The sequence below is a fragment of the Mesoplodon mirus genome (assembly GCF_964341445.2).
Source record: "Mesoplodon mirus genome assembly, chromosome: 4".
NCBI lineage: Eukaryota > Metazoa > Chordata > Mammalia > Artiodactyla > Ziphiidae > Mesoplodon > Mesoplodon mirus.
Genome location: NC_138979.1, coordinates 7,306,575 through 7,414,394, shown reverse-complemented (window position 1 = coordinate 7,414,394; position 107,820 = coordinate 7,306,575). Strand labels below are relative to the sequence as shown.

Genomic DNA, 107,820 nt, shown 5'->3' with positions numbered 1-107,820 from the left:
TTTTTGCTTAAAAGAAAAAACTAAACTCATAAACTCAGTAATTGTTTATAAATATGCATGTGACATATGTAGAGAAAAGTATAGAAGACTAAAACACCAGACTTTTAACAGTGGCTTCTTTTGTGGAGGGAAATAGGGGAGAGGCACTTTTTCTTTTTATAATTATGTTAAGTTTGATTTTTCCCTCTAACAGATATGTTTCTCCTTTGAAATTGAAAGATTTTTTTTTTTATTTTGAAGAGAGGGCTAGCCATATTCTGTTCACCAGAAAACGTTGACTAGTGTATTGAGAATACTCAGTGGGTTACTAAGGAAAAAGATTATTCTCTTAGTAAAACAAGACAAGTAATCTGCCTGTATTGAGGGGAGAGCTTGAAGGTGAGCCGTGCACATCAGACTCTAGATTTTATTACCAAGAGAGGATTTCCATTCATTTCTCTCCTTGGTTCCCAGCAGACTGAGAAGAAATATCTTTACTCAGTAAAATTTTAAAACTGTGCTATTTTCCACCTGTTCAGGCTTTGGGATGTGCTTTATTATTATAGCTGCTTTTTATGGAGTTAGATGGCAGTAATCTTCTATTTCTAAAGATGCAGAAACCAAATAAATTTTTTATTATTATTCTGCATCAAATTATTGACAGAAACACAAGGAAAATTCAGGTATGAGTCTAAGTCCACAAAGAGGCAGCCTCAAAGGTATATCCTTTTTTTTTTTTTTTTTTTTTTTTTTTTGCGGTATGCGGGCCTCTCACTGTTGTGGCCTCTCCCGTTGCGGAGCACAGGCTCCGGATGCGCAGGCCCAGCGGCCATGGCTCACGGGCCCAGCCGCTCCGCGGCATATGGGATCCTCCCAGACCGGGGCACGAACCCGTATCCCCTGCATCGGCAGGCGGACTCTCAACCACTGCGCCACCAGGGAGGCCCGGTATATCCTTTTGACTAAGGCTGAGTACTTAGTTATCTTTTATGATCTTTTCCCAAGTTACAAAAACTTTGAAATAAAATAATTATATATAAGCCATTAAGTATTTTCAGAAAATAGGAAGATACCAGCTGAACTAGTTGAACTGCTACATCTAAATGCTTTCAGTTATGCTTTGGAAAAGTGCTGTAGGATTTTATTTTGTAGTTATTATTAGCTCTTTAGACCAGGGGTTGGCAAACTATTGGCAATGTGCCTGTCCTAGCCCACGCCTATCTTTGTAAATAAAATTTTACCAGAACATAGCCACACTCAAACGTGTATGTGTTGTTTGTGATTGTTTGCCACTCTAATGGCAATGTTGAATGGTTGCAACAGACTGTGTGACCCACAGAGCTTTAAATATTTACCATCTGGCCCTTTACAGAAAAAGTTTGTCAACCCCTGAAATAGATTATCGAAACTTATAGAATAAAATATCATAAGGATTTATTCAAGATTTTTCTTTCCTTACATATCCATGTAATAATTTACTTATTTGACTGCTTATTTACTTATTTCTCCACTGGATTATTAAGCATTGTGAAAGCAAGAGACTCTTAAGTTTTAGGCACCATCATGTCCTAGCCCTAGAATAATCCCTGAACGTCGGTGTTCAGTAAATGTCTGTTGAATAAGTGAATTACATGGAAGAAAAAATAACAATGTCATCTTTGTATCCTACAGGACAATGGCCAGTAAATACAACTTTTGCATATTTTATGGTTTGTTTAGAAATACAGTAGAAAAAGAAAGGAATACCACTGCGTCTTTATTGGTCTTCTTTGCACCATTTTTTCCCCCCAAACATACCAGATTTGAAATTGTCATCAACAGTGTTCTGTTGCTCAGTGAAATATAAAGTTGATCCTTGAACAACTTGGGGGTTGGGGTGCCGACCCTCCACGCAGTTGAAAGTCCACACATAGCTTTACAGTCAGCCCTGCATATCTGTGGTTCCACGTCCATAGGTTTAACCAACCGCAGAGCTCTCGTGGTACCTATTTATTTAAAAAAATCCGCCCGTTAGTGGACCTGCACAGTTCTAACCTGTGTTGCTCAAGAGTCAACTGTACTCCCAAATGTTCTTGTATCCACAAATAACAAGTTTTCTTTTTTTTCTTCTAAATTTATGGAAGATTGGCCAATTAAATTTTCTAGTGTTTTTTTTTAAGGTGAGAATACCTTTAACATTTTTCTGATTATACATGTTCATTATAAAATTAAAATTTAAAAAGAAGATAATATAAAACATCCTATATTCTACCACCCAGAGTAACAACTGTTAAGATATTTTTGGTGAACATCTTGACAATCTTTTCAATCACTTTCTAATTATCTTTGCAGTATCTCATATATGTTTAAAAGCCTGAGTGCTTTTACCAGCAGAATGTTATGTCAAATTATAATTTTGCTATTTACATATCTGTCATTGTCTAAAGGACGGAGCCAAATATAAATATAGGAAGAAATGCCTGTATACAATATGATATATAATAATACATAATATATTCACAGTATATGTTATGCTATGAAAGTTTTGGGAAGCCACAAAATATTTCATCGCAAAGAGCTTTTAAAGATTGAGGGGCTTCCCTGGTGGCGCAGTGGTTAAGAATCCGCCTGCCAATGCAGGGGACACGGGTTTGAGCCCTGGTCCAGGAAGATCCCACATGCCGCGGAGCAACTAAGCCTGTGTACCACAACTACTGAGGCTGCGCTCTAGAGCCCATGAGCCACAACTACTGAGCCCACATGCCACAACTACTGAAGCCCGTGCGCCTAGAGCCCCTGCTCACTGCAACTAGAGAAAGCCCGCGTGCAGCAGCGAAGACCCAATGCAGCCCCCAAAATTAATTAACTAATTAATTAATTTTTTTTAATTAAAAAAAGAAAGATTGAAAACAAAGTATCAGAGGGCTTCCCTGGTGGCGCAGTGGTTGAGAGTCCGCCTGCCGATGCAGGGGACACGGGTTCGTGCCCCGGTCTGGGAAGATCCCACACGCCGCGGAGCGGCTGGGCCCGTGAGCCATGGCCGCTGAGCCTGTGCGTCCGGAGCCTGTGCTCCGCAACGGGAGAGGCCACAACAGCGAGAGGCCCGCGTACCACACACAAAAAAAAGTATCAGAGCACAAAAACAAGTCCTATGGGAAAATGCCAGGATTTCTAAAATAACTGCGAGTGACCATGTAACATTTATAATAATACTGCTGTTAATTTGCTTTAATTCATTTTTCCTTTTTAAATTGTGGTTTTACCACGAGTAGTTGCAATAGAGAGAGTAATGTGGCATGTATGATTTCTGTGTTCTACTTTTTTTGTTTGTTTGTTTTTGGCTGCACTGCATGGCTTGCAGGATCTTAGTTCCTTAGTGAAAGCCCAGAGTGCTAACCACTGGACTGCCCGGGAGTTCCCTATTTCTGTGTTCTAGATATGGAAATAGATTCAGAGAAGTTAAATAACTTCCCAAGGTCTCACAGCAAATAAATGGTGGATTTTGAAGTAATATTCAGGTGCGTTTTTGGTAAACTTAACTTTTTCTGATTGCTTACTATCCTAAGCACATTATGTGCCCTTTTTTTTAAAATTTAAATTCACATTTTCTGGTGTCCATTCTACTATTCTTCTCTGCCTCTAGAAGAAGAAACTCTATTTAAATGGAAAAGGAGACATTCCATAGCCCTCCAGAAATATATTTTCAGTGGTCTTTATGGAAAAAAAACTGGGATATGGAGGCATAATCCTGTATTTTTATTTTTTTCTTGAGGACACTGGTGTATGTTTCTTAGTGCCTTTTTATTTCTCTCTTCATTTATAGCCAGGATTTATCAGACTTCTTAGTCTCATGATTCCTTTACACTCTTAGAAATTATTGAGAACCTAACTTTTGTTTATATTTGTTATATACATTGTTATTTACCATGTAGAAATTAAAACCAAGATATTTTTAAAATCATTTTTTAAATTAAAAAAGTTAATGTTAACATAAGTAACATTTTTATGAAAAATAACTTTTCAAAAAAATTTAGTGGCAAGAATGGTATTGTTTTACATTTTTCAAATCTCTTTAATATCTGGCTTAAGAAGATTGCTCTATTCTGCTATCTGCTTCTTCATTCAATCTGTTTCAATATCTAAGTTGTATAACCTCTGGAAAACTTCATATACTCGTGAGAGGAGAGTGAAGAAGGCAGATAACATCATTTTGGTATTATTGTGAAATAGTTTTGAACTTAAGAGCCCCCAGAAGGGTCTTAGGGTCCCTGTACCATACAATGAGAGTTGCTGCTCTAGACAGTAGACACAGTGATGCGTGTTGAGGACACAAGGCCTAATCTATCCTCTGGAATTAATGGGAGCCAAAACCAGAAAAACAAAGGAAACAATTGATTTACAAAAGAGTCTAATACATTCATTCTATAAATTTGTAGTGAAACTGATCAAGACCCAAAAAACAGACAAGATAACTGCAAGTTTTGATAAGTGCACTTAAGAGCGCAAAGGAGAAAGAATAGAAGACCAAAGATACCTCCTTTAGACAGGGTGACCAGGAGAGGCCTCTAAAGAAGTGACACTTAAGCTGAGACCCAGCCACGTAGAGAGAGAGAGTCCTCTGAACTGGGAAGTAATTTAGAGCTGCCTTAAGTTATTTATTTCCTTGTTTATTATCTGCTCCTCCCACAAGGATATAAGCTCTCTGAGGAGTGGGTCTGTTTCTTTGTTGTCCATTGTTATATTGCCAGCACCTCATACAGTACCTGGCACATAGGTGCACAGTGCAGATTTCTGAATGAGTGAAACAAGTCCTAGAGAGCAGCGAGCAGAGGGAGAGGGGCACAAAGTAAGGCTCAGGGGGCAGTCCCACGAGGCTGTGTAGGCCATCAGAGGTTAGGGTTGTATTCCAGGCACATTGGGAATTTAGAACAGAAGGAGGACATATCCCACTTCGGTTTAAGGCTACTTTTTCAGCTGTATGGAAGATGGGCTGGAGGGGAGCAATAGTGGAGTGACACCACGTAGGCTTTTGCAGGACTCCAGGTGAGAAATGAGAGCCTGTACCAAGCAGTAGTGATAGAGAAAAGGGGCAGAATCAAGGTGTATTTTGGACCTGGCACTGACCCGACTTGCTAATGGAATTAATTTGGAGAATGAGGATAGGAAGTGACAACTAGATTTACTTCTTGAACACCTGAGCAGCTGGTGCCAGTGTATGGAGATGGGATGGTTCATGGGCCTAGTGTGGAAAAGACCAGGTCAGGAGGCAAAAATCAAGGGTACTCTTATGAGTACAGTTAGTCCCCTCTTACCCAAGGCTTCACTTTCCAAGGTTTCGGTCACCCACAGTCAACCTTGGTCTGTGAATATGAAATGGAAAATTCCAGAAATGATCAATAAGTTTTAAATTGCACACTGTTCTGAGTAGCGTGATGACATCTTGGCCGACCTGGGACATGAATCGTCCCTTTGTCCAACGTATCTCGCCCCTTAGTCATTTAGTAGCCGTCAGGGTTATCAGATTGACTGTCACAGTATCACAGTGCTTGTGTTCAGGTCACCCTTATCTTACTTAACAATGACCCCAAAGCACACGAGGAGTGATGCTGGCAATTCATATATGCCAAAGAGAATCCATAAAGTACTTCCTTTAAGTGAAAGGGTGAAAGTTCTCGACTTAGTAAGGAAAGGGAAAAAGTCATATGCTGAGGTTGCCACCATCTTCAGTAAAAACAAATAGGAAAAAGAAATTTGTGCTCGTTTTGCTGTCGCACCTCAAACTGCAAAAGTTACGAACACAGTGAGTTGTCATACAAGGTATTTTGAGAGAGACCACATTCACATAACTTTCATTACAGTATAACTGTTCTACTATTATTAGTTATTGTTGTTAATCCCTTACTGTGCCTAATTGGTAAAATAAACTTTATCATAGGCATGTATGTATAGGAAAAACCGTGGTATATATAGGTTTCAGTACTATTTGTGGTTTCAGGCATGCACTGGGGGTCTTGGAACTTATCTCAGGTAAATACGGGGTGTGTTCAGTTTGAGATGTTTGTTTAACACCTAAATGGATGTGTCAGCTAGACACTGTGGATATTCAAGTCTGGAATTCGGAGTAGAGGTCAGGGCTGGACACAAAAAGTTGGGAATCTTAACCATAAAGATATTTAAGTTCATGGGAATTGAGGCAGTCACTTAGGAAAAAAAGAGAAATGTCTCAAGGCCAAGCCTCGAGGAACCCCAACATTTAGGTTGGATAGAGGAAAGGGAGCCAAAAGGGGGAGTGAAGAGTGGCCAATGAGGTGGGGGGAAAACCAGGAGGGCAGTTGGTGAGGATGGATGCTCTCCTCCTTCCTAGGTGTAAGAGCACATACGAAGAGCAGAGAGTACATTCGGGGGTGGGGGGAGAAGCCCCAGAAAGAGGCTTGGCTGGAGGTGAGGCTCTGTCCAAGTCTTAAAGGGTCTGTAGGAGTAATCCTAGCACAGATGGGGAAAGTAGGCATTTTCTAGGCAGAGAGAACAGGTTTGACCAAAGTCCTGCAGACAAGGAGCAGGGAAATGAATACTCGAGGAAGTTACGAATTAGAACAGGAGGAGATGATGAGCAATGAGGCTTGAGAAGTGGGCAGGAACCACCAATCAAAAAGGGCCTTCCATGTAATAGGGTTGGAGGACTTTTTATTCCTTATTATCAAGGTAATAAAACGCTCATTATAGAAAATATGTAAAAACAAGAAGTCAAAAAGGAAACCACTTCCCAGAGATCTTATTATCTATCTTCCTATACATTTCCTTACATAGTTGACACTCTGTATGTTTTACAGCTTTTTGTTTTTATATGTTTTGCTTAAGAAGTTTTGTTAAACACTTCTCCATGACACCAAAGGCTTCATAAACATCTTTTTTAATGACTAGACACTATTTCATAACGTAATCAAAACAAATTAATTCCTTTAATGTTCTGTGTTTATTTCCAACATGTCAAACTTACACTGAATGCTTTAAAATATTTTTGTATTTTACACAAATTTCTTTTAAAAATCCTTGGTAGACGTCAAACGGCTTTCTACCGAACTTTCGCAATTTACTCTTGGCAGACTTCTGCCTCAGATTGTTTAGAACAATCACCATGGATGCGGTGCGACGACTGGATGGGGGCGGGCTGGGGGGTGGAGACCGGTGTGGGCCCGGTGAGAGGACCTGGGCGTCCCGCAGCCCGGCTACCGGTGTGGAACGTAGCCTGGAAGGTCGTCAGAAACGCAGAACCTCAGGTCCCAGTCCAGACCTACCTAATTCGAACCTGCATGTTAACCAGATGCCCAGACTCCTCTGCCCATTCAAGTGTGAGAAGCACTGATCTAGAACAGTGGTTTCAGATTGCACACTTAGAATCACCTGGGGAGCTTTAAAAAATTCCAACGTCCCGGTTGCACCCCATTCCTATCAAATCTCCGAGAGTGAAACCAAAAAACAAAACCTGCAAGTGATCCCAACGTGCAGCCAATTTTGAGAACCTGTGATCTAGGGGCGTAGGGTGGACGGAAACGTAACAATGGCCTGTTGGGCTCAGGTGGCTGAGGAGCAGGTATGAGAGCGAAACGTACTCTGCACCGCATAGCTCCGCTCTGCGTTTGCAATTTTGTACAACGTACACGTAGCGCCCGTGTAGAAGAACTAACAAGCGTGGGAAGGCCTAATGTCGGTACCCTGAATCGGGCGCTAAGCCAGCCAGGCCAGGGCAGGTGGCCCTTCACCTAGGCGAGCGCGCCCCGCCCCCGCGCCCCGCCCCCGCGCCCCGCCCCTCCGAGCGCCCGGAGGAGACTTGGGGCGCAGGCGCACTCGCCGCCGCGGCTGTGTCGGCCTCCTCTGACGTCAGGACGCCTCGCGGGTTAGTCCCCCGCCCTGGCCCCCGAGTTCCGCGCGGGCCGGGCTGGGGCGGGGCGTCGGGCCAGCTGAGCTATCCGGTCAGACCGCGCCAGTTTGAATGAAAGCTCCTCAAGATGGCGGCGGCCGGGGCCGAGGCGCGAGGAGGTGAGGGCTGGAGAGCGGCGCCCCGCACTGTCCCCCGTCCGCCGAGCAAACTCCCGAGGCCCGGGAAGCGGGGCCGGGACGCGCGGGCCGGCCGGAGCGCGACGCGGCGAGACGCCGCCTCCCGCGCCACTGACACCGCGGCCCCCAGACGCGCGCCGCGGGCTCCTCCCTGCCCCCGGCCCCTGACCCTCCTCGCGGCTCGGCCCGCCCGCTGCCCTCAGTCCCCTCCCGCGCCCGACCCCCGCACGGCCCGGCCCGCGCGGCCCGGCCTCCGCCGCCCGCCTCGCCCGAGCGCCCTTCCCGCGGGGCAGCCGTGCGGGGGCGTCCGGGCGGCCCCGGCGGAGCCCGGCGCGGCTCGAGGTCCGTGGGCACGCTGGGGGCGCGACTCCTTTGTGGTGGTTTGAGCGGGACGTTTGCGGTCGGGCTGGCTTCGGAACTGGGGAGCGGGAGGACCCCGTGGGGTGAGTGTGACCTCAGTGTCAGAGGAGCGGAGAGAGGTCGGGGCAGAGGTGTGAAGGCTAAGCGAGGAAATAAGTGAGGATGTACCCCGATGCGGACGCACCGGGAGGGGCGGTTCCCCGTTGCAGAGAACCCCAGTGAGTGGGTACTGGCGGCGGCAGCGCCTGGCTTACGGGAATCGGTTTCCCCCCCTCCCCTCCCCTCCCGTAACTTGCGAGGTATTTATGTGGACGCCGAAGAATTCGGTGCCGAACGTGTGTTTGTGCGCGCGCTGAAGGACGGGAACTTTCGCTGCCTTCTAGAATTGAAAGGTATTTTCCAGCGCTGCGCCTCTCTGCGTGGATTATGAATTCATTACCCCCCCAACTTTTCCTCCGCTAGGGGTTAGTGTTGGAACTAGTGTCAAGTTTTCGTGGTGGTCATGAAATGTTTAATCTTACCAATGAATTCTTTTTCTGCCGCGGGGGGCGGGGGGTTTGCAGTTTTTTATGTTCCAAGTTTTCTTGTCCCCCAAAACAGCATTTCCGTGGAGGGTCGCGTCTTGAATCCTCGTGTTACTCGGACTGGGTGAAAATGGTAGGAACGGCAGACAAATCCACGTTGGGTAGATAGTCCAGAGGAACCTCCTCTGCATGTGATCCGCATAATGAGGTTACCTTTTACACAAAGCATCCCGAGGTTATTTCAATAGAAGGGACTTAAGGGGTCGTTTCTATTCTGCCCCTCCCCTCCCCCCAAACCACCACTCCAAAACCAGCAGACTTTCCCCCCAGATATTTTGGGGGAAAATCTTGGTCTAGAATCATGCGTCCTTTTTTGGAAGGGGTTGGGGGCGCGTGTGGAAATCGTACTTCAGGGTTTCTGACCGTGAAATCCTGGTGTGAGGTGGGGAGGGCGAGGGGAGATTATAGGAAGACCAGCTGTTCTCTCTTCCCTGGAAATTACCTCCAACGCAAAAGATTATCACCACTACCTTGGAGAGCTACCAAGTAAAGCCTGCGTTTACTGATAAATTTTGTTTGGTAATCCCAGTTTACGACAACCCTGCCATTTTTTTCAGCGAAGCTGAAACCCAGAAAGATGGAAACCTCCCTAAAATCATGCGGCTCAGTGGCCTGGCGGAGGCTGGGTCAGAGGGCCTCTTGATCCTTTCTGGTGCTTCTACTAGCGCTAGCCATAAAGCCAGGTTCATGACCTGTTTCTAAATATCAGTTTGTGTTAATATACTTTAAATGCAGTAGGGTAGCATACTGGTTACAGGAATTTGAGGGTAAAATCTTCCGCAGCAGAGTTAGTTACTGGCTTCTACAAGGTTGATCATGAGGACGGCTGAGTTTCTTCAAGCTTGGTGTGTGGATTATGTAAATTGAATACTCTCTGTATTGTCATTTTTGGCTTTGAAAGCAATACAGGAAATGAGTAGTAACAAAACTCAATATACTCTCCGTTGTTTTATTTTAACTCCTGGGTTTATTGATCTTGATAATAATACATTGCAGCATGGGCAAAATCGGAGTTAAAATTTTATGCAACCTTCCAAAATGGGAAAAGTAGGCCATGTGATGTATGAGTATGTAACTATAGAATTAGATTTCAGTTAGATTTCAGTTCTTATTGTTCAACTAAGAATCTTACATTGTTACTTTTTAACAATGTAAGATTATTTTAAAATATATTTAAGATGTGTTTCTAACAATAATGAGTGTGTCCTTGAGATCTACATTTTATTAAATGGGCAATTCTGTGTAGAATACAATGAAAAAGTCAAAAATATTATCTCGACTTTTGCATCTATATGTAATCTTATGCAAGCTTATAGACATGAAACGTTTTGTTCAGGGGGCCTAGTAGAAATTGACATCAGTTAAACACGTAGGGTAGAGACCCATGAGAAAATCCAGGAAGATCAATTTACCAAAAGAGTTCTTTAATGGTTAACTTTTTCTTAAAGATGTGTACATGGTTTCTTGTCATATGAATTTTTAGTCTTATAAAATTGCCAGTTGAAGGGTGGGGATATAGAGGTCTTGAGTTTTCCCCTTTTTTTTTCTTTTGGTTTTTTGTTTTGTTTTATTTTAATTGAGTAGCTATTTCACTAGTAAAGAATTCTATTTTCTTATTGTAGCTTGGTGTGTGCCTTGCCTAGTTTCACTTGATACTCTTCAGGAATTATGTAGAAAAGAAAAGCTCACATGTAAATCGATTGGAATCACCAAAAGGAATCTAAACAATTATGAGGTGGAATACTTGTGTGACTACAAGGTAGTAAAGGTAAGGCAAATATCTAGACCCTTAAAAGAGACCTAATCAGACTTCAATTCAGTATTTCATATTTCTGTGACATAAAAAGAACCTTAAAAGCAGAACTCTTCTTAATGGTTAAAATTCTTGGCCATAATAAAGTTATGTCCTATCATCTGTTTTGCCAAATAACATTGAGAGGTTTTTGAAGCATAAAATGTTCTTATATTAGAATATTTCAAGGTGCTCATATCAATATCATTCTACATCCAACTCTTGATTATCTCCAGGTGGATTTTACCAGAGCAAATGTTGTATCTGAGATTGGCTTCTCCTGCCATTCATTGTGCTCCTGAATCATGTTTCCCCACTATCACCTGAGACGAACCTAAAAATTCAAGCCAATTGTAGCGGTACTGAATCTCCTCAAGAAGCATCACCGTTTGTATTTCCTGCCATCCTGTCAAACTCCTGCTAGTAGTGAGGTTCTGTTGTGCAGTAGAATAGCCTGGAGTTCACAGCCATTTCTAGGCTTCGTCTAGAACCTCATGACTTCAGCAAAGTTATTTAACTTCTCTGGGCCTCACTTTGTTTCTGTTCCTCTACAGGGTTGTTCTTCAAGAAGCTCTTTCAATCTAAACCTTACAGTATATTTTTGAGTAATTCACCTTTCTGTAGCCTACGTCCTCTACAAGAACTCTGTTTCAATTAATTAATCTGTCAATTCTTGCAGATGAATGAATCAGGAATCCTGTTTAATTCTTTGTTTTCCTTCTTTTTCATGCTCCATGTGGATTCAGTCATTAAATCCGATTCTTCCTTTGAAACATCCATCTTCTTTTGGTATCACTGACTTCCCCACTCAGTGGGATTTTACGATGAAGCATTTCACCTCCACTCTCAGCAGCCTTCAACCCCAAAACAACCCTGTCATCTGCCCATTCAGTTTATAAACCCTGGCCTGACCAGTCTAGCCACAGGTGTCATATAATCACACTTCTTGGTTCCGTTACATATTATTTCTATTCTTGCACTGCTCAGTTCTACTTGACAAGCTTTTTATCTTTTGCTTGCTTCTTCCATTTCTGTCATCAGTTTCCCCAAATTTTATTACTTTTCTGGACTTCTGACTCTGTCCCTCACCCTCTCGTATTCAGCTGCAGACTTCTGCCTCACTGGATGCTTCAAGGATGAACTCTCAACTTACCTTCACACCAGGGATCTGTATCTTTGTTCATTCTTTCAGAGGTGTCACCATTTTTCTTTTTTTCTTCCTACCCATCCCCTTTAGGACTTTGCTTAATCTCTGATGTCTTTTTTGTGTCAAGCACTGTTTTTCCACTGCTTTATCTTAATCAATAAACCTATTCAGATCTTCCTTAACCTTCTGAAATCTTTCTTAGGTCTTCCCTCCCCACTCAAGCATTTCCTGTCTTTTCTTTCTACTTCATTTCCTATTAACTTTTTAAAAACGGCTTTATTGACATATAATTCACATACCCTACAATTCACCAATTTAAACTGTACAATTCAAAGCTTTTTGTACCCTCTCAGAATTATTCTAAAACTTGTTGTGGAGATGGTAGCACATTTTCATTACCCTAAAAAGAACCCCATACTGCTTAGCCATCACCCCCCAAACCTCCCCATCTCTTTTCCCTGCTAACCCTAGGCGACCACAAATCTACTTTCTGTCTCAATAGATTTACCTATTTGGACATTTCATATAAATGGAATCGTACAATATTTATGTGATCCTTTATGATTGGCTTCCTGCATTTAGCATAATGTTTTCAAGGTTCATTCATGCTGTAGCACGTATCAATACTTCATTCTTTTTTATTGCCAAATATTCCATTGTATGGATATATCACATTTAATTTATCCATTCATCGCTTGATGGACATTTGGGTTGTTCCTGTTTGGGGGCTATTGTAAGTAATGCTGTTATAAACATTCATGTACAAGTCTTTGTGTGGGCATGTTTTCACTTCTCTTGGATATATACCTAGGAGTTGAATTGCTGGGGTATATGGTACCTCTGTGTGTAACCATTTGAGCAACTGTCAAACTGTTTTGCAAAGTGACCGCACCATTTTACATTCCCACCAGCAGCGTATGAGGGTTTCAATTTCTACATCTTCACCAGTACTTGTCGTTACTGACTTTTTGATGATAGTTGTCCTTGTGGGTATGGAGTGTCTCATGGGTTTGATTTGCATTTCTCTGATGGCTAGTGATGCTGAGCGTCTTCTCAAGTGCGTATAACTATCGGTCCGCAGCCTGTTAGGAACCAGGCCGCACAGCAGGAGGTGAGCGGCCGGGGAGCGCGCGAGGCTTCACCTGCCGCTCCCCATCGCTCGCGGCGCCGCCTGAACCATCCTCCCCCCGCCCCCCACCCCAATCCATGGAAACATTGTCTTACACAAAACCGGTCCCTGGTGCCAAAGAGGTGGGGAACCGCTGCTTATAGCCATTTGTATATCTTCTCTGGAGAACTGTCTATTCAGATCCTTTACCTGGTTTTTAAAATTGGGCTGTTTGTCTTTTTATACTGAGTTGTAATAGTTCTTTGTGTATTCTAGATAGACCCTTATCAGATACACAGTTTGCAAAAAAATTTCTGCTGTAGCTTGCCTTTCCACTTGTTACTGACTTTTTAACCCTCTCTGTTCTGATTGACGGCTGTCAGTGGCCTCCTCAAGGCCAAACTCGAGGACCTCAGCTCTTACTGTGCCACTTTGCAACACCTAACACCGTTGGCTCCTCTTTTCTTCTCTGAAACTCGTGTCTTGGAGAGACGGCCTAGGTGCTGGTTCACATTCTGTCTCTACCATGTACTCGTTGCGTGACCTTCAGCACGTTACGTAGGTTCTCTTTCCTTTGCTGCTTCCCGTACAGGATGAGGGTCATTACAGCACCGTCTCGTGGGGTTAGTGTGAGCGGGGACTGACCTGTGGTGGTCACGCCGTAGAGGTGTGTACTGTCATCATTGTTACTCACCTCTATCTCCACTTCTTTTCGCCACCAGTTTTTCTAACTGTTCTTCCTGAATCTCCTTTACAGTCTCTTACCTGTGCTTCTGGAGTGTTAATACATAATCTCCAAGGCTCTGTCCTTGGCCCCCTTCTCACCTTGAAGCTGCTCTGTAGATGACCTCTTTCCCAGTGGTTTCTACTTATATCTGTCTCTTTGCCTCATGACCCTCAGATCTTTGTGAGGCATTGACTTCTTTCTGAGCTTCATTTCAAGCTGGACACCCTACAGGTACCACATTCAGCATATTCAAACCTGTACCCGTTTTCCTCCCTCTAATCTGCATCCTGATCTAGTGTTCCCTACCTAGTTTGACAGAATCATGATACTCCCAGTTACCTAACCTTATAATTTCATACTTTTTAAATTCTTCCTTCCTCCCTACCCTCTAAATCTAATAGGTCATCAGATTATGTGGTCTCTACCTCTCTGTCTTTTCCTGTTCATTCCTGTTATACTTTGACAGACAGAGTAAGTTACCAAGGAGTCTGTGCTTACATTGAAGGAGCTGCCAATTTTCTTTCTTATGCTACAGAATTCTGAGTATTATAGTTCACTTTGGGTAACTTTTGCTACTAGTTTCTCCTTCATCCTTCTCCTTTCGGTTCCTTGCTTTGGAATAAGCACCCTTTGCACACTTATGTCCTCCTACAACCCACTTATATTCCTCACTTCTTATCCTGCCTCGCACAGATAACTGAATCTGTAAGCCAGTAGTACTTGAACATACCTCTACCTTTTCTGTCTGTCTGTCTGTCTCTCTCATGTTCAGGGCAGGTGAAAGATCTTAACACCCTATCCTTTTCTTTTTTTTTTTGTTTTTTTGCGGTACGCGGGCCTCTCACTGTTGTGGCCTCTCCCGCTGCGGAGCACAGGCTCCAGACACGCAGGCTTAGCGGCCATGGCTCACGGGCCCAGCCGCTCCGCGGCATGTGGGATCCTCCCGGACCGGGGCACGAATCCGCGTCCCCTGCATTGGCAGGCGGACTCTCAACCACTGCGCCCCCAGGGAAGCCCTATCCTTTTCTTATATGTTCCCCTCCATTTAGCTCATGAAAGACACTGTCTCAGTACCATCTTCTTCAAAGCCATTACAGTTGTTTCTGAAACACAGCTCTGATTGCATTAGGACCTTCCTTTAGCCCTTTAAGTGGCTCCCTGGTGTCTGCCAGTCTAAGCTGAGACCCTTTGGACTAAGGCTGTTATCATCTGGCCACCTGCCCCCTTTCCAGCTTGTGACATACCCTACTTGTAACATATCCTACTTGTGTGTTCTCTTGTAGCATTTCGTACTTCCTCACCACATTGATATACTTGTAAATTCTTCCATGTAGCTAAGGTTTACTGAGTATCTGCTAAGAGCTAAGCACTCTTCTAAGCATTGAGAATTTAGCTAAAAAACAAACATAGCTTATATTCCAATACCTGAACACATCATGCACCTTTGTGCCCTTTTGCTTTTCTCATCCAGTTCTCTCTTTGATATATTGTTTCCCTTCTCTCCTTGCAAAATCTGCATGGCCTGCAAAGTTCAACTGAAAGGTTACCACCAACCGTAGAGCTTTCTTCCCTTCCCCACCTCTAGCAAAATTAATTGCTTTATATTCAGGACTTATAAAGCACTGTTCTTGTCATTGTTCTAGAGCTGTTCACATTTTGTAGCTTTGTTTCATACCTGCTGAACTGTCAACAATTTGAGGGCCAGGACTATGTCTTACTATAGCCCCTAGTACGTAATGGGTATTTAGTTCATGGTTGATGAATTGAATTGGGTTTTGCGTCAGTGATTTCTCCAGTCCTCACCGTCACTATTAGACTAGACCTTCATAGCTTCACGCTTAAATTATAGCAGCAATTTATTGACTAATGTCTCCTGTTTCACCTTTCTGTCGTCTCACTCAATAAACGTTTGAGTTTCTTCTGTGTGTCAGGTACTGCGTTAGGCAGTGGGAAAATAAAGGTTCATGAGAAACTGTCCCCTGACCTTAAGGAGCTCACAGCCCCGTGGAAAAGAGTGACGAGTAAATCCCCCAGTGCAATAGTATAACAAGCGCTAGGGCAGACAGCATGATGTGATCCGTGAGAGGTATGCCTGGGCTGGCAGAGAAGGCTTCCCAGAAAAGATGGTATCCAGCTGGGGCCTGATGTGATGAGTAGAGGCTTTCCTTAAGGCCTTTGACATGGAGAATGGGGTGGTAGGATCTGGAAGGGAGAGACAAGCAGAGGAACTCCAGCCATCCTGCAGCAGTGGGGGGTCATTGGAACGGTTCTGAGAAGAGTGACTCTATCAGATGTGCAGCTCAGAGAGTTTTCTCTCTGCAGTGAGGAGCGTGGATGGGCAGGAAGGGGAATGACGTGTATAACTCACACCTTATGAAAGGCTGTTGCAGTAATCTGGGCAAGAAGAGATGGTGCTTGAACTAAAGTAGTAACAGTAACGATGAAGATAAGTCGGTGATTTCTTGAATTACAGCGGATGTAAATTTTAAGTCTGTGGTTTAGTGGTCGGGGGTTGGCTGGGGATCCAGCAGTGAGGGGTCCACATCTAGGAAAGCTTGCCATGGTGTGGATAGTAAGACTGTTCACCAAGACCCAGGAATATAAGAAGATGAGGCTTAAGGAGGATGAGGATAGGAGGACTAGACTGAAGTTGGAGAAGAAGGTTGAGAACATTTAAGTGTAAGACGCCCAGCAGCTAGTTGGAAATGTGGCTCCAAATCAAGAGTGCGAACTAAGTGGAAGCATTGTTCTTGAAGCGATTGGCAAGAAGATGGGGACTGAAGCCCCAGGACTGGGTACAGTTACCCCTTCATGAACTCTGCAGATGCTTCTCCAGTCTTCTGCCATCTACCATGTCACGCACGGGGCACTAGCAGTCTCAGCAGAGAATGACACACAGGTGTGGCCCCTGATGTCCTGGGGTTTATCTTCCAGTGAGAGTCGAAAAACCTTAAATATCGTTGTACAAAGGACCTAATCATAGTTGAGGTGAGGCTAATGTAACAGAAGACTCTGGCTCCTCCTGGAGAGAGGAGGCAGGTGTCCGTGAGGAACTGATGTTTAAACTTAGTACTAAAGGGTGAAAAGATAATGGGGGAGGGTCTTGAGTCAGAAGAGAGCCTGACTCCTTCAAGGAATCTGCAGTGTGAGTGGACCATAGAGGGACTGAAAAGAGGCTGGAAGGATGGGGCGGGCCCCAGAAAGTGCGTCTCCGTGTAGGCCAGGAAGGGACTTTTGGACTCTCTCTTAAGGGCAATAGGGAAATACTTTGTACTTTTGAGCAGGGGGAGTGACACAGGGAGAGAGATGCATTGAAAATATTACTCTGGCTGTTGCGCCGTGAGTGGATTGAAAGGATGAGAGGCCATTGCAGTGATCCAAGTAAAGAAAACGGGTGAAGAGCCAGGACTGAGGAGCAGTGAGTGGTACTCACAGGAAGAACCGTCACAGCGACTGAGGAAAACTGGCAGGAGCAGTAGGAGGAAAATCAGGAGAGCAAGCACGGCAGCCTGAGGAGGAGATGATGTCAGCAAGGTAGAGTCATACCCAGTGGGTCAGAGGAGTGTAAAGCTCCCTCTGGATCGAGCAATGGACGGGTCATTGACACCCTTAGAGCGTTTCTGGGCTATGGGTAGAAGAAGCCGAAATAGAATGGATTAAAGAATTAGTTGGAGGTGAGAAAGTAGGGTCAGGTGGCATGGGCACCTCTTTCAAGCACTCCAGCTTTGAAGAAGGGCTATGTAGGGTCTAAGGGTGTTCACAATTTTTAATTTAAAACAAAATCCGAGTAGATACTATGATTTTAAAAACTGAGTGTTATAAAGCATCTTATACTGAGACTATACCTTAGTCTCCGAGCTCTGAACTTTTAGTAATTTATCATATCTTTTTGAGATCCCTTACTTATTCAAGCATTTATATCTCAAAGGAGGTTTAGTTTAATTTTGCCTTTAAAAAATAAGAGAGGGGGGCTTCCCTGGTGGCGCAGTGGTTGAGAGTCCGCCTGCCGATGCAGGGGACACGGGTTCGTGCCCCGATCCCGGAAGATCCCACATGCCGCGGAGCGGCTGGGCCCGCGAGCCATGGCCGCGGAGCCTGTGTGTCCGGAGCCTGTGCTCCGCAACGGGAGAGGCCACAGCAGTGAGAGGCCCGTGTACAGAAAAAAAAAAAAAAAAAAAAAAAAATAAGAGAGGGGCTTCCCTGGTGGCTCAGTGGTTGAGAGTCCGCCTGCCGATTCAGGGGACGCGGGTTCGTGCCCCGGTCCGGGAAGATCCCACATGCCGCGGAGCGGCTGGGCCCGTGAGCCACGGCCGCTGAGCCTGCGCGTCCGGAGCCTGTGCTCCGCAACGGGAGAGGCCACAACAGTGAGAGGCCCGCGTACTGCAGGCATGCACGCATGCATGCATAAATAAATAAATTAATTAATAATTAATTTAAAAAAAACTAAGAGAGATTCAGATGCTAGTGAGGATCAGGAGAGAGCAAGAGACCGAAGAGACAGGAGACGGGAGTGACTGACGGAGGAAGGGCCTCTCTCCTGTTGTGTCTGTGGCCCCCTTCTTGTCTAGCTCCACGCTCAGGGTCACATGCTGCTGAAAATAACGGGGGAGGCGGTGGGATAGGGACCCCTGAGGGAAGTGGAGGAGGTCTGGAATAGCCAGCTCGGGAAGTGGAGAGAACGCTAGCTGGGGGAACAGCCGGGTGGTTACTGTGATGAGCTCATGTCAGGCCCAGGGGAACTCAAAGGCTGTTCCTTTGAGTGAGACCAGTGGTGGTCTCACTGCTGTGTGGTTTTTCTGTGCCATGTTCTTGCCATGTCACCCCTTTTCATACACAGACACTTCTGACAAAACGGGGTGCTCTTCATTAACATCTTCACCTCGTCAGTGAAGAGCCCCATGCACATCGGTGGGGCTTCTCCCCTAGGAATCAAATATTAAAGAAATACTACTCAAAGCTTTGATTCCTTAAAGTATCCAGACCATTCTATGTCTCTAGGACTACCACTGTACTGCGTGGCCACATACTACCACATACTAACAGAATATCCACCTTTAACAATAGAGTCATACTCCTAAAAGACTGATTGCACTTAAGAGTGATTCGTTAAGAACTGGAGTAACAGAAATCATTACACTAAAACCTGAATCTTAGAGACCAGGAAAGCAGAGCTCCAAGAGGGACTTCTCCAAGGTCATGTTGTTCATTTGTGTCAGTCTTGGGCCTCTAACCCAGGCCCCAAAATTCCTACCCTCTGTCGGTTGCTGGTATGGAAATCTAGTGACTTTCCATTGACCGTAATAGTTCTCAAACTGTGTTCTCATGGAACACTGGGATTTTCATAATCAGATTCAGGCTGTTCTACCACTAATAGTGAATACTGTGATTACTTCAAAACTTTCAGGGGAAAAATAGCTAATGGGAAGGCAGATTTTTGTTGTTGTTGTTTTTTGTGCCCCCACATAGATGTATTTTAAAGGGTTTGTGCTCGCTACCACTTACTGGCTACAGACAGCAGATGACAGAACAAATATTGAAAAACCATGAATTGCTATCTCCAGGTTAAGTTGAACAGCCTGCATTTCTTTTAAGGATTCAAGTCGTTACTGTTGTGATTTTTATATTGCATACGTGTTGGTAGTCGTATTTTTCGTTATACTTTCAGAAACATTTAGTCAAAGGCTGGGATATAGTAGGGAATTGTGCTTGGTTCTGGGGCTGCAAAGAATAAGATTCTTTCCTTCCCCACAGATGGCTTATAGTTTAGATTAGAAATGGGAACACGAGTTGGCAGTAATCAGAGGCAGGGAAGACGTCACGGGAGAGATGACATTTGAGCCGAGTTTTAAAGATGAGTAGGTTTTTCTACACATAAAAGATGAGACTGAAATAAGTGTTCAGTAGACACATGGAAGAAGACATTCTAATTAGAAATAGCTGTGTGAACAAAGCAACAGAAAAGTATGCAAAGGCCTGGCGTGTTCAGTTACAAACAGCAGTTCAGTGTGGCTGGAGGGTGGTGTGTGCATGGGGCCATATTGGAACATTGGGTCAGGGAGGCATCAGGGACCCAGTCAAGAAGGATCTTTGTTATAATAGGAAGCTTGAGCTTAATTCTTTAGGCAGTGGGCGAGCCATTAAAATTTTTAAGCAAGAAAATAACAGAATGGCTGGCACTGTGGATTTTTTGTTTTTATGAGAAAACTGCAGGTTAGTCGAGAAGGGCAGAGTGGAGTGCTGTCAGCCTGGGGGCAGGGACACCGGCAGGAGATCAGCGTCCTAATCCCGGCAAGGCTGAAGGCTTGCGGGAACGGGGTTCTGGTGAAAGAGGTGGGCCAGAAGAAGCATACGGAGACACTTGGTGATGGGCTGGGTTGAGAGGAAGGAAGAGGTGAGATTGACCTGCTTTGCGACTTGTGTGACTAGGTAGATGGGGGTGACGCTGCCATTGATGGGGAATACAGAGAGAAACCGTTCAGGAACAACCGTGGCGAGTGCCTTGTGGATAGATTGATTAAGAACCGGTGGGACAGACATCCAGTAGGCTGTTGACTGTATGGGGTTGCAGCTAAGATTTTGGGAGAATCAGCCTACCGTTAAAACCAGTGGAGTGAAGAGGTTTTGCCCAGAGAGAACATTTGGAGCAAGAATTCTTCGTCTGGAATCCACATATCCTGAATTTACCCATTGTATCATACATGTGACTTTTGATAGGGGAAGGTCTGTAGCTTTCTTGGGATTCTCAAAAGAGATGAACACTTGTTTAGTGTGAAAAGGGGCCAAAGACAGAGCCCTGAGTGTCTGCATTGTGTAAGTGCAGTTCCTAGTAGACAAGATGGAATTAAATGTATTTACATGGAATGAAGCTCCCCACAGAAACACCATGGTTTCTAAGAATTGTAAAAACCATTGGCCTCTACGATAAAGTCAGGTGCTCAAAGCTGTCCGAAATTTGCTCTTGCCTTGCCGTTACCGTTTTATCTCTCGCTTCAGTGTTCTAAACTTTAAAGCTGGCTAAGTCCATCTCTTCACTGTTTTCTGGATACTTCATGCAAATCTTAGCTCCAAGCTTCTGCTTGTGTTTTCATCCTGCCTGCCCTGTGCCCTACCCAACAAATGCTATCCGTCTTTCACAGTGTAGTTTGTTCTACTTCCTCTGTGCCTTTTTCTCATTGACCTATATTGATTTCCCTCTGTGTATTTTAGTGGTATCTATTGTCTTATTTGTTTTGGCATTTAAAATTGTACCACCTTGCACTGCTACTTATTTTACATACTGTTGCCTTCCTTTCCCAGCGAGATTTTGCTCCTAAAGGCTAGTATTACCTTGCATCTCATCACACCCTCTAGTGACCAAACTTTCATATGCTCATAATAGATACTAAAATATTTGAATGAATTTAACCTAAGCTAAACATAGTGGGGAAAATGTCTTGAAGAAAAAAATTAATAAGATGCATTCCAAATTACACAGGAACGATTAACAGATCATTTTTATGACGCCACTCCATTTCTATAGGTAATCAAGAGTTGATTGCATATCTGAATAAGATACTGATATCCTATGAGACTTAAGAAATTTTTGACTAAATTTTTGAAATTTTGGGGTATTGAAGTAATTGAATTTGTTAAGTCAAACTGATTTTTCTGTATAAAATTATCTTATTTTTCAAAATGTAAAGATCTTTTTTGGATTTTAAAAGTAAAACAAGGCTTATAAAATAAAAGGAGTCTACAAAGTAGAAATAAAATGTTACTAATATTTCTGTAGCACTTAGGTTTTCGAAGCATCTTTACCATCCGTAAATTAGGTAGGTACAATGTGATTAACATACAAAACTTGCAAGTGACTCATCGTAAAACAATATATTATTTTGGAAGTTGACTACAGTGGCATAGTGTTTTTAGTTTTGCTGAATGATAATTTACTTTAATCATCTGACTTGAAGCCACCATTTGTTTCTTTCATTGTTTGCTGGTAACTTTGGTATAACCCAGGGCTATGGCAGGAGAAACTGCAGCAGGTAAAAAAAAAAAAAAAAAAGAGGACCAGAGGGCTGCATTGCTTTATTTTGGAATCAGAAACTTTGTTTTTTTTTTTCTTTTTTTTGCGGTACGCGGGCCTCTCACCGCTGTGGCCTCTCCCGTTGCGGAGCACAGGCTCCGGACGCGCAGGCCCAGCAGCCATGGCTCACGGGCCCAGCCGCTCCGTGGCACGTGGGATCCCCCCGGTCCAGGGCACGAACCCATGTCCCCTGCGGCGGCAGGCGGACTCCCAACCACTGCGCCACCAGGGAAGCCCTCAGAAACATTTTTAACTTTCATAATTAAGGGGAATCGGTAATGTTAGATGCAAGTGGGTCTCATTATTACTGAGCATAGATCTGCCAGCAGCAGTCCCAAATTGCAGTAGTCACCTCAGGAGGGAGAAATCCATGTTACGTTTAGTGAGCCAGTATGGCTGACACTTCAATATATGTCTAGGCTTTTTTTTTCCTGGAATCATAGTATATATTTTCATAGAAGTACAGTTTTTGTGCATATGCTCACACCATAATTGAGCCACTTTTTTTAACAAAACATACTTTGACCATTTTCACAAAGAAGCAGAGGTCTTTTAATTAACAAGCATTACTGCTTATTGGGTAGAATATAATAAAACATCGAGATGAAGATAAGCACTCTCACTAGTCAGGTGACCTCCTGCAAAGCTGCCTCAGTTCTCCTTACCCAATGGTGCCTCCACAGTGTGGCTTATACCACATTTCCTAGACCTGCCAGGTCACTTGGCATTAATAAACTATGACTAGTAAAACATCCTTACTTTATAATAAAACCTTTATTAAAAATTTCAGGGAAAAGCAAATGTATCCCAGTTAAGTTTTTATCAATATCTATGAATTAAAATAACTAAAAACCATAGAATGCGGTTTAATCACTTTCATATTTCAGAAGGCGTTTTACCCTAGCGCTCGTGGATATATGTTCACTATTCCAGAGAACAAAGACAAAATTGAGAGACTTTACTTGAAAAATTTTTTTCTTACATACACTAGACTACCTTTTTTAAGAGAAACTTAACATAGCATTGCCTGGCTTTAAGGGAAGAAAACGTAGCCAGTCACTGGGGTGGGAAGGCAAGATTTCAGATACCATGGTGGCCAGCAGCAGTCTGAGGGATAAGTCAAAATATTTGATCTTTGGTGCCTTGAGGGCCTGCCACCTAATCCAGCCGTGGGCGACTCTAAGGTAAGAACTCTCTGGAATTGTGCTGTTCAATAGAAATATAGTACAAGCTACATAGGTATACAGTCGGCCCTATGCATCCCCGGGTTCTACACCCCAGGATTCAGCTAACCCCGGATAGAAAATACTTGCAAAAGAAAAAAACTCCAGAAAGTTCCAAAGCAGAACTTGAATTTGCCATGTGTTGGCAACGATTTATATAGCATTCACATTATATTAGATATTGTAAGTAATCTAGAGATGATTTAAAGTATATGAGTAGATTATATGCAAATACTGTGCCATTTTACATATGAGACATGAGCATCCGTGGATTTTGGGTTCCGAGAGGGATCCTGGAACCAATCCTCTGGTGAATACCGAAGGACGACTATCATTTTAAATTTTCTTGTAACCACGTTAAACAAAATGGAAAGAAACCAGTGAAATTGCTTTCAGTAATACATTCAATTTAACCCCAAATATTATTTCAACGTGTAATCGATATTTGCACATTAAGAACTATTCTTTTAATTGACAAATATTTTGCGTTTTTTGTGCTGCGTTGTTGACGTGCAGTGTGTATCACACTTAGAGCACATCTCAATTCAGACTAGCCACATTTCCTGTGCTCCGTAGCCACATGCAGCCAGGGATGACTGTACGGGACAGTTCACTCTAGAAAATCTAGGGGACGTGTGCCCAGGACATTGAGAAAGAACTTCCCTCATAGCCAGTGTAAAATATGAAATTACAGACCTTAGAGGATGCCTACATCTCTGCTGGCCAAGCAAGCCACCGACCTGGGTCATAAATTACTCATTTTGGGACAGCTTATTTCCATGATCAAGATCAATATTTTTTGTGTTACTTTGATCACTGTTTGGTAACATATTCATGACTTTCAGTACTTTTATCTTTCTCCAGGTGCGACTTTTTTGTCTCTGGTCAAACATCATGCCACATCTAAATTCTATGCATAGTTTATGTAATATAAAGAAAAATAGTTTTATGATTTGTATTTCATCTGCTAGTAACTTGTGATTGTGTATTCTGAACTTTATTAAGAAAAATGATAATACCTTACTCTTTAAGATATTAAATTCTTTTCAGTAATTGGGTCTGTCATAATCTGATTTGCATTTTCTTTTATATTTTAAGGATATGGAATATTATCTTGTAAAATGGAAAGGATGGCCAGATTCTACAAATACTTGGGAACCTTTGCAAAATCTCAAGTGCCCATTACTGCTTCAGCAGTTCTCTAATGACAAGCATAATTATTTATCTCAGGTAAAGAAAGGCAAAGCAATAACTCTAAAAGAAAATCACAGAGCTTTGAAACCTGCCATTGCTGAATACATTGTAGAGAAGGCTAAACAAAGGATAGCTCTGCAGAGATGGCAGGACGAACTCAACAGAAGGAAGAATCACAAAGGAATGATTTTTGTTGAAAATACTGTGGACTTAGAGGGCCCCCCTTCAGACTTCTACTACATTAATGAATACAAACCAGCTCCTGGAATCAGCTTAGTAAATGAAGCCACCTTTGGTTGTTCATGCACAGATTGCTTCTTTGAGAAATGTTGTCCTGCTGAAGCTGGAGTTCTTTTGGCTTATAATAAAAATCAACAAATTAAAATCCCACCTGGCACCCCCATTTACGAATGCAACTCAAGGTGTCAGTGTGGACCCGATTGTCCCAACAGGATTGTCCAAAAAGGCACACAGTATTCACTTTGCATCTTTCGGACCAGCAATGGCTGCGGCTGGGGCGTAAAGACCCTTGTGAAGATTAGGAGAAGGAGCTTTGTCATGGAGTATGTCGGAGAGGTACGCTCGCTTCTCTCATAGCAGACAGTGTGCAGGAGGCTCGTGCTCTTGAGGCGCCGCCTTTTACCTCAGTAACAAACACGCTTGGTACGTTTTGCTGTTACCGTTTGCAGATACGTACAGACTTCAGGTTTGAGGGAAGGGTTCACTGGCATCATGAGAAATACAAGCTTGAATGTGAACCAAAAAAATTATACGCAGTGACAAATGAAGTAGAGTCCCCTTTCAACAAACACCCACTCACAGTCACTGAAACTGGCATTTGCAACTCTGAAAATATGACCACTAGTTTTACACAAAAGTCCTAAGAAGAATGTCAGATCTCAATACCTCCTGACTTGGAAACCTTTAAATTGTAATTTACTTCATCCATTTGACCAAATATGATTAAGTGTAGTTGGCAAAACTCAGTTTTGCATCAGCATGAATGATCCTGTAGAGTACATGAATGCTTTATGAGCAAGTATTGTAAAATACACATAAAAACATTTATTGCATCCACCGATAAGAAAAATCCAAACTCTTTGCATCTGTAACTCAGCTACAAAGACCATTCTCTAAAATACCAACTCCTGAGCACATTTATTTGTATACATATAATGCATATATACAAAAAATAGTATTTACCACCTACTAGTTTAAGCATACTATGCTAAGCACCTTACATTTCAGCTCTTACTAAATTCTCTCAACAACTCTGTGAGGTGGTAGTATTGCCTCCATTATTGTACAGCAGGAAACTGAGGCACAGAGAAATTAAGCAGCTCGCCCAGGGTCACTTAGTAGTAGAGAAGAGCCAAGGTTCAAAGCCAAGGCTCCAGAATCACTGCACTTCACCCCTACACCGCACTTCCTCAAACTGAGTGGTGAGCTAAGCTGCGGCTAAGAACAGTATGAGTGTGACTGCATGTCTGGGGTTGTCAAACCAGATATTTTAAAAGTTGTTTGGAACTGGATCACCTTTTTTTTTTTTTTTTTTGCGGTACACGGGCCTCACTGTTGTGGCCTCTCCCGTTGCGGAGCACAGGCTCCGGACGCGCAGGCTCAGCGGCCATGGCTCACGGGCCCAGCCGCTCCGCGGCTTGTGGGATCTTCCCGGACCGGGGCACGAACCCGTGTCCCCTGCATCGGCAGGCGGACTCTCAACCACTGCGCCACCAGGGAAGCCCTGGATCACCTTTAATTATCTGTATTCATCCAGAATTCTGAGGTTAAATGGCATCTCTATTTTGATCCTGAAATTTTTAGATAATGGCAGATTATTATAAATCACTATTCAGAATACTAGACCTTCTATAATCAAATTGTTCTCTTCTTTTGGTTTAATGAATGCGGCAGCTAAATTTGGTTGACACCATGAATCACTTGAGCCATTTTTGGTTTCCTGAGCTGAGCGTGTGGTCAGGCTATGTTCTTCAGAGCAGAACTGTATAGATGATGGTTGTGAGCTACAGAATTTCATGAAAACCACCTATTCTACAAAATTAAACTTTCCAAACAGTTGACTGCAAATTTAACGTACCTTCTCTCTATTTGTAACAAATTTCCATTTGTAACTGTACACAGATTGGTTATAGGAAAAATATGCCTTCAGAGCATATTGAGAGCATACCTACTTCTGAACTTAGTCCTTTACACTCTGTTATGTCTTACAGAACTGTAGTTGTGTAGCTTTTTTGAACATACCAATAAATTAGAATCGAAGTTGGGTACTGTTTCAGCTTGCTAATTGTTGGGTTGTCCTCACTCTCATTTGAACAGTCATACTTCGTTTGCACCATCCGTTCTCCTCTCTTTGATTTCCCTCCTCTGTTCATCTAGCTCTTCTAGGGTAGTTTATGTGAATGTTTATTTTGATGGCACTTTTATTTCTTTTTATGCACTTGAAGGCATTAATATGTTAATAGATTTATGGATGGGTGTTTCTTCAGCAATAGCTGTATAATATACTATAGTTTTTTCTTTTTAGGTAATCACAAGTGAAGAAGCTGAAAGACGGGGGCAGTTATATGACAACAAAGGAATCACGTATCTCTTTGATCTGGACTATGAATCTGATGAATTCACAGTGGATGCAGCTCGATACGGAAATGTGTCTCATTTTGTGAATCACAGTGTAAGAGAGAAAGTATAGACAGGGCTAATTAGTACTGTTTTAAAAGATTTTCCATACTTGAGGAATAATTGTCTTTAAATTATATACTCTTTCATTATCTCCAAAGTATTTTAATACAAGGCTTCTTCTGTTAATTCCTGGTATTATTGCTGTTTTAGGAAAATTCCTCGAGGTGCCTACCAAATAACATCCATTTTGCAGGAGTCTTTACATATGTTACTTCATTTACACTTTCCAACAACTTTATGAGATAGGTATTGTCCTCTTATAGAGGAGGAAATTAATGAGCAGAGGAGTTAAGAGGCAAAAAAGTTTAAGAATTAACACGTAACTCTATGGGTTACAGAAGTTAACAGCTAAATTCAGGAGACACAACTAAAGAAGGGTAGATTGCTGTGTTCTCTTAAAATGTAAACATGTTAACGTTTTTATAAAATTTAAGAATTTCTAGAGTATTGACGTGTTTAAGGCTACTTTTCTGAATTATGAATTAGTATTCTTAATTCTTGTTTGAAAAGAACTTAGAATACACTTGGACCCTTAACTCCAGAATCTTATACTCTATAAAAACTATTTCCAAAAGTAAGGGAGGTTAGGAGTTACTGGACACCTCCTAAGTGCTAGATGGATAACATAGCATTAGGCTTGTGAGATTGACATTCTCTCTCTTCTATAGATCAGATGACATTATCTCCATTTTATAGATTACAAGGAAAATGTGTCTCAGAGCATAAGTTCTATAGCTGACCATATAAGGAGGTAGACCATGTTAATCTTTTGATGGATTTTATACCAAAAAACTAGTTTATGATTAGTAATGAGATGTCAGGGACCTTCTGACTCCTTTGTTTTCTGGTTTACTTAAATGTTTTTTTCTTAATGATAAGATTGAGATACTCTCCAAATAGATGTATTCTATTCAAGGACAATTAAACAGTTATTTTGATTTCTTAGTATGATTCACCGGATCTTTCTTGCATATGCTAGAATTTAGTGCCGAGTTCTCAAAATGCTGAATAATTCCAAACAGAAGTTTATGAAACCCCATGCAATACGAAATTTGAGCTCTACAGTGCTGATTTGATTTTTTAAAAACAGTTACTCAAGTTCTTTAAATATGCCTTACTAGAGCATGTTTTACTTTTAATTTCAATAATTCTATTTCTATTTCTAGATGTTCTTCTTGGGCATATTTTGAATCTTTCTAGGCTCTTCAATAAACTTTTGATACAGTAGTCCCTCCTTATCTGCAGTTGCACCTTCTGTGGTTTTAGTTACCGGCTGTCAAAATGCTCCAAAAATATTAAATAAAAAATTTCAGAAACAAGCAAAAAAAAATGTATACCTTACTAAAATATTTACAGGTGAAATGAGAATGTTATCTAACATTTGCATTAAAATTCTCCAAAAACAATTAAGAAGCTGGGACTAGATGAAACAAGATTGACAGAAATGTTAATAAGCTTTGACGTTGCATAGTGGATATATGTGGACTTACTATATTATTTTCTCTACTTTTATGTATGTCTGAAATTTTCTGTAAGGGAACACAGTATTTTTAAATGTGCATGCCTCAAAGACCTCTAAACAATAAGCAACTTAATTTCTAGTAGAACTTAAAACTAATACTTTGGGAAATTAAAGATTTTATATAGCATGTAGAAGAGCTCGTTTATGTCAATTTTACTTAAGTGGGTTCTCATGTTCCTTTTTAGTGTGACCCGAATCTTCAGGTGTTCAACGTTTTCATTGATAACCTCGACACCCGTCTTCCCCGAATAGCATTATTTTCCACGAGAACTATAAATGCTGGAGAAGAGCTCACTTTTGATTATCAAATGAAAGGTATGATTTTCAAGTACAGTTTCTTTGGTGGAGTTTCAGTGTGAAGAATCTAATCAGAATAGGAGAAGACCTTAGAGCATCTGAACCAAACTAATGTTAAGGTTTTAAAAAATGAGGCTATAAGAGTTTGTCTTTTTGCTGAGGGCACAAAGCTAATCTGACAGAGCTAATACTAGAATCCAGGTCTGCCTGATCTTGGGCTGAGTAATGCTCTTTCTTCTACAGCATGTTGCTGCCTGCTTTTTTCACAACTTCCATACAGAAGCTTATTTATTATAACATCTTTTCTCAATATTACTTGTATTTAAAAAATTTTAAGCCTACATTTCTGAATATTTACTAAAAGATGTATATTCGTTAGATTGAAAATATGATTTAAATCACATATGAGCTTATTCCATTCCTAACTGAATCTGGCTTTTAAAGAGAACATTTAATTGTTTGCTTTACTGTGACAACATGTGTTTTCTTTTCTTTGTTTTTCTAAGTATGATGCCCTTTACGTATTGTTACTACTTGACCTTGCTTTATGGCTCTTAAGCAATTTATGAAATGAATGCTCGTATATTGGATTTTACTAGTAAGTTTCATCATTTCACAAATCCATTCTCATAAATATGGACTAATAACATACACTTGACCTCTTACTAGCCCACAGCATCCTTTCAAGACAGTTTGTAATGATTTTATCAATTTACAACTGATAGAAAATTTGAAACTCATTATGAATTGTCTTAACTCTTTCTCCTGTATTTCTTTTTCTATGTATTCAGGTTCTGGAGATATATCTTCAGATTCTATTGACCACAGCCCAGCCAAAAAGAGGGCCAGAACTGTGTGCAAATGTGGAGCTGTGACTTGCAGAGGTTACCTCAACTGAATTTTCAGGAAATAGAACTGATGATGATTATAGTTTTTTTCCTAATGTTACCATTTTTAAAAAATAAGTATTTGGGACTCTTTTCATATTATCAAGATTATACACTATGTTAATTTACAATTCGTGTTTCAAACTGTTGGCCAAATGCATTACTGATGCTTCTGAAGGAGAGGAACACAGGGTCACATAGACTAATTTGAAATATACATATTCAGACTATTTACAGATCTGTGTAGAAGTCTGTGTGAATAGAGAAATGCCTCCTTCAGTGTTTAAGTGTTAAGCTAATGATGTAACAGTCAACTAAGATCAAATAATCGACTTGCCATACACCTTGAATTTAGAGAAATAGAGTTAATTCTTATTGGACAAATATACAAGTTCTATTTTTGTTATTGTCATTCCTGTTTACCTACTTACTACTCATTGTACTTCTATTTGAGACAAATAGGTGATACTGAATTATACTCTATTTTCTACTTTCATTAAAACATTGAGATCTTAATGATACAGAAATTTAAGGTCTAAAATTAAATGTAAAAAAGTTTAATTACAGCTTGATTTAATATTTTGAAGCAATCTAGACCACTAGGAGCGGTGGATGTCTGAACCAGTAATTCCAAAAGATTTTTTAATCCTGTAGAAGAAAAATATCCAAAATGTTCTCCCTAAAATTCTAGAATGGCTAGCTGTTATGCTTCTTTGAAAGAATGGGGCAGTTGGGACCAGGAGGGTTTTTTTGGAGTGCCAGGCTGGCGGGATGCAGCACTCTAAGGGCCCTCTTGGTAACATGAATTAGGCGATCCATGCTGAGAAGCTCTGGTCTCCACAGTGAAACGAGATGCCCCTGAGAGCAGCTGTATGTAACGACAGTGTTCCACACAACAATTAACATTACATCTTCTGAATTTCAGGTAATTTTAACATTTCCTTTCCACCAAATTTAATTATTTTTATAATAAATAAAGGGCCTGCAGGCCCTTCTTAAGAAGTGATCTATATTTTGAACTGATACTTACTTTATACGTGAATTTTTTTAATGTGATAAAGCTAAACTTGGCTCGGCCAAAGTGTGTGTCTGAATTTTGACCATTTATTACTTGAACTATGAAGACTGAAATGGAATATATTCATTGTCTGGGGTTTTTTTTGTTGTTTTTGTTTTTTCCTACGTAGTGAAACCTCAGTCCAGAAAAACATTTTCATCTCTTTCTGATCCTGGGACCTCTAATCATGGTGTCCAGCATGAAGGCGAATGCAGCAGATAAGTCTGAATCTTGGTATTCTTAATTAAGTTCTGCCAGAGCTCCCTGCCGGAGGCTTTAATGACCTACAGTAGGCTTGGGTAAAACTGAACTGACTTCAAGAAAGCAGCACTTCACATTTTAATCCTTAACCTCTTTTGTGGGAGAAGCTACACTTTGTTATATTTGCTATCACAGGATTTTGCTCTTTCATAATATAGGGTAAATTGTTTACATATTTGGAGCCTCAGAGTATATTCTATCTGCTCACCAAAATTTGCCGAAGGTGTCAAGGAAAAATATATATTTTTAGTGCCACTTTTTTCTTTATGAAAAAATAGTCACATGGTGTCAGTGGTAAAAAAGCGTCACAGGTTTACAGGCCAAACTTGCTTTGAATTATAATTCTCACAGGTTCAAAGATGTAATTGTACCATTCTTTTTAAAAGGTTAGTGTTTTACTGTCTAGTTATTTGACCTTGTCTACTCTCTGTTAAAGAAATGTAAAGCTGGAGGACAAAGGGAGATGACTGTTTTCGGTAAACCCGTTTTGTCTTGTCCTTATTACTAGAAACGTAATGAGCCTTTGAAATTTTTAAATAAGCTGAACTTAAGCAGTAAAATGATAGAAACTATTTAAATGAAGCTGTTAGGAGCTTTAACTATTTTAAGTCAACATTTAGCTTCTTTAGTTTCCTAAGTTGTCAGAATTTGTTCTCTCAATATAAAGCAAATATTCAAGGGTAATATTTAGATCAAGTTTAAAGTGTAAATTAATCCACTGTTCAAGTTGTATTGGTACCATTGCTTTCGGTATCTCCAGAAGAGGATTGTGATACACAATTGGTAATCTCAGGGTTTTTTCCCCACATATGCACAAAATCTAGACTGCACTTATTTTTCTTATAGTTCAACAGTTTCTCTTTGGCAAAATAAACTTAGTTTGGCATTTGATTTTCTATTTATCATGGCTTAGCTTTATTTCTGAATATTTTACTGTCATTTCCAGTAAGGCTACAAAAAGGGCAGAAAAATATTGATGTATTCCTGACTACCTGTTATTGAGATTAACCAAAGGTTTATATACCATTCCTTTAAATGTTACTTTTAAGAAAGTCTATTATTGTTATGATTCATACATTTGAATATCAAAGTAGAATTTTATGCTTAGCATAAGGTAGATGGATACTTTTTAAAATTTTTTGAGCATTATTATTAGTCACCAGGTACTTAAACATATTGTGCTAAGTACTGCCTGGAAGTACAGAGGAATTTTAGAATTAGAGCTAATAATCTTTGAGCAAGTCTTAAGCCCTTTATCCGCACTCCTGTGCTTCTCATGAGTCTGTGAGGCTGGTGCTGTCTTCCTTATAGCAGCATGCTGAAGAAACAGGCTTAGACCGGCTAGGGAACATGAACATCCCCAGGATCATAAACTAAACTTGACTACTTTTAAAATATTTGACCAACTTCAGGCAGACTGTTTTTAAAAATCCATTTCTACTGTTTGTTAGTTTAAACAAACTTCCAAGTCCTGGATTCCTCTCTAAGGCAAATGTAGCTAGCCACTGGGTTTCCTTTGTGACGTATCTTGGTATTTTGAAACTTGTTTTTCACTTCTTCATACGTCACAGTTCTTGAAGTAAAAATCAAGTAGCCACTGTAATTAACCCTGCCCACTTCTATGCTCTTTTTGAGAGGCATTAGTGCATGGTGGTTAAGAGCATGGACTTGGGGGCCTGAAGTGCCTTGTTTGAGTCCTGGCTTCACCCCTCATGAACTACACGGACTAACCTCCCTGTGCCTTCACCTCCTCATCTGTGAATGGGGATAGTAAGTGTACCTACCTCAAAGGGTGGCTGCGAGGAGGAAAGAGTGTGTAAGAGGACTAAGCATTGTCACAGAGTAAGTACCATATATAAGCATTAGCTGTAATTACTCTGTACTATAAACCTGGACTTTAAAACGTTTGGTGGTCACTACAAGTTTTTTGATCGAAGTCTGTTCTAGTGCTCTTAGCCCTTAAATGCGTTCAGCCAGCATTTATTATGCCAGACTTGCCTATGAAACAACAATGAAAATGTGGCAGTATGGAATATTAAATTCATGGTGAGATTATAAAATGCTAAGAATATATTCAGAAGAATGTTTACAGGCATGTTTTAAACACCCACCTTGGATCATAAGCTATACTATTAAAATGGAGTCTTAAATGTCAGTGAATATATACAAATGTATGTAGTAGTAACATTTGATTATGTGATGTGTAATTATGAAGTGTAACTAGTTTTTAGAGCCTAAAATTAAAAATGAAGTCTCTGGGTTCCTGTAATAGGCCTGTTGTAGTTATGAGTATTGAACGTTTTGCAGTCCCCACTGGTCCTCTCCAGTGACTTATATATTCACCTTGAATTTAGGTAATGGTACTCATAGGGGAGCTGGGCGAAATGGAATAATATATAATCCTGCCCCAATCATACTGAGTCTGTAGAGTGTATTTCATCAAAAGCTCAAGGTAGCACCTGAGCTAGAAAAAAAGGGGTCAGTGTTCCCTTTCTTGCTGACACACCCCTGCCCTCAGCTACCTTACTATGCTCAGACCAGTCTGTGTTGGTGTACATATTAATAAAACTTACTGATGAGTAATTTAGGGCAGAGACACTTGCTATAAATTGTGATTCAACATATTCCTCAAAGAACAGTCAGAAAGGAGTTGCACCCTTATTCTCAGCCCTGACCCTTAATAATCAGGTCGGTTCCTTCCCCTCATCCCTCTCTGGTGCCAGTTTCTTAGCCGACATTTGAAGTGTAGTTGTCACTGTCCAGTGTTTCTCCCATGTAAATGGACATGGGCTAATTTTTCCTTCTGCCAACATTTGGGAATGGAAAACTCCCTTCTGGACAAGTGAGAGGGCTGGCTTCCTGGGTCTACTTGACACTGGTTCCCCTGAACACCCATTTTATCTTCCTTTCCCGCTGACTCTAAGTCTTGTAACCTTAATTAGTTTTGTGGCTCCAGTATTGATTTTTGGTTTAATTACAATGCAGCATGGTGATATTGCATTTCATTGTTTAATTGATCTGCAAATTGTTTTTTAGAGACTCTGCTTAAACTTGTTTGAAATCTCTGCTTTTGCTTTCTTAATCTATGAAATATCAGCAAATGAAAGGGTTTATGAATATTTGCTAATAACTTTATTAGATCCACATACATAACTATGCAAAAACATAACCTATCGATGGACTTTAAGGAAGCTGAATGCCTTTTAAGTAAGTATTTTCTTTTAGGTTTTGATTTTACCACTGTATTCACACCAACACTCATAAGCGATGGAACACCTGAGATAGGTAAGGGACTGACTTTCTTCTCTCGCCATCAGTTTATAGTAATAGATCCAAGTTTATTCTCTAAATCTGAAGTATTTTTACAACCCAGGATGTGGTCTGTCTTGGTGAACGTTGTCCTTTGTAAACTTGAAAAGCGTGTATTCTGCTGCTGGATGAAGTGAAGTGTTCTTAGTGTCAGTTAAATCCAGTTGGTTAACGGTGCTGTTCAGTTCTTCTGTATCCTTGCTGATATTCTGTAGACTAATTCTGTTGCAGCTGTAATTGTGCATTAGTTTGTCTTTCTCCTTTCAGTTGTTCCAAAGTTGTACGGTACTTTTAGGATTCTGTCTCAGTGAACTGGATGTTTTATCATTAGTAACATAGCCACTCCATCTTTCTTTTAAGTAATGTTTACATGGTAAAGGTTTCCATCCTTTCACTGGTAAACCTACCCAAGTCTTTTGATGTCAGCTTCCTATAGACAGTATATAGTTGGTTTATGGTTTTTCCTCTGTTTGGATGTAATTATTGATAGGTTTGGATTTAGTTCTCCCATATCTTGTTTTCTGTGTTTTCCCTCTATTTTTTGGTCCTCTGTTTACCCTTTACTGCCACCTTTTAGGTTATAGGAACATTTTTAAGTATTCCATTTTAATTTATCTATTAGGATTTTGACTATTATCTCTTGGTATAGGTTTTTTAGTGGTTGCTCTAGAAGGAAGTGAGCTGTTTCTTTTTTCAACTACTATCCTTTCCCCTGTTGCCAACTTCTCATAGAAATATTGTAAATGCTCTCGTGTAGGTAGCTCGGCTTCTGGAGTGGAGGGAATTTCAAAATCAGAGGAGCTTTGTGAATCTGCGCTGCTGCTAAGATTTCGTGGCCTTTTCTCCTGAGGCATGTGCTTCCCACTGCTCAGAGTAGTTGTCTCTCCAACACTAGAACCTATACTTACATCTTTATCTCTGCTTTTCAAATCAGAGCATGTGTCCTTTGGGCAAAGTACATTTTGTTCCATCTGAGGGGCAAGAGTATTGTCTTTGATTCCTGGCCTGTAGACGCGTCTGCTCGAGGAGGTCATACCCCCATTTCTCTCTTGGGAAGATAACAGAACAGTGTCAGACTGGCTGTCCCAGCCTTGACTTCCTTGTTCTGATATGTGTGTTGACTGAGAAGACGTTTGGGAAGAGATGTGAGTTGATTCCCCATCAGAGGAGTCACTGAAAAGCTTCGGAGACTGAGAGCCCCCTGCCTCTGTGGAGGATGGGAGGTTTTCCAAACAGTCATCAGTGAGGTCAGCACTTCTTTTAAAGAACACTTCCCACTGTGGTACTTCCCCATCAGCCCTCTTCTGGAGCTGTGGGACAGGACCCATGTCTCCTTGAGCTGAAGCTGGGATTTCTGATTCTTCACTTTCACTGTTGGATTCCTCACAATCTATAAAGTCTGCCCAAAGAAAAGTTGGCATACTCTCTGCTCTGAAGCATCCTGTGCTTTCTCTCTGATTTTCAGGCTGGTTTTGTGATATTGCAGTTGTGGGAAATACCTCAGGGTGAAGAGTTTGCGGGTTTGGAATCTTGTGCCTTAAAGGTACTGGCAGAGGATCATCAAAGAGATCACTGTCATCGTCCTCCTCTGTGGGATAAACAGAACAGGTGTGTAGGCAACACGATGCAAAAGGAACCGATTTGTGCTTCTAATTAAAAATCCAATTTGTAGCTCTTAGCTACATTTTTTAATTCATGGAATTGCAATTAATGGGAGTTCACTCTTCTTCCAAGAGAAGTTAAAAGGCCCTATATTCTTGGGCTATTCTGAACAATTTATCTACCAGCCTTCAACTTGTCATAAAGCCAGGCTGTGCGTTGAGACTAAAGATCTGTGCTCCCCAAATAAGGCCACAGAGCCTTAATCAGTGGTTCTCCTCTGGAGAGCTTTTTAAATAAAACAGCTTTCTACATTTCATTTCACACCTACTGAGTCCCTGAAAGTAGGACTGAATAATTTATTTTTAAAGTTAAGTTCTACAGCTGATTCTGTACATCAGCTAGGTTTTCGAACCACCCAGACTAGGAGAGACGTTTGCAAACTCTGTGCTCTGCGGATAGTAGATGCTCAAGGAGTTGGCTGATTGACTTAACAGAGAGAATTTTTTCCTAACATTTTCCTTCTATGAACATTTTCTGATACCTACTTTATGCATGTTATAGGCTGAATGTCTGTGTCCTCCCAAAATTCATAATTTGAATTTCTGACTACAGTGTGATGGTATGTGAAGGTGGGGCCTTTAGACGATAATTAGCTCATGGGGGGGGACCCATGTGATGGGATTAGTGTCCCTGTGAGAAGAGGAAGCAGATTTCTCACTTTCTCCATGCCCATATGCAGAGGAAAGGCCATGTGAGTGCACAGTGAGAAGGTGGCTGAGAGCCAGGAAGTGGGCCCCTACCAGGAACCACATCTGCCAGCACCTTGGGCTTGGACATCCCAGCAGCCGCCAGAACTGTGAGAAGTAGCCACCCAGTCTCTGGTCATTGTTATGCAGCCCTATGCCAAGAGCACAGGCCATGAGAGACACTGGGGGACACACAGATCGAGTCAGCTTTAACCAAGACACTGAATAAGCCACATCTAGTGTCATTTTACTGTCTTAAGCATGCTGCACTAGCCTGGAGTGAGCCCCGTCCACTTACATTCTGAAAATGAGGAAACCTTACGTGGAGGATGAAATTTACATAAATTAAAATGACATGGCACGGAACTGGGGGGAAGACAGGTATTTTCCTGCGCTCTAATGGCACCTAACCTCGAAGAAGGAAATAAAATGCTCATGAGGCTACTTATTGTATAGGGCAGCTTATGTTCTAGTGCAGAACCTCGTGTTAAGAAGCAGGTAATTATAAGTTAACTGTTTTCCCACTGATAAAGGATGTAGCTTAAAACTGCATTTTTAAAAGCTGCTTTTAAAGGGAGGAGGAGGAAGGGGAATAGAAACCGTCATCCAGCTCCCATTTTACCAGTGAGGAGGTGGGCCTGGAAGAGATGTGTGACAATGCACAGGTCAAGAGACCAAAGTCCAGAGTTCTATATTACAACTATAGTTGTTTAAACAAACAGCTATTTATCTTCTTTTCTAAAGGACTTAAGGTGACTAAGATGTCTAGCTTCTATACTTGGAGTCACCCTGGTCTCCAAAGTATGGCTTCATTTTGACCCACGTATTAATTTGTTATAGCTCCTCCACTAATGTGCCAGTTACCTTTTGTGGAACTTTTTTGTTATCACCTCTAAGTTGGACAGTTTCATGTTCTGGATCAGTGACTATACCAGTATCATGGTATGTTTCAACTGTAAAAATAATCTGTCAAAACATTTTCACATTAACTCACCTGTATGTATCTGAAAAAAAAGTAAAGTTTCTATACTATTAGAAGTTTATTCTGACATGTATTCTTTCTGTTATGACAATATAAAAATTTGAAATTTCTCTCTATGAAAATGGGAAGGCATATAACAGAGAAACATCACAATAAAGTGTTGAAATCCTTAACATTTACACAAACTGATAACACACCTAAACCTAATTAAAAAAGACGAGTGTCATAATTCATAGGTACTTTCCACCATTGTATACTGTTAATGTCTGTATAAACTGGTATAATCATACTGGAAAACAATTTGGCAATATGTATGTATCAAGCACCATAATTTCTACAATTTAACCCAATAATAATGAGAGCTGTGAAAGAGACTTACATATAATGTCGCTCATCACAATACTTATAAAAGTGAAAAGTTCAAAATAACCTAACATGTACGACAGATTAAATATACCATTATATAGCCACGGCATTCAAAAAATTACCACAGACATGTAGAAAGGTGGGAAAATACCCTATATAATAAGGAAAAAAGTCAAAACTACCCAGAAATGATAAAATATGAGAGTAAATCTTCATTACCTTGGATTAAGCAATAGTTTCTTAGATATGACACCTAAAGCAAAAGCACAAGCTATAAAAGAAATTAAATTGGACTTCATCAAAAATTTAAAACTTTACACTTTGAAAGACATCATGAAGAAAGTAAAAAAGACAGCTTTCATAGACCAGAGCACCCTGAAAAGCAGTCTTGCAGGGAAACCCACACCTGTGACTCCAGGGTCATTCTTACCTGAGTCTGGGTGGATTGTTCTTGCTCTCTTCAATTTTCCAAGTGGTTTATACTTTGGCTCAGTACTTTGGGAAGATCGGCATAAAGGCTTTAAGCTGAAATGAATACAAATACTTTATTTTTCCTGTTGGGAAGTTGCTGGAATGTAAGCATCACTTTTAGAGATTATAAAAACTTAACTATGGGGGAAAGCATACCACTACTTTTCAAAACTGAAAAGCAATGTTTAATAATTAAAAATTACTTCGGGGACTTCCCTGGTGGCACAGTGGTTAAGAATCCGCCTGCCAATGCAGGGGACATGGTACGAGCCCTGGTCCGGGAAGATCCCACATGCCGTGGAGCAACTAAGCCCGTGTGCCACAACTACTGAGCCTGCGCTCTAGAGCCCGTGAGCCACAACTACTGAGCCTGCCATAACTGAAGCCCGCGCGCCTAGAGCCTGTGCTCCGCAAAAAAGAAGCCACCACAATGAGAAGCCCACACACAGCAACAGACTAGCTCCCTCTCGCCGCAAATAGAGAAAGCCCGCGCGCAGCAACGAACACCCAACGCGGCCAAAAATAAAATAAATAGGGGCTTCCCTGGTGGCGCAGTGGTTGAGAGTCCGCCTGCCGATGCAGGGGAGACGGGTTCGTTCCCCAGTCTGGGAAGATCCCGCGGCACCCGTGAGCTGAGCCTGCGCGTCTGGAGCCTGTGCTCCGCAACGGAGAAGCCACAACGAGAGGCCCGTGTACCACAAAAAATAAATAAATTTAATTTTAAAAAATTCAGTATAATAAAGTGGTAAATACAAGCACTTAAAACAACCTGGTAGATATTCATCTAATTGTAGGATTGGGGGGAAAGCAAAACTTTTATCTTTGTTCTTATGCTGCAGAAAAGCAGGTCCTATTCTAATAACCTATTAAGTAATAGAGGAACACCTTCTGGCATTCAGGGAATTCAGTATCGCAACAGCTTCCTTATGCCAGATTCCCAGAAGCGCTTAGGATTTCATGTAACACACTCACAGGAAGAAAGCCCATATGCTCCCAACCGGTACCATATTTACAGCCACACCCATTTTACATCCTTGCCCCTGGTTTCCGGCCCCAGACTATTCTCTGGATCCATCCCGTCCAAAACCACAAGTCCCACAAGTAGTAACTACTCACATTTCTTGAACTTTACCCATACTTGTGCCTAACGGGATGACATTTGGATATACATTCACAGGATAGATGTAGCTCAAGAAATCTTTAATCTGGAAGAAGGAAAATAAAATGCATCAGTTATCTCTACAGTGAAGAGCCCCGGCGTTAGAGCAGCAGATAAAGGGATGTGGGGAAAGAGAAGAAGTCTCTCAAGACTGTGGTCCCAATGCCAGTTGCACGTGGGGAGCACCTGGGGACCTCCTAGGAGAAGAGAGACCCAACCCCAAAGGTCCCCTAACTGAGCTATGATGGGGCCTGGAGGTCAGTAGGTTTGGACGTTCTTCAGGTGATTCTGTTCTCCAGTAAGGAGTGAGGATCACTGATGAATGGCATGCAGAGGCTCCATTTCTTCATATGACATTAGTTTCCTTATCTAGGGTCACTCACCCGTAGTTAACCAGTCCCGTTCAAGGAAGTGAGAATTCAGCTGAGTATTTAACACGCACAAGGAAACAAGGTCTTAGAATTGCATTTCTTTCCTCCGACATATAATCGTTAGCGATACCAAAGGGAACTACATCTTTGAGATTGCTTGATTTGTTCTCAGGGTTTATTCTAATCTAAACAAGGACATGCCAAAATGTGAATACCTTGATTTTCTGCAAAGCTCAGAATGCTAAACAGGAGGACTTCTGTCACTATTCCTCAAAACATCTCTAACAACCCAGAAGAGCTTCTGCTTTGCCACTTATTAGATCTTGGTGAGCTTGTGATCTCGGTTAAGTTACCTAACGTCTCTAAGTCTTAGATTCTTCACCTAAAAGTATAAATGAGATAATGTGGGTAAAGTGCGTAGCCCTGGTACCTGGCACATAGTTAAACATTCAATAAAATTATCTATTACAAAGTTGGTAATGACAACACAAAGATTTTTATTCCCTTCTGCAAATGGGGAGACGGAGACACAAAGTAATTATTAGCACCCAACTTTTTCAAATAAAGCACCAAGTCAAAAGAGGTAGGGAACCCAGGAATTATTAATAACTCTGTATTAAAATAAAATGGGAACCTTAAGACGAAAGAGAAAGGAAGATATATTCTTTGGATACTTCTCATAAACAATTTTCTTTGTACTTTCAGAGCAGGCATGCAAAGAGAAGCCATTATTTACCTTGCCCACAACCTATATGATTTGCATAATCAATCCAGAGTCGAGGCTGGTAGAAATCTGAGGCTTTTGAAGGGTATAAGAATGAAGAGAGTCAGGTCAGACCCACACCAGAAATGGTCCCTAACTACTCAGAGATGAAGTGGCCACAAGGAGACGAGATACCCAGGAGAGGGCATCCTCTCCCACTGGTCCACACCGATGCCCTTTCTTCAGATGCCTGCCTTAAAACTACCCATTAACACTGTCCGTTCTGGTTCTGTGCAGTAGTTCTGCTCCATAAAGCCACCGCCAACAGTAGACCACTGTTCCTGGGGGAAATAAATACAGTGTTTCCGTGAACCTCCAGTCACAGCACTTTGTCAACCCATCAAGTACACAACCTTGTTTTATGTGTGCTTCTCTTTAAAGATATCGTACGTAGAATACACTGTTGATCCATGAACACTGACCTCATAGCCAGTGGTGCTGCAGCTCACGCCTGAACAGAACTTATCCGACACAGGCACCGCCTCAGCAGGGCACATCTCGGCCTTCCTGAGCTTAGGAACACTTGAGCGCACTTCAGCGCTACACTTGGAGGCTGTTTCAAACAGCAAAATCACCCCCAAAAGCACACAAATATGGAAAACGCAGCAGTAAAGAGACGGCAAAGAGGACACTTGTTTACAGCCCGGGAGCTGAAACAAGAAGGCAGGAGGCCACCATGTGCGACCTGAGTCGGGAATGTGCATGTCGGGCGACTCAAATGTTTTGCGGCCCTGCTGTGCACGTCTGCAAATGACCACAGAGCGCCACTCGCGCTGATGTGGGGATTCAAACAAACGTCAGGGAGCAGGCAGATGTGTAAATGAGGAATCCGCAAATAATGAGGATCAACCGTACTTGGGGGGGAAAAAAAAGGAAATGATCTTTAAATCTATTCCCATTTGTTTTCCTTTTTTTTTTTGGTCTCGCCATGTGGCATGCGGGATCTTCCTTCCCTGACCAGGGATGGAACCCGTGCCCCCTGCAGTGGAAGCGTGGAGTTCTAACCACTGGACTGCTGGGGAATGCCCCCTACTATTTACATTTTTAAATATAGTTCAGCATGTTCTATACACAGGATATAGGCGTATTAATTAAAGCAGTTTTCCGGAAAGCCCCTCTCTTCTCACTGGACACAGTGAGAGAAGATGAGTAACCAGAGCTCAGGGTGACCCTGCCACAGGCAGGATAACTGCTGCCATCCGAGGAGAGAGGGAAGGGAGGAAACAGGTCAGCCACTCCGCCCCCTACCCAAGCGGCAGGGAGATGCCTCCCCACTGGGAGCTAACTGTATAGGATCCCAGGGAGATGCCTCCCCACTGGGAGCTAACTGTATAGGATCCCAGGAAGGCTATGCTTCCCAACTTGGCTGCTAACTATACTGAAGAAGAGAAATAAGAGCAGTTATGATTGAAAAGTTTTCCCCAATTAGAAGCCCTCCCTGTGGCTGAGACAGAAAAGGATGCTGAGGGGTAAGAGGAAGGTTGAGCAACAGTGATGCTGGGCCAGATGCCTAACCCAGGACAGATCACCAGGAAGGGGCTTTGACAACAACCTCAAAGTCAGGATAAACTGATAAAGAAAACATTAACTACATTATACCATCCAGATGAATTATTTCCAGGCTACTCTCAAAGAATCCATTTGTACCTGGAAGCTAAGCCCAGCTATTGAACAGAGATGTCATTGTGATACTTTGATAATAAATAATCATTTACAGTTTTCTGGCTGACTTGATAAGAATGCTGCTACCTGACCCCAATGTTCATAGCAGCACAATTTACAATAGCCAAGACATGGAAGCAACCTAAGTGTCCAACGACAGACGAATGGATAAAGAAGAGGTGGTATATATATACAATGGGATATTACTCAGCCATAAAAAAGAATGAAATAATGCCATTTGCAGCAACATGGGTGGACCTAGAGATTATCATACTAAGTGAAGTAAGTCAGACAGAGAAAGACAAATACCATACGATATCACTGATATGTGGAATCTAAAAAGTGATGCAAATGAACTTATTTACAGACATAGAAAACAAACTCATGGTTACCAAAGAGAAAAGGGGGCAGGGGAGGGATAAGTTAGGAGTTTGGGATTAACAGATACACACACTACTATATATAAAATAGATAACCAACAAGGACCAACTGTATGGCACAGGGAACTATATTCAATATTTTGTAGTAACCTATAAGGGAAAAGAATCTGAAAAAGAATGTAGATAAATATATAGATTTATATATATAAATAACTGAGTCACTTTACACTAGAAACTATCAACATTGTAAACCAACCATACTTCAATAAAAAATTTAAAAAAAAAAGAATGCTGCTACCTGGAGCTCTGCAAGAATCCACCTGTTCAAATCATCACCATGCCCATGCTCACTGCTGCAGAGCTGTATCCATGTACCCCCAATACAAAAATAATCACTATCAGGGAAATGCGTTAAGTGCACAAAGGGCAAAACTAAAATTATGTATGACTTAAAGTGTCATAAAAAGCCAGCTTTTATATTGCTTTTTCTCCAATACATGAAATTACTGAATCCCTGCACTTGTAAGATGCTAGCATTTACTTTGGAAATGCATGAGGATTCTGCAAATAAATTACGTATGTTAGGTTCCCATTCTAGTATGTCAATTTCCTACATAAAAAGTACCATAGGGTCTTCCCTGGTGGCACGGTGGTTGGGAGTCCGCATGCCGATGCAGGGGACACGGGTTCGTGCCCCGGTCCGGGAGGATCCCACATGCCGCGGAGAGGCTGGGCCTGTGAGCCATGGCCGCTGAGCCTGCGCATCCGGAGCCTGTGCTCCGCAACGGGAGAGGCCACAACAGTGAGAGGCCCGCATACTGCAAAAAAAAAAAAAAAGGTACCATAACAGGGACTTTCCTGGCGGTCCAGTGGTTAGGACTCCGAGCTTCCACTGCAGGGGGCACGGGTTCGATCCCTGGTCGGGGAATTAAGATCCCGCATTTTGTGTGGCACAGCCAAAAAAAAAAGTACCATAACAAAACCATTTTAAGCCCTCTTCAACTGAATAATTCTACTATACTAGATCCTAAGGACAGGGTCTATACCTCAGTCACCTTTGTTCTTCCTCATTGCTGAATATTCAGGACTATTTTTTAAACAGCTTTTCAGTACAATCAAATTTTGGAAGAGGCCAGGAATCTGGACAGTACCCTAAGGCTACCAATAATGAGATTTTATCTGTAGTACTCCTTCAAATAAGATTTACGATTCTTTTTTTTTCAATCTTCTTTTTTTCTTACTGAAGTATAGTTGATGTACAATATTATATGTAAGTTACAGGTATACAATGCAGTGATTTACAACTTTGAAAGGTTATACTCCACATATAGTTATTAAAGAATACTGGCTATATTCCCTGGGTTGTATAATGTTGGAGTATCTTCTTTTATCTTCTTAACTATTACTTCCTTGGGGAAGCTTTTTATGTTTTGCTTGTTTGCTTTTTAATTTTATTTATTAAACTATAGTTGATTTACAATATTGTGTTAGTTTCAGGTGTACAGCTTCAGATTCTTTTCCATTATAGGTCATCACAAGACACTGAATACAGTTCCAAGTGCTATACAGTCAGATTTACGATTTTTTATGACACATGAACAGAATTGAAGTGGGGAATTTAAAATACATTCAGAAAGCAAGTTGGAAAGAAAACCTTAATCATATGTTTTCTTCAATGTTTAGGCTGAAAACAAGTGATGATAGCAATTTCCTTTAGACTTAGTAACACAGCTCATCCACTGAGATGTCTTCCCTGCATTTCTTTAGGAAAAGCCACAACCAATCTTAAGCGGTAGAAAAAGAGGTGCCCGCAGAAGCCACGAGGGGGAGTATACGGGGTCCTCTTACCTCACTGTAGGAGGAGTGAAAAGAAAAGCAGGCTCTGTACGAACTCTCTCCAGTCCTAAAGTGAGATGAAAACACAAAATGAAAGGTCACTTATCAAAACTAAGCTAAGTTCTAAACTTCAAGTCTTCTTATTCAGGCTCCTGCAGTATGAAATCACCTGACCATCAAGAATTTCTTCCTGGGACAAGGGGGAACTCTTTCCAGAAATGTAAATTTTTGTAGACATTCTGAATGGCCAACATTAAGGCAACTTGCTAAAACATGGTGATCAGACTCTACTCTGCCAAAGGCTTCTACTTCATACAACGTCAGTTCCTAACTCCCTGCCAAGCAAGACGCCCTGTCTCTAACCCTCTCATTTGTCTAACTCAAGTAGACCCCAGGAAATACCGGCTAATGGTATTAGCCAATAGACAGCTTTGAAAGCCGCATCTCTCTCTCTCTTTTTTTTTTTTTTTTTGCGCTACGCGGGCCTCTCACTGTCGTGGCCTCTCCCATCGTGGAGCACAGGCTCCGGACGCGCAGGCTCAGCAGCCATGGCTCACGGGCCCAGCCGCTCCGCGGCATGTGGGATCCTCCCGGACCAGGACACGAACCCGTATCCCCTGCATCGGCAGGCGGACTCTCAACCACTGCGCCACCAGGGAAGCCCAAAAGCTGCATCTCTTTAGTTTAAATAGAGTTTAAATTTCAGAAGTTATTTTCCACAATTATAATATATCCTCTTCTTAGGCTTAGGCTAGATTGCATTTCAACTATCGATTTACCTCAAGGCAAGGTTTCTCTCCAAAGACACTGCTTGCTTACCTCACAATGACGTTGGTTTTTCTGGCTCTTTCTCCAAACCACATAGTGGATGGCTTAATGCTGATTGTGTGGAGTGGAATTCTATTTTTGGAGGTAATGCCACAGGGTAACTTATTCCACTGAAAATATTCCTCTGCCTAAAAAAGATTTTTAAAATACAGTAAAGCAGTTTAATATTTTCAACAAATCTGTTTGTAGGTAGGGTCTCAAAAACAAATGTAGATGAGTTTTCAGACATGAAAAAAATATATATATATAGACATGAGGAAACAGGTAAGTCCAAATTGAGGAATGTTCCACAAAACAACTGACCTGAACTCTTCAAATATTTCAGTGTGATGAAAGAAAAGTGAAAGGTTTGAGACTTGATCTACATCAAAAGAAACTGAAGAGGCCTGAGCAAATGCAAAAGATGATTCTTGATAAAATCCTGGATGACTTTATTAAGAGCAGGAGGCCCTGCTCTTCCCTCCACAAGCCATAAAGGACACGACTGGGACAACTAGGGAAATTTGAAAACGGACCCCATCACATCCAGTAGTGTCGTATCAATGCTAAACCTCCTGAGCGTGGGAACTGTACTGTGGTCGTGCAGGAGAGCGTCCTTGTTTACGGCGAAGTGTCCTGGCATCTGCCACTGACTCTCAAGTGGATTGGGGGGTGGGGGTGCTAGTTACACAGAGACAAACAGACACAGAGTACATCAGGGAGCAGACGTGATGGTGTTAACACACTGGGGAAGCCTGAGGAAGAAGACGTGGCATTCATATAACCCAGCGATTCCACGCCTGGGTATATATCCAGAAAAAAAAAAAAAACCACTAATTTGAAAAGATACATGCACCCCAATGTTCACAGCAGCATTATTTACAACTGCCAAGATATGGAATCAATTTAAGTGTCCATCAACAAATGAATGAATAAAGAAGATGTGGTGTATAAAAATATATACAACGAACTACTACTCAGCCATAAAAAAGAATAAAATTTTGCCATCTGCAACAACATGGATGGACTTGTAGGGTATTATGCTAAGTGAAATAAGTCAGACAGAGAAAGACAAATACTGTATAATATGATATGTAGAATCTAAAAAATACAACAAACTAGTGAATATAACAAAACTCACAGATATAGAGAATAAACTAGTGGTTACCAGTGGGGAGAGGGAAGGGGGAGGGGCAAATAAGGGCACGGGACTAAGAGGTACAAACTCTTAGGTTTAAAATGAGCTACAAGGATATATTGTACAACACACGGAATAGAGCCAATATCTTATAGTAACTATAAATGGAATACAACCTTTAAAAACTGAGAATCACGACATTGTACAACTGTAACATATAACATTGTACATCAACTACACTTCAATTTAAAATAAAAGAGGACATGGTGTTCTCTGTACTAGTCTAACAAATTTACTGCTTTAAAATTTATCAAAATAAAGTTGGAGAGGAAAGTAACATGTGTTTTTATTTTTATTATTTATTTATTTATTTATTTATTTTCTGTACGCGGGCCTCTCACTGTCGCGGCCTCTCCTGTTGCGGAGCACAGGCTCCAGACGCGCAGGCCCAGCGGCCATGGCTCACGGGCCCAGCCGCTCCGCAGCACGTGGGATCTTCCCGGACCGGGGCACGAACCCGTGTCCCCTGCATCGGCAGGCGGACTCTCAACCACTGCGCCACCAGGGAAGCCCACCATGTGTTTTTAAAAGGTTGAAAACCAATGGGACCATTGTCCCAAAGACATTGCATTGAGATAGGAACCCTTCAAAACCATGAAGACGCGCCCAAATCAAGTATCACTGGAGCACTTTGGTGCTGTTTCTCACGAGGCTGTGGATGCGAGTGCTCCAGGGCTGTGCAGGCTGCTCTGTTGAATATTTTTAAGGCTATGTGACCCGAGACACATACCTTAAGCTGCTAGAGAAGTAGTGTTTTAAGGCGAGTAGCCATGTGGGAAATGACAGGGGTAGAGTTAACCTACTTTGTGGTTTGTGAGAAAATTCAGAGCAAAAAGAAATCTGCCAATTAAAATATTCACGGGGCACGGTAGGGGCAAAGACTACAAGTCCAAAAGAAAAAGGACAAAACAGTTTCTACTGTGTATCTACATTGTTTTTATCCATCCATTAATTCATTGCATGTGAATGTGTGTGTGTACATATACAAAGAGAATGATGAAATAAATTCATGATGCAAGTTATAGTATGCAGCCGACCAATCATCAAAAGTAATTTCTTACCTAGTAGTTCTCCTGCAGTGGCCTGAAATAGAATCTTCCATGCTAGGGATAAGAATCGGGGTTTTTTTGTTGCTGCTGTTGTTTTTAAATTTTGCTTTACTTTAGTGCTGAGCAACTTTACTTTAGGATTTTGGCTGATGGAGCTAATATTACTGTTTTTTAAAAAAAATTATTTATTTATTTTTATTTTTGGCAGTGTTGGGTCTTTGTTGCTGTGCGCGGGCTTTCTCTAATTGTGTCGAGCGGGGGCTACTCTTCGTTGCGGTGCGTGGGCTTCTCATTGCGGCAGCCTCTCGTTGCAGAGCATGGGCTCTAGGCATGCAAGCCTCAATAGTTGGGGTGCACAGGCTCAGTAGTTGTGGCTTGCGGGCTCTAGAGCACAGGCTCAGTAGTTGTGGCACACGGATTTAGGTGCTCCACGGCACGTGAGATCTTCCTGGACCAGGGCACGAATCCGTGTCCCCTGCATTGGCAGGCAGATTCCCAACCACTGTGCCACCAGGGAAGCCCTAATATTACTGTTACAATGATTATCTAAATGTATAAATGCACTGTTTACTAAAATAAAAAATTACTCAGCATATGAATGCTAAGATTAAAGATTTAGAGAACAGTTAGGATCACACATACCCCTACATGTGAAGATGACTAATTAGTAGCAGTGACACTGAATGACAATAAAAATTAAAATGCAAATGTTAAAGGCCAATTTAAAATTTAACACCTGGCAGTTAATAAGAAAAGAGAGTTCTATGGTGGCATCAGAAAACCAATTACCAGTGAATTTCAAAGACAGTAAAAACATTCATTTGAAATTGGACCAGCAATACATGTAACTCTTTCAAAATTCAAAGCAAAGTTTTATCTAGATGTTTATCTCAAATGAGGAGAAGAAAAATAAAGTTTATAAATGCGCACGTGTCATGAGTCTCAGAAGTAAATCACGGGCTTTCCTGGTGGCACAGTGGTTAAGAATCTGCCTGCCAATGCAGGGGACACAGGTTCAAGCCCTGGTCCGGGAAGATCCCACATGCTGTGGAGCAACTAAACCCATGTGCTACAAGTACTGAGCCTGTGCTCTAGAGCCTGCGAGCCACAACTACTGAGCCCACGTGCCACAACTACTGAAGCCCACGCACCTAGAGCCCGTGCTCCGCAACAAGAGAAGCCATTGCAATGAGAAGCCCGCGCCCCACAAGGAAGAGAAGCCCCCGCTCGCCGCAACTAGAGAAAGCCTGTGCAGCAACGAAGACCCGATGCAACCAAAAATAAATAAATAAATTTATTTTTAAAAACTGTATATCACAACGGGTTGTGATTGTTTTCTTAAATTATAAGCTCTAACAGGTTACTAATTTCCTTACAAATAAACTGTTCATTACATAAGTCATTACAAATAAACACGTATCAATTGTATAAATATATTTCATTAAAAATTAAAAGTATTGAATATCTGTGTCTGTTTCCTAATTAGGAAGTTTACGGTAATGGAATACAGTGATGTGTAGTTGCATGACCTTCATCTACTAACAAGATCTCAGCCTCAGTTTTTACATTTGTAAATTGAAAAGCCAACAAAATGGAATTTCTTAGGTTCCTTCTGGACCTAAAATTCTGTTTCTCATGGATCACACAAACAATAAGAGAAACACTTCACCACATACCTTTGGATGCCGACACGCATGGATCTGAGTGTCACGGTCTGTTGTGAGATGATGAAGAATGTCAGGCATGTTTCGAAACATGTCTAGTTTATCCACGTGAACCTGAGGAAAACAACACAAATAAAGCACATTATTGGAATTATATTTCCTGTAAATAAAGCGTACAAGGGTAATTAGGCAAGGGCAAATCATCCAGTTAAAACTAAGTCTTTCTTCTTCCTCAAAGCCTAGTTTTCAGCTCTTTCAACGCAGGACGCTGAGATCCCATTCCCAGCAGTCGGCGTTACCACCCATTGTAGGTGGTCATGAAAAGTCTGGTGACTCGGCTGGTGGATTTCATTGGATCGATCCATCAAGAGTCATTCAATTCATATTTATTGTGCACCTGCTCTATGTCAAGCTTTATTCTAAATATGGGGTGTACTAAAGAGAACAATCAAGAATCACTTGCTCATGGAATTCCCTGGCGGTCCAGTGGTTAGGACTTGGCACTTTCACTGCCAGGGCCCGGGTTTGATCCCTGGTCAGGGAACTAACATCCTGCAAGCCATGAGGCACAGCCAAAAAATAAAATAAAATACTAAAAAAATGAATCACTTGCTCATGAAGACACACACAACACGCTGCATACGGGCAGCTGGGGGAGAGGGAGGCCAGTGGGACGAGGAAGTGGAGACCCAGATCCTCCCTTTCCACACACCTGTTTATTGGATGAAAAGAAGGAGGGCAGATGCAAAAAAGCAAAACAAAACAAACCTCAGCCACCTTTAGAATGTTAAAGCGAATACGTTTTAAACTGTTAAAACCCACATGTCGGTTTTACTTAAATCTTGTTTTCTAGGTAGTTTTGAGTAAACAGCAAGTACTTAAATCAATACAAGGATAATGAAATAGCACTCCTCAAAAAAGTATTCTCATTTTGAAGTCTGAATAACAAGACAGTTTAGAATAATGTTAAATCGCTGCGGTAATTAATACCAAGACAGGTATAGAAAGAACCCGAGCATGAGACTTCCCTGGTGGTGCAGTGGTTAAGAATCCGCCTGCCAATGCAGGGGACACAGGTTCGAGCCCTGGTCCAGGAAGATCCCACATGCCGCGGAGCAACTAAGCCCGCGCACCTAGAGCCCGTGAGCCACAACTACTAAGCCTGCGTGCTGCAACTACTGAAGCCCACGCACCTAGAGCCTGTGCTCTGCAACAAGAGAAGCCACCGCAATGAGAAGCCTGTGCACTGCAACAAAGAGTAGCTCCCGCTCGCCGCAACTAGAGAGAGCCCGCGCGCAGCAACGAAGACCCAACAGATCCAAAAATAAATTTAAAAAGAACCCGAGCATGACTTCTTACTTATCCTGTGATATCCTGTAACTTATCCTTATTCCTCTCACTACCTGTTTACTAATGACTAACAAGAAGTAACAAGGAATTGACTTTTCTGGCCTAAGAAGGACATAAAAGAGGCAAATTCTGAGATGTACAGAGAAACAGGGAGAAACTTTCATCCTCACAAAAATGAAGATGCTTGAAAAGGTTGCCATAAATCATCTCTCAGGTCCCTCTATCAAAAAACCTCACCAGGGGCTTCCCTGGTGGTCCAGTGGTTAAGACTCCACGCTTCCACTGCAAGGGGGCGCAGGTTCGATCCCTGGTCGGGGATCGAAGATCCCACATGCCGCCCGGCATAGCCACAAATAAATAAATAAATAATTTAAATTAAAAAACCTCACTGTTCTCCCTTTTAAAATTCCTTCTCTAGAATTGTTTCTAACCCCTACGGAGGGATTAAGAGACTTGAGAGAGGGCTCACTCTGGGGTGACTCCGGGGTCACCTTCCTAAGGCCTGCTTTCTCTTCCCCCACCTCCATCCCTGGACCACTCCTCAGCCCAGGGTTTCTCCCTATGAGGCCTCAGAGCTGGAGGAGCTTCCAGTCTTTTTGATTTCACACACCACTAAAATTCACAAAACAAATTTGGGACTGGTTAAGTGGTTGCTACCTTTATATTTTGCCAAGAGAGGACGTGAGAAAAAAAAAAGCAAATAGTAACATGTGTGCACACATACAACCTATTATCACTGTGATTTTAAAGGACCATTTGAACACCAAAAAACATAAGAACGACAATCTCAGAATGAAAGCAAGTCCTTCCCAAAATGGAGAATTGGCAGCTTTACACCAAAAACATTTGGACACAAAAACTTAAGGAAGGAAGAAATTAAGGAAAGAAGGGCTTAGGAAGGGAGGGGAGAGGGGGGAGGGGGAGGGGGAGGGGAGGGGAGGGGAGAGGGGGAGGGGAGGGGGAGGGAGGGGAGGGGAGGGGGAGGGGAGGGGGAGGGGGAGGGGGGAGGGAGGAATATTTTTAATTGCAAATGCAGAAGCACTAAATCTTTTCAGTTTTACTAAATTACGTTGTATGTTTAAGTGTTAAGTTCTTAGCACAAGTCTGTTAGCTGGGGGATAGACAGTAAAAGTTGACAAATGAAGTAGAATTTAAATGTCCGACTCATTCCAGCGTTTCGTTTTGTTCAGAGTTTTGCCACCAAAACTCCATCTCCTCTCATGGGAAGTGGGCACTGCGGGAAACACTTGGCATGCTCACCCGGCTGACTGGGATCCCGAGGGCCCAGCATCGAGCCACCTGGAAGGGACGGGTGAACACTGGCTCGCAGCCTGACCTGATGTGAACCCTCCATGGGGAGGGGGCTCAGTGCCTCAGGACAGTGTTCTTCACACAATTCTGACCATGACCCCCAGTAAGAAATATGTTTCCACGGCAACCAAGGATGCATACACAGCATGTAAGTACAGACGGTCCCAACTTGGGATGCTCGACCCATGATTCTTCAATTTTGCGATGGTGAGAAACCAATATGCATCCAGTAGAAAACGGACTTCGGATTTTGAGTTACGATCTTCTCCTGAGCTGGCGGTTCGATCCTCTCTCGTGATGCTGGTCAGCACTGCAGCAAGCTGCCGCCCCAGTGAGCCACGTGATCACGCGGGTCAACAGCCACCGTCCACACACCGACCACTGTTCTGGACCCAGACAACCATTCTGGTTTTCACTTTCACTACAGCACTCAATAAATTACACAAGACACTCCACACTTTATTGTAAGATACGCTTTGCGTTACATGATTTTGCCCAACTGTAGGCTAATCTAAGTGTTGTGAGCACTTTTTTTTACATCTTTATTGGAGTATAATTACGTTACAATGTTCCGTTAGTTTCTGCCGTACAACAAAGTGAATCAGCTCTACGTATACATATATCCCCATATCCCCTCCCTCTTGCGTCTCCCTCCCACCCTCCCTATCCCACCCCTCCAGGCAGTCACAAAGCACCGAGCTGATCTCCCTGTGCTATGCGGCTGCTTCCCACTAGCTATCTACCTTACGTTTGGTAGTGTATCTATGTCAATGCTATTCTCACTTCGTTCCAGCTTCCCCTATCCCCCTCCCCGTGTCCTCAAGTCTGAGCAGGTTTAAGGTAGCTGAGGCTAAGCTATGGTGTTCCGTGGGTCAGGGGTATTTAAATACATTTTTGACTCAATGAGATTTTCAACTTACGATTGATTTATTGGGCCGTAGCCCTGTGGTTAAGTCGAGGAAGATCTAGATATGTACGTGTCTGATTCCCCACATAAATTTTCACAAGACAGTGTTTATTCTGACTGTAAGCAATACACTCAGATATTTCCTAGTTCAAGTTTTTTCTCATTGCTGGTCACAAACACTGAATTTATTTCATGACCCACAGTTTTGAAAAACTACTTCCTTTAGGGGACTTTTCACCAAAGGGCTCTTCCCACTGTCAATTCCTCCCAAGAGGAAGCGAATAAACAAAGATGACAAAGGCTGTGTCCATCTGTCACGGTTTCCAGTCTAGGGGGGCTTTGGAGGGAAATGGGGAAGGAGGGGAAAGGCAGAGTTGGGAGGAGGAACAGGACCAAGAGGAAAGAAAGAGCCATCAGGCACCTGGACTCCAAACTCCTCGCTGAGGTTGGTGAAGAGATACTCATACCCGTAGGCAGCCTTGCAGCTCAGCCACACTACGTGGTACGGACTCCGCGTGATCCAGCTGCGAACCAGCTCCAGGATCCCATGTAGACACTCCTCCTGGGCAGGAAGGTTCAAAGGCAGTTAACGCTGTTCCATTCTCAGGATTCCCAGATACTCACGCAAATGGGGACAATCACCATGCGATCTGTAATCCCACAAACTTCCCTCTAAGAAATGCGGGCTGTGCTCCAGGGAGACATACCCGACTAGGAATTTGGTAATATTTGGGATCGCAGAAAGTCGTGTCTAAGTACACACTCTGGATGTCTTTCACTCTGAAAACAAAAATGAAACAAGGGGTGTGACTCACCTCATGGGAAATAAAATATGGATAAAACCTAAACTCTTCGTTAGAGAGAGAAAATCTAGACATCCAAATGGATGTTCCATTTGGAATTTTTTTTTTATTATCAACTTTGTCAGGAAATGATTTCCATACAACAAAACGACACAGATTTTGCATATGCGGTTCAGTGAATTTTGACCAATTCACGTAACTACTACCCCAGTCAACACACGGAATGTTACCATTACCTCGTTTCAAGAGGAAAAGTTTGCTTTACTGTTACAAATATTATTATAATCGAGTTCGATTTCTAACAGAAACAAAGGCTCATATTTGGGGGGTGGGGGGAGAATAAAACCTTTAAAACAGTGCAGCCTTAACATTCAAGAATTATGTAAAGCCAGAGTACCTGCCCCCAGAGTGCAGAAGCTCCATTCTGGCAGCTTCTCCTTTTGCCAATCTGAAGTCTCCCGTGTACAAGACAGTCCCATTGTTGCCCTGAAATAAAAACCTGAAAAGGGTACAGACCTCAGTGACTTCTAAGTCTCAGACAAAATCCTAATAAAGCAAATATATACTAAATCCACAGCCCATGTTGCCTGCCAAGCACAGCCACTATGATAAGGTGATAATGGAATTTCCACAGCACTAAACCACACCAGGCACTCAGCTGCACCTCTTCCCAAAGGAGGAAAATAATAACATGATGGAGATATCGCTGAGTTTGCAAGAAACGTCCTCTGAAATACATCAGCACCTTCCACTGTATACTGAGATCATCCCTGCTCATGGAGAGAAAAATCCATGTGATGGGAAAATGCAAAGCCAGTGGAAAGACTGCTACTGAAAACTTCCACTGTAAGAAAGCCACGTTTCGAACGTGACCTGCACCTCAGTCCCCCAAGTCCAATTTGGAAGCAAAGATTACAGGAATTGTCATCGTAAGACTCGAACCTCCCTGTACAGGTTATTTTCTAGACCCTACAAGTTTATTTCTACAAATATAATACATATCTACACAAAATAAATAGGCAAAATAGATGAGCCCCCTTACATAACTGATCCTGGGCAATGACCAGCTGGTAAGAGAGTCACAACAATCTCTTCCTTCTAAAAAGAAAATAAAAGAAGAAAATAATAATCATAGAAGTTATCATTAGGACCCAGCTAAACAAAGCCCTCCTGAATACAACACACGCAACTACTTCCCAAGAACGTGGTGTGCCTTTCTCCTCATTTCCCCACTCTCCAAACCCTGGAAACAAGTGGAATCCTCACCCACAAACAAATGGTTAAACGTAGAGTTACACTGTGACACAGCAATTCCACTCTTGGGTATACACGCGAGAGACGCGAAAAGTTAGGTCCACACAAAACGTGAATGTTCACCGCAGCATTATTCATACTAGCCAGAGTAGAAGCAGCCAAAACGTCTACTGGCTGATGATTGAACCAGCAAAATGTGGTTTATCCATACAATGGAATATTCTTTGGCCAAAAAAAGAAATGAAGAACTGATACATCCTACACCATGGATAAACACTGAAAGCATTACGCAAAGTGAAAGAAGTCACGAAAGACTGCATACTGTATGAGTCCATTTAAATACAATGTCCAGAACGGGCAAATCCATAGAGACTCACACTAGACTTAGCAGTGGCCAGGAGCTGGGGGGAGGGAGAAACAGGGTCCCGTATTTCTTTCTGGGCGATGAAAGTATTCTGAAATTGATTGTGGCGATGGATACACAACTCTGTGAATACACTAAAAGCCACTGAATAGTGTACTTTAACTGGGGTGAATGGTACGGTATGTGAATTATGTCTCATTAAAGCTGTTATTTAAAAAAAATAAAAAGGAATTCCCTGGCAGTCAAGTGGTTAGAACTCCACGCTTCCACTGCAGGGAGCACGGGTTTGATCCCTGGTCAGGGAACTAGGTTCCTGCAAGTCGCACAGACAGTTAAAAAAAAAAAAAAAAAGTCTGATGCAGCCTGGTCCCAAGTCACCATGCAGCACGCTGTACTGTCCCGTTAGGCGGAGCCTGATGGGCACGACAGCCTCTCGGGGCTCAGTGCATGGTGGGGCAGAGCTCTGGGTGCGTCAGCTCCACTCGACCCCGGCAGCTCCCCCTGGACGTCTGACACCGTTCGTTCAAAGGCCCTTTAGAAGGGGCTTTCTCGCTGGTTGGAGCTGGAGACACACAAGTCTCAGTGGGAGAGGAGAAATGGAAAGGACCAGAGTGGGGCAGCTGGACTCAGCTCACCAAGAGCCACATGCTGCCCGGTGCCCGATTCTGAGAAAGCCTTTCACCAGCACACATTACAGGCCACCAGGCACTGCCGGCATATCCCCAAAGTGTCAGCTAACCGAGCTCAGGATGGCATTTAGGAAGGTTCAGGTCATCCCCTTCCCCTCCCTCAGGACAGTAAGTCTAGAAGTACTCCAATGCCTGATCTCCTCCAGAGAGGAGATGTGAAAGGTCGGCCCCTGTCCCATCACAGTCACACCACCAAGGACATCCTTCAGAGTTAAACGTGTCCACAGAGCAGGTTCTAATCGGGCTACGGAACAAATATTAACTAGATTTGCCATAAGATAGGAAAACACTGCCTAGCCCTAGGTATAATTTGAGATAAAAATAAATAAATACAGAAAAGGTGGGTTGGTACTCCTACTTACTATTGAAAAAGATAAATGCACAACACAAAAGTACCTGCCTCTAAATTTAAGGACAAAAAAATAAATTGGATCCACTTGGACAATGTCTTTTTCTTGAATACGAAAATGCTTCAGAAAAAAAAAATCACAATATACATAAATTTGCTGCAAAAACATTAAGCACAGTTTTATATCCTGAACATTATAATAAACTTAATAAATGTGACAATCACACTGTATGGTAATATCATGACTATAGTTATAGCATGTGACACTATATAGAAGCAGTTCCGACATGGTCCAGTCCTTCGGATGTAGAAAATAAATACATCACACACGTTTTTTCCCTACAAACTCACTCATTTACTATAAATTTTATTTCTGGTTACATGAGCAATCAAATCAAGGAGAAAGATAAACAATCATTTAATGCTGAGTATAATAATAATTTTTAAGTCACAGTATTTAATATTTAGTTACCTCGCCTGATGCTTCATCGACTAAAGATATCTGGGTAGGAGTTTCAGTTTCAATGGATATCTATTAAAATAAAAGAAGAGGTCATGTATACATTGCATTATACATTTTCATGGTTTTTCATGGCTTTATATGTCTTTGCCATCTCAAACACAGAAAGGGAACTAAGAGATGTTACAGACTCTCTGTGGAACAATTTCTGATTTCACTATAATAATGGTTTAATAGCCCCAAGGCATGATAAAGCTAATAACAGTACCTTTCCTGAGGCTGATGTGGCAATATGGATTGAATGCCTTATAAACGTGCACATCCTCAGACGCAGCAATTCTACATCTGTGAATTCAATTTTCCTCCCTTCACCTCCCCATGTATTCCACGTGTTCAGGTTTTCTGCTGCAGAACGCAGTCTGCCATCAGTCCATGGCGTGTTGGCCTAATTCACAGATGTGAGCTGCTATGGAAAGGTCGGAGTGTACGTGCACAGTTTACTCGAAGAGCAAGCAGCGCAGAGAGGCATTCAGTAAGTAGCTGATGAATAAACATCATTTCCCACCTGTTTAGCCCACTGATGTCATAAAATTTACAGTGACTGAGATTCAGGTGTGAAAATATCCTTGCATTTCTGGAATAAACACACTGTATTCATGATACACTGTTTTTTAATACCGTGAGATTCAGTCAGCTATGACCTCAGTGAGGATATTCACACGTGAAATGGCCTTTTGTCCCCCATTTACTATCATTATCCATTTGGCCAGTGAGGTTGAACAGCTTATCTTTTTAGTCTCTCCTACAATAGGGATGTTTTGTTCTTTGAACATTTGGCAAAATGCACCTATAAAACCATCTGGGTGTGGGGCTTTTTTGAAGAAGAGATCTTTGAAAACTGTTTTAATGTCTTTGATGCCTACTTCTTTATTCAAGTGGTCTACTTTTCTTGCCTCAATTTGGTATTTTCCTACTTTTCTAGTATTTATCCACTGTGTCTAAATTATTGAATATACTATCATATTCATTTTCAAAACAAGGCACTGCTATTATTCATAGGTATTTTCCTTTTTATCATTCTGTATTTTTATATGCATCTTTGTTTTTTTAATCGATCTTGGCAAGATTTCTATTTCGTTTTGTTTTCTTTTGTTTGCTTTGTTTGTTTGCTTTGGCCACGCTGTGCGGCATGTGGGATCTTAGTTCCCCAATCAGAAATCAAACCCGCATCTCCTGCATTGAAAGCACAGAGTTTTAACCGCTGGACCACCAGGAAGTCCCTAAATTTATCTCTATTTCTCTAGAAACCAGCTTTTACTTTTGTTAATCTTCCCTTTTATTTTCTGTGGTAGTTAGTCTCTGTATCACTAACCTGTCCTTTCTATTATTTTCTTCTTTCACATATCCTTAGGTTTGCTTTGTTGCTCCTTTTCGTTCTTCTTGAGTCAAAGACTTATTCCATTTAGTTCCAGTCTGTTTTCTAAGAAATGCATTTAATGCTCTCAATTTCCCTTCAAGTACTAACTTAGCTGTGCTCCACACACTTTGACATGTCACACTTTCATTGTCCATCGGTCCTAAGTATTGTATGTTTTTCTTTACAATTTTCTCTTTAACCTAGAGTTGCTTGTGGTATGCATTTAGCTCCCATATGTAGGGGGTGATTTTAACTCTCCTTGTATTTCTGATTTCCAGCATCATTGTATTTATGGTAAAAGAACAGATCACTAGGATTTCCTGAAACTTCTTTAGTGACGTAGCACATGCTCAGTTTTGGTAAACGTTCCAAGTTTACCCAAAGCTCTTTTCTCTGTTCGGTTTAAAGCTCTGTGTTTCAACTGGTTTGCAGGTATTAATTATGCCATTTAATTCTTCTGTAGATTCACTTACTTCCTGTCTCCTTCATCTTTCAGCTTCTGAGAGAGGTCTGGTAAGCTCTCCAGCTACCACTGTTGAGTTGCCCCTTTCTCCCTTAGATTATGAGGTGGCCTTGAACTACATCCACTCAGCTGAGCTGGAATTATCCTACAAGCCCCTTCCACGTACACTTCCAGGATAGCAGTGGCCACAAGAAACACCTGTGTGAGATTTGGAAGGCAGAAGTGAACCAGCAGCCATTTTTCAATGCTCTGAAAGGCACCAGAAATTATAACAGCTCGGGTACGTTGCTGATCTGTTGGCTTACCTCACTGACTCGGGCAGTACGGCGGCAGCTCCGTCTTCCGCTGGGTATCCTCCCAAGCTTCTTGGAGGCCTGGGCCACGTGTGTGGAACTCAGTGACCAAGGAGTGGGAGGCAGACATGGGTCCCCATTTGTCCCTGTGGACTCCAGCCTATCTCTGCTCTTCTCTCCTTCTTTTTCATCTTTCCTTCCTGACTGCTGGCCAGACGGACCCACAGTAACTTCAGGCCTAATACCAAGGCCAAGGTTACAGCCTTGCTGTTGTGTCCCTCTGCAGAGGGGGGATGGATCCCACCCCAACTGACAGATCAGAGGCTAAGACTGAAGATGCCACATATGAACCAAGAGAGTGTGAAAACACTGTGGTATGTTCACTGTGGGACTTTCTGGGGAGAGCAGGGTAGAAACCAGGCTGGGAGGAAGTGGTTTGTGTGACCTGAGAAAATGGGAGCAGGTGGCCCTGGTTTTTATCGTGGTTACGGGGTGGGCCTGGGCTTGCATGTTTGAATTCCATGTAGGCGCCAAGGAAGGGGCAGGGTTTTTTTTTTTTAATCAGTTTGCCCAGATGTGGGGCAAGTGGAGGTGGGAGTTGAAAGCTGCCAGCAATCAGACATCAAACACTCTTTTTGTGTGTGTGTGTGGTACACGGGTCTCTCACTGTTGTGGCCTCTCCTGTTGCGGAGCACAGGCTCCGGATGCGCAGGCTCAGCGGCCATGGCTCACGGGCCCAGCCACTCCACGGCATGTGGGATCTTCTCGGACCGGGGCACGAACCCGTGTCCCCTGCATCAGCAGGCGGACTCTCAACCACTGCGCCACCAGGGAAGCCCTGTGGACGACTTTTTTTTTTTTTTTTTCCGGTACGCAGGCCCCTCACTGTTGTGGCCTCTCCCGTTGCGGAGCACAGGCTCCGGACGCGCAGGCTCAGCCGCCATGGCTCACGGGCCCAGCCGCTCCGCGGCATGTGGGATCCTCCCGTACGGGGGCACGAACCCGTGTCCCCTGCATCGGCAGGCGGACTCTCAACCACTGCGCCACCAGGGAAGCCCAGACATCAAACACTCTTGGTGATGCTTGTTCAGACTTCCCTGCCAGCACCCCTAATTACTGATGGTTTAACCCATATCACAAGCCCTAATGCTATCCTCTCCTCGTGGTTCTTTCTCTGATCAAGCACTGGGTGATCAGGTACTACTGTATCCAGGTTGAGGCTATTTTGTCAATTGCATTTATGTTCATATCTTCTTGATACTATTAAAAGGTTGTTCCTTTTAATAGTAAATAACACCTTCTTTGAAACTTAAAGGTATTTTTTTTGCCTTCAATCTCTGTGTGATATAAAAGTTGCCACCCTGGCATGTTTAGCTTCTAACTGTTCATTGTAGTTTTTCCTTTTTATTTTTTCCCCTTCAACCTGCATTTTTCCTTTAGAGTAATTTATGTCTCTTGTAGACCAAGACCGGTGGATCTTTTTTTTTTTTAGCCTAAACCAAGAATTTGTCTTTTGATCCAGGGTTGAAGTAAATCCATTCATATCTATAGCAATTACTGTTATAATAGAACTTGTGCCACCATCTTCGCATTTTCAACGTGCCATGCTTTTTTCTCCCCTTTACCTTCTGTTGGATAGATCCATTTTATTCTGCCAGACTCAAAATTATCCATTCTATTTTTATTCTGATTGTTATCCCTTTCTTATTATAACCCATAAATTTTGTTTATTTTTCCTAATCTATCCCATGATCTAAATAAAAGGATTTATCAATTATGTTAATGAATGTTTTATACTTTAAAGTAATAAGATATAACTCAGCAAGAGAGTCTGTGAGATTAGACAAAGCTAAGAATCTAAGTCAACACGTTGAGGGACAAGAAAGAAAAATCAGCAGCGATAAAATGTCAACCTCTTCCAAACTGATGAATTACAAAGGCTAAACAGCAACACTGTAATTACTGTGGGTAAATATAGCATGGAGGAAGCGAGCTTTGAATAATGCCGATGCTTTGTTCAATACACCTCAAAAAATATTTCCCACTTGAAAAGAAGAATTAGTGTCATTCAAAAAATAAAACTTACAATTCGTTTCTCCCAAAATCTGTACCTCGGGCTCGTTAACAACAGCTCTTTAGTAACAGGCGAACAGTATAAGTAAACCTTCAAGCTGAAAACAAGAGACCGAAAAAAAAAAAAAAGAAGCTGTTTTAGTACAATCGAGAATGAGACATCTGGGTGACTAGGAAATATGTTTCAATATATGTCAGTTGCCTTGAATAATTCAGAAACTGAGCTGGCAGGCCAATACTCCAGTGACCACCTCAGTCCCATCGAGACTATAAAGGGACGGGCGAGAAGCAGAGGACAGAAAATACTGTGTCCTCTGACCTCCCCAAAGGCTGGTCCTCACCATTCTCACCTTAAAGACACATGTTTTAGACAATCAGGTATGTCTGGAGAGATACCACCAAATGGTAAACTACCTCTGCAGAAAGGGAAGTGGGACAGGAGACGTCTGCCTTTTACTTCATATAAATCTATTCTGTTTACGTTTAGTGGGCAGAAATCAACTTCATGACAAACTTTAAAAATTCAACACTCCAGTTCAGAGGTTAGGAATACAGTCTGCAGCGGATCATACTCTCCAGAGATGCCCACACTGACATATACACCCTAACCACCCACTGTCTTCTTACAAAGTAGTCATGGAAATTCCCCCACTGACAGGAGGCATCTGTGTTAACCTCCCCTTGAACCCGGACAGAGCTTTGTAACTGCCTTAGCCAACAGAATGTGATGGACATAATACAGCAGGCCTTTCGAGGTTAGATCTTCGAGGCAGTATGGCTGCCGCTGGCCCTCTCTTGGGACATACACTTTTCTTTTTAGTTTCCATTTAAGAAGTCCTGCTATTCTGAAACCACTATGTTGAAGAGCTATTTTTAAGAGACAGAGATGTCCAAAGTGCCCCAACTGTTTGAGTCTCCTGAGCCCAGATGTCAGACATTAAATGAATGAGCCTTCAGGTAATGTCAGCCCCCCTACGACACCCAGTCAGGCAGAAACCAGCCATCCCCACTGTACCCTGTCAGAACTCCTGACCCATAGAAACAGACAGAGAGAATACATGATTAGTGTTGTTTTAAGTCACTGAGTTTGGGGGTAGTTTGTTACGCAGCAATAGATAACTAATACATAGGCTCTAAAATCAGACAGACCTGGTGGGAATCCTGGTCCTGCCACCTACTGGCTGCGTGACCTTGGGCAACTAATTTAACCCCTCTGGTTCCTCAGTTTCCTCATCTGTAAAATAGAAATAATAATAGTATCTATTCAAAAGATTATCAAGAGGCTCTAAGGAGAATGTCAGCTCCAAGAAGAGAGGGATTTTTGCCTGTTTTGCTCATGACTGTATCTTCAACATCTAGTATGAATATATATATATATATTTTTTTTTTGGTACACGGGCCTCTCACTGTTGTGGCCTCTCCTGTTGTGGAGCACAGGCTCCGGACGCACAGGCTCAGTGGCCATGGCTCACGGGCCTAGCCGCTCCGCGGCATGTGGGATCTTCCCGGACTGGGGCACGAACCCATGTCCCCTGCATAGGCAGGCCGACTCTCAACCACTGCGCCACCAGGGAAGCCCATGAATATATATTTTTAGTAAATATTAGCTACCATTATCACAAACACAGACTACTGATATCACTTAGCAAAGAAGCCTGCTAAGTCAAAGATCAAATAGTCAAAAAGTCAATAGGGGTCCTTTCTATATACAGTTGACCCTTGAACAACATGGATTTCAACTGTGAGGGTCCACTTACGCACAGGGTTTTTTTTCACTAAATAAGTACCATAGTACTACACCATCTGCAGTTAGTTGAACCCACAGATGCGGAACCAGGATAGGGAGGGCCAACTATAAAGTTATATGTGGATTTTTGACCTCATAGAAGGTCGGTGCCCCTAACCACTGCGTTGTTCAAGAGTCAGCTGCATATATCTTGAGAATTTGGAATCTGACTTAGGCAATGACTGCAGGAAAAGAATGCAATGACTCAGCTTTAAGAAAGGATCCAACAATATTATATGACTCTTTTATAATGGAACAATCATTTACGCACACACACAGACACAGTCTTACAGAAATAAAAATGAACAGACTATTACTGCACCCGATAGCATGGATGAATCATTCAAATATAATGTTAAGTAAAAGAAAACAAGTAGAAGAGTCTATTCAGTATGATTCTATTTAAATAAAGTTCAAAAACAACTAAAGCTAAACGATGATGACAAAAGTCAGAAGAGAGGTTACCTGTGGGTGGGGAAGACTGACTGGGGGAGGGACAGGGTTCTGTCCCAGGATATTGATGCTGTTCTATTTCTTGGAGTGGGCAGATGCTACACATGTGTTCACTTGTAAAAGTTCATCAGATTATTCCCATATGATGTAAGTACTTTTCTATGTAGATGTTACAGCTCAATTAAAATTTTTACTTAAAAAAATAGAACACACAAATAAATAGCAAAGGAAATTACCTGGGGACTTCCCTGGTGGTCCAGTGGCTAAGGCTCCACGCTCCCAATGCAGGGGACCCGGGTTCAATCCCTGGTCAGGGAACTAGATCCCACATGCCACAACTAAGAGTTTGTATGCTGCAACTAAAGTTCCCACATGCTGCAACTAAAGATCCGCATGCCACAACGAAGATCCCACATGCCACAACTAAGTCCCAGCTCAGCCAAATAAATAAATAAATAAATTTAAAAAAGAAAAGAGAAGAAATTACCTGCACTCCAACCTTCTTTTCAAGGTAGGGGCTCTTAATCCTTTCATGTGATCTGAAAACAAAAGAACCAGAAATCATAAATACATTATTTTTTTCAGAGGATTCCTTGGCCCAAGGAAACTGAGTTGTCTGTTCTTTTTGGGCTTCCTTTTAAGAGAAAATACATGAGAGGTTCATGTTATAGGAGCCTTGATTTGTATGAGCGACTGGCTCTTGCTTCTGCAGATGAAGAATCCACTGAAAACAGGACAAGAACCACTAAACGTTGACCATCTCTGAGCCAACAGAAGCCATTTAAAAGGAGAATGATCCTCTGCATCTTAGGACAGAGACTAAATCACTCAGAGTAGCCACAGAAGAATGCATGACCTCGTTCAGAACTGCTTCCATCACTTTCCTTTACTTTCTTCTATCATGTCAATCCAACCACCCTTCAGACCATGCTCTCTGTGACCCCTTCAATTCCAGTCACTAAAGTTAGTCCATCCGGAAATTCAAGTTTGCTTCCATGGAATCCTCGAGAAAACCATTCAGGCTTAGGCCAGAATAAGAAGAGTTTCATTACCTTCTCAGCCTACTGTGACTGCTGGGTTGAAAGGTGGGTTATTGCTACCCACAGAGGCTTGCTCCACAGCTTGCCAAATTAACAAACACAGAAAGGTGACTTTTAAAGAAAGGTAACATTTAAACCAAATGGTACATTAAATATATAGTGCATTATAATATTACATTCTGAATCTTTAGCACGCAAAAGCCCAGATAACAAGAACCAAACATTTTGAAATTGCTTAGTTAAATCAAACCAATTCTAATTATCCTAATTCCAAACAGAAACCCGAAAGAAAGCTGGAGTAACTATACTCAGACAAAACAGACTTTAAAACAAAGACTCTAATAAGAGACATTATCATATTACATATGATAATGTAATATTTACAAATGTTATATCCTCTTGTTGGGTCCATCCAACAAGAGGATATAACATTTGTAAACATTTATGCACCCAACAGAGGAACATCTAAATACATAAAGCAAATATTAACAGACTTAAAAGGAGAAATAGACAGCAATACAGTAAGAGCAGGGGACTTTAATACCACACTTACGTCAATGGATGGATCATTCAGTCAGAAAATCAGTAACAAAATATTGGACCTAAACAACACATAAGATCAGATGAACTTCACAAATATATAAAGAAGGCTTCATGCAAAAGCAACAGAACATACATCCTTCTCAGGTGCACATGGAACATTTTCCAGGATAGACCATATATTAGGCCACAAAATGAGTCTCAATAAATTTAAGATGATTAAAATCATATCAAACATCTTTCCAACTACAATGGTATGAAACTAGAAATTAATTACAAGAAGAAAACTAGAAATTGATTACAAGAAAATAAGTGGAGAGTAAACAACATGCTACTGAACAAACAATGGGTCAAAGAATAAATCAAAAGAGAAATTTTAAAATACCTTGAGGATTGAGAATGGAAATAAAACATACCAAAATTTGTGGGTTGCAGCAAAAGCAGTTCTAAGGGGGAAGGTCAAGTGATAAACGCCTACCTCAAGAAACAAGAAAAATCTCAAATAACCAACCTAACTTTACAACTCAAGAAACTAGAAAAAGAAGAACAAACAAAGCCCAAAATTAGCAGAAGGAAGGAAATAACCAAGATTAGAACAAAAATAAATAAAAAACAGACTAAAAAGACAACAGAGAAGATCAGTGAAACTAAGAGCTGGTTCTTTGAAAAAGTAAACAAAATTGATAAGCCTTTGCTAGACTCAGCAACAAAGGAGAAGCGGGGAGGGGGAGAGAGAGAGAGAGAGAGAGGGAGGGAGGGAGGGAGGGAGAGATAGGACTCAAATAAATAAAATCACAAATGAAAGAGGAGCTATTACAACTCTTAAAATGGAAAAGAAGGGGTAAGAGAGTACTATGAACAATTATACACCAACAAAGTGGACAACCTAGAAGAAACGGATAAATTCTTAGAAACATACAACCTACCAAGACTGAATCATGATGAAACAGAAAATCTGAATAGACTGATAACTAGTAAGGATACTAAATATCTCTACTAATATCAGTAACTTTAAAAATCCAACAAACAAAAGTCCCAGACCAGATGGCTTTGCTAGTGAATTCTACAAACATTCCAAGAACTCAATTTATGAGGCTAGCATTACCCCGATACCAAAGCCAGACAAGGACACCACACAAATTACAGGCCAATATCCCTGATGAACATAGATGAAAAAAGTCCTCAACAAAATATTAGCAAACAGAATTCAACAAAACATTAAAAGGATCATACACCATGATCAAGTGGGATTTATTCCAGGGATGCAAACTTGGTTCAACATCCACAAATCAGTCAATGTTATAATCACATTAACAAAATGAAGGATAAAAAAAACCATAATCATCTCAACAGATGCACAAAAAACACTGGACAAAACTTGACATCCATTTATGATAAAAACTCTCAATAAATCAGGTATAGAGGGAACAAACCTCAATATAATAAAGGCCATATGTGACAAGCTCTCAGCAAACATCATAATCAGTGGTGAAGAGCTGAAAGCTATTTCTCTAAGATAAAAAGTAAGACAAGAACGCCCATTCTTGCTCTTTTATTCAACATAATATAAATCCCAGCCAGAGGAATTAGGCAAGAAAAAGAAATAAAAGGCATGCAAAGTTGAAAGGAAGAAGTAAAACAGGCACTATTTACAGACAACATGATACATGTATAGAAAACCCTAAAGACTCCATCAAAAAACTGTTAGAGGAATACTGGTCAAGATGGCAGTGTGGGAAGACACAGAGTTAGCATCTCCCCACAACTAGGGCACCTGAAGGCCGCGGGTGGGGGACTCTGACGCCCAAGGAGACGGGAGGAACCCCAAAGTGAACCGGTAGGATGTAGGGGGACTGAGAGGGGAGGAGAAGTGGATGCCAGACAGGATTGGTGCCCCTGAGGCCAGGGAGATCAGGAGAGGCAGGAGGGAGGGGCCCTCTGGGAAGAGCAGGAGAGGAGCGGAGGGCGATCGTCTGGTCCACTCGGGCCAGGGAGCCTGCTGACCTCCCAAACCAGTACCCACCCCCCCAAAGCCTGATCCAGGCCACGTGGATCCTGGAGGCAAAGGAGGGAGGCTGGGGAGATCAGGAGAGGCAGGTGGGAGGGGTCATCTAGGAGGAGCAGGAGAGGAGCGGAGGGCAATTGCCCTGCCCACTAGAGCCAAGGAAGCCTGCTGGGCTCCCAGGTGAGGTCCCCTGCCCTCTGAGACCAGGGGTGGAGGGCAAGCCTGGGCCCCTTCTGTTCCTTGAGCCTAAGCCCCACCCCCCACGGCCCCCAGGGCCTTTTCCAGCCCTGTGGGTCCTGAGCATAGGCCCCACCCTCCACCCGAACCTCGCCCTTGCTTAGGCCCCGCCCTCCACAGCCAAGGCCTTTCCCCCCACCGTTTTTTCTTTTCCCTCCTCTTTTACTATTGTGGTACTGATGTACCTTCCAGTTGTTGATTCATCTATATTTTTATTTTTATATTCTTTCTAATATATCTGTTAGTTTCCTAGTCTAATTTTATTTTTTACTTTGTTATTGTTCTCTTTTCTTTTTTTTTTTTTTTTGCCGCCCCATGCAGCTTGCGGGATCTTGGATCACAAGCCCGGGGTCGGACCAAAGCTCCTGCAGTGGGAGCTTCAAGTCTGAACCACTGGACTAACAGAGAACCTCAGACCCCAGGGAATATTCATCGGAGTGAGGGCTCATGGGTTTCCTCATCTCAGCACCAAGACCTAGCTCTACCCAACAGCCTACAGACTCCAGTGTTGGAAGCCGCAGGCCAAACAACGAGTAAGACAATAATACAACCCCACTCATAAAAAAAAAAAAGAGAGAGAGAGCACACAAATATGTCACAGATGAAGGAGCAAGGTAAAAACCTACAAGACCAAAAAAATGAAGAGGAAATAGGCAACCTACCTGAACAAGAATTCAGAGTAATGACAGTAAAGATGATCCAGAATCTCGGAAATAGAATGGAGGCATGGATCGAGAAAACACAAGAAATGTTTAACAAAGACCTAGAAGAACTAAAGAACACACAGACAGAGATGAGAAACACAATAACTGAAATGAAAAATACACAAGAAGGAATCAATAATAGAATAACGGAGGCAGAAGAATGAATAAGTGAGCTGGAAGACAAAATGGTGGAAATAACTACTGAGGAACAGAATAAAGAAAAAAGAATGAAAAGAATTGAAGCCAATCTAACAGACCTCTGGGACAACACTAAATGTACCAACATTCGAATTATAAGGGTCCCAGAAGAAGAAGAGAAAAAGAAAGGGTCTGAGAAAATATTTGAACAGATTATAGTTGAAAACTTCCCTAATATGGGAAAGGAAATAGTCACCCAAGTCCAGAAAGCACAGGGAGTCCCATACAGGATAAACCCTAGGAGAAACACACCAAGACACATATTAATCAAACTAACAAAAATTAAATTCAAAGAAAAACTATTAAAAGCAGCAAAGGAAAAACAAAAAATAACATACAAAGGAATCCCCATGAGGTTATCAGCTGATTTTTCAGCAGATACTCTGCAGCCAGAAGGCAGTGGCAGGATATACTTAAAGTGATGAAAGAGAAAAACCTACAACCAAGATTACTCTATCCAGCAAGGATCTCATTCAGATTTGATGGAGAAGTGAAAAGGTTTTCAGAAACGCAAAAGCTAAGAAAATTCAGCACCACCAAACCAGCTTTACAATAAATGCTAAAGAAACTTCTCTAAGCAGGAAACACAAAAGAAGAAAAAGACCCACAAAAACAAATCCAAAACAATTAAGAAAATGGTAATAGGAACATACATATTGATAATAACATTGAATGTAAATGGATTAAATGCCCCAACCAAAAGACACAGACTGGCTGAATGGATACAAAAACAAGACCCATATATATGCTGTCTACAAGAGACCCACTTCAGACCTAGGGACACATACTGACCGAAAGTGAAGGGATGGAAAAAGATATTGCATCAAAAGAAAGCTAGAGTAGCAATACTTGTATCAGATAAAATAGACTTTAAAATAAAGACTGTTACAAGAGGTAAGGAGGGACACTACATAATGATCAAAGGATCAATCCAAGAAGAAGACATAACAATTATAAATGTATATGCACACAACACAGGAGCACCTCAATACATGAGGCAAATGCTAACAACCATGAAGGGAGAAATAGACAGTAAAACATTAACAGTAGGGGACTTTAACACCCCACTTACACCAATGGACAGATCATCCAAACAGAAAATAAGTAAGAAAACAGAAGCTTTAAATGACACAATATATCAGATAGATCTAATTGATATTTATAGAACATTCCACCCAAAAGTGGCAGAATACACTTTCTTCTCAAGTGCACATGGAACATTCTCCAGGATGGATCACATCTTGGGTGACAAATCAAGCCTCGGAAAATTTAAGAAAATTGAAATAGTTCAGGCATCTTTTCTGACCACAACACTATGAGATCGGAAATCAATTACAGGAGAAAAAACCTGTAAAAAACACAAGTACATGGAGGCTAAACAGTGCACTACTAAATAACCAAGACATCACAGAAGAAATCAAAGAAGAAATTTAAAAATACATAGAAACAAATGACAACGAAAACACAACGACTCAAAACCTATGGGACTCAGCAAAAGCAGTTCTAAGAGGGAAGTTTATAGCAATTCAATCTCACCTCAAGAAACAAGAAAAATCTCAAATAAATAATCTAACCCTACACTTAGAACAACTAGAGGAAGAAGAACAAGGAAAACCCAAAGTCAGTAGAAGGAAAAAAATCACAATGATCAGAGCAGAAATAATGAAATAGAAACAAAGAAAACAATACCAAAGATCAATAAAACTAAAAGCTGGTTCTTTGAGAAGATAAAAAATATTGATAAACCCTTAGCCAGACTCATCAAGGAAAAAAAAAGGCAGAGGAAGCAAATCAATAAAATTAGAAATGAAAAAGGAGAAATCACACTGACACTGCAGAAATACAAAGGATTATAAGAGACTACTACAAACAACTATATGCCAATAAAATGGACAACCACAAAGAAATGGACAAATTCTTGAAAAGGTACAATTTTCCAAGGCTGAAAATGGAAGAATTAGAAAATATATACAGACCTATCACAAGTAATGAAATTGAAACTGTAATTAAAAATCTTCTAACAAACAGAAGTCCAGGACCAGATGGCTTCACAGGCGAATTCTTTCAAATATTTAGAGAAGAGCTAAACACCGATCCTTCTTAAACTCTTCCAAAAAATTGCAGAGGGAGGGACACTCCCACATTCATTCTACGAAGCCACCATCACCTTGACACCAAAACCAGAAGAAGATATCACAAAAAAGAAAAGTATAGACCAATATCCCTGATGAACATAGATGCAAACATCCTGAACAAAATACTAGCAAACAGAATCCAACAGCACGTTAAGAGGATCATACACCATGATCAAGTGGGATTTATCCCAGGGATGCAAGGATTCTTCGATGTACACAAATCAATCAATGTGATACACCACATTAACAAATTAAGGAATAAAAACCATATGATCATTTCAATAGATGCAGAAAAAGCTTTTGACAAAATTCAACACCAATGTATGATAAAAACTCTCCAGAAGGGCTTCCCTGGTGGCGCAGTGGTTAAGAGTCCACCTGCCGATGCAGGGGATATGGGTTCGTGCCCCGGTCCAGGAAGATCCCACATGCCACGGAGTGGCTGGGCCCGTGAGCCATGGCCACTGAGGCTGCGCGTCCAGAGCCTGTGCTCTGCAACGGGAGAGGCCACAGCAGTGAGAGGCCCGCGTACCACAAAAAAAAAAAAAAAAAAAACTCTCCAGAAAATGGGCACAGAGGGAACCTATCTCAACATAATAAAGGTCACATATGACAAACCCACAGCAAACATCATACTCGATGGTGAAAAACTGAAAGCATTTCCACTAAGATCAGGAACAAGACAAGGATGTCCACTCTTATTCAACATACTTTTGGAAGTCCTAGCCACAGCAATCAGAGAAGAAAAAGAAATAAAAGGAATGCAAATTGGAAAAGAAGTAAAACTGTCACTGTTTGCCAATGACATGATACTATACATAGAAAATCCTCAAGATGCCACCAGAAAACTACTAGAACTAATCAATGAATTTGGTAAGGTTGCAGGATACAAAATTAATGCACAGAAATCTCTTGCATTCCTATACATCAACAATGAAAAATAAGAAAGAGAAATTAAGGAAACACTCCCATTTACCATTGCAACAACAAAAAAATAAAATACTTAGGAATAAACCTGCCTAAGGAGGCGAAAGACTTGTACTCAGAAAACTATAAAACACTGATGAAAGAAATCAAAGATGACATAAAACAGATGGAGAGGGCTTCCCTGGTGGCGCAGTGGTTGAGAGTCCGACTGCCGATGCAGGGGACACGGGTTCGTGCCCCGGTCTGGAAAGATCCCACATGCCGCGGAGCGGCTGGGCACGTGAGCCATGGCCGCTGAGCCTGCGCGTCCGGAGCCTGGGCCACAGCAGTGAGAGGCCCGTGTACCGAAAAAAAAAAAAAAAAAAACAGATGGAGAAAGATACCATGTTCTTGGATTGGAAGAATCAATACTGTGAAAATGACTATACTACCCAAAGCAATCTACAGATTCAATGCAATCCCCATCAAACTATCAATGGCATTCTTCACAGAATTATAAAAAAAATTTACAGTTTGTATGGAAACACAAAAGACCCCAAATAGCCAAAGCAATCTTGAGAAAGAAAAATGGAGTTGGAGGAATCAGGCTTCCTGACTTCACACTATACTACAAAGCTACAGTAATCGAGACAGTTTGGTACTGGCACTAAAACAGAAATATAGATCAATGGTACAGGATAGAATGCCCAGAGATAAACCCACACACATATGGTCACCTAATTTACGACAAAGGAGGCAAGAACATACAATGGAGAAAAGACAGCCTCTTCAATAAGTGGTGCTGGGAAAACTGGACAGCTACATGTAAAAGAATGAAATTAGAACACTACCTAACACCATAGACAAAAATAAATTCCAAATGGATTAAAGACCTAAATGTAAGACGAGACACTATAAAACTCTTAGAGGAAGCCATAGAAAAAACACTCTTTGACATAAACCACAGCAAGATCTTTTTTGACCCACCTCTTAGAGTAATGGAAATAAAAACAAAAATAAACAAATAGGACTTAATTAAACTTAAAAGCTTTTGCACAGCAAAGAAAACCATACACAAGACATAAAGACAACCCTCAGAATAGGAGAAAATATTTGCAAATGAAAACAACAGACAAAGGATTAATCTCCAAAATATACATACAGCTCATGGAGCTCAATATCAAAAAAACAAATAATCCAGTTAAAAAATGGGCAGAAGACCTAAATAGACATTTCAGCAAAGAAGACATACAGATGGCCAAGAGGCACATGAAAAGATGCTCAACATCAGTAATTATCAGCGAAATGCAAATCAAAACTACAGTGAGGTATCCCCTCATGCGGGTCAGAATGGCCATTATCAAAAAATCTAGAAACAATAAATGCTGGAAGGGGTGTGGTGAAAAGGGAACCCTCCTGCACTGTTAGTGGGTATGTAAATTGATACAACCACTATGGAAAACAGTATGGAGGTTCCTTAAAAAAGTAAAAATAGAACTACCATACGACCCAGCAATCCCACTATTGGGTATATACCCCGAGAAAACCATAATTCAAAAACAATCATGTACCACACTGCAGCACTATTTACAATAGCCAGGACATGGAACCAACCTAAATGCCCATTGACAGATGAATGGATAAAGAAGATGTGGCACATATGTACGATGGAATATTGCTCAGCCATAAAAAGGGACAACACTGAGTTATTTGTGGTGAGGTGGATGGACCTAAGTCTGTCATACAGAGTGAAGTAAGTGAGAAAGAGAAAAACAAATACCACATGCTAACACATATATATGGAATCTAAAAAAATGGTACTGATGAACCTAGTGGCAAGGCAGCAATAAAGATGGAGACATAGAGAATGAACTTGAGGACATGGGGTGGGAGGGTGAAGCTGGGGCAAAGTGAGAGTAGCATCAACATATATATACTACCAAATTGGGAGATTGGGATTGACATATATACACTAATATGTATAAAATGGATAACTAATAAGAACCTGCTGTGTAAAAAAATAAAATTCGAAAGTTCAAAAAATATATATATATATATACACTACTGAATGTAAAATAGTTAGCTATTGGGAAGCAGCAGCATAGCACAGGGAGATGAGCTCGGTGCTTTGCGATGACCTAGAGGGGTGGGATAGGGAAGATGGGAGGGAGGCTCAAAAGGGAGGGGATATGGGGACATGTGTATGCATATGGCTGATTCACTTTGTTGTGCAACAGAAACTAACACAATATTGTGAAGCAATTATACTCCAATAAAGATATATTAAAAACAAAAAACTGTTAAAATAAAGGAATTCAGTAAAGTTGCAGGATATCAACATACAGAAGTCTGTTGCATTTCTACAGACAAATAACCATCAGAAAGAGAAATTAAGAAAACAATCCCATTCACAGCTACATCAAAAAGAATAAAATATGTAGGAATAAATTTAACCAAGGAAGTAAAGACCGGTATATTGAAAACTACAAGCATTCATAAAAGAAACTGATGACACAAATAAATGTAAAGCTATTCCATGCTCATAGATTGAAAGGATCAATATTGTTAAATTGTCCATACTACCCAAAGCAATCAACAGGTTCAGTGCAACCCATATCAAAATTCCAATGGCATTTTTCATAGAAACAGAACAAATAATCATAAAATTTGTATAGAACCACAAAAGAACCCCAAATAGCCAAGCAATCTTGAAAAAAAACAAAACTGGAGACATGCTCCCTGGTTACAAAATGTATTGTTTCAAATGTATAGTAATTAAAACAGTATGGTGCTGGCATAAAAACACATAGATCAACAGAACAGAATAGCAAGCCCAGAAATAAAGCCACACATATAGTGTCAATTACTGAGAATTTATGATAAAGAAACCAAGAATATATGATGGGGAAAGGACAGTCTCTTCAATAAATGGTGGTAGGAAAACTGGACAGCCACATGCAAAAGAATGAAACCTAACCATTATCTTATACCATGCACAAAAATTAACTCAAAATAGATTAAAGACTTGAATCTAAGATCTGAAACCACAAAATTTCTAGAAGAAAACATAGGCAGTAAGCTCCTTGATATAGGTCTTGGTGGTGATCTTTTGAATCTGACACCAAAAGCAAAACTAAGCAAACGACATCAAATTAAAACATTTTTGCACAGCAAAGGAAAGCATCAACGAAAAGAAAAAACCTACTGAACAGGAGAAAACATTTGCAAATCATGTATCTGATAAGGGACTAATATCCAAAATATATAAAGAACTCATACAACTCAACAGCAAAAAAACAATCTGATTTTTTTAATGGGCGGATCTGAATAGACATTTTTCCCAAGACATACAGATGGCCAACGGGCACATGAAAAGATGTTCCACATCATTAATCATCAGGAAAATGCAAATCAAACCCACAATGAGATACCACCTCACACCCATTAGACTGGCTATTATCAAAAAGAAAAATAACAAATGTTGAAAAGGATGTGGAGAAATGGGAACCCTTGAGCACTGTTGGTGGGAATGTAAATTGGTGCAGCCACTATGGAAAACAGTATGGAGGTTCCTCAAAAAATTAAAAACAGAACTATCATATGATCCAGCAATTCCACATCTGGGTATTTAACTAAAGAAAACAAAAACACTAACTCAAAAAGATATTTGCACCCCTAGGTTCACTGAAGCACTATTTACAATAGCCAAGACACGGAAACAACCGAAGTGTCCATCAATGAATGAGTGCGTAAAGAAGATGTGGTGTATATGCACAATGAAATATTATTCAGCCATGAAAACTGATGTCTCAGCATGAATTAACAATTTTCATTATAAGTTTTCTAAAAACTGATAATAAGTTTAAAAGTTTAAAGCTAATTATACAATATTATTTTCTCTATATAACTTTTTTCCAGCTCTTTTAAGATTAATACATAAACGCTGCTGGAAAGTTAATTTTACTTTAAAAAAAAAACTATAACCAAGTAGATTATTTTGAAAGTCTTTTCCTCCTCAAATCATTTACCAAAAATGACTTTCATTTGCATTTTGATTCATTTATGTAAACACTGCCTGTTACCACCCTTGATGAAGGCAAACGGCAAAGGCAGTCCAGCTGGGTTGATGGGGAGACAATGTTACACAGCCTAACAATAACCCACAAGAAAAAAATCTAATTATCCTAATTACCACCAACACATGTGCCCTCAAATTTGTATGTGACAATCCTTAACTCTTGAAAACAAGGCCGTCACTGCACCTCAAGTGGGTGACGCTGACCAAACACGTGCTGCCACAGGACAGTCCACCTGCCCCCTCACAGTGTGCATCTCCTCAGGTCACTCCTCGTCCATGCTTTTCGGGCCAATGAGTGCATCCCAGGGCGGGACTCTCCCTTGTCGGGGTTTCCAGAGAGTCTGAGTCACCGCAAACACGAGGCTGACTCAGGACTCTGCTCCAGGCTTCCAAACTAGCTCAGTGCCCAGCACCCTGTCCCATCAAGACGACCCAGCCCGCCACCCCAGTCAAGGGACTCTGGGGAGTTTACTTTGTGATGCTAGGACCGCACCCAGCACCTCCCTTCCAGGGCCTTTTTCCTTTTCCTTGACCAGAATAAATCATCTTAAGTGGTCTCCGGAAGGGGTCCTCCCCCACGCTGGGCCACTACCTCGGGCCACGGGTCCCCTCGTGTCCTCCAGGCCGCACTGGTGCTTAGTCAAGTCTGCCCTGAGCACAGCGCTGGGTTCCAGATGGGCCATAAAGAGGCATCAAGCGGGTCCATGGCCCACCTCAACTTTTATCAAACTGTGATGTTAACACGTTCATGTGCATTTTTTTTAACAAGAGTCCATAGACCTTGTCAGATGTTCTATATTAGTCAGCTCAGGCTGGGTGGCTTAAACAGAATGTATTGCTAAGAGTTCTGGAAGCTAAAGTCCAAGATCAAGGTGCCAAGGTTGGTTTCTGGTGAGGCCTCTCCTCCTGCCTTATAAATAGCCACCTTCTTGCTGTGTGCTCACATGGCCTTTCCTCACTGTGTATATGGAGGGAGAGAGATCCCTCTTCCTTTTCTTTGAAGGCCGCCAATCCTATCAAATTAGGACCCCACCCCTACGACCTCATTTAACCTTAATCACCTCCTAAAAGCCCTTTCTCCAAATACAGTCACACTGGGGGTTAGGGATTCAATATATGAATTGGGGGGGGGGACACAATTCAGTCCATGGCACATCCAAAGAAGTCTTGTTTCCCAAAAAGGTTAAAAACCACCAGTAGGTAATGTGGAAAACCTCAGAAAGCAGAAGTTGAGTTCTTGCCCTTGATCAGTTTACATCCTCATTGGGAAAACAGACCCACGTGGGATTAGAGCACAGGAAAAGTTATTATACAATGCTGGACAAGAGAGTCTTGCTTAATGTACAAACTAATGATGCTGTCTTCACAACTACACTTCAATTTAAAAAATAAAATCAATAAATAATATAAATACAAAAATACAAAAACAAACAAACAAATTCCTCTAGATGAACTCATTCTCCAAACTCACTACTCCAAAACACGAAGGCCAAGCCCCAAATCCATTCTTTAATTGTGGCCACCACATGTGAGTTCAGAAATGCTGGCGGACTCAACACAAAAGGTAAAAATATCCTCATCCAGCAGTGGCTTCTCAATGAAAAACAAGACAAAAACAAAAATATTGTCCTCAAAAAGAAGCAGAAAGACCCTCACAGAGGCTCATGTGCTTTTTTAGCAAATCGATAGAGGAGGTCCAGATTTTCGTCATTAAAGAGAGAGAATTAGGGACTTAGAACCGGAAAGCAGAGCCATTTCCCAAAAGCAGAAATTTCAATGATTTACACCAGGTTAAAGTGAGTGATTCCACCCACAAGACAACAGCTGATCTTCACACCAACTGTGTGATGAAGGGCATGTTTTGATATCTGTAATTTACTTTAAAATCACACCGTGTGATATATACGTGAATATGTATCTGAGTCACTCTTCAAAAGAGGGGTTGGGGGCATCCTACTTAAGCTACTCTGGGAGTCCACACTCCAAGAGGCAGCTTCTAGAACGCTTCAGTTAAGCTTCATCTCTGGTCAATGCCCAAGGCTGTGCTAATTAATTAGCACAATGAATATTAAACCTGTTTTCATAGGTAGTTAGTGACGTGTCAGTCAGCATACCAGATGTTAAAAATGGACAGTGGTTGTGAAGTTAGTGGTACTCCAGCTCTGGAGACTGGCTAAAATGTTTTAGAGACGCTCTAGTCTTGCCTGGAGCATCTAGCCTCGGGACCATATCATTAGGGGGTGATGCTCTAAGCTTAAGTCCTAACCGCCTCCAGCTGTGAAATCTTGGTATTCTGGTTGCCTGACCTGGCCGTCTGTAAAGTAAACCGCATCCTGCCTCTAGACCAAAATGAACCTTTCATAGGGGAAAAGAACATCTATACGGAGGCGAAGCTTGCACTTCGCCGAGCTTACAGACAGGATGTTTAAGTTTAATTTGAGTGCGTGCATGTTTGCTAATCAATGTCTGCGGGTATGGCACAATTTCATCTAAACTTGTCTTTATAACATGATCGCGAGGATATGGGGGAAGAACTAAGTAAACCTTGCCAACCTCTGACTATTGGGCCTTGGGAGAACTTCCTCAAAAGCCGAATAGTTGTGCCTGATCAAAGTGGCTTGGGTCAGTGACAACTGGGGGTCGCTGTTCTGTCCCGCGGTACCGATGAGGAATTAAAGCGTCAGACGGGCTGAAGAGCCCGCCGGAACAAGGTGAGTCGCTAATCTCTCCCCCGGCCTCCCAAAGCCTGAACTCCCTCCTGCAGGACCCCGACCCCCGCCTTCCCTCCCTCCAGCCCCTGGGCGACCTCCCCGCGGGGCCCGAACCCGCGCAGCCCGGCTCCCCGGGACGGGGCGGCGCGCTGCGCTCGCTCACCTTTGTGGCAGTGGGACAGGAAGTAGGCGCGGGCTCTCAGGTTCTCCCGGTCGAAGCGGTCTATGGAGATGGTTGGATACTCGGCCATCTGCCCCTCGAAGCAGCTCATTGCGTCCGCCAACCCGGCCGGACTGGTCACCTGCCTGCCTAGAGAGCAACGGAAGCCACAGCCGCCGCCGGCCGCGCCGCCACTTCCGGGAAGCTGCCGCCGCCTCACCATTGGCCGGCCGGGCGCAGCCACGTCCAATCAGAGCAACCCCGCGGCCCGGGGGGTCGGGGTCGGGGCAGCGCCAAGGAGCTTCCTGTCAGTTCCCGCAGCCCGCGACCTGCGGGGTGAAACCAACTAACTGGGCTGCCCTGCGCTCAGAGCTGGGAGGCCGGGTGGAGGAATCTAGGGTGCAGCGCGAGGAGTGAGGCTCCTACCGGATACCTTGACACAACACGGTGTCACTCTGGTGAAGAGTTGCCCGTGTCTGTGCAGGAACGAGAACGCCAAGGGAGACAACACCCAGAACCGGAGGCTCCACCCAGGGATGCGGAGCTTGGCTTTGAAATCGGATGCATTCCACTTCCTTCTTGTCCGCTGCGATCCTGCAAGCCTTCTTTTGCTTCTCTTCTTCTTTCTTGTCCCTTCCCAATGTCTACCTTATAGGATAATCGTCAGGATTGTGTGAGAAAACGGTATCAGGCTTGTGGTAGATTCGAAAACTCTTAGTCCCTGCTTCCATTTACACGTAATCTACAAGCGGAGTGAATCCACGATCCCTGATGATCACAGCTCAGATGCATGATCTTAGGGTAGATAAGTAAAGATCCCAAGGAGAGCTGAGCTGCTAGCCTCCCCTACCTCCACCCCTTTTGACCTTTTACTTTTTTCTCTTTTTTTAACTTTTTTTTTCTTTTGGGAGTTAGAAAGATGTATAAAAGAAAAAAAAATGGTAGGGTAATGGGCGAAAGGTCTGGAATTTTTTCACCACCAAAGCAACTTTATGAAAAGGTTTGCTAAAGTATTAACATTCACCGAATAGTCACAATGGCATTACCCACACCCCTTAGCAGCAAGTCTCCTTAGACACCACAGTATTATTAATCACAACTCCAATACTTGAGGTCCTACTTTGTGCACAGCACCGAACAAGCCCTGCCGTGATGACAGAGACGACTAAGATGCGCCTACGAGTCATTTTCAATCTATTTGGAGACAACAACTTTGCAGAACGTGGTAAATAAATGCTTCCACAGAGACACAAGGTAATGTAGGAATAAATCCACTAACAATGCGTTCTAGCCAGGGAAAACAAGAATCAGAATGCCACCCTCAGAGAATATCGGCGTGTTCCCTGCAGCCAGGGCAGACAGTTCTATTCAAATACAGATACTGGTGAAATGCTAAGGAGGAGGAAGAAAGGAAGAGGAGGAAGCGGAGGGTAGAAGAGGGGGGAGGTGTGGACACATTGTCACGAATCTGAGTAAAACACCCTGCTAGTGTACATCGCCAACACCTTTGATTTGGTATAAGATGGTTTGTCATAGGATAAAAGAAGGCTGTCGCTGTGACTAGGCTGTCTATACCTAAAACCAAATCTTGCACTGAGCCTGGTATTTGCAGAATCCAGTGTGTCTACCTCTGACAATGAAGCTCCTGGCCACACAGGTCAAGATAAGGCTCATATTCTTACTTATTTGTCCCTGTGTTTATTCCCTCCTCTAAACAATGGATACAGGACAAGAGAATAAAGGCAAACAGAGAGTCAGGATTAAAAGATAGGGTATAAAATAGTAAAGATGAGTAAGCATAGCCCAGACACATGTAATATTGGCTCTTGTAGAGGAAGATTCAGTCACTTCCTAGACTTTGGCATCCTCACAATACAAATGAAATGGACTTTCGGAAGAAGCCCAATTACCTGGATACTAAGTCCCAGGAGAAATGCCTCTTGTGGTTGGTCGTAAAGAAAAGAGTGACACGTGATTAGTCATCGCTATGTCCTTCCCCAGCTGGGAATTTCTATCCTTCTGCAATCTCAGAGCTCTTTGGGCTTCCAAGTCCTCAATTTATTCTGTCCCAGAAGGACAGAAAACTGCTATTAAGTTTAAGTTAAATACCTAAAAACTACTTATTGAGGTAGATTCAAGTGTTTGTTAGGAAATCAGTACAGAATATCTTTTTCTTAATTTTATGTACTTATAAATCGTTGTCCATAGTGTGGATGAAGAATGTCACTTGCCATATCAGTCAGCAGAGGATGTTTCAGCCATCAAGAAATCAGCCACTGCAGCTACCCACCCACCCCCACAACAATGCACCCTGAGGGGATTCAGGATGGAGAAAAAGATGATACCAGCCTCAGATAGTTAAGGTGCAGATCAAAGGAATGATTTCAGTGAGCCCAGACTCTTGCATCCTCCCATACATACAAAAGCACTCAAGTCATTAACTTGAGATGTCTGGTTTTTCTCTAATTAGCAGTCATTTTGTGATGTTTGACTCCCTGCTTTGTTGTTGTTGTTTTGTTTTTTGCAGAAACTCCTCTATATCCCAGCTCCTCCCTCACCTCTTTGAAACAGACCCTGAGAGCGATCTGAGAGGCTGTATCCCAGGCTTAAGTCCTCAGTCTGCCAGATAAAACGTAAGTGTCGGGCTTCCCTGGTGGCGCAGTGGTTGAGAGTCCACCTGCCGATGCAGGGGAAACGGGTTTGTGCCCCGGTCCGGGAGGATCCCACGTGCCGCGGAGCGGCTGGGCCCGTGAGCCATGGCCGCTGAGCCTGCGTGTCCGGAGCCTGTGCTCTGCAATGGGAGAGGCCACAACAGTGAGAGGCCTGCATACCGCAAAAAAAAAAAAAAAAAAACAAAAAAACAACGTAAGTGTCAACCTTTAGGTTGTGCTTTCTTTTTTTCAGTTGACAATATAAATAACTTGCATTATAAATTTACTGTATCCTATGCTATTCTTTTAGAAAAAATATAGGCCCTGGTTAGCGCTGCATCTGAGCCACTACTATTTATGTGACCTTGGTTAAGGTAACCTCTCCATAACTCAGCTTTCTCATCTCAAAGTGGTGGGCACAATGAAGTCCATACAACGTCCTGGAAAATTGTAAGAGCTCAATAAATATTAGCTATTATTATTCATTTGGGGTATTTACTACTATATGATCGCACTGATATGTGGACTCTAAAGAAATTGCACTCATAGAAACAAAGAACAGATTGGTGGTTGCCAGAGGTGGGGGAGGGGTGGGAGAGATGACTGAAGGTGGTCAGAAGGTACACACTTCCAGTTACATGATGAAAAAATCACGGGAATGTAATATACAGCATAGCAACTATAGTTGACAATACTGTACTGTATACTTGAGAGTTGCTGAGGAAGAGGGTATTAAAAGTTCTCATCACAAGAAAAGGAAAACTGCATGTGAGGTGATGGATGTTAGCTACAATTGTGGTGATCATGTTGGTGTAATGTATACATGATTCAAGACATTATGTTATACACGTTAAACTTACACAGTTATATGTCAATTATATCACAATAAAATTGGGAGGAAAAGAGAATGAGCTGTTAATACAACAAAACAAATGAATGAGTCTCAAAATAATTATGCTGAGCAAAAGAAACCAGACAAAAGAAGAGTACATACTGTATGATGCCATTTAAATAAAAATATAGGAAAGGTAAACTGATCTAAAGTGACAGAAAGCAAATCAGCAGTCGCCTGGGTACACAAGGAAACAAGTTCATTAACTTGATTGTGGTTTTATAGGTGTATACATATGCCAAAATGTATCAAATTATATGCTGCTAAATACTGTTATTTATTGCATTTCAATTATAGCTCGATAGATTTGAAAAAAAATTAGAGAGTGTATAGGCGAATGTGAACAAAGTAAACAAGATTGGCAAGGATATTCCTTCTCTATAGGAGCTGACTGATTAAGAAGACACTACCCAGCTTCCCTGGTGGTCCAGTGGTTAAGACTCCATGCTTCCAATATGGGGGGCACAGGTTCGATCTCTGGTCAGGGAACTTGGGTCCCACATGTCGTGTGGCATGGCCGCAAAAAAAAAGAAATACACTATCCAGCTAATTCACATAATAGAAGGTGTTTTTTTGTGGGGGGGTTGTTGTTTTGTTTCAGTCACAATATATGTTATTTTGCATTAGTTACATGTTTTTCTCCAGCACTTTTACCTCTTCTTCTCACTTCCTACCCCAACCCTCTGGTTGATTAAAAAGTGTTATTATTCAACTAGGAAAAAAAAAGTTTGTAAAGGCTACCCAAGGCCCCAGAAAATAGTAAGTGCTCAATAAATGGTAGGTATTACTATTTACTGGGTGTTTACTAAGTGCCAGTCACTGTGCTTGAAACTGGATGTACATAAAGGAATCAGCCATGGTCTACCAAGAGCTTACAGACTGGCAGAAGTAGAAACTCGTGGAAACAAATAAACACAAGAGGTCTTACACAAGTGTGTTAATGGATGTGTGTCAGGGTGTACTGTGGAGACCAAGGAAAGAGCTTGTTTCTGCAAAGGAGAAAAAGGCCATCAGAAAAATTTAGCAGAGAAGAAAAATTTGAGTTCAGCTTCCAGGGACAAGAACAGCTGAAGTCCCTGGAATGAGCTTTCATTCCATCTGGGCTCTGCAAATATCAATAGTTCCTCTTAACCAAAGTAGCGGACTCAAAAGGGATGAAATAATAGGGCCTTAACAGGGGAAGTCAAGGCTAAACCAGCTAAGAAAGGACCAGACTGAGGAGACTGGCCAAGACGGCAGAGTAGAAAGACCCTGAGCTCACCTTCTCTCACAGACACACCAAAATCACAACTATTTGCATAACAACCTCAATGAAAAAGACTGGAAGCTACCAGAAAAGATCTTTTACAACTATAGACATAAAGAGGGAACCACAACAAGACAAGTAGGAGGGGCAGGTCGTGATACAGTCAAGTCCCATACCCCTCGGTGGGCGACCCACAAACGAGAGAATAATTACAATTGCAGAGATTCTCCCAAAGGGTAGAGAGACCCCAGCCCCCTGTCAGGGTCCCAGAGCATTTGGCTTTGAGGGCCAACTGGACTTACTCTCAGGAGTGCCAGAGGACTGGGGGAAATAGAGACTTCAATCTTCAAAGGCACCCACAAAATCTCATGCACACTGGGACCCAGGGCAGAAGCTGAAATGTTGTTTTTTTTTTATTGGCCGTGTTGCACGGCTTGTGGGATTTGAGTTCCCCAACCAGGGATCGAACCTGGGCACTTGGCAGTGAGAGCGCAGAGTCCTAACCACTAGACCACCAGGGAATTCCCAGAAGCTGTAATTTAATAGGAGCCTGGGTCAAACCTACCTGCTGATCTTGGACAGTCTTCCAGAGAGGCAGGAGGCAACTGCAGCTCATCCTGGGGACACAGACACTCGGAGCCATTTTTAGGAGCTTGCTCTACCTTGTAGACACTGGCACTGGCAAGCACCGGTACGGAACCCTTTCTCTAGCTTATGAGTCCCAGGACCCAGCCCTGCCCTGTCCCCACAGCCTACAGGGGCAAGTGCGGGGATGCCTTAGGCCAAGCAACTAACTGCATGGGCCCACGGCCCTACCTACCAGCAGACAGGCTGCCTTACTACCTCCTGAGCCCCCAGCCGCTACTGGACACAGCTCTGCCTACCAGAGGGCCCAGGACACAGCTCCACCCACCAGTGGGTGGGCACTGGCCCCATAATCCCCTGGGCCTGGCTCCAGTCTCCAGCGAGCCTGCTCTAGCCTCTAGACCAGCCTCACCCACCGGGGAGCAGACACCAGTCACGAGAAAACCACAGCTCCACAGCCTGTGGACCCAGCCTGCCTACCAGGAGATCGGACCCTGCACTGGGACTAGCTGAGCCCTGGCCCTGCCCACTAGCAGGCCAATAAAAACTTCAAGATGCCCCAGACCCTGCATCCAGCTGTGTCAGGAACCAGCCCCACCCACCAGCAATCTGACATCAGCTCTGAGAACCCCCCACTCCAACCCCAGGCCATGCAACCAGACTGAAGGAGCCAACTCTGCCTGCCAGTAGACTGGCATTAGCTCCAGGACCTGGCTTCAGCCACCAGTGGGTAGCAATAGCCCCAAAGTCTTCTGGACCCAGACTCCTCCTACCAGTGAGTCAGCACTAGCCCCAGGACCACCCCTACACACAGGGTTCTGCAGTCAGCCACCTCATGATCTGGTCCTACCAACCAGTGGCTGGCAGCCTCCATACAAGGCAGGCCCTGGCAACAAACCAGACCAGGGGCCAACCAAGCCTACCAGCCTGCCTACATAGTCAGCCTGCCACAACAGAAGGACCCAACAGCCCTCATAAGAGGGAACCTATAGCTTGGGTGACAAGAGGGGAGTGTGCTGATGGGATGCACAGGATATCTCCTACAAAAGGCCAGTTCTCTAAGGTCAGGAAACAACCAATCTACCAGACATATAAAAATAAAAACGGTAACCTAGGCAAAATGAGGTGACAGAGGAACATGTTCCAAATGAAGGAACAAGATAAAATCCCAGAAGAAGAACTAAGTGAAGTGGAGATAGGCAATCTACCCAAGAAAGAGTTCCGGGTAGTCATAGGTAAGATGGTCAAAAAACATGGGAGAAGAATGGATGCACAAAGTGAGAAGTTAGAAGTTTTTAACAAAGAGTTATAAACTGTAAAGAACAACCAGAAATCAAGAATATAATAATTGAAATGAAAAATGCACTAGAAGGCATCCACAATACAAGGAACAAATCAGCAACCTGGAAGACAGAGTAGTGAAAATCATTGATGCTGAACAGAAAAAAATAATGAAAAGAAATGAGGACAGTTTAAGAGACCTCTGGGAAAACATAAAGCACACTAATATTCACATTATAGGGGTCCCAGAAGGAGAAGAAAGAGATAAAGGGGCTGAGAACATACTTGAAGATGTAGCAGCTGAAAACTTCCCTAACCTGGGAAAGGAAACCGATATCCAAGTCCAGGAAGCACAGAGAGACCCATACAGGATTTACCCAAAGAGGAACACAACAAGACACATTGTAATTAAAATGGCAAAAGTTAAACATAAAGAGAGAATATTAAAAGCAGCAAGGGAAAATAACAAGTAATGTACAAGAGAACTCTGATAAGGCTATCAGATGACATTTCAGCAGATATTCTGCAGGCCAGAAGGAGTGGCACAATATGTTTAAAGTGATGAAAGGGGAAAATCTGCAACCAAGAATACTCTACAGCAAGGCTCTCATTCAGATTTGATGGAGAGATCAAAATCTTTACAGACAAGCAAAAGCTAAGAGTTTACCACCACCAAGCCAGCTTTACAAGAAATGTTAAAGGAACTTCTCTAAGTGAGAAAGAATAGGCCACATCTGGAAATCTGAAAATTATAAAAGGAAAAAGCTCATCAGTAAAGGCAAACATACAGTAAAGGTAGTGAATCATCCACACACAAAGACAGTAGGAAAGTTAAAAGATAACATAAGTAAAATCATCTATATCCACAATATGCAGTTAAGGGATACACAAAACAGTTAGAAATTAAATATGATATCAAAAATAGTAATTGTGAGGGGAGGAGAGTACAAATGCAGAGTTGTTTAAGATGCATTTGAAATTAAGAGATCAGCAACTTAAAACAATCACACACACACATTTATTTATTTATTTATTTAAAAACCTCATGGTAACCACAAACCAAAAATCTATAATAGATACACATAAAAAAGGAAAAAGGAATCCAAATATAACACCAAAGATAATCATCAAATCACAAGAGAACAAAAAAAGAAGGAAAAAAGACCTACAAAAACAACTCCCAAACAATTAACAAAATGGCAATAAGAACATATATATATCAATAATTATCTTTAATGTAAATGGACTAAATGCTCCAATCAAAAGACATAGAGTGACTGATTGGATAAAAAACAAGACTCATATATGTGCTGCCTGTAAGAGAGTCCCTTCAGACCTAAAGACACACACAGATTGAAAGTGAGGGGATAGAAAAAGATATTCTATCCAAATGGAAATCAAAAGAAAGCCGGAGCAGCAATACTTATATCAGACAAAATAAGTTTAAAATAAAGGCTATTACAAGAGACAAGGAAGGGTAATACATAATGATCAATGGGTCTATCCAAGAAGAAATTATAACAATTGTAAGTACATAGGCACACAATGTTGGAGCACCTAAATACATAAAGCAAATATTAACAGATATAAAGGGAGAAAAGACAGTAACACAATAATAATAGGGGACTTTAACACCCCAGTTAAATCAATAGACAGATCATCCAGACAGAAAATCAATAAGGAAACACTGGCCTTAAATGATGCACTAGACCAGATGGACTTAATTGATTTTTATAGGGCATTCCATCCAAAAGTAATAGAATACACATTCTTTTCAAGTGCATATGGAACATTTTCCAGGATAGATCACAAGCTAGGCCACAAAACAAGTGTCAGTACATTTAAGAAAATTGAAATCATATCAAGCATCTTTTCTTACCACTATGCTATGAGTTTAGAAATCAACTACAAGAAAAAAAAAACACAAGCACTTGGAGGCTAAACAATATGCTACTAAGCAACCAAAGGATCACTGAAGAAATCAAAGAGGAAATCAAAAAATACCTGGAGACAAATGAAAACAAAAACACAATGATCCAAAATCTATGGAATGAAGCAAAAGCAGTTCTAAGAGGGAAGTTTACAGCGATACAAGCTTACCTCAGGAAATAAGAAAAATCTCAAATAAACAACCTATCCTTATACCTAAAAGAACTAGAAAAAGAAGAACAAACAAAACCCAAAGTTAGTAGAAGGAAAGAAATTATAAACATCAGAGGAGAAATAAATGAAATAGAGACTAAAAAAAAATAGAAAAGATCAATGATCTGATTCTTTGAAAAGGTAAGCAAAATTGATAAGTCTTTAGCCAGACTCATCAAAAAAAAAAAAAGCGTGAGGGCCCAAATCAATAAAATCAGAAATGAAAAATAAGAAGTTACAACCGATACCACAAAAATACCAAGGGTTATAGGAGACTACTACAATCAACTATATGCCAATAGTACAGACAACCTAGAAGAAATGGACAAATTCCTAGAAATGCACAACCTTCCAAGACTGAACCAGGAAGAAATAGAAAATATGAACAGACCAATTGCCAGTAATGAAACTGAATCAGTAATAATAAAAAGGAAACTCCCCCAAAATCCAGGGCCAGATGGCTTCACATGTGAATTCTACCAAACATTTACAAAAGAGTTAACACCTAACCTTCTCAACCTATTCCAAAAAATTGCAGAGGGAGGAATGCTTCCAAACTTATTTTACAAGGCCAGCATTGCCCTGATGCCAAAACTAAAGATATCACACACCAAAAAATTATAGACCAGTATCACTGAAGAGCACAGATGCAAAAATCCTCAACAAAATATTAACAAACTGAATCCAACATTACATTAAAAAGATCATATAACATGATCAAGTGGGATTTATCCCAGGGATGCAAATATTTTTCAATATCTACAAATCAATGTGATATACCACATTAACAAATGGAAGAATAAAAATCATATAATTGTCTCAATAAAAAGCTTTTGACAAAATTCAACATCCATGTATGATAAAAACCCTCCAGAAAGTGGGCATAGAGGGAACATGCCTCAACATAATAAAGGCCATATATAACGAGCCCACAGCTAACGTCAAACTCAATGGTGAAAAGCTGAAAGCATTTCCTCTAAGATCAGGGAGAAGACAAGGTTGCCCACGCTTGCCACTGTTATTCAACATAGTATTGGGAGTCCTAGCCACAACAGTCAGATAAGAAAAAGAAATAAAAGGAATCCAAATTGGAAAGAAGAAGTAAAACTGTTGCTGTTTACAGATGACATGATACTATACATAGAAAACCCTAAAAATGGCACTAGAAAACTACTAGAGCTCATCAATGAATTTGGTAAAGTTCCAGGACATAAAATTAATAAACAGAAATCAGTTGCATTTCTGTACACTAACAATGAGCTATTGAACAGAGAAATTAAGGAAACAATCCCATTTACAATCACATCAAAAAGAATAAAATACTTAGGAATAAACTTACTGAAGGAGGTAAAAAACCTGTACTTGGAAAACTATAAGACAGTGATGAAAGAAACTGAAGATGACACAAACAGATGGAAAGATATACCGTGTTCATGGACTGGAAGAATTAATAGTGTTAAAATGACCATGCTACCCAAGGCAATCTACAGATTCAAAGCAATCCCTATCAAAATATCAAGGGCATTTTTCACAGAACTATAACAAATAGTTTTAAAATTTGTATGGAAACACAAAAGACCCTGATAGCCAAAACAATCTTGAGAAAGAACAAAGTTGGAGGAATCACACTCCCTGACTTCAGACTGGACTACAAAACTACAGTAATCAGAACAGTATGATACTGGCACAAGAACAGACACATAGATCAGTGGAACAGGACAGAGAGCCCAGAAATAAACCACACACTTACGGTTAATTAATCTACAACAAAGGAGGCAAGGGTATTCAATGGAGAAAAGACAGTCTCTTCAATGGTGGTGTTGGGAAAACTGGACAGCTACGCATGTAAAAAATGAAATTAGAACACTTCTAACATCATATACAAAAATAACTCAAAATAGATTAAAGACCTAAATGTAAGACCAGAAACCATAAGACTCCTAGAAAAAAACATAGGCATAACACTCTGACATAAATTGTCACAATGTGGGACCTCCCTGGTGGCGCAGTGGTTAAGAATCCGCCTGCCAATGCAGGGGACACAGGTTCGAGCCCTGGTCCGGGAAGATCCCACATGCCGCGGAGCAGCTAAGTCCGTGCACCACAACTACTGAGCCTGTGCTCTAGAGCCCGCGACCCACAACTACTGAGCCCACACGCCACAACTACTGAAGCCCTTACACCTAGAGCCTGTGCTCCGCAACAAGAGAAGCCACTGCAATGAGAAGCCCACACACCACAACGAAGAGCAGCCCCTGCTCGCCGCAACAAGAGAAAGCCCGCGCACAGCAACTTAGACCCAGCGCAACCAAATAAATAAATAAATGATAAATAAAAAAAAAAGATTGTCACAATGTTTTTGGAGGTCTCCTAAAGCAAAGGAAATAAAAGCAAAATAAACAGATGGGACCTAATTAAGCTTAAAAACTTTTGCGCAGCTAGGAAACCATCAACAAGCCCAAAAGATAACCTACTAGGGCTTCCCTGGTGGCGCAGTGGTTGAGGGTCCGCCTGCCGATGCAGGGGACGCGGGTTCGTGCCCCGGTCTGGGGGGATCCCACATGCCGCGGAGCGGCTGGGCCCGTGGGCCATGGCTGCTGAGCCTGCGTTTCCGGAGCCTGTGCTCCACAACAGGAGAGGCCACAGCAGTGAGAGGCCCGCATACCGCAAAAAAAAAAAAAAAAAAAAAAAAAAAAAGATAACCTACTAAATGGGAGAAAATATTTGCAAGTAATACGACCTATAAGGGGTTAATATACAAAATATTTAAACAGCTCATACAACTCAACAGCAAAAAACCAAACAAACCAATTTAAAAATGGGCAGAAGACCTGAACAGACATTTTTCCAAAGAAGACATACAGATGGCCAACAGGGACACGAAAAGATGCTCAACATCATTAATCAACAGAGAACTGCAAATTAGTACCACAATGAGATATCACCCTACACCAGAATGACTATCATCAAAAAGAACACAAATAGGGCTTCCCTGGTGGCGCAGTGGTTGAAAGTCCGCCTGCCGATGCAGGAGACATGGGTTCGTGTCCCGGTCCGGGAAGATCCCACATGCCGCAGAGCAGCTGGGCCCGTGAGCCATGGCCGCTGAGCCTGCGCGTCCGGAGCCTGTGCTCTGCAATGGGAGAGGCCACAACAGTGAGAGGCCTGCGTACCGCAAAACAAACAAACAAAAAACACACAAATAAATATTGGTGAAGATGTGGAGAAAAGAGATCCCTTGTACACTGTTGGGGGGCATGTAAATTGGTGTAGCCACTGTGGAAAACAGTATGGAAGTTTCTCAAAAAACTAAAAATAGAACTCTCACATGACCCAGCACTTCCACTCCTGGGTATATATCCAAAAAAAAAAAAAAACCCACTAATTCGAAAAGATACATGCACTCCAAGGTTCATAGCAGCATTATTTACAATTGCCAAGATATGGAATCAACCTAAGTGTCCATCAACAGATGAATGGGTAAAGAAGACGAGATAGATAGATATATATAAAATGAACTATTGCTCAGCCATAAAAAAAAGAATGAAATTTTGTCATTTGCACTAACATGGATGGACTTGGAGGGCATTATGCTAAGTGAAATAAGGTAGATAGAGAAAGACAAATACTGTATGATATCACTTATTTGTAGAATCTAAAAAATTTTTTAAAACTAGTGAATATAACAAAAAAGCAACAGACTCACAGATATAGAGAACAAACTAGTGGTTACCAGTAGGGAGAGGGAAGCAGGCAGGGGCAAGATAGGGGTAGGGGATTAAGAGGTACAAACTACTATGTATAAAATAAACAATCTACAAGGATATATTGTACAACACAGAGACTATAGCCAAGATTTTATAATAACCATAAGTGGAATATAACATTTAAATATTGTGAATCACTATGTTGTACTCCTGAAACTTATATAATCTTGTACATCAACTGCACCTCAATAAGAAAATTATTTTAAGGAAAGGACCAGATCAAGAAGGTCTTGTACACCAAGCCAAGGAGTTGAAACTCTAACTTGAGTGACAGTGGCAAGCCAGGGTGGTTTGTTTGTTTGTTTGTTTTCTTTTTTTTGTTTTTTGTTTTTTGGGTTTTTTTGTGGTACACGGGCCTCTCACTGTTGTGGCTGTTGTGGCCTCTCCCATTGCGGAGCACAGGCTCCGGACGTGCAGGATCAGTGGCCATGGCTCACAGACCCAGCCGCTCCGCAGCATGTGGGATCTTCCCGGACCGGGGCACGAACCCGTGTCCCCTGCATCGGCAGGCGGACTCTCAACCACTGCGCCACCAGGGAAGCCCAAGCCAGGGTGGTTTGAAACAAGGCAGTGACAGGTGAGATTAGAGCAGTATTTCTCAAAATATGACACCTGGAAGAACATCACCAGTAGTATTTGGAAACGGGTTAGAAATGAAAATTCTCTACCCCAGCCCAGACCTACTGAATCAGAAGCTCTGGGGATGGGCCCAACAGTCTTCTGGAGTTTTTTTTGTTTGTTTTGTTTGTTTGGCCAAGCCACTTGGCATGTGGGGTCTTAGTTCCCTGACCATGGATGGAACCCGCACCCCCTGCACTGGAAGCATGGAGTCTTAACCACTGGCCCACCAGGGAAGTCCCATGGCAGTCTGTTTTAACACACCTTCCCTCCAGGGGATTCTGATAGATGCTAAAGTTTGAGAACCACTGGATTCAAGTTTAGAAAAACCACTCAGTCTGGGGCTGGGTGTCTGGGTAGGAAGCTACTGCAACCCTCCAGGAAATGTGATAGTGAGAATTCATTTTTTCATTTAACAAATACTTGTTGAGCATCTACTATGTGCTAGACACTGTTCTAGACACTAAAGATTCAGCAGTGAGCAAAGCCCATGTGGTAATGGAGCGCACGTTCTAGTGGAAATAATAATATCTATTGACATCATTTATACAGTTCCAGATGCTGTCCTAAATACATTTAGGTGTATATTTATTTCTTCATCCTCACAACAACCCCATCAGTTAGGTACAGTTTTTGTCTTCATTTTACAGTTAAGGAAACTTAGTTTAAGTAGTAGAACCCAGATTCAAATCCAAGGTCATGCCCTAGATGCCAGTGTCCTAGGCACCATGCTGTACTACTTCCACAGCATCATAGTGGCAGTCGTAGTTCAATATAGTTATTCAGAATATATTGTTTAGTACCTACTGAGTGCTAAGCACTGTTCTAGGAATTTAGTTAACAAGATCTCTCTCTTGATGGAAACTACAGTCTAGTGAAAGCTAAATAATAAAATTAAGAAACAAGCAATATCGGGCCTCCCTGGTGGCGCAGTGGTTGAGAGTCCGCCTGCCGATGCAGGGGATACGGGTTCGTGCCCCGGTCTGGGAGGATCCCATATGCCGCGGAGCGGCTGGGCCCGTGAGCCATGGCCGCTGGGCCTGCGCATCCGGAGCCTGTGCTCCGCAACGGGAGAGGCCACAACAGTGAGAGGCCCGCATACCGCAAAAAAAATAAATTAAAAAAAAAAAAAAAAAAGAAACAATATAAAAAAGCATTATGCTAGGAAAAGGAAAAAAAGAAAGAAGCAATATAAATAGTATATTAGAAGGTGATAAGTCTTGTGGAAAAAAGAAACACGAACATAGTAAGACAGATAGAGAATGTGATGGGAAGAGAGAGCTACAGGGATTAGGATGGGCAAGTTGAGATATCAACAGAGGCTTAAAAACAAGGAAGTTAGCCAAGGGAATAAATGGAGGAAGACCATTCCAGGCAGAGGAAGCAGCTACATCTAAATCCTTAATGTGGGAGCAGGGTGAGGAACAGCCAGGCCAGTGTGGCTGGAGCAGAGTGATCCCGGGCTACAGAGCAAGGGAGGAGGGATTGCATGCAAATCTTGGAGGGCTTTGTTGGTTTTTACTCTGTAAAACGGGAAGCCATTGCAGGATTGGGAGAAGAGAAATGACATAATCTTGTTTAGGTTTTAACAAGATCGAACCTATTGTTTTGTTGAGAATAGACTGCAGGGGACAAGAGAAGCCTGTTGGGAACTATTACAATAACCAGAGGCGGAAAAGTGATGGTGGCTTGCGCTGGCTGGGATCAGTAGAGCCAACAGGTTTTGCTTATGGAGGGCCAGAGAAAGTGGACTCTAGGGACCACCTACCGAAAGGGGGAGACCGTGGAAGGGGCAGGTTTGAGGGTGGGTGCTTGGAGGGCGGTTGTTTTGGACAACCAGATAGACGTTGAATACACGTTGGTTATACAAGTCTAGAATTTGGAGAGAGATCTGGGCTAAGGAAATAAATATGGGAGTTGTAAGTAAATAGGCAGTCTTTTAAATGATTAATAATATAGGTAATGTTGGGAAAAGATAAAGCTATAGGTGTCATTTATCATAGGTTTACTAATTGTCAGGCACTGTGCTCGACCCAGTGGATTGGCTCATTTAATTCCAACAAAATAAGAAGAGGTGGGACACATAGGAGGTATCTACCATCAGGGACCAGAAGCACCAACGGTCTCTATTCTCTGATTGGCTTTTTTAGGGAATTCCGTCTGTGATTGATGCAGCGGCAAGCACTCCTCTCTCCACCTCGAAGTGGGGTTGAGAAGTTGCAAGGCTCCACCCTGCGATCGACTTTCACTCTCCAAACTGGGCCCCGCCCACGCGCTTGCGCACAAAGGCCCGTTCGCAGGGGGCGGGGCCTGAGCGAGCACAAAGGGACCTGAATGAGTTGAGCGCTCGAGCTGCGCTGGACGTTGCCAGGCGAAGTGAGTGTCGCCGAGGCCACTACAGTTGGCCTCTCGCTGGCCCAGCCCAGCCCACGGATCCCGAGTGGAGAACACGAGCACCGCCGGGCTCGCTGGCGAGCTCCCAGGCGGGGCGCCCCGGCCTCTCAAGGATGGCCGAGCGAGGGTTACCCGGGCGAGCAGGACCCACGGGTGAGTGGGCGCGTCGCTGCGGGGCCGGGCCCTGCCCGCCCCGCCCCTGTGCCTGCCAGGCCACGCCCCGAAGCCCAGGCTCCGCCCCTTCTGCCCCGCTGCTGCTCCTCCTGGGTACCTGAGATATGTCCGCCTCGCTCCTCTTTTTTCTAGTTTCCTCTTTTTTAGGAAGGGTCTTTAATTTCGAGTCTCCGTAGTTTCCGCGCCCCCTTTGTCTTTAGGGGTCTCGATTCTGGGGGCTCCTTTCTGAGTTCCTCCTGCAGGTCAGTGATTTGATCCCCAGGGTTTAGGATACTTTCTCCATCTCAGCCTTCTCTAGGCAGATTTTACCTTACAAACATGATTGTTGATTTCTGGAAGAAAAAAAAAAAAAGTTTGAGGGACCAGAGAAGCCCCATCGGTCAGCTCGCGGGATCCCCGAAAGGAGGGGCTTTCTGCTGTGCAGATGCACACTGGACCATGGACCACCAAGGCCTGTTATGGAAACCAATTCTGTTGTTCAGCTGAACCCCCAAAAACTTTGGGAAGGGAAGTGTAAGAATTGTAGAGATAATCTAGTGAGACCTCTTCTCAGTTCAGGAAGCAGAGGCCCGCGAGAGTGAACTGACTTGGCCTAGGTTACATGCTAGTTAAAGGGCCCCTCCGCCGTATTCTGCTGTGTCTAGGAACAGAAAAAATAAAATGGGGAAAGAAATGGAAGATTAGCTTTTCTGATAGCCCTTGGGGTTTTAATACGACTATAAAAGTAAAAGCACTTTTCAGAGCTAGAAGAAGGTGATGGCTTTTTGCATAGAAGGGAGTTTGAAATTACATCAAAGGCTTCTGTTAGATTAAAACCTCAGATTGTCACGGACTTAATATTGGTGGGAATTTAGGGCTTCCCTGGTGGCGCAGTGGTTGAGAGTCCGCCTGCCGATGCAGGGGACACGGGTTCGTGCCCCGGTCTGGGAAGATCCCACATGCCGCGGAGCGGCTGGGCCCGTGAGCCGTGGCCGTTGAGCCTGCGCGTCCGGAGCCTGTGCTCCGCAACGGGGAGAGGCCACAACAGTGAGAGGCCCGCGTACCGCAAAAAAATAAGTAAATAAATAAATAAAAATAAAATAAAATAAATATATTGGTGGGATTTTAAAATACCCACATAAACCCTCATACTGTTTAATAAAATTTGATTTTTGCAAACTAGAGAGTCAGGCATTGCCATTTCCTGTTTTTCCAGACACAGCTTAGTATTACAGAGGTCAAATGTATTTTATATAAATTATTTTTTGCCACAGCTATCATTAAAGAAACCACTAACTTTCACAGTGCTGAAGGCTACCAGCAAAATTAGTGCTGCTGCCAGTGAATTTCTGGGAATCACAGAAATCTTTAAGGAATTTTAAGTTGATCTTTCCTATTTTTAGTTGCATTCTGTATTTGATAAGTAGTAAGTGGTAAGAGAGACCAAAAGAATTTACACCATCACCATATAGTAGAGCCACTAGGGTTCCTCTTATGGTGAAAATACACTCATGTTCCCTTTAGATATTTTGGGAAAGCAGAGTATTGAAATGCCTGATATGTTTGTTTATTTATTTATTTATTTATTTGGCCACGTGGCATGCGGGATCTTAGTTCCCCTGCGCAGGGATTGAACCCATGCTCCCTGAAGTGGAAGCACAAAGCCCTAACCACTGGACTGCCAGGGAACTCCCAAATGCCTGATATGTTTAGGGGGATGCACATTTCTACTGAGAAAAATGGCGATTTCCCCAGTAGTTAAGCTGAATGCAGCATATTTTTCTGCTCTATTAAATGTTTGAAAATGATGAAAGGTTACATAGATAACATTTAGGAAAATACTTTCTGAATGACAATGAGTAAATAAAAGTATTTTATTATATATCAAAAAGCCAAGCCTCAAGCAGAAATGGCTTGGGTGAAACAAAAATTAAGATAGTATCACTGCTCTGAGAAAACTGTAAAACCAATGTTAAATACTACAGCCACTAAATTCATATAAAAACATGACTCATTTTGAAAGTATTTTTAATACCCTGAATTTGCACCTTTTTTTCTTCCATGTTTCTTAGTGTCATTTTCCTGTGGAATATATATATATGTATATATATATAAAATATATAATTATATATGTTAATGGATCATCAGGCTGTACCACATATGTCCAACTCACTTATTGGTCATAATTAGTATATATGCAGCAATGAAGCAGTGAACCTCCCATTAAAATGAATGCAGTTGAAGGACAAAGTTTGACTGAAATATGGCTTATGTCTTGTTGTGTCAGGTTTTCCAAATTTTACATAAATTTATACAATAACATAACAATGTACTGCCTTAAATTGCAACATGAGCCTGAAACTAAATTAATAAGTAAGCATCAAAAATTTTTTAAAATCAAATAGTAACAATACCTTAATTTTCTTCATTCTCATCAATATGTGTGTTAGCATGCACATGGGAAAAAATGCAAACAACAATTCTAATGATATATCCACTTAGGTGGTTGCTACCATCATCAGAGTGAGAACTGGGTGACTCAAATGACTTCATTTAAACACGGAGCTAAGTCTGAACAACCGTGGGAATTAGGGTTTCAGAACAGAATGTCAGTGCCATAACATTGAGAATGTTACTTATATAACACAATTCTAGAGGAGGTAGGAGGAAGTATAAGACCAATTTCCTTATTTTTCCTAGAAATGAATCACTCAGTACTTGTGTGTGATTTATACATGGACTTCAAACAAATGACTTAGTCTCCTAACAGTCTTTTTTATTAAGTCTTTTATTATTTATTAAGTCTTTTATTACTTTTATTTACTTAACAGTCTTTTTTATTAACCATTTAGAGAACTTTTACACTACATCTTTAATATTGAAGAAACATTTCATATTTAATACTGAAGAAACATTTATCTGAAGTTCAGCAATTCCCATCAATTTTATTTCCATTTCCTATTTTCCTTCCTGGTAAATCCAGGTAAAGCTAAATTTATTACACTTGTTAAAGCATTTGTTATAAGATTCCTTTTCATAAAACTTTGTAAGTCTTTCCTTCTAACTCATCATTTGGTTGGGATGATATTCACCTGATGGATATTTCTAACTGTTGTGATGCTTATTTTGCCTTCTCTTTTTGTACTTTAATGTTTTGCTTGACTTCTTTAACATAATAAGCATTTGTAATTATAACTGAAAAAATTCAAAAAATATGAATTCATTTACAGGATGAAACCTACTTTATTAGGTCTGATTTTAATGTATTTCAGCCAATAGAAACATATTTAAATAGAAGAATGAATTCAAGGAATCATGGTGAAAATTCTGGGCACTTTAATAAATGACTGTAATATATATTAATATATAATAATTATATAATATTAAAATATACATATATTGTATATAATAGGTATTATATAATATATATAATAATGTTAAATGAATGATATATTTTGGTAATAAAATAAGTCAACAAAAAACAAGTGCAAGATTATGTCTTTGAAAAACTGGCTATACAAGTTTGGTGACTAGACAGTTTCGTGAACGAGAGCTGAAAATTTAATTTTAAGGACTACATTGTTTTAAAGTCAGGGATCTCAGTGTCAGGACAGCCACACGGCTGTCACTGACTGTGTCGATAGTCCATTTTCTCACATCAGGACACAGTGGCCTAAGTCAATGGAGTGCAGTGACTGGCATGTTTCCAAACAGTCAAGAAAAGGAAAAGGAAGAAACAATTGCTTCCCAGTAAGAAGAAAAGGAAGAGAGTGAGAAGACTGATCTTACATTCCCTTAACGGACAAAAAGGGAGATAAAGTTTTGAATATGATTAAATGAAATGGTGGTGGGATATTTTGACAATCTCCTGAGCAGTTAAAACCAAGAGTGTGATTTCAGAAATGTATAAACTATTGTCTGAAATACCAGAATTAGTGTGCAGCATTTAGGACAGCAATCTAACTCTGAATGCAATTTTATGTATCTTTCAGGGTTGATTTTATTTTATTTCCAAAATAGAACATGAATCCTTCTCACTCTTGGAATTGAATGTTTAAAAATCTAATATATTTAATGGGATTCTTAACTCTCTAATTTTTTTAAATGCTAGTTTTGTCCATTCTTAAAGGGATTTCCCAAACTGTCACTATTATGTTATCTATTAATGTTGTTTTCATATCTTTCAGAAATAACTGGTAATAAGACCTCTGTAGCCATGGCTAGTTCTGACGTGAAACCAAAATCAGTAAGTCATGCCAAAAAGTGGTCAGAAGAGATAGAAAATCTGTACAGATTTCAACACGCAGGATATCGAGATGAAATTGAATATAAACAAGTGAAGCAAGTTTCTATGGTAAGATTTATGCCTCTACAAACCCAAACTCAAAATGAGTTTGTTAGGTGGTGAAAAGCACTAAACAAACAAACAAACAAAACAACCAAACAAAAAAGCCACCACCAACAAAGAACCAGAGAATACTAAAAGGGAATTCTTCTCCAGCCCTCTCGTTTTACTGATGGGGAACTGAGGCCCAGAAGAATGATTTTCAGGCAGACTGGGGCAAGAGGTGGTTCCTCAGCACAGAAACATTAAGAATTTTCTAGCTTTTACTGACAACTGTGCTGTGAATCTTTTATGGTAGACCAACAAAGCAGAGTCATTTTCTCTCCCTAAGGTAATTCTATTATCAGATATTCAGTTTGCTGTGGAACTATTATTTCTTTCCTGTTTCTTTTTTATTTTAACCACAAATTATAAAGGGGTTAAATTCTTCTTTGGGTGACAAAATCTCCTGACTTTGGTTGTGTATTCCAGACTTTCTTGAGAGATTAGAGGCATGGTTTTGCTTTTCAAAGACTATACCAAAATCTAGATACAGCCCCAGTTTATAATGTGATTTTTAAAAATTCATTTATTCTACTGAATACTAGGAGGCTGAGTTTGGAAGGATATTATAGAATATGACATAGTATTCATAAATGTATTTTAATTTTTAGAGCTGAGGTTGCAACAAAGTGTTTATTATTAACTTGTTTTTTATTTTTGTTTTATGGTGTTTTTCTTAATTATTAACTCACCATTGTTCAGAGACTAATTCTTAGATGGGTTTTTCAGATCCCCATATTCTTTTTCTTCCTTCATTCTACTCTTTGATCTCTACTTAACACGTCCTAAAAAAGTAGATAGGAAAAAAGATGGAGGCAATACAGAGCTAAAATGTAATAGACTCTTTCATTTAATGGATGTTAATTCAATAGAGATTATTAGGGGTGGTAAGGAATGAAATTAAACATACTGATCAAATGAGGATTGGATGGATGACTATGACTTTCACATATCCATTTCTTCATATCTACTAGCATTTTACTCTTTGGTCCCCATTACCAAAAGGGAGTTTTCATTACTCTATCATCTGTGGCTTCTAAATAGTTGTAAAACACAAGCATCAGCATTTTAATGCAGTTCAAAAATAAGCTTCATACACTTGCCTTAAGACTGGGATACAGGCTTCCCTGGTGGCGCAGTGGTTGAGAGTCTGCCTGCCGATGCAGGGGACATGGGTTCGTGCCCTGGTCTGGGAAGATCCCACATGCCACGGAGCGGCTGGGCCCGTGAGTCATGGCCGCTGAGCCTGCGCGTCCGGAGCCTGTGCTCCACAACGGGAGAGGCCACAGCAGTGAGAGGCCCGCGTACCACAAAAAAAAAAAAAAAAAAAGATCTGAAAGGTGTGTAAGACCCAGGATCATATAGGCAAGGTGATCATACAGGCGGTGATGCACCCTACACCACCACCCCAGAAACTGTTGTGATTAAGATCAGTTAAGAGATAAGAGACTGAGATAAGATCAGATTTAAGGGAACACAAAGAACACCCTTAAAGGGGAAGTCTCAAAAAGCACCTGAGGGTTGTGTATGTGTGTGTGTGTGTAACAATCCAATCCACTGTATGACTTGACAGTTGTAGAGAGGTTTTGCATTTCACTTCAGTGTATATTTATTGGGTACCTGCCATGTGCAAATTTCTGTGCCAGAACAACGCTATGCCAATAAAATGGACAACCTGGAAGAAATGGACAAATTCTTAGAAATTCTTAGAAATGCACAACCTGCCAAGACTGAATCAGGAAGAAATAGAAAATATGAACAGACCAATCACAAACTGTGACTAGAAATCTTCCAACAAACAAAAAAGCCCAGGACCATATGGCTTCACAGGCGAATTCTATCAAACATTTAGAGAAGAGCTAGCACCTATCCTTCTCAAACTCTTCCAAAATATAGCAGAGGGAGGAACACTCCCAAACTCATTCTACGAGGCCACCATCAATCACCCTGATACCAAAACCAGACAAGGATGTCACAAAGAAAGAAAACTACAGGCCAATATCACTGATGAACACAGATGCAAAAATCCTCAACAAAATACTAGCAAACAGAATCCAACAGCACATTAAAAGGATCATATACCATGATCCAGTGGGGTTTATCCCAGGAATGCAAGGATTCTTCAATATACGCAAATCACTCAACATGATACACCATATTAACAAACTGAAGGAGAAAAACCATATGATCTTCTCAATAGATGCAGAGAAAGCTTTCGACAAAATTCAACACCCATTTACGATAAAAACCCTGCAGAAAGTAGGCATAGAGGGAACTTTCCTCAACATAATAAAGGTCATATATAACAAACCCACAGGCAACATCGTCCTCGATGGTGAAAAACTGAAACCATTTCCACTAAGATCAGGAAAAAGACAAGGTTGCCCAGTCTTACCACTATTATTCAACATAGTTTTGGAAGTTTTAACCACAGCAATCAGAGAAGAAAAGGAAATAAAAGGAATCCAAACCGGAAAAGAAGAAGTAAAGCTGTCACTGTTTGCAGATGACATGATACTATACATAGAGAATCCTAAAGATGCTACCAGAAAACTACTAGAGCTAATCAATGAATTTGGTAAAGTAGCAGGATACAAAATTAATGCACAGAAATCTCTGGCATTCCTATAACTAATGATGAAAAATCTGAAAGTGAAATTAAGAAAACACTCCCATTTACCACTGCAACAAAAAGAATGAAATATCTAGGAATAAACCTACCTAAGGAGACAAGAGACCTGTATGCAGAAAATTATAAGACACTGATGAAAGAAATCAAAAATGATACAAATAGATGGAGAGATGTACCATGTTCTTGGATTGGAAGAATCAACATTGTGAAAATGACTCTACTACCCAAAGCAATCTAAAGATTCAATGCAATCCCTATCAAACTACCACTGGCATTTTTCACAGAACTAGAACAAAAAAATTTCACAATTTGTATGGAAACACAAAAGACCCCGAATAGCCAAAGCAATCTTGAGAACGAAAAATGGAGCTGGAGGAATCAGGCACCCTGACTTCAGACTATACTACAAAGCTACAGTAATCAAGACACTATGCTACTGGCACAAAAACAGAAATATAGATCAATGGAACAGGATAGAAAGCCCAGAGATAAACCCACACACATATGGTCACCTTATCTTTGATAAAGGAGGCAGGAATGTACAGTGGAGAAAGGACAGCCTCTTCAATAAGTGGTTCTGGGAAAACTGGACAGGTACATGTAAAAGTATGAGATTAGAACACTCCCTAACACCATACACAAAAATAAGCTCAAAATGGATTAAAGACCTAAATGTAAGGCCAGAAACTATCAAACTCTTAGAGGAAAACGTAGGCAGAACACTCTATGACATAAATCACAGCAAGATCCTTTTGGACCCACCTCCTAGAGAAATGGAAATAAAAACAAAAATAAACAAATGGGACCTAGTGAAACTTAAAAGCTTTTGCACAGCAAAGGAAACCATAAACAATACGAAAAGACAATGCTCAGAATGGGAGAAAATATTTGCAAATGAAGCAACTGACAAAGGATTAATCTCCAAAATTTACAAGCAGCTCATGCAGCTCAATATCAAAAAAACAAACAACCCAATCCAAAAATGGGCAGAAGACCTAAATAGACATTTCTCCAAAGAAGATATACAGACTGCCAACAAACACACGAAAGAATGCTCAACATCATTGATCATTAGAGAAATGCAAATCAAAACTACAATGAGGTATCATCTCACACCAGTCAGAATGGCCATCCTCAAAAAATCTAGAAACAATAAATGCTGGAGAGGGTGTGGAGAAAAGGGAACACTCTTGCACTGCTGGTGGGAATGTGAATTGGTACAGCCACTATGGAGAACAGTATGGAGGTTCCTCAAAAAAACGACAAATAGAACTACCATATGACCCAGCAATCCCACTACTGGGCATATACCCTGAGATAACCATAATTCAAAAAGAGACATGTACCAAAATGTTCACTGCAGCTCTATTTACAATTGCCAGGAGATGGAAGCAACCTAAGTGTCCATCATCGGATGAATGGATAAAGAAGATGTGGCATATATATGCAATGGAATATTACTCAGCCATAAAAAGAAACGAAATTGAGTTATTTGTAGTGAGGTGGATGGGCCTAGAGTCTGTCATACAGAGTGAAGTAAGTCAGAAAGAAAAAGACAAATACCGTATGCTAACACATATATATGGAATCTAAGAAAAAAAAAAAGGTCATGAAGAACCTAGAGGTAAGATGGGAATAAAGACACAGATCTACTAGAGAACGGACTTGAGGATATGGGGAGGGGGAAGGGTAAGCTGTGACAAAGTGAGAGAGTGGCAATGGACATATATACACTACCAAACGTAAAATAAATAGCTAGTGAGAAGCAGCCGCATAGCACAGGGAGATAGCTTGGTGCTTTGTGACCACCTAGAGGGGTGGGATAGGGAGGGTGGGAGGGAGGGAGATGCAAGAGGGAAGAGATATGGGAACATATGTATATGTATAACTGATTCACTTTGTTATAAAGCAGAAACTGACACAGATGCTTTAAACAGATAAATATAAAAGCAAGTGCCTGACCTCAAGAAATTTAGAGTACGGGATTTGGAATCAGTCTGCCCAGGCTTTGCATCCTGGCTCTCCTCCTTGGCTGGGGAACCCTGAACAAGGTTCATAACCCTCACTGAGCTCAAGTGTAAAATGGTGACGCCAGTGCCTGCTTCAGAAAACTGTCTCAGGAATTAAATGAAATCATGTGTTGCAAGCGCCTCGCATTGTAGTGCTCAGTAGTAGTTTGTTGAGTGAATGAATGGTGTTCAGTGAATGATAGCTTTTATTATTCCTGTATCTTGAAGTGGAAGATTAAGAGTGACGAACAATAAAAACTTACACAAGTGAAAATATATGCCCCCCCAAATTAAAGGAAGATACAATTTTCTTCCTTCAGGGACAATCTTCCAAAAGGGCTTCATGCCCCGAGAGGCATTTGCAGTGGGCCTTAAAGGATGGACAGGAGGGTAACTGAAGGCTTGCCTTGATTGGCAGTGGTCTGAAGGGTTTGGGCGATGTTCTTGTCCTTACCTAACGCACATGTCCTTATGGACACTATTAGTACTTACTGATCTCCTACCCAAGGAGAGCTGACTTGAGGACCATATCAGCCCCCTCCACCATTCTCTAAGGAATGAAGGTTTCCTAGGTTGAATGGGAGTGATGGGTAGAAAGCCAAGAAGAAAAAATGACGAGACAGCAAAGGGTTATAGAAAGAAAAAATCCTAGAGGTTGATCCTAGAGGCAGAATGAGTCCATCTGTTTGGAAGCCCCCCCCCCACCGATTTCCTAGGGTGGGGCAGCTGGAAGCAGGACCTCAGTCCTTGTCTTCTTTGCAGAAAGAATTCAGCAAAGTGACAGAGATTGTGAAGCCCATAAAGTGTTTACTGGGAGTAAAGTACGTGTTGAAGAACACACAGGCAGACTCAGAGTTGTGTGCAATACGGGTGGCTGAGATCGCTTATATGGGGGCAGTCTTCTGGGTTACCTCTGGCCAGTCGTCCTGTTCGTGCCCACATTTGGCCTGACTCAGGGTCCTTCCTGGTGGGTGCACACGCACCTCTCAGCCAAGCTGGATTCCAGCGCGAAGGTTTCTGGGAGGTTGGCAGGACATATTATGGGCTGGTGGCTCCTCTCTCCTTTGGCCCCTCCCGAGACTGAGGACCTTCTCTGCGCACGTGTCCAGCTGGAAAATCCCCTTTGCCACAAGAATGAGAAAAATGTGGTCACGTTGTCTTCCACCCAATCAGGGCTCTGCTCCTGCTGGCCTCTCATCTCGAGGTGTCAGCAGGAGGCTGGTTGCAGCTGCTCAGCCTGGGCCCATCTGTCTCCTGCCTCAATCCCACATAAAGTGCTGTGGGTATTCTGAAGAAGCAGCAGTGTACCTTTCTTCACTGAATAAGGTGGTGGGGGGACCCTACTAAATGAGAGAGCCTGCTCTTGGCCCCAAGAGGAAGACAGCATTAACGGTATCTTGAGAACTTCTGCCTTTCTCCGCGGAGGGTAATGGAAGCAACAAACAGCAGACTTGACCTAAGCGATGGAAAGCATTGCTTTTCTCTATGACGTACGTGTCAGAGAGCCTGCCAAGGTTTACCAGATAGGCTGCTACCCGTTTTTGCTAACTCCTAAATCAACGAGACCAGAGAAGAAAATGAAAATATGCTGTTAGAAAACAAAGGATGTGTGTTCTTTTGTATTCGTGGCATTTTTGTGCTCTAGTTTGGAAGCTGTGACTTATAAGTAGGGGACTGGAGAATGAGTAGCTGCTGCCTGTAGAGATGATGTTGAAGAACAGGACTTGGTTTTCATGCCAGGAACACAAATTCAAAAGACTAGGGTTTTGACAGTGGTGGAGTACATGTCACACAATCCAGAAGCAACATACCTAACCATAGCAAAAATGCATTGACCTGAGCAAGAAGGTATAACGTGAATTCAGAGAGGAAGGGGAGAAAAATGTCCAAACTAGATCGAGCCAAACGATCAAGTAAGCAAACCAATGTGGTGAACGAGAAAGACTAGTGGGGAGAAGGTAAGAAGACATTGCTAAGGGCTATGTTCATGACCTCAAATTTCTATGAAAAACTGAGCTTTAAGGTGTGAACTTGAAACATGGACATGAGGAAATACACGTGTATTTCTCTAGATATAGAGATTTTCTAGATGTAGAGATTTAGATATCTCTAGTCTAACTGCTTCCTTTAGTCACCCCTGTGGCCTGGGCCTAGCCCTAATTTCCTCCTTGGGTATTATTTTTAGAAGTTAGTAAGTAATAATGCTTAAAACAGTTTGTAAACATAAGAAGGATAAAGTTTAGATTATTTTGAATGTTTTACCTTGGCTGCAGAGTAGAAATTTAAATCTAGAAATTGGGATCTAGGGAGAAGCACTGAATTAGTTGTCCTGCAGTATAAGGTTGCAACTTACGTGTGTTGTGGTGTGTGTGTGTGTGTGTGTGTGTGTGTGTGTGTGTGTAAGATATCACTAAGAGCTCAAGTATTTTTAAATTTAATTTTGTACTTTAATTGTTTGATGTGACTTGTGTTTTTAACTGTTTGATAGTGAAATATTATATAAAAAGAACATCAGCATTATAATATTTGTATTCTGGTTTTCAATATACAGGTAGATCGTTGGCCAGAGACAGGATATGTGAAGAAACTTCAGAGACGGGACAATACTTTCTATTACTACAACAGACAGAGGGAATGTGATGACAAGGAGGTCCACAAAGTGAAAATTTATGCTTACTAGCCTTACTTCTTGGTATTACCTGCCATTATCTTTTTAAAAATACACTGTTTGATTCTACATCATGTAAGTGTCATTTTATAAAAGACTCCAAAATGCAGACTTCAATGGAATGTTTTGAGACACCAAAGCCATGAAACTTGGTCTCTAGTAATCATCCCGTTTTGTTCTAAAATATAACTGCAGGGCTTCCCTGGTGGTGCAGTGGTTGAGAGTCTGCCTGCCGATGCAGGGGACATGGGTTCGTGCCCTGGTCTGGAAAGATCCCACATGCCGCCGAGTGGCTGAGCCCGTGAGCCATGGCCGCTGGGCCTGAACTTCCGGAGCCTGTGCTCCGCAACGGGAGAGGCCGCGGCAGGGAGAGGCCCGTGTACCGCAAAAAAAAAATAATAATAAAACAAAATATAACTGCAGTAGCATTCCATTGGTACCCACCTTGGTCTGGTTCTTCCTGTTTTAACTGTGGTAGCATAACTACAGTAAGTCCCCTACATACAGACGAGTTCTGTTCTGAGAGTGCGTTCATAAGTCCAGTTTGTTCGTAAGTCCAACAGATCTAGCCTAGGTACCCGCTAACACAATCGGCTATATAGTACTGTAATAGGTTTAGAATACTTTTCACACAAACCATACATAAAAAACAAACACAAAAAATAAAGAAAACATTTTTACTCTTACAGTACAGTCCCTTGAAAAGCACAGTAGTACAGTACAACAGCTGGCGTCCAGGGGCTGGCATCGAGTGAGCCGGCAAGAAGAGTAACTGACTGGAGGAGGGAGAGGAGGTGGGCGATGGTACAGCTGAAGGGTCCTCATCAATAGGAGACGGAGGGCCAGCTGCAACTTCACGCACGCCTGACACTGATGGAACGCATGTTCGCATCTTGGAAAGTGCGCAACTTGAAGGTTCGTATGTAGGAGACTTACTGTACTACGCAGGGGAAGAAACAGCCCCACTTGAAACTACTGCAGCGGTTGTGTAGAGGTTAGTCCCCCCACACCCATCACTTTAAACTGCCAGATCTGCATTCTGTGGCCCGAGGGGCTTTCTCTTGCCTCTGGAGTCCTTTGCCTCTCACTGAGTTGAGTGGAAATGCCAAGAAATGATGGTGCCTGGGGCAGAGAGGTATCAAAAGCCCAGCCACCTGCTTCCGCAGGGAGGAGTCAACCTGAGGTTAATCTTTGCTCACATGCAGCAGTAACTCATTGGATGATGTAGGCAGTTGGTTCTCTCCCGTCCTTGCTCCCTTCCCCCACTCCCCTGCCAGCGGTTCTTTCCCTCCGGAATCACCTCCTGGGACTTGGAGCCTTGTCCTGGGGTCAGCTTCTGGGTCCCCTCCCCGCCACCACCACCACAGAAGACATGTTCCAGTGCTGCCTGGCATCACTGCAGAAACAGCCCAAGTGCTAACGTGCAAAGAAAGCAATTAAACCCGGGAGACTTAAGAAGTCCCCCCAGATCAGTGAGTCCTGAGGCTTTGAAATTAACTAGCTGAAAGATACCATTTTCATTATAACTTTTTTGTCACTGATAAGACTTTTTGTTCCCATTGATAAGTTCTGACCTTTAAATAGATTTTGGGTTAGGAGCTCACATCTATCAATTCATTCAACTTCAGGTCCTGTTTTCCAGAACTACCTGCCTCACAAAGCTCCGTTAGTTTTTCCCAGTTCAAAACTGTGCCTTTGGGACTTCCCTGGTGGTGCAGTGGTTAAGAATCCGCCTGCCAAGGCAGGGGACACGGGTTCAAGCCCTGGTCCAGGAAGATCCCACATGCCACGGAACAAGCCCGTGCACCACAGCTACTGAGCCTGTGCTCTAGAGCCCGTGAGCCACAACTACTGAGCCCATGTGCCACAACTACTGAGCCTGCGCGCCTAGAGCCCGTGCTCTGCAACGAGAAGCCACCGCAATGAGAAGCCTGAGCACCGCAACGAAGAGTAGCCCCTGCTCGCCGCAACTAGAGAAAGCCCGCGCACAACAAAGACCCAATGCAGCCAAAAATAAATAAATAAAATATATAAATTTTTAAAAAAAGAAAGAAAAGGCAAGGCACTGACTGGGAGACTAAGTCTGCAAAACATACACAAAATAAAGGACTTATGTCCACAGTATATAATGAATTCTCAACATTAAGACAATTAAAATTAGGCAAAAGATGTGAACATTTAAAAAACAAAACAAAAGTGTGCCTTTTCAGAACAAACACATCGTGGAAAGGATAAATAGATTGGTAAGCCTCTTTTATGCCTTTCCCATGCTGCCTGGGGTCATCTTATTTAGCACTTGTTTCAAGTCATTTATCTGTACCTCTGTGGTCAGGATTTCTGTCACTGTCTTCCAGGTTTGGTACACCACTAGGTGCAGAGCATAGGAGGTCTTCTGAATCTGATAATG

The 107,820-nt window shown here is 41.8% G+C and overlaps 3 protein-coding genes across 12 annotated transcripts; 2 read left to right on the top strand and 1 right to left on the bottom strand.

Annotated features, from left to right (window-relative positions):
- The first annotated feature begins 7,856 nt into the window (after positions 1 to 7,856).
- On the top strand, positions 7,857 to 33,956 carry SUV39H2 (SUV39H2 histone lysine methyltransferase). 5 transcript variants are annotated; one of them, XM_082618247.1, is made up of 7 exons: positions 7,857 to 7,995; positions 8,673 to 8,765; positions 10,580 to 10,725; positions 24,118 to 24,789; positions 26,759 to 26,905; positions 28,621 to 28,750; positions 29,524 to 33,956. In XM_082618247.1, the coding sequence occupies exons 1-7, from the start codon at positions 7,965 to 7,967 to the stop codon at positions 29,628 to 29,630; spliced, it is 1,326 nt and encodes a 441-aa protein (XP_082474373.1). In that variant the 5' UTR covers positions 7,857 to 7,964; the 3' UTR covers positions 29,631 to 33,956. The 5 variants fall into 5 exon arrangements, with proteins under 5 accessions (XP_082474373.1, XP_082474374.1, XP_082474375.1 ...); XM_082618248.1 differs by lacking the exon at positions 8,673 to 8,765; XM_082618251.1 differs by lacking the exons at positions 7,857 to 7,995; positions 8,673 to 8,765 and adding an exon at positions 9,426 to 9,443.
- A 98-nt stretch (positions 33,957 to 34,054) lies between these two features.
- DCLRE1C (DNA cross-link repair 1C) lies at positions 34,055 to 78,195 on the bottom strand. 2 transcript variants are annotated; one of them, XM_082618243.1, is made up of 14 exons: positions 77,992 to 78,195; positions 63,762 to 63,813; positions 61,049 to 61,133; positions 56,802 to 56,861; positions 54,716 to 54,771; positions 54,071 to 54,172; positions 53,578 to 53,650; positions 53,292 to 53,432; positions 49,315 to 49,416; positions 45,404 to 45,540; positions 44,597 to 44,651; positions 39,530 to 39,618; positions 38,373 to 38,467; positions 34,055 to 35,834 (listed from the first exon to the last, which is right to left on the bottom strand). In XM_082618243.1, the coding sequence occupies exons 1-14, from the start codon at positions 78,098 to 78,100 to the stop codon at positions 34,858 to 34,860; spliced, it is 2,133 nt and encodes a 710-aa protein (XP_082474369.1). In that variant the 5' UTR covers positions 78,101 to 78,195; the 3' UTR covers positions 34,055 to 34,857. The 2 variants fall into 2 exon arrangements, with proteins under 2 accessions (XP_082474369.1, XP_082474370.1); XM_082618244.1 differs by lacking the exons at positions 34,055 to 35,834; positions 38,373 to 38,467; positions 39,530 to 39,618 and adding an exon at positions 39,637 to 40,325.
- Positions 77,792 to 105,482, top strand: MEIG1 (meiosis/spermiogenesis associated 1). 5 transcript variants are annotated; one of them, XM_082618263.1, is made up of 4 exons: positions 77,792 to 77,828; positions 80,516 to 80,621; positions 97,905 to 98,071; positions 105,297 to 105,482. In XM_082618263.1, exons 3-4 carry the CDS (start codon positions 97,934 to 97,936, stop codon positions 105,423 to 105,425), a joined length of 267 nt encoding a protein of 88 aa, XP_082474389.1. In that variant the 5' UTR covers positions 77,792 to 77,828; positions 80,516 to 80,621; positions 97,905 to 97,933; the 3' UTR covers positions 105,426 to 105,482. The 5 variants fall into 5 exon arrangements, with proteins under 5 accessions (XP_082474389.1, XP_082474388.1, XP_082474387.1 ...); XM_082618262.1 differs by lacking the exon at positions 77,792 to 77,828 and adding an exon at positions 79,222 to 79,242; XM_082618261.1 differs by lacking the exon at positions 77,792 to 77,828 and having other exon boundaries at positions 79,870 to 80,621.
- The last annotated feature ends 2,338 nt before the right edge of the window (positions 105,483 to 107,820 follow it).

Bases quoted from the DNA above. Each gene is read 5' to 3' on its own strand.
- MEIG1 (XM_082618260.1), top strand. From the start codon at position 93,678: ATGGCCGAGCGAGGGTTACCCGGGCGAGCAGGACCCACGG. The intron at 93,718-97,904 runs GTGAGTGGGCGC...CATATCTTTCAG, and splicing joins CGGGCGAGCAGGACCCACGG to AAATAACTGGTAATAAGACC. The intron at 98,072-105,296 runs GTAAGATTTATG...TTCAATATACAG, and splicing joins AAGTGAAGCAAGTTTCTATG to GTAGATCGTTGGCCAGAGAC.
- DCLRE1C (XM_082618243.1), bottom strand. From the start codon at position 78,100: ATGAGCTGCTTCGAGGGGCAGATGGCCGAGTATCCAACCATCTCCATA. The intron at 61,134-63,761 runs GTAATTTCTTCT...TCTTGTTTTCAG, and splicing joins AAAAGAAGGTTGGAGTGCAG to CTTGAAGGTTTACTTATACT. The intron at 54,772-56,801 runs GTAACTAAATAT...TTTTCTTTTTAG, and splicing joins TCGATGAAGCATCAGGCGAG to AAGGAAGAGATTGTTGTGAC.
- SUV39H2 (XM_082618247.1), top strand. From the start codon at position 7,965: ATGGCGGCGGCCGGGGCCGAGGCGCGAGGAG. The intron at 24,790-26,758 runs GTACGCTCGCTT...TTTTCTTTTTAG, and splicing joins TCATGGAGTATGTCGGAGAG to GTAATCACAAGTGAAGAAGC. The intron at 28,751-29,523 runs GTATGATTTTCA...CTATGTATTCAG, and splicing joins TTTTGATTATCAAATGAAAG to GTTCTGGAGATATATCTTCA.